The 136,079-nt window shown below is 45.0% G+C and overlaps 1 protein-coding gene and 3 pseudogenes across 1 annotated transcript; 3 read left to right on the top strand and 1 right to left on the bottom strand.

Moving 5' to 3' along the window:
• Positions 1–14,628: 14,628 nt before the first annotated feature.
• On the top strand, positions 14,629–102,121 carry CDYL2 (chromodomain Y like 2). Its single transcript, XM_066637458.1, has 7 exons — positions 14,629–14,699; positions 72,204–72,798; positions 91,826–92,043; positions 94,643–94,815; positions 95,107–95,317; positions 97,565–97,708; positions 101,919–102,121. Exons 1-7 carry the CDS (start codon positions 14,676–14,678, stop codon positions 102,075–102,077), a joined length of 1,524 nt encoding a protein of 507 aa, XP_066493555.1. The 5' UTR covers positions 14,629–14,675; the 3' UTR covers positions 102,078–102,121.
• LOC136660930 (5S ribosomal RNA) lies at positions 58,411–58,528 on the top strand (annotated as a pseudogene).
• LOC136660724 (5S ribosomal RNA) lies at positions 88,674–88,791 on the bottom strand (annotated as a pseudogene).
• On the top strand, positions 99,839–99,958 carry LOC136660716 (5S ribosomal RNA; annotated as a pseudogene).
• Positions 102,122–136,079: the final 33,958 nt, after the last annotated feature.

Below are 136,079 nucleotides of genomic sequence, written 5' to 3'. Positions count from 1 at the left end.
AAGTATGGCTTCTACCACTGAACTACATTGCCAGCCCTGTGAAATTTCAGAAAAATCACAATAAAAGGGAGAATCCACATAAAAAAACACAATAAGGCTGCAATTCTATGCAAATGTGCTTGAGAATTCATTCCACTGAGGTCAATGAGTCTTACTTCTGAGTAGACATGCCTAAGATTTCACTGTAATGCACCTAGCAACACCAGATTAAGATACATTGGAATGAAAGTCACTCACACAATCTTCATACTTTGATGAAAATACTGTAGATATAAGTTTCTAAATACACGGCCAGCCCAATCCTATCTCCTGTGGGGCCACTGGGTGCAGCAGTGCCAAAATGGTGACTGCTGTAATCCACTGTAATCTGCGACCCTGTGGAGGCTGCAGAGATCTCCTTGGGGGAAAGGGGGGCTCACCCCTTCTCCCGAGTAAGGGCGCAGTGGGACAAGTCTATGTCAACAGACATTACGAAACCAGACAGTAAGGTTTAATCCTTGATGCACATAGCCTCATCTGCCGTGTCAGTTTTGCAACCCAACAAACATTGGATCATGACCCACTGGTTGGTCCTGGACTCATAGTTTGGGAACCACTGCACTAAACTAAAATGTTGTTTGCCTTTTCAGCAGGTTAAGGGAAGCATTGAAAAAGCATGGCTCATCAGCATCTGGTAGGAGCGGAAAAGCCCCCTTCAGTGCTTCACCCTTGGTGCTGTAAATTACCAGGCACTGGAGATCCCAGTTTAAGGACCACTGCCAAAGGATGTGGTAAGAATGCTACCAGTAGAATACTGAGATGGTTCTACTTCAGGGCCTATGGGGGGGGGGGGTAAAGGGGGTAATTTGTGCCCTGGCCCAGGCTCAGAAAGGAGGCCCAGGAGACAAAGGAGGGGGCCCAGAAATTTCCTGGGATCTTACATTTTCCTATCTACTCAGACTTGTTGTCCGCACAGGATGCTGGGGACACTACTATAGGTGTGCAGCTGCAGCTATTGCACTGTCATGCCACATATGCTGGGCCTAGGAATGCATGCATGACAGTCCTTAACAGTGTCAAATCTGGGAGGAAACTGGACTGCTGGAGCATTCTTATGCTCTTTGGCATAAGAATGTAAGAACATAAGAACAGCCCTGCTGCATCAGGCCAGGGCCCATCTAGTCCATCTTACTGTATCTCACAGCGGCCCACCAAATGCCCCAGGGAGCACACACAAGACCACAAGGTACTTGCATCTTGCTGCCACCTCCCTGCATCTAGTATTCTATTCACCCTTTCACCCCCCCCCCCAGCAAAGACACCAGATTGCAATTGGGTTGGATTGGCTTGTGGATCTGCTTACCATGAAGGAGTGTATAGGAGCTCAGGGACACAGCTGTGGGACTACAGCTGCTGCAGAAGTACATTTTAGTGTGAGCCTAAATATGATGATGCTAATTTTCTGCATGATTTTCTATATTTAAAATTTTTTAGAGAGACTTGGGAGTGTCTTTGGTTTTCTGTATTACTGTATCTAGCTGCCAATGCCACATGGGTGGGTAGACCTGGGTGCCAAAGACTTTTCCAGCTGTCTCTAACTCCTCCCACCCTGTTTTACCCATCCCTGCCCCCATTCTGCCCACCTGTCACCACCCTCCCCTTCCCCCTTTGTGAAGGGGCCCCACAGAAACTTTGTACCCCATGATTAATTCATCTCAGAGGCCCTGTTCTATTGAGAGGGACCCTTGACTATAGAGCCATAATAATGGATCTGATTGATTTATGTCCATGAAACTCGATAGATGAGGATCAATGAGGATTGTGTTTGTACATGGCAATCTATGATGGTGAAATTCAACCACCTATCTTACCATTTCTTTCTCCTATCTTGTGCATAATGTCAAATTAAAGAATAAAGGGGGCAGGAGAAGAGAAAGAATATACTGAATCAACCTTACTATCTGATTTCAGTGTTGAAAGATGCATATCCATTTCCCAGTACCTGTTCTCAGATCTATCGTGGATTAATTTAATGGATCGTGACTCCCACCATAGGAAAGACAAAATAGCTGCTGAAGCATAGTTTGTTATGATTAAATAAATAAAATGCATACTGCAATGAAAGACAGAGCAATAAAAATTAAAGGGTTTTTACTCAGCATTTGCAATAAAATAATTCGATTAACTCTTCTGTGTTAAAAAACACAACCACCCCAAAATAAAGAAAGCCAAGCTCAGTATCTACACAAGATGTCAAGTAAATTTGAGATATTAGACTCCCTTATTCCCTTACAGATGCATTCTGTTCCACTTTTTATTTTACTGATGGTATCAGTTGGAGGAAATCTTGAAAAATAACTGGAGAATTAATGCAAGACGAAAAGAGTCCCAAAGACACAAAATACAGTAACATTTCCTATAACATTGTTTCATTATAGCACTCCGTGTCCTACAGAGTGTCATTTTTACAGTACTATGGAAAAGGTTAAAGTCCATAAAACCCTTTTAAAAACAACAGCTGCTTGTGCCATGCTTTCAGCCAACAGAAGTTGTATATTTGGGCTAGCATATTCTGGCTAGTGCAGGGCCAATGACTTGCAACCAGGAAATGCTTTGGGAGAGGAAATGGTGGCTAAGGCAATTTACCCTAAATGTCTTCTGCAACAAGAAGCCTGTAGTTCCCAAGGATGAGTTGCAAGTTGGCTTGTCCTCCTAGGAGTAGCTCCTTGCATCAACTTCCAATTTTGCCGCATAGGAGTGTCAGCAATGGTTGTCAATTGCAGAGCAGGTTCCAACCTAATGCACTGGTACGTACAGTACTGTGAACACATCTACATTAGAAACATGTTACAATTACCTCCTATAGTGCTGTTTCATACAGCACTCTATTTTCTAGAAACCTATCCACACTGTTATAGAAGAATTAGAGCAGGAAGTTTCCATAGGAATGGAGGAGTAGCAGGATACAAAAAAAGGAAGTGAGACTTTGTAGTAGAGTGCAGATACGCAGCTCAATTCTCCTAAGTGTCTCTCAGGTGAGTATTACTGTATTATTGTCAGCTTGTATCTCATTACTATTTTTATTTTAAACATTTCAGAAGTCAAACTCACATAGGAGGATACATACCAGAGGCAGAGATCTTGCTGCTCAGGGAAGGACCCAGGCAGGTTAGAGTCCTTCCTGTTTGGAGACACCCAGTTACTAGTCTAGTTCCAGTCCAGAGCCTGAGAGCCTTTTCACTCCAGCTGCCATTGTGACAGGCTTGTCAGATGGGTCAGCTTCTAGCCCAGGCAGATTCAGGGTGCAATCCTAACCAACTTTCCAACACCGAGGTAAGGGCAATGCAACTTCAACATTAAGGAACAAACGTTGCCTTACCTTAAGGAGGCCTCTGTGATCGCCTCCCAACTGCAGGATGCAGCACATGCCCCACTGGCACAGCTATGCCAGTGCTAGAAAGTTGGTTAGGATTGCACCCTCAGTCTAAAACTGCTACTCTGAATCATTTAGGAAAGATGGACCACTTGCTAGGAGCACACTTCCAGGTCAAAATGCATCTCAAGTGACACGATATGAGTCCGAAGAAAGATAGCCTGCAGTGCAGACACCCCAACAAGCTTGATGAAAATGCATGAAAAAGTTTCACAAGTTAGTGTCCAGATACAGGCTTATCCGCAGTATCTGCAGGAGTTCTGCCTCCCCCCATGGATACCGAAAGCTACAGATACCAGGGACCCACCCACTCGAAACAATCCCTTGACTTCTCCCAGCTTTGCCCCATCCCTTGTTTTTGTCCAGCTTTGTTCCAGAATGCATTGTGGGCTGAAGCTTGGGGGGAGACAAAGACGTCTGCATGACACAGAAGATGCTGGAAGAACCTAAGGGACTCCCTGGAGCCCTGCAAATGCAGCTCTGCATGACCTTCAGGCAAGTTCCTGGGGGCTTTTAAAAAAAACTTACTGGGGGCTTTTAAAAAAATAATTCTGAACATGTTTGGAGGTCTCCAGTATCCCCAGCATCCGCAGTTAACTATAACCGCAGATACCAGATCTTCAGATTTTGGTGGACACTTGTAGTATTGAAACAGTAATTACAGTCACAGGGGAGACTTGGAGTCCACAGGAATTAGTGGCACTGTGCAAAATCCTCAGGATAGTTTCTGCTGGCTCTAGAACTAATAATAAATGGGCCACCTGTTAAGTTTATCACTGATCACTCTTTGATATATTGTGCAGGATAAAGCAGTTATTGTTCAGCACAGTATCATGTTGCACAGCCCTCTTCAGATGTTCAAGGATGGCTGAGGAGCGGAAGGCACATCTGGTGGTTCTGCAGAGGACGGCAGTCCCTGCTTCCCATCTTACTCACATCCTGCCATGCCTCTGTAATGTATCTGCGCTCACTCACATTGCAGCAGAATGCGCTTTTGTTGCAGGACCAACAGCTATGGCATCATCCGCCCTGTGAACATTCACAAGTCCTTGAAGCTCTGCCAGCGTTGTTTGCTCTGCAGTGACCCATTCAGATGTTCAGAAGACACTGGCAGTCAACAAGTGAAATAACTGTGAGAATTCAGAAAAGGGGCTTCCAGATGAAGGGCTCTTAGTGCCACCCAGTGATGGTTTTTCTGCCTTCACCCAACAACCAGAGCAGCAAATGATTTCCCACATTTCCATAGACACAGTGTTTTTTTTCTGCATGCTTGTTCCAGCCACACCAGTGGGATGCAGCATCAAAGTCATTGCCCCCTTCCCTCTCACCCTCCTTTCACTAGCATGGAAGTTTTTCTCATTCCCACCCATCCCCCTGCATGAGTGTCCAGAACTGCAGACTTCCATCAGCAGTAACCTAACCTTTGTTTCAACTGGCTTCTGCTTCTCCCCATGTTGAAACTATTGCTGAAATGACTCTTTATTTATCATTTCCTCAAGGTGGTTTTCCCCCACCCCATCTGCCCTTTAACTGCTCTTTTCAACCTAACCAAACCATTTCCTTAAAAAAACTTATTCTATTAGTGTACTATCACTTTACTGCTATTGCACGAACGTTTGTGTACTTTATGTGTACTTTATCCCCTGGGGGCTGGGGATTAGAATAGGCTCTCAGTTTGGCTGTACTTGTCGTAAGAGGTGACTAAACAGCCACCGGGTAGATGGGACGTCAGCCTGGGAAGGCAGCTCATCTGAGAGACGGAAAACTCTGATCGCAAACCTCCACTGCCTTGTGGCTACATCCCGTTATGGAAAAAGGCTTCAGGAGTCAACCTCGAGGCAAAATCTGGAGCCGGAGTCCCTGAGGCAGTTTGTGGCTGAACACAGTCACATTCTGGCAACTCCTGCGACGCCGCTGGAACCAACCGTATTGGCCTCTGCCTTTCCATTGGACCATTTCAGCGACATGGAGAGGGGGGATTTGCTGCATGGGTAACAGCCTATCCTCCATACCTACTTTACCCAGGCTTCGCGCACTGGAAAGGACACTCTGTTCCAGAACCACCATTCAGAGCATGACACCATAGTCTTCCGAGACTGAAGGATGCCAACAAGATGTGTACTTTAAAAAAGAAAAAGAAATGAAAGGTGTTATAGCACAAATGCTAAAACGAAATCTATCAAAAAATTAACTAGCTATTTCATTGGCACCTGACATTGACCAGAAATGGAATTGTGAAGGTGTATCCAGCTATGAAACTGAGCAGCTATGGCAATATTTTGTATTGAAGAACATAAGAATAGCCCTGCTGGAGCAGGTTCCCACAATGGGCCACCAGCAGCTTCTTGGAAACCCACATGCAGGAGAGAAAGTACCACCCTCTTCTGCCATTGCTCCCTGCAGAGGCACATTGATACTAAACTTGGAGGTATTGCATAGATGTCATGACTAGTAGCCACTGTAACCACATCTTGTGGCAATGAATTCCACAGACTAATTAGACACTATGTGAAGAAGCCCTTTCATTTGTCTGCTCTAAATCTCCCACTGGTCAGTTTCACTATATGGCTCTTGATTTTAGTACTAAGTGTGAGAGAGAAAGAACTTCTCTCTCTCCACACCATTTACTTCTATACATAATTTGTATACAAGGTGTGTGTACAAGAATTAATTGCCCCCTCACTGCCTTTTGTTTTGAGTCGGAAAGCCCTGTTTAATCACCTTTCAGAAGATTTAAGTTATTAAAAAGAAAACAGTCTAACCCATTCTTCTCTCTTTGGGGTACTCAAGGTGGCTTACAATATTACCGTATTTTTCGCTCCACAAGACACACTTTTTCCCCCCAAAAAAGTGGGGGGAATAGTGTGTGCATCTTATGGAGCGAATACTGCAAAAAAGAGTGCACGTTGGGGACCTTAATGAAGGGGGGATCTTCATGCCAGTTTATGATCCCATTCACCCTAATAAAGGGAGGGATCTTCATGCCAGTTTATGATCCCATTCACCCTAAGAAGGGGGGGATGGTTCAAATGTTATTCTGTTATAGTTTATTAAATATTTTATTACTCTATTTGGTTCAGAATATTTTTTTCCTGTTTTCCTCCTCTAAAAAATAGGTGCGTCTTATGGTCAGGTGCATCTTATGGAGCGAAAAATACAGTAATTAAAAACAATTAATACAAACATGCACAGCCAGTGGCATAGCCAGAGAGGGTGCAAAGCACTAAGTTTTGCGGGCACCTGAACATACTGTGCAAGCAGGGCATTCCAGGCAGGGCAAGCAAAACAGAGGCCACACAGCAGCAGCAGCATTTAAAACAAGATCAAAAGGAAGGGAGAGAAAAATCAAACTAACTCAGAAAAAAAAATCAGCTGGAAGAGCAAGGATTTCAACCTCCAACAAAGTGCAAGGTAGGGAAGACCACAAGGAGTTAGAGGGCATCACTGAGGTGCTGAACCTCTTGCACGCCACCACCAGCCAAAGCACTGAGAGAGCAAGAACATTTACAGCAAGGGACTGAGACCATTTAAAGGAATTCACACTGTCTAAGAAGAGACAAAGGAAACAACAGAGGAAGAAGGGAGATGTGGAAGCAAGAAAAAACAGGGGAAGAATAGGCAGTGCTGGTGTTAGGCTGCTGTGGCAAAACCCTGCATTGAGGCCCCCACTTGGCATCCCTACCCACTGCTGATGGCATATTAGCTGCTATCCCCACTACTGAATACTGAGGGTTCAGGAGTTGGCCCAGCCAGCCAGTGCTTGATCTGGTCAACCTCTAATGCAATCCTGAGAATATAACATACAGTTGTGTCATGGGGATGTATGATGGTATCAAGCAGGCCCTAGGTCCAACACAGAAGAAAATTGCCCCTCTGAAGTCTGCCACAGGCGAGGTCATCCAGGATCCAGCGCAGCAGATGGAACGCTGGGTGCAGCACTACTCTGAGCTATATTCCAGAGAAAATGTAGTCACCGAAGAAGCACTGAACAACATTGAGTGCCTGCCTGTGCTGGAGGAGCTTGACAGTGAACCAACCCTAGAAGACCTAGAACCAACCCTAGAGTGCCTGCCTGTGCTGGAGGAGCTTGACAGTGAACCAACCCTAGAAGAACTTCACGTGGCCCTGGACTCCCTTGCCTTTGGCAAGGCACCTGGAAAAGACAGCATCCCTGCTGAAGTCCTAAAATGCTGCAAAGAGATCATCGTCACTGAGCTGCATGAAATCCTCTGTCTCTGCTGGAGAGAAGGTGGAGTACCTCAAGACATGAGGGATGCAAACATCATCACGCTGTACAAGAACAAAGGTGACAGGGGTGACTGCAACAACTACCGCGGCATCTCTCTCCTTAGCGTTGTAGGAAAGCTGTTTGCCCGAGTTGTACTAAAGAGGCTCCAGGTACTTGCAGAGAGCGTCTATCCAGAATCGCAGTGTGGATTCCGAGCCAACAGGTCCACCACTGATATGGTATTCTCCCTTAGACAACTGCAGGAGAAATGCAGGGAACAACGACAGCCACTCTTTATAGCCTTCATAGATCTCACAAAGGCTTTCGACCTGGTCAGCAGAGACGGCCTCTTCAAGATTCTCCCCAAGACTGGATGTCCACCCAGGCTCCTCAGCATCATCAGATCTTTCCACAAGGACATGAAGGGCACTGTTGTCTTCGATGGCTCCACATCAGACCCTTTTGACATCCGAAGCGGAGTGAAGCAGGGCTGTGTTCTTGCACCAACCTTGTTTGGGATTTTCTTCGCTGTCCTGCTGAAGCAGGCCTTTGGAACTGCAACAGAAGGCATCTATCTCCGGACCAGATCAGACGGAAAGCTCTTCAACCTCTCCAGACTGAGAGCAAAATCCAAAGTCCAGCTGAAATGTCTGCGTGACTTCCTCTTTGCCGACGATGCAGCTGTCACTACCCACTCTGCCAAAGATCTCCAGCAGCTCATGGATCGTTTTAGCAAGGCCTGCCAAGATTTTGGACTGACAATCAGCCTGAAGAAAACACAGGTCATGGTTCAGGATGTGGACTCACCTCCCTGCATTACAATCTCTGAGCATGAACTGGAGGTTGTCCATGACTTTGTGTACCTTGGCTCAACGATCTCCGACACTCATTCTCTCGATACCGAGCTAAACAAGCGCATCGGTAAAGCAGCTACCACGTTTTCCAGACTCACAAAGAGAGTCTGGTCCAACAAGAAGCTGACGGAACATACCAAGATCCAGGTCTACAGAGCTTGCGTCCTGAGTACACTTCTGTACTGCAGCGAGTCATGGACTCCTCGCTCACAACAGGAGAGGAAACTGAGCGCTTTCCACATGCGCTGCCTCCGACGCATCCTCGGCATCACCTGGCAGGACAAAGTTCCAAACAACACAGTCCTGGAACGTGCTGGAATCCCTAGCATGTATTCACTGCTGAAACAGAGACGCCTGCGTTGGCTTGGTCATGTCGTGAGAATGGATGATGGCCGGATCCCAAAGGATCTCCTCTATGGAGAACTCGTGCAAGGAAAGCGCCCTACAGGTAGACCACAGCTGCGATACAAGGACATCTGCAAGAGGGATCTGAAGGCCTTAGGGATGGACCTCAACAAGTGGGAAAACCTGGCCTCTGAGCGGCCCGCTTGGAGGCAGGCTGTGCAGCATGGCCTTTCCCAGTTTGAAGAGACACTTTGCCAACAGTCTGAGGCTAAGAAGCAAAGAAGGAAGGCCCATAGCCAGGGAGACAGACCAGGGACAGACTGCACTTGCTCCCGGTGTGGAAGGGATTGTCACTCCCGGATTGGCCTTTTCAGCCACACTAGACGCTGTGCCAGAACCACCTTTCAGAGCGCGATACCATAGTCTTTCGAGACTGAAGGTTGCCAATACAATGTGTCATGCCATATATTTAGTTACAGTATGGTGTGTCGACTTTCTAGATAGTCTGTTCTTCCCAGGAAGGGACCTGATGCAGTGACCTTCCTCCCTCACTGATGTCATCAGCAACATTTCTGGTTGTTCCAGCTCCAGAAGGAATCAACCACCCAAAATGTCACCACACACATCAAAATCACACCTCTAAAAACAAGACTAAACAGTAGCACTAGGGAAGGCCAGCCACTCCATGAGCTCAACTGAAACAGTTGCTTTGCGTAGCAGATTGGTGAGAGGGGACCATCTCTCTCCACCTACTTGCTTCCACTGCTCCTTCTTCTTCTTCTTCTTTTCCCCGGACTGAAAAGGAAGAAGACTGAGAGAAAATGAGGAGGAGAACAGTGTCCTGAGCTACAATACTGGAGAGTGGGAGAAGCAGAGGCTGGTACAATGCTGGGTGAAAGTGGGCAGCGTTTGGCCTGCTGTCTTGGGTGTCAGGAAATCTTGGGCCAGCCCAGGCACCAAGACATCTGCAGGCGAAGAGATTGCACTACTGTGTCATTCTATTCCTCCCCCACCCCTACCCCCCAAAAAGTAAGATTTTTGGAGGTTTGGAAGAGCCGGCACAGGGAAAAGACATGGTAACATCATTATGTGGATGCTCCCTAAAAAAAAACAACTGAACAAAGAGTGGAGATTGTGAATTAACATTTTTATAAAGTTTCAGGGCAATGTTCCATTAGACTGTGAATTAGCTACTTTCACTACCTCAATTATAAACAAGTTGCTGCTGCTGAGAAGGTGTGCACCAAGGCACACAATTCCTCTGGTGAGTGGAAGATTGAATTAATTAATTAATTGAAGCCAAATGCAAACATGGAATTGCTTCCTGGCAATTCTTACATCAAGGCCAAAAACTAAAGATATCCTTTAGTTCTCTACGTTTGAGTATTTTTCTTGGGCTTGTGTATACCCAGCAGCACTTTTGAACATAAGTCTTCCCCATTTCCCATGCAGATTAGCAGAACACTTTTTGGACATTTTATGCTGCTCAGAAAAATAAAAATTCCATGCTTAAAACTAGTTACCTGGTTCTGTGGATCCCAGCCAATATCCAAGGCTTCGTTTCCATTCACACAACAATGTTGCTTCCATCTCATCTATCCTAACAAAACCCATTTATTACACTCCCTGCCTTCAACAGATTCCCTGGTGCTTTTGGTCTGATTCATAGGTGCATTGAAAAACACTTCATTATGATAGTGACACTTCATTATATTGCCCTTGTATAAATCTATAGTGTGGCCACATTTGGAATCTGGTGCACAATTCCATCTGCCGCACCTCATGGCCAATATTGCACAGCCAGGAAAAGGTGCAAAAATGGGCAACCAAAATGATCGGAGGCTGGAGTGCCTTCCTTATGAGGTGAGGCTAAAGTGTTTGTGGCTTTTTATCTTGGAAAATAGTGATTAAGGGGAGCACACGAAGGCGAATGCAGGGAGGCAGGGAGGTGAATGCCTCCCTTTTGCTCCCACTGCCTGGAATGGCTCCAAAGGGGAGGGGAAAGGACCACTAGCACCCTGTAGTGAGGCTTCCTGCAAAACTTAGTGCTTTACACCCCCTCTAGCTACTCCACTGCATGGGAATCAGAAAAGTTCAAGGAACTGCATGTTCTTATCCTGCACAAGAGATGAAAGGGAAGATGTTAACCACTTCCAGATTGTTAAAAACGGTTTCATGAGACAACAAATTGTCCAGGTCAATTTCTCAAAGGACTAGCCATTGGATTAAAGTGTGTGGCAATGCAGTGCTCCAATACTTGAAGTTGTCTCACGCATACATGTTCATTGCTTAATTACTGCAACTTCAAGTGATGACATGCATGTGTGAATGGGTCATCCAAGGTTTAAAACAGTGTTGCACAAACTTTTTTGACAGCGACCCTAAAAACAGTTTTTCTCTTACAGACCAATCCTAGCCACACTTTCCTGGGAGTAAGCCCCATTGACTCTAATGGGACTTACTTCTGAGTAGACATGCATAGGTTTGGGCAGTCTGTTGGGTGAGTTGGAGTAGGTACATGTTGATAATTTTAAAAAATGCCCCAGAGCTTTCGCTGATGACATTGTAATCACTGAGGTCTGGAGCACTGAGAGGGAAGTTGTGCAGGGCTTCAGTTCCAGCTGAACAGCTTACAGGGAACAACCCCTCTTTGCTCCTGGAAACCCATCTGGCCCCTCCTTGATGTGCTAAGCCTTTTTTATTGGGCCAAGTTCAGTTAGCATCAGTTAGCATCAGCCAAGTATCAGTTAGCATAACTTTCCCCACCAACTTTGTTCCCTGATGCTTTCGTAATTGCTATCTTATTGATAATCATTTTAGTGTTACTTTAACCCAGAGGTCTCTAAACTTTTCAGCTGAAGTGCTGCATCAAATATTTGATATCTGACACAGTGTCGAGGGCCGGAAAAAAATTAAATAGAAAATTTAAATAAATACTTGGAACTTGAATGAATGGATTCAGATGTCCAGGATTTCTCCAAGCACCTATACAGCCCAATAAATAAAGCACACACTTAAATGGACCCCCATTCCTCCACCCCACAAGCACAAATCTGGTTGTGTTTAGCCAACAAAATCAGAGATTCTCAGAGGATCAGAGGCTCTCTGCAGGCCACATATGGCCCCTGGGCCATATTTGGAGACCCCTGCTTTAACCCATTTCTGCCCGGCCCACAGATGTTCATATTTGGTTCCAGTTGCATATATGCAAGGTTGGACAGAAATGGTTTAATTGATTGCTAAAGGTTCCCCCCCCCCTTTCATTATATGAACCACTTTGGAAGCCCTTTGGAGGACCAAAAGGTGGAGTACATAAATAAATAAAATAAAAATGGATAAATAAAATAAAAATAGGTTAGCATGTGATAATGTATGTGTAAGCTCCTGATAATTTGCAGCTGGATTGAGTAGTGGGACTGCATAGAACAGGTGTTGCACCTGAAGAGATACAAAAGTTCTTCTTATGGTTCCTGATGGCTCATTCACACATGGAAGTCACCATTTCATGCAGTGATAGTTCAGAAATAAGAACATAAGAAGAGCCTGGCTGCCGGATCAGGCCCAAGGCCCATCTAGTCCATCTTCCTGTATCTCACAGTGGCACACCAGGTGCCTCAGGGAGCACACAAGACAAGAAGAGACCTGCATCCTGTTGCCATTCCCTTGCATCTGGCATACAGATATAACCTACTTCTAGATCCAAGAGATGCATCCATCATGGCTTGTAACTTGTGATGGACTTTGCGAAGAATGGGCAAATCCAGTGCGGCTTGACTCGAGTCGAGTCACAAGTCTCTGCCCACCTGCAACTCAATTCAACTCGAAAATGAGTCACAAGAGGCATTTTATGAGTCGCCTGGAGTGTTTTCACAACTCAAAAAGACCTGGTTATGTCCTGAATCTACCACCAATCAATTGAATTGGATGACCCAATAAAGTTCTAGCTTTCCAAGAGGTAGAGATTGTTATTAGCATGGTGTTTAGATATAACAAGGATTTCTCTTCCCTGTATTCTGGTCAGCTGGGTACTGGGGAAAACATGTTTTCTGTTTGGGCTATTTAGATTTACCAGCAATGTAATCAATATTGATTAAAAAAAAAAAAAAAGCATAGGCTTAAATTCTCCCAGCACCTGAAGGAGTGAACCAACTACTACCCCTCTTACCTGTCGGTCTGCCAGCCCTCACCTCTGTTCTGCTCCTGCAATTTGAAATCATGGGGAATAGAGCAGAAGAGGAAAGAGTGATGGGCTAAAGGATCTCTGACACTCTAGCTCAACACCCTCCTCTCCTCACTTCCTCTTCCCACTCTGTTTCTGTTTTCCTTTACAGATTCATGAACCATGAGCAGTGGTGGTGGAAGTGGGCACAGAGATAGGTGTCTCATGAATCTGTTCTCTGAGGTCACTATCTGTTGGCCCCATGGACAAACAGCCCTGCAATTTAAAAAAAATCCTGCACATTGTCTATTGTCTTCAGGAAGATGGTTGAATTCAAGGGACCAGGTGGCAAAAAGTCCACATGCTTGCCCTGGACTTGGAAGTGTGGATGCCCTTCCATGACTACACCTGCCTAGATTCTAGGCTTAATATTCACCTGACAACCTGAGCTGAGTGCAGGTCAGGTCTTGAAGGATCTGAAGAATGGAAGAAACCAGGTTTAGCTGGGGTTCTCTGAGCAGGCCTGGATCTGGGGTTGTTGTGTTGTTTTTTCAAGAACCCCTCAAAGGCAGATGTAGACTTAAAAGTCTGGAGCGGAATTGAGGGCAGTAGATTATCCAAGAGCCAGGCATCGGCCCCAGCATGTGGGGTGCCCTATTACATCTGCTAACCCACCAGACCTTCTCTCCCAGTCCTCCTGAGGCAGGGGAGAGCCTGGTCACCCTCCAGAAGGCCCTCAGAGTGGCATCTGGAGCCCTGAGGGAGGCCAGAAGGAGTCCTCCTTCTGATCAGGCAAGAGCATGGATGTACCACCTGAACTGTGGTGTGTGTGGCAAGCAGGGATGTGTGGTGGGTGAGGAAGAGCCTCTGCACTGTAGTCCTTTGAAAAGAACCGCTGCCTTGTAAGGTGTGCAAACACATGCAGTCCACATGTTCCACTTACGCAGGTGCTTGCACACCTCACTCAGTGGCGGTGCTTTTCAAAGGACTCCCGTGGAGAGGCAGTGTCTCCCCTGCCTCCCCACGCTCTGTGCATGAGTGGTATGTGCTTGAGTGCCTCCCATGGCGGTGGTGCCTTCTGAGGTAGGGATGCTGTGCCTCACCTGCCTGCCCACACTCCGCATGTGGGTCGCGTGGGCGTGAGAGCCTCCCACGGTGGCCGTGCTTTTCAGAGGGCTCTGCCGGGGGAGGCTCTGCCTGACCCGCCTCCCTAAGCCCTGCGCGCGGCTTGCCTGCGCTTGCTCGGTTGGGGAGGCTGTGCCTCTCCTGGGCTGCGCGTGCCGGAGCGGCTCCCCGGCGGAGGACCCCGGAGGGAGGCTCTGCCTCCCCGCCTGCCCACCAGGCGGCCAGAGGCGCGGGACGGAGCCCGCTGGGCGGGGACGTGCGGAGGGCACAGCCCGCTTCGCCTGCGCCGCCGGGCGGGGGCTTCCCGCAGCCACACGCGCGCACGCAGAGGCAGCAGGAGGAGGACCCGCCGGCTCGCAGCCCAGCCAGCGCCGCTGCCGCTGCCTCCGGTTCCGCCAGCCCGTCTCTGCCCGCCCGCCCGCCAGCCCGCCTGCCGCCCGCCCGCCCGGCGATTCTGCGCACAGGCGGCGCCAGCCAGCCAGCAGCGGCAGCAGCGGCAGCCAGCCTGTCACCCGCACGGCGCTGCTCGGCACCCTCGCCCGCCCGCCCAGCATGGCTTCGGGGGACCTCTACGAGGTACGGCGGCGCTCGGCCGGGGCGGGAGGGCAGGGAGGCGGCCGGCCGGGGCTGCGGGGGCTGCCGGGCGAGGAGCCGCCTCTCGCCTCCTGCGCTCGCTCCGGAGTTCCTGGAGCCCCGGGAGGAGGCGGGCGGGCGGGCAGAGCTGCTGCCCATCGGGAGGCAGGGATGCAGCGCTGCCCCCCCCCACTTTCCTGGGGATCGGGACTGGGCAGGCCTCGGGGGCAGCGGCCGTGCGGCGGGACCCCCGGGCAGAAAGTCCTGCCGGGGAAGTGCTCCTGCGGGCGCCCTGGACGCCTCCCCGCCCACCCCCGCCAGAGGGAGGTGGGTATCCAGGCGCAAGGGGGCGCAGGGGCTCCCCCCCCGCTTCCCAGCCCTCCATCTGGGGGTGGATGCCAGCAGGGGGAGGGGCCGGCGGGGGGCGGAGCTTCGGTGACCACAGCTGCAGGGGGAGGAGGGCTGGCCCACCTTGGCATGTTCTTGATGGGGGGTTCTGGGGTGGAGCTTCCTGAACTGGGTGGGCTTCGGGCCCAGAAAGTTCACTGGGTGGTCATCTCCTGGGTAGCAGGGGAAACCATCCAGGGCGCATCAGCATGAGAGGGTCTCCAGCTGGCGTGTTCACAAGGAGGGGAGTGCCACATTTCTTCCCCCAGGTTGAATCCAGTCCTCAAGTCTGCTCTTTGGACCGGTAGGATCAGTGCAGGAATTGGCCCAGTTGCACGTGGTCAGGCAGTGGAGGTGTTGACGGTCATGTGCGGCTTGCCAGAGAGCTGGGGTGCTGAACCAGCACATGGTTGACCCAACGAAATGCTTGCATGGTCGTGTCTGAATTGTGTTGCAACCAAATTTTACTGGATTGACTGCATTTCATGCAGAACCTCCCCATCAGACCTGTCCTTGCTCCTTCTCCAAATGGAGATGTCTGCCTTACCAAGTGGATTAAAACCATGGTTGCAGCCCAGGATGTCCTGGAATCTTGGTGATGTATTTTCAGACCTGGACTGTACACTTGATCTGACACTTGATATAATGTAACTAAGTCTTGTCCATAAAAAAAATCTCATAGTTTATCGTTTGGTACAGCGAATGGCCAACACTCAGTTTGGTGCAGAAGCTGGTTTGCCGCGTAAGCATCCAGGCATTGTGTTTGGCAATTGTTGAAATTCCGCAAAGAAGTGGTCCCAATAACAGATACAGATTTTGGTTTGTCACTACTGAATGTTGTAGAACAAGGTTCGGCAACCTTCTGCATAGAGCCGGACATCGGGTCCTTCAGTGGTAAAAACGCATGCACCTTCAATACTCATGCGTCAACTTTCCGGTTAGGCCATACATCTAAGAAAAAAGAGATGGGCATGACACAGAGAGATTCCTGCCCATACAAAAATGACATCCAAAGGAAGCTTCTGCTCTTAGTCTGTTTACACTGTAAGCCTTAGAGAGATAGAATTACAAACTTGAATTCTTTTTAGGATCATAGTGGGCTGGATAGCTATATCTTTTGGGGGCTACAGGCCAAATGATTTCAGGTGGCAGGTCAGATTTGGCCCACAGGCTGTTTGGTAGGCTACCGCTGGAGTAGAAGTACCTAGAATATTTCCTTCTTTTAATAATGGGCACCATCCATATAACGATTTTTCACTCAATTAACAACCTTGTTTGTAGCCAGTTAATTGATTAATTAATGGATTCAATTTATAGTTAAAGCTTTAATGGTGATTAGTGCCATATTTTCCCCATCAGAAATCTGGGACGTGTTTTCTTAGGACACTCCTGCTGCTTGTGTATTTATAAAATGCAAGAGTAAATAGAGTACCTTAGTAGACATATTTTGGTATTTGGTAGACAACGTATTTGATGACGATAATTTGTGTCTGTAAGACAAACAGATGATTATTATTCAACCTTGCCTTAAAAAAAAAAAATCTGTGACAACTCATGTTAAACACAATGGCTGCCATCCAGCAAACCTCATGATATCAGCCAAGGTTGTCAAAGAACCATCAGCACAAACCATTCCCTAGCTGACTACTTGAAATTCCAAAGCAGTCATTTACTAGAGTGCAACTGTTACCTGAATCAGAAAAGTCTCATTGACTCTCCGTAACAATGACATCAACACTGATGGGCCCAGTGTAGATTATATGAACACCAGATTGCTAAGACGTAGTTACTGAAACACTGTTGTGTGCATCATTGAGGCTACTTGAGTTTTCAAAACCTGAGATTTAACAGGAAGAGTCAAGGTTTAGGTAGATCTTATGGGATCTTCAGCTGAACTACAGATTTGTGCTCATTCGGATTCAACTCCAAGGATAGTTGTGAGGCTTGCTTTGAACTGCTTGAAGGATGAGTCATCAATGTAGGAGATGGCAACAAATAGATTGTATACCTTCTGGTCTCTAGATTTTTCCCAGTGGAGTAGGTCTAACTAGGAATCCCTTTGGGTGATACTCTCTGGAGGATTTTATGGCAAAGAAATCAAGTTGTGGAAGGAACCCTTGGGTTGCATCTTGATAATTTGTGTGGTTATTGATATACCCTCAGAGAGCAATTAGTGTACTTGTTACACTATGCTTGTTACAGCAACTCTGGATTTCTTCTGGAGCAAACTGAACCTCTCCAGATGATACCAAATGTTTAGAGGTTGGTTGTGGTCTGCGTTGTTGGTTTCAGTTTCACTTGGAACTTGCTGTTGTAGTGGCTTGTGCAGGTTCAGTTTCTAATTAGCCCTGTTGCACTGGCTTTGTCTCTTCTTGAACTCCAGTGTTGTCAACGAACGTCTACCACTGATGACTTTGGCTTGCAGTGTCAGCTGAAGTAATGTGCTATATGGAGTTTGTCTTCTACAGCCTATCAGAAAGATTTGTATATGTGTGCGAGCATTATTGGGAACATGTACATTATTTCACTGCATGGAAATATTTCAGCTTGTCTGTATATATGCGTTCTGGAAGAACACTCTCCGTAGATTTAGCATTGTTTACATATTATTATTATTGTTGTTGTTGTTATTATTATTGTTATTGTTATTGTTATTGTTATTGTTACATATGGGTGTCATTAGTCCATATTTTTGTTTATAAATACATTTTAAACGATGCTCCTTTGTGATCACAACTGAGAAGATCAAAGGATTACTGAGTGATCTCTTGTTCTATGTGAAATATCATTGAGTACCAAGTAAAACATCTTTCAGTAACAATACCATTCTGGAATCCCAAAACGAAAGCTTCAGTTCTATGCCATTGGCTCCTCTTGTCCATAGGCTCGGTATCTGCGAAATGGAGGCTGAGCCCATGACTGGAGGGCCTCAGAAGACCTCCCAGACACAACTGGAAGTGGCTTTTGGTTTGCATCAGTGACCGCTGGTCACATCCAGAGGTGTTCTGAGGCATGAGGAGGTTGTGCATGGCTTCTCCACACCTCAGAACACCTTCTGGATGCAACCAGAAGTCTCTGGCACAATCTGGAAATGACTTCTGTTTGCATTCTGAAGGCTTCTGAGGAGGCCATGCGTGACGTCCTGAGGGCCTGGTGTGCCCCCAGGTAAGTAATAGCAGTGCTGGACTGGTCCCCCCACAGATTTCATTATTTGGTATCTCTGGGGGTCCTGGGAATGGATCCCCTGTGGATTTTGAGGGCCCCCTGTATACCCCTGCCTGGGATTAAGTCCCATTGAATTTACTTCAGAGTAGGCATGTTTGGATGGTGCTGAAAATCTTCAATACTTTTAAGCTGTTTGACTGTTGCTGACATTAGAGCAAATTTGGATAGACAATCCTAAATAATTATGGTTTGAAGTTCTTGGGTTGCTTAATCAAAGCCCAACATCTAATTTAACCACTCTTTTGACCTTCACTGCCAAAGCTTTATAGCTTGTGGGATTTGGGGTTACTAACTTGAACTTGTAAGTAAATGCTTTGCTCAACATGTGACATGCAGGTAATGGCCAATCATCATATAACAGCCCAGAAAGTATGCTTTAGTCATGCTTGCTAACAGCTGAATGAGATTTGTGGTCTCACATACATCACACCTATGGATGCATATATTTCGCAGTCTGTGAATTTCTTAAAGCAGAAGTACTCACTATGGATTGTAGTGTGAGGGTTGTTCATTGCTTGTATGTCACATGTTGTGCAAAGTATTTATTGATATGTTCAGGTTTGTAACCCAAAAGCTACTGAATGTAGAGTTTTGTCATTTATGGTCAAAAGTGTTTTGGATGCAATTAAAATTTGCTAAGATTCTAAGCCCAATGTCAGCAAATTTTAATTGCATCAAGAACACTTTTGGCCATAAATCTTAGATTAAACAAGCAATTGAGGCTGCAATCAGTGATGTATGAAGAGGGTGACCAAAGGAGGGTGGCTGTGTGGGGTGGTGTCTGAGGGGCTGACCCAAGATGGCGGCGGTCTTGGGGGTGATCCTGGCTACAACCATGACTTGGGCTAGCACTGGCTGCAGCCACCTGCAAGAGAAGCTTTATTGGTATGATTATATATACAAAGTTACCAAGTTATATACAGAAGAAATACACAAATAGAAAAAGGAACAAACTTACAAAGTTGGTATATATATATATATATATATATATATATATATATATATATATATATATATATATATATATATATATATATATATATATATATATATATATAATATGAATTTTAAAAAGTTCAATAAAAGAAAATGTTCATTACAAACATACTAAGTCTTTGGTGGCTGGAAAAGTTTGAAACATTGTTTCTTGAGTCTTTAAGCCACAGATTAAAATACATTGTAGGATCTAGTCCCAACATTTCACTTGCAGCTGTGAAAAACATCTTCTGAAAACATCTTCATAAAGACTCGAAAAACAATTTAAATTATGTTTTAAAATGTTCATTGTCTGTGCTTTTGCTCTGGGCCATTATTATTTTAGGTATTGCTGTTCCCAGACCCCTTGCAGATACTGAATTCTGCACGAAATCAAATCACATGGACTTTGGGCACCAGTGAGCTTCCAACGCGACCTGAGTCTTGCTTTGGTCACTTCCAGAGCTGTTCTAAAGCCCATGGAGGCCACGCCAAAAACTGGAAGTGCCCTTCTAGGACCTCTGGAGGCTTCAGGGTGGGCCGAATCTGGCTCAAAGGGGGTCTGGGATCTGCATTGAGCCAAATCCATGGATCCAAAATCCACGGATAAGTAGGCTCAACCTGTATTCATTCTATGCCATGACTATTATGGAAAATAATTTTGTCATGGGGGTGAGGTGCCAAATGACCTTGGTATGCCATTGGCTGCAATTCTATCCCCAATTACTAAGGAATAAGTTCCATGAAGTATCATTGGACTTACTTCTGAGTAGACATGCATAGGATTGGGCTCTACAGAGTTGCTCAGAAGTTATTCCCATTGCATTCAGTAGGAAAGTGTGTATAGGACTGTACCCTAAACCAATTAGAGACAACCACATACACAAGACCCATATCCAGATTGATTTCTTGTTAAGAGCAACTTACCCTTTGTTGCTGTTTCCATCAGAACCTATGAGATTTTTTGGTTGACCATGTCATTTTTTGATTCGCTTCCCTCTGGGGGCATTGAAAACACTCTGAAGACATTAACCTTTATGTTATTAGAGAGGTCAAGTTTTTATCTTGACATGTTGTACTGGAGAATGTCTTTGCAATTCCTTTAAGTTGGCAATGGCCTTACAATCTAATAACGGTGATGGAACTTACAGGCAGTTTGCTAAAGTGTAGCTTATGAAATGATGATGACAATTAGTTTTGCCATGATCATGGTTGGTAATATTTGCAAAAAAGACACACACAAAATTGGCTACCTGTGGTTGCAATCATAGTGATTGTTACTAAGACTTAATCATGACTAAGACTGCTATCATATGCACACTTTCTTGGATGTAATCCCCATTGAACATAGTAGGACTTAGAGTCCAAGCCTATGCATGTCTACTCAGAAGTAAGTCCCATTTTAGTCAGTGGGACTTACTCCCAAGTAAATGTGGATAGAATTGCAGCCTTACAGCCCAGTCCTGAGCTGCCTAGCTCCCAGAGGAGCAGTGGCACCAAAAGTGACTGCTGCTGTATCCAGTGGCCACTGAACAGCCACCAGCAGTTCTTTGGGGAAAGGGGACTTTAGTTCCCTTCCCACAGGTAAGGAAGAAGGCCTCGCCGTGGGGCTGCTCAAGACTGCACCAACTAAGCTGGTGCAAAGTAGAGTGGCACCATGTCAGGCCTAATGCAGGGGTCTGGATCTAGCGGAGGACTGTAACTAGTCCTGCCCCCTCTTCCCCCTCCCCATTGCTCACCTCTCCACCACCCAGAGCAAAGGACTAGCTCTGGGTGGCTTGCAACAGGCCTCCGGCCAGTGCTGACTCAGCATGGACTGGTGCTGAGCCAGCACCAACGCTGACCCAGTGGTAAGTCTCACAGGTGTACCTTATGGCACATTTGCGACACTCAGCAGCAGTGGAGAGCCGGCGCTAAGAGGTCTGGATCGGGCCCTCAGTGAGCACTCATGCACTGTACATGGAGTACTTTGAGCATCTACATTTCAATGCTAGTTAACCTTTTTTCTTGCTGTTGTATGAGTTCTTAGTGTCCGAAAAATGCATTATCAGTTGAGGCATCAGGATTCACATACCCAAGACTGGGTTAGAGGTAACCCAAAACAGTGTGACCTTATGACTGTTTTTGTAAAATGTGCTTTCAGTAGTCATGCGGCAAATGCATGACCATCCGACCACTGGGGTTGATTTCTCCAGATAATTGTGGAGCAATAACAGCTCTCCTTTTGCAAAGAAATGTATGGTTGAATAGAAACAGCACATATTAGGGCAATCCAGTTTTATGAATTGTGATCTACCCAAAATAACTCTGGTTCATATCAGTGGGGGGGGGGGGGAAATGAGGCACTTGATCAACTCTCCCACTGAAATCAGTGTACTTAAGAAATGCCGTTTCACTATAAGCGGGGACATGCGGTGGGTGGGGAGGCAGGTGAGGCAGAGCCTCCCCACTGGAGTTCTTTGAAAAGCGCTGCTGCGGTGGGAGGAGCCCCAGCACTCTTAACCCGTGCGCGTTGCGTTGTGTTGCACACGGGTTGAGAGTCCTTGGGCTCCTCCCATAGCAGCAGCGCTTTTCAAAGGACTCCAGTGGGGAGGCTCTGCCTCACCTGCCTCCCCACCCACCGCACGTCCCAGACGGTAAGTGGTTTTTGTCCAGAGTTTATCTTTGTGACTATATGATGTTGTGTTTGTGCCTTGAACATTCTGTACAGTATTGATGAGAAGGCAACACAAAACGTTGTACTGGCTATGATAAGACATATAAAATGACAATCAAACTAGTCCCTCTATTTTATGGTTTTTTTTGGAAGTGTGTTTCAAGATGACAATGTTTCCTGATTAGGATGACTTGAAATATGGTCTGCCATACTTCACGAAGGGTGGTGAATTATTTGTCATTTATGCTGTAGACTGAGCCAGCTTCAGGGGACCCGTGTTAACTGAAAATGCAGCCTTCTGCTTTTGCCTCTTAACGGTTTCAAACAGTAGAGGAAAAGAAAGTGTAAGTGTTGGGGATAGCAGAAAATTGTAACCAAGGTACCTAATTATGGTTTTTTTCCAGTTATGGAATTAAATCAAGCATATTAATTTAAGAGCACTTTCCAGGGACATATTAAAGAACACAGACGGTAGACCAAAACTACTCGCTGTGTTTCAAAATATTTTCCACAGTGTTGCAGAGTCTTCTGCTTTTGACTACTTTTTGACTATTGCTATGACAATGTTACTCGTTCATTTGCATTGCCCTCTTTTGCTGTCTCTCTCAGTTGCCTTTGTTTTTCCATCAGTGACAATGTATTTCATAGCCAAATCTGACTGACTATGAAGCGTAATTATATCATTCCTCTTTTTTTTATGATATACGATTGGAAGAGATCATCCATGCAATGGATCCTGGAAGCATTGCTCTCACTCTGAATTGTCTTTGGTTTGCCTTCACTCATGTCATCAGGTGGCCACATAGGATGGGTTGCATAGTTTAGCAATGTCATTCCACAGGATCCCTGATTGGCTGGAATTGACTGTGGGCCCGATCCTATCCAACTTTCCAGCATCGGTGCAGCTACAATGCAGCCCCGAGGCTGCATTGTTCCCATACCTTGAGGTGGCCTCTGTGTCTGCCTCCTCACCACAGGATGCAGTGCATGCTTTGTACGGCTGCACCGGGTCTGGAAAATTGGATAGGATTGGGCCCTGTGTAACTAGTCTAGAAAGAGGAAAGAAGCACTACCACAAAGGAGAAATTGTGCCAAAGGAGCAGGGTAAATTGCTTTGCTGGACAGGATTGGAAACAGGAATTTTCTGACCCACAAACAAAGAGATGGGCTGAGAACGATTTCTAAAGGGCTTGTATACAAAAATTACTACTTGGTTGCTCGGAATTGCAGGATGCAATTTCTTGTCTAACAGCCTTCGTTTTGCTGAGATACTGGTCAACTACCTCTGCAAATACATGTACCCATTAACTGCTCATAGCTTATAAGTTTAACATTTAGTGACAGTTAAAACAGAGACTTCTGTTCCTCTTGTATGAGACATGATGAATTAAGAGTCACTATGTGTTGAGCTATGGGAATGTGAAAGACACCATTCTAGGAGTTTCCCACACACACTTCTTAGTTGTCAGAGCAAGACCAAAATAGAAAGGAAAAAGAATATACGTTACATTTCAGTATAGCAAAATTCCCAACCGTCTGGGTTTTGCTATATGTGAAGTACAGCCGTAACAGTTTGAGCAGAAGCCCAGTTTCATGTCTTAGGTGATTTTTCTTTCTTCTTAGATATAATCAGCTCTGCAAGTCCTTCTAGGAATATGAGACCATGTTTCTCCTGTTTGTCCATATGGTTGTTAAGCAACAATGGTCTTACGTTTCTGGTCAACACAAGCTGTCTAGGGGCTTGCAGCCCTGTATGTGTTTTCCTGGGTGGAAGTCCCATTGAATCAAGTGAGGCTTACTTTAGAGTAGACATGCACAAGATTGCACCCTAGGTGTTCCATTCGGCAGAAGTAATTTACTCAGAAGTAATTTCCATTGTGCGCAATGGAGCCAACTCTCAGGAAGAATAGACTTTGCAGACTTTGGCCCTCATGTGGGCAACTGCAGTGCTTGCTGATAAATTATAATTCACCTATTTGCAATAGCTGGAAATAAAATCTGAATGCAACCAGAGGCTTCCTTATCCAGGAGCACCCGTTGCATTTATCAAATAAGTGCATGCATGAAAGTAAAAGAAGAAGAAAAAGAAAAGGATCTTGTGAACTGGTCTGTAGGCCTTTCTTGCTCTCTTTCATTCTCTATAATATTTGCATCCAGCCCTTTCATCCCCTAAAGTACTATCAGGGTTGCTAACAGCACTTCAAAATGCAACCCCAAAGCCACAATAAAAATAGGAGACAATGCAATTATTACTACTGTTGGGTCATCAACATTTATGGTGCTTTACATAGAATGAAAAGGTGTAAGCAGGTACCTGCCTTGAGGTGTTTTACAATCTGATATTGACACATGGGAGACAACAGACGGAGAAAGTAGGTGGAGGTAAAGGTTTGAAGGGGAAACAAAGTTGTTTCAGTTGCATATAATTAGCAGAATCCTAGGCACGTTTACTTAGATGTCAGCCTCACTGAGTTCAGTGGGACTTTGAAGAAAATATGTATAGAACTGCAGTGTAAACATCGTTACAGTGCAGAGTAAGACAGGATCCCAAAATCTTCATAGAAAAGGTGGGTTTTTAGAAAGGGTTTTTAGGAAGTGAGGAAGGAAGCATCCTGCAGGTGTTCTAGGCGGTGGTTCCAAGCAAGTGGGAAAAGATGGTGTCATTGAAAGTGCAAGAACTTTTTGTATGACTTAGGATGGTGGAAGTGGAAGAGGGAAGGTCAGAGGCCGAACTAGTGGAATATGAGAGTGGAGAGGTGAGGGAGGGTGAGATAATGGAAAGCACTGAATGTAAAGTCAAGGAGCAATGTATAGCTTTTTGAAAAAATTAATTTCCATTTATAAAACAATTTACAGTTAGAGTTTAATAGCAAAACAAAACCTCAGAACATACAGTAGCCCATCACTATATCTTGAATTAAATATGGGGGATGCTTTAATGTAATACTTTTTCCAATGTAGTATTAGCTCCGATAAGCTGTCTTCACTGTAAATTAAGAATGACGGTTGGGCACAGAGACATAGAACTAAAATGTTGTAGTTTAATAAAATGATTATGGTTTCCAGCTTGTAACTGGAAACAAGAGATCAGTGTTTTCCAAAGTGTGGGTCACAATCCACAGGTGGGTTGGAACCCAAATTTTGGTGAGTCATGGGCATGCCAAGGACAGTACACCACAGGATAAAATGGCAGATGATCCAGAAGTCACAACCGTAATCGTGCATGAGTGTGACCTGGAAGCATCATCCAGGTCTTCTGCCATTTTACCCTGGAGCATCCTGTCTTCAGTGGACCTCAGATCCACCATGGATGACACAGTGGATCACCAAGGTAAGAAGTTTGGGAACCCCTGCACTACTTCAATTATTAACTGGTTTCACTGGTTGCCAATTTGTTCCCGAGCTCAGTGGAAGGTGAACATATGAAGTTGAGTCAAATGATTGGTCCGTGTGGCCCTCCAGGGTTTCACACAGAGGTCCTTTCCTACTAGTACCTGCAGATGTTACCAGGGATAGAATTGTAGACTTTATACAAGACAGGTGCCCTACCACTGAGCTAGAACTCCTTCCCAAAGGTGCTGGTTCTAACCCTTCAAAGTTTAAATGACTTTAAGGGTGCAATTCTAACCCCTTATGTCAGTGCTTTCCAGCACTGGCATAGCGGTGCCAATGGGATGTGTCCTGCATCCTGCAGTTGGGTGTCACTCACGGAGGCCTCCTCAAAGTAAGGGAATGTTTGTTCCCTTATCTCAGAGCTGCATTGCCCTTATGTCAGGGCTGGAAAGCACTGACATAAGGGGTTAGGATTGTGCCCTAATGGGCTGTAGGCTTATACCATAGTCTTTCAAGACTGAAGGTTGCCAACCAACCTAAATGACTGAAGCCACCACATCTTCAGAACCAACTCCTTCCCTATGAACTTGCCCAATTTACTTCAGAGGCTCTCCCCTGTGTTCTCCAGTCATCAGAAGCATGACAAGTGAGTATGAGAGAGAGAGAGAGAGAGAGAGAGAGAGAGAGAGAGAGAGGTGTCAGAGCTGGTGCCCAGATTCCAGAATACTCTCCCCAAGGAGTTCTGCCAGTTTCCATCACTGTCCACCTTTCAGCGGTGGTAAACTGCCCTATTCTGGCACCTTTATCCTTAGATTTGTCCCCCTGTGCTGATTGCCTTAAATGGTGGTTCATTGTTTTCATGAAAACAATTATTATAGAATGTTTCTAATTTACATCCCTGTAATTTCTCTTATATTGTTTGAATGGTTAACTACCGTGCATATAGTTTTGTTGTAGAAGCCTGGACAGAGATAATGGTAATGAGAAATAAAGACATAGCCCTTAAGTTTTTAGTGCATTAGATAAATATTGGATACATTTAATGTATCCAATACAATGTTCCATCCAAAGTTAAGCATTTTTAAAATCACATTGGGTGACATCCACAAGAGTGCTTACGTGAATGGAAGCACACTCCTTCAACACAAGCCGCTCCATTCCATCCAGGCAGAGACCCCTTCTGCTCACTCAAGGACCCACTGAGTGAGTGGAATGCTTCACCTGTTCTTGGAACTGGCATTCACAGAAGCATTATTATGGATGCCACCCATAGATTTTGACAGTATATGCTTGACACTCCCCTGGGGGCTGGGGATAAGAATAGGCCCTCACTTTGGCTGTACTGGTCATAAGAGGCGACTAAACAGCCACCAGGTAGATGGGACTCATTAGCTTGGGAAGGCAGCTCATCTGAGAGAAGGAAAACTCTGATCCCAAACCTCCACTGCCTTGTGGCTATATCCAGTTATGGAAAAGGCTTCAGGAGTCAACCTCGAGGCAAAATCCAGAGCTGGAGTCCCTGAGGCAGTTCATGGCTGAACACAGTCACGTTCTGGCAACTCCTGCGATGCCGCTGGAACCAACCGTATTGGCTTCTGCCTTTCCATTGGACCATTTCAGCGACATGGAGAGGGGGGATTTGCTACATGGGAAACAGTATATCCTCCATATCTACCTTACCCAGGCTTCGCGCACTGGAGAGGACACTCTGTTCCAGAATCACCATTCAGAGCGCGATACCAGTCTTCCAAGACTGAAGGATGCCAACAACATGCTTGACATCCTTGTAGAAGATAGAGAAGTTTACAAGATTCTTTTGGCACAGGATGGGAAGGGGGCTCTTGCCCAACATGGGCACCAAATATCTCCAGTGGGCTAGAAATATTCAGCAACTCTGCCAGACCCTATGGTAGTTTTGACAGTGATACGAACTGCCCCAATGTGTGGTCCTGGAGCATTAGATATGCCACTGCATTGTTGTAGCTCAGTTGGCATGTACCTGATGGGTGCCTGGATGGGTGCATGGCCATTTAAAGCCTTCGTAAAAACCACCCTGAGATTTCTAAAGGAAGAACAAGTGGTGATGCTCTCCCATATCTAAACAGCACTCCTTTAGCACAGCTCTGTTTTATAATTTTGGCAATTCTTAAGTGTTGATACAGAGAGCTCAGTAATTTTAATGGCAAATAGAATAATGATCTGCTCATCAGTTGCAAATTCCGGCACTGTTTATTGACACTCATTAGAGCTCTGGCTGTTGACTCGGGATAGCTATATGCACTTTCCACACGGTCTTCCGCTCCAGTCCATTAAGGATAATGAATGGCTCCACCTTACAAGCTCTGCTTCAACAAAAACCCTCTTAAAGATAAATGGGGCCCCTGCCCATAGCTATACCTGAAGGTCCAACTGCCAGGCTTCAAACAGGAATTAAGTTCTTGAATAGTCCAAAAATATCAGTTTTTCCTACAGACTTGGATGGTGTGAGTTGAGACTGAGAGCGCCATCCTGTGCTCTCGGCCAGTACAGTGGCCACTGTGCTGGCCAAAGGTGTCACAGATGTGCCATAAAGTACTTCCTGGCACCCAGAGGAGGCTGTGCTGCTAGGCTGGGCTGCCCCGTCCCACCAATGCCACATCCAGGCATACAGTCAGATAGTGTAGATTGTGCCAGGCAGTGGAAGGGCATGGAGAGGGTGGTGGGGAAGGGGCATTTCTGAGTGGGGGAGGGCAGAATGGGGATGGATTGGGCCCAGCAGGGGGGTGGGATCAGCAGAGGCCTCCTCCACCATATCCTACCCACCCTCCCAGCATTACACTAGGCTTCCCGGATTTGCATCAGCTAAATAGGTGGCACGGATCTAAGAAGCCCCATAGGGCAGGCTGCGACTCGACGTGAGGTAAGGAAAAAATATCCCCTATCCCTGAGGAGACCTCTAGCCACCTCCTAACCTGTGCTGGATGCAGTGCAGGCCATGCAGCTCTGCTGTGCCAGCACAGGTGAGGATTGGACTGCCCGGTATTTGCAGAAGCAGTGAGCGAAGTGCAGTTCTTCCAGGGATAGCCCAAGACCTTCTGGTACCTGAGATGGTGTGGCAAATGCAATTCCCGTTACCCAGTGGCAGACCTGCTGCCACTGGGTAACGGGAATTGCATTTGCCACACCTGCTGCATTTGCCAGACCTGCTGCCACTGCTTTCTTTCCTGCTCCATGAAATTGAGAAGGAAGAGGATGGAAAAGGATGCACAGAGGACAGAGTGGCATAGAGAATCTCTGGCACTTTAGCCCATCACACTCCACTCCTCCACACTTCCTGTTCCCCTCTTTTCAAATGGAGTGAGAGGAGGAACAGTTTTGGAGGCATTCAGAGGGATGGACAGAGGCAGGCATCCCCCACTGAGGCAATCAGTCTCATAGGTGAGCTAGCTCTGAGTTCAGCAGTCTCTGTTTCTGAAGAAGGAACCATTTTCTGCAGAAAAAAATATATATGTATTCCTACTCAGACACTGACAGGTTGTAGACATGCATCCGTTTGTTAAATATTTCCTTAAATCCTTGGCTTAGGATTGGATGTTTTTCTGCACATGTGTTTCGCTTGATGCCACAAAACATCATGGCATTTGTGCGCTCCAAGATGAAATACACTGTTGGTCGTTCTTGCACAAATGATAATTGGCCCATCAGTCTTGAGCATTGTCAGAAGCATGGCAAATTTTGGAATGGCTTCAAAATATTTGGAGCAGGATTCCAAAAATAAGGTTCAGTCAGAACATTTGGTTCTAAAAAAAAAAAATTAGAGCAAATCTATTTTTAATCATAGATTAAAAAGTAAATAAATGATATGAATATTTTAATGAATATATGTTTGTTTTGAGTGGACATATGAGGCATTTTTTTTCACCACGTGTACCAGATAAGAAAAGTGATAGTGTGGAACAATCTAGCTGAAGCCTACAAGCTGTCAAAAACAAGAGTTTTAGAAGGAGAGTATCTTTAGATCACACAATGCAGAGGAGGAAAAAAAACTTTTCCTCTTGTCGCACATTCATTATAATATGCAAAGGACGAATTAGTGCACCAGGTACTGTGTATTTAGGCATGAGGTTAATTCACACCATGGTTGACCATTTCATCAGAAGCTCTGGCAGAGCAAGTGTGAGTCAGTTACACTTCCTGGCCCCCCACATTTGAGAAGTCTCCTTTATAAGCATTGCTATAGGGTGAAGTTTGCTTCTATATGATCACAGAATATGGAGAAGCCAATTCCCACACGATCTTTGTTGGTGGTTCTGTTTTGGGTATAATGCTATCATCCCAGGACTGTGGACTTAAGCCACAGAGGGATAGTTAGTATTCCCTTTTCTGGGAAGAATTTAAGCAGAAGAGAAGCAGACACACTCCGGGGTCCCTGCAGCATGCAAGCTTTCCCCTCAATGTATCACCTCTCTTAATGACCAGAATTTTCACTAATTACTTTAGACTTATACAAGTGCTTATATGAGTGTGCATGTTTTCACGAGAGCATGTACATTCATTTATAAATCATGAGGGAGATTGGGATGTAGATTGCCTGTACATTCGGGGGATCACATGTACATTCAACATGCGAACAGGTTAAAAGAGAAGATGTTTCAGACCTCATTGATAAATTAAATATCAATAAGTCACCGGGCCCTGATGGCATACACCCAAGGGTTATTAAGGAATTGAAGAATGAAGTTGCAGATCTCTTGACTAAGGTATGCAACTTGTCCCTCAAAACGGCCACAGTGCCAGAAGATTGGAGGATAGCAAATGTCACGCCTATTTTTAAAAAGGGAAAGAGGGGGGACCCGGGAAACTATAGGCCGGTCAGCCTAACATCCATACCGGGTAAGATGGTGGAATGCCTCATCAAAGATAGGATCACAAAACACATAGACGAACAGGCCTTGCTGAGGGAGAGTCAGCATGGCTTCTGTAAGGGTAAGTCTTGCCTCACAAACCTTATAGAATTCTTTGAAAAGGTCAACAGGCATGTGGATGCGGGAGAACCCGTGGACATTATATATCTGGACTTTCAGAAGGCATTTGACACGGTCCCTCACCAAAGGCTACTGAAAAAACTCCACAGTCAGGGAATTAGAGGACAGGTCCTCTCGTGGATTGAGAACTGGTTGGAGGCCAGGAAGCAGAGAGTGGGTGTCAATGGGCAATTTTCACAATGGAGAGAGGTGAAAAGCGGTGTGCCCCAAGGATCTGTCCTGGGACCGGTGCTTTTCAACCTCTTCATAAATGACCTGGAGACAGGGTTGAGCAGTGAAGTGGCTAAGTTTGCAGACGACACCAAACTTTTCCGAGTGGTAAAGACCAGAAGTGATTGTGAGGAGCTCCAGAAGGATCTCTCCAGACTGGCAGAATGGGCAGCAAAATGGCAGATGCGCTTCAATGTCAGTAAGTGTAAAGTCATGCACATTGGGGCAAAAAATCAAAACTTCACATATAGGCTGATGGGTTCTGAGCTGTCTGTTACAGATCAGGAGAGAGATCTTGGGGTGGTGGTGGACAGGTCGATGAAAGTGTCGACCCAATGTGCGGCGGCAGTGAAGAAGGCCAATTCTATGCTTGGGATCATTAGGAAGGGTATTGAGAACAAAACGGTTAGCATTATAATGCCGTTGTACAAATCGATGGTAAGGCCACACCTGGAGTATTGTGTCCAGTTCTGGTCGCCGCATCTCAAAAAAGACATAGTGGAAATGGAAAAGGTGCAAAAGAGAGCGACTAAGATGATTACGGGGCTGGGGCACCTTCCTTATGAGGAAAGGCTACGGCGTTTGGGCCTCTTCAGCCTAGAAAAGAGACGCTTGAGGGGGGACATGATTGAGACATACAAAATTATGCAGGGGATGGACAGAGTGGATAGGGAGATGCTCTTTACACTCTCACATAATACCAGAACCAGGGGACATCCACTAAAATTGAGTGTTGGGCGGGTTAGGACAGACAAAAGAAAATATTTCTTTACTCAGCGCGTGGTCGGTCTGTGGAACTCCTTGCCACAGGATGTGGTGCTGGCGTCTAGCCTAGACGCCTTTAAAAGGGGATTGGACGAGTTTCTGGAGGAAAAATCCATTATGGGGTACAAGCCATGATGTGTATGCGCAACCTCCTGATTTTAGGAATGGGTTAAGTCAGAATGCCAGATGTAGGGGAGAGCACCAGGATGAGGTCTCTTGTTATCTGGTGTGCTCCCTGGGGCATTTGGTGGGCCGCTGTGAGATACAGGAAGCTGGACTAGATGGGCCTATGGCCTGATCCAGTGGGGTTGTTCTTATGTTCTTATGAACTATGCAGGTTGAATGTAGCATTTGAATAATTGTACATGAGAACATAAAAAACACCCTGCTGGATCAAGCCAAAGGCCCATCTAGTCCAGCATCCTGTTGGCCTTGAGCTGCCTCTGGGAAGTCCTCAAGCAGGAGAAAAATACACACTTCTCTCCTGCCATTGCTGCCTGCCTCTGGTATTCAGAGGCACATGTGTACTAATTAACAATCATGTGTACACTATGAACCAATTGTACATTATACCATATGTTGAATGTAACATGTGAACAGAGCTATTATGAATAGCAGAACCCCACATTTTGTACCCAGGTGGCAGTGGTTGACTAGAGGATGCAGCAGGTGGAAATGTCACCTGCCTTTATGAGTTAGCTATATCTTACCCACCAGTTCTAGTTAGACTCTCGAAACCCATGTCTTTCAAGAAGACTGACATATCTGAACTGCAATCATGTAATTACTGGGTAGCGCTCTTTTACAAAGACACAGCCAATTGTATCGCTGTCAAAAGTAAAGTACTGTGTTAACGGCTGTTTACTCTGTGGCTGGAGTTTTACAGAAAGAATAAAACCTGTGTGAAGCGGTAGAGAAATACTTGCGCTAATCAATTCTCCTTTGTGAAGCTTGTGTGTCAGTTACTGTAAAGGTGCTGGCGGAGATACAGAGTTTGAATGCATGGACTGAATGGATTTCATGATTTAGTTCTGCGATGTTTTTCTTGCCACCTTTCTAAAAAATAAGTCCAATATGTGTACAATTCGTTATTAAAATATGTATATAGTTTTCAGTGGAACTATGTACATCACTCTGAGCTCCTTGGAGGAAGGGCAGTATAAAACTGTGGAAAATAGTATAAAATAAAAGTTCAGACAGCAGCTTGCCTTAAATGAAAAAAATGAAAAAGTGGTTCCATGTTCCAAAGAAGCTCATGATCTTAAGCAAACACACAAAAGAGACATACACAAGCAGCCACTGAGATGAATGCTAAAAGATACAGTGACACTCTCTAGCCTTACTCTTCCACGAAATATAAGAGAACCATCCAGATAATATATTGATTGTATTTGTTTAGCTATTTATCCGATCTTCACTTTTCAACAGCTGTTGAAAAACTACAGCAAGAATCAAACTGTGAAACAATGGAGAGCACCACTGAAATTAGAAGAAAAGTGACAGGTTATAAAAGCAGGCTGAGGACAAAATCCTATCCATCTTTCCAGCACTGATGCAGCTGCAATGCAACCCCAAGAGAACAAATGTTCCCTTACCTTAAGGAATCCTCCTTGAGTGCCCCACCACCACCATAGTGTGCCACACATTACCCATTGGCACAGCTGCATCGGCACTGGAAAGATGGATAGAATTGGTCCTGAGTTAATTAACTAAGGCTGCAATACTACCCACACCTTCCTGGGAGTAAGCTCAGTTGAACATAACAAGACTTACTTCTGAAACTTACTTACATGCATAGTTTTGTGCTGTGAGTATTGAGGCAGCAACTGTGATTTCCTGTTAGAACCTAACAAATGTAGGTCCAGACCTGTGAACGGACAGACCAACTGGCTATGGCATGTGAGAGATACAGTGGGTGACTGTTCTTATGTGGAAATACACTCATAAAATAAGTACAGTAAAACACTGGAACCTCGATTTAATGGACCTCTGTATACCAGACTTGGGAAATAATGACTACTGACTGGTGGCTCTCTAACCACTGAGGAAACATCTCCAGCCACCAAGAAACCAATGTACTGTACTGGCTATTAACATTTGGATTAAATTAAGTTTTGGCATTAACGGACACCCCTTCCCCCCATTCATCTGTTAAACCTGGGTTCATTGTGCTTCTCAGAATGCAGGGGATCTGTTCTGGAAAGTAGAGTGCTATGTGAAACTGCACTAAGGGTGATATTATTAAAATTGAGGCAGGAAGTTAGCTCTGATTAGCCCTGAATTCTCAGAATGCACTGCTCCCATTGGCTAGTATAGTTGCCAATCATGCACAGACCAAGAGTGTTGTAACAAATCCTTGCTAAAGGAAGCAGCATTATGAGAGGTATTAATGTACAATGATAATTTACATCAGCAATAATAGATGCTAATACTGTTTTGGGAAGTGAGCTATTTAATAATGTAGCAAGACAAGAAAGCATCATCTTTGGCTTTCCTTGTGAACTTTTTCTCTTGGGGTAGGGATTGAAGAGCCTCTTCTCTTTTTTTCCCAAATCTCTGGAAATCTTCAGCTCTACCACAACAAATGCTAAGTATCCCTGACAATTATTGTATTTCAGTAGGAAAATTTCAGCTCTGGGTTTTGAAAATAAGTCTTTGTGTCTTACTTTTTTATGCCACTTGGTTGTTATGAGTCTAAATGTGATGTCACATATACAAAATTATGACTTCAGTGGACATGAGGTATACATGAATATATAATTAGCCAGTGCTCACACGTGTCCTATTCCAAACAATTGTAAAATTCAAATGTGATCAAAATTAGCTCTTTTTTGGAATCAAAGGATTTATTGTGATGACTGGCTGCTGTGAAAAAAAGAAACTTTTGTCCATTCATTAGACTTTTAGCAACGCAGCATATTCTTGGCTCTATATATTAGTCTCTCTCTCTCTCCCCGTTATCTCATATCTTTGTGAGGGAAGGATTTTTAGCAATCTATTTTATGAAATAAACATCTTGGTAGTGTCAGTGGTTTTGAACAAAGAATGAATTGTCCTTCAACATGAGGAGCACAAGAATTATCTTGAGTTAATATCCAGCAATTTTCTCACACATAAACATTTGTTGAGCATTGGAAATGTGGAGTTCATATCCATGTCTCTTCTACAAAAACCAACTTCAGTTTCCTAGAGGAAGACAGCTGATTAATCACTAATTGTCATTGGTTCTTATTATATTATTAGTGTTATTCATCACAAACAATAGTATCATGGTAATGTTGTTTTCATCACACCAGCCTTACCCAGTTGGTTTGCTTTGATCTTGTTTCTGTCTTCCCTCACCAGTTAATATTGCCATCAGCATACTTGTTCATTTTCAAGTACTTAGCAGGCACTAATATCAACTAATATTCTTCATTCATTTCTTCATGAATAGACTTGCTGCATCAGGATTCTGCTCTAGATTGTTGTTAAAATTAAACAAATTAAATAAAAAAAATTAGCATCAGCAGTGTAAAACCGTAAATCAAGAGAATGTAAGAACTGAACAGGGTAAAAACATTTTCAGGTCCTGCTGGAAGGCTCACAGGGAGGATTCAATTTGTAATACAATTGGAAGGAAGTGTCATAGTACTGGAGACACCACAAAGAAAACCTTACCCTTAGTTGCAACATGATGAATAGATACCAATACAATATTTGGAAAGTTTGGCATTTTCAAAGTTATAATTAATGATTCACTTTGTAAGTGTGTGTCTGTGTGGGTGAGAGAGAGCAAGAGAGCATGTACCTTATCAGTTTACAATTGGGCTTTTAAAAAATAAAAAGTGCAGATATTCAAACCAAAAATTGTGTTATGAATTCACAGTTGACTGTGCAAGTGAAATCAAAACGATACCTAAGTTTCTTGTTTGCCTGGAACTCAGAGTGAAAGCAGAAGAAAAACTGTTACTCATTTGTGTTTCACTTCCAGCAAACACACAGAGATGTTCATTTCTTTCTTGAGTTGGGGAGGTCTCAATTTCATTTCATTTAAAATACGTATGCTTCTTTTTGTGTGCTTCTCCATACAAAGTGACATGGCACAGCTGCAAATCCACACTATAAAGCAATAAAAGCACAGGAGGTGATAGAAACAAAACAAAGCTACAGGAACATTGGACCATAAAAGTCACCATAAATATAGTGGTCTTTAAGTGGTGGCAAAAACAGTGCATGGGGGGGCAGATGGATCTCCTGCGGCAAGGAGTTCCACAACTTCACACTGCCACGGAGAAGCCTCTCTATTACATGGCTACTTATCGTGCCACTGAAACTGATGGAGTATGCAGGAGAACACTTCCAGATGACCTTAGAGCAGTGATTCTCAAACCATGAGTCACAATCCACCACTGGGTTGTGACACAAATTTTGGTTGGTTGGAAAACTGACAAGCTGATCACTGACAAGGGATTGAGCCCTATAGAAACTGAAGTGGAGCAGCACGCATGTGTTTACTCATGGGTATGTAAACATGTCTTGATCCCCTTTGAAGGGCAGGCTGAGAGGAACACAACATCACCAGAATGGGATCTGATGAACACAGATCCCAAAAAACTCTAAAACCAAGTGTCTTCCCCCCCCCCCAGTAAATAGAATGCCATATGCAGGGGAGTGGCAGTAGCAAGATGCAAGTATCTTGCCTTCTACTTGAGGCATCTGCTCGGCTACTGTGAGATACAGGAAACTGGACTAGATGTGCCCTAGGCCTGATCCAGCAGGGCTCTTCTTACGTTCTTCAAGCCAACAAGTAAAATGCCTTGAGCCCTACGGAAAGTGAAACTGAGCCACATGTATGTGTAGAGTGGGTGACAATTTCCTGGCTCTTATCAATGGCCAGGTGAAGTGGAATGCAAGGCTACCAGGATGGTGGCAATCTGATTAAGGTAGAGCTCACCAAATGCTCCAGGAGACAGCCCCCCCCCCCAATGATAGTAAAAAGGATAAAAACAGACTTGAGCAGCTGGTAATGGGAAACCTTTTTTTTTTTTTTTTTTTAATCTCGTAAAGTTAGGTGGATTCTGATAGAGTGTCATTTTAAAAAGTTTGTCCTGGTGCTAAAATATTTGGGAACCACTACCCTAGACCCATGTTTTTCAACCAGGGTACTACAACCACTGGTGATCTTTACAGTATGATGAGTGGAACTTTGCCCTACTGCCGTGGTGACTCTGTGGCACTGCCCTGTCCAGCCCAACCCCTCTGGAAGTGGAGGTGCTGGGGCAGTAGGGCACCAGGAGACAAGATCTGGCTGCCCAGCTTCCTGACTCTTCAAAAGATGCACAGTTTGGGGAAGGAGAGTGTAGAGGAAGAATCAACCACCTCCCTTGGTAATTTATTCCACTGCCAAACCGCCCTTACCATTAAGAATTTCTAAGCATGCTCAAACTCATTTACATGTGCTTGGTGAACAGAAATACAGATAAGAGTTTAAATAGTGCAAGTGACTGCACTTACTAAATTCATTCCCTGGATTGAGCCTGAGATCAGAGAATGAAGCCGCAGTTCCCTCAGTTAGTCTCAGTTCCTGACTGCCTCTTGTACTTCTTAAAGAGACAGTACATTTTTTCCAAATGAAAGGTACGTGCAAGATTATTTTGAGTATATGCAATTTAAGCTTTATACCCTGACTCTGGACAAGGCGGTGTTGTAAACGGCATTCTTGAAATGTTCCCATCTGTTGGATGCGTTTGCATCGACCGGGCCTGGAAGAGATTCCTCAAGCGCTCGTGCAAATTCCTCCACTTTTCTCTGATCCCGGGTCTTGCTCGTATCAATGCGAGGTCTTCCTTCCTTTTTTGTGTGGTACAGTCGCTTTGTTTGCAGTTTCACTCTGCTGCACACCAGGGAGTGGTCGGTGTCACAGGCAGCACCCTGGTAGCTGCGTGTGATCTTGATGCTGGGAAGGCTGGAGCATCTGGTGAGAATCAGGTCGAGCTGGTGCCAGTGCTTTGATCTTGGGTGTCTCCAAGAGACTTTATGTTGGGGCTTCGTGTTGAAGAACGTGTTGCTGACACAGAGACTGTGATGACAGCAAAACTCTAGCAGGCGTTGGCCATTTTCATTCATCTTCCCAGTGCCAAACTGACCTAAGCAAGTGGGCCACGAACTGTTATCAGCACCAACTCTAGCATTGAAGTCGCCGAGGATGAACAATGGCTCTTTTATGGGGATCTTCTTGATAGTGGTGGCCAGGTCATCATAAAATTTGTCGTTTACAACACCGCCTTGTCCATATTTGGCAAGAAGACCAACAAGACGGCAGACTGGTTTGAAGCCCACTCTGAGGAGTTGACACCAGTCATTGAGGAAAAGAGGAGAGCTCAAGCAGCATACAAGGCCTGTCCCAGTGAGCGCAACCTGCAGGTCCTCCGAGCTGCTCGCAGCAAAGTCCAGCAGACTGCCAGGAGATGTGCTAACGACTACTGGCTCCAGCTCTGCTCGCAGATACAGATAGCAGCTGACACGGGCAACATCAAGGGGATGTATGACGGTATCAAGCAGGCCCTAGGTCCAACGCAGAAGAAAATTGCCCTTCTGAAGTCTGCCACAGGCGAGGTCATCCAGGATCGGACGCAGCAGATGGAACGCTGGGTGCAGCACTATTCTGAGCTATACTCCAGAGAAAATGTAGTCACCAAAGAAGCGCTGAACAACATTGAGTGCCTGCCTGTGCTGGAGGAGCTTGACAGTGAACCAACCCTAGAAGAACTTCACATGGCCCTGGACTCCCTTGCCTGTGGCAAGGCACCTGGAAAAGACAGCATCCCTGCTGAAGTCCTAAAGTGCTGCAAAGAGATCATCATCACTGAGCTGCATGAAATCCTCTGTCTCTGCTGGAGAGAAGGTGGAGTACCTCAAGACATGAGGGATGCAAACATCATCACGCTGTACAAGAACAAAGGCGACAGGGGTGACTGCAACAACTACCGTGGCATCTCTCTCCTTAGCGTTGTAGGAAAGTTGTTTGCCCGAGTTGCACTAAAGAGACTCCAGGTTCTTGCAGAGAATGTTTATCCAGAATCACAGTGCGGATTCCGAGCCAACAGGTCCACCACTGATATGGTATTCTCCCTTAGACAACTGCAGGAGAAATGCAGGGAACAACGACAGCCACTCTTTATAGCCTTCATAGATCTCACGAAGGCCTTCGACCTGGTCAGCAGGGATGGCCTCTTCAAGATTCTCCCCAAGATTGGATGTCCACCCAGGCTCCTCAGCATCATCAGATCCTTCCACAAGGACATGAAGGGCACTGTTGTCTTTGATGGCTCCACATCAGACCCCTTTGACATCCGAAGCGGCGTGAAGCAGGGCTGTGTTCTTGCACCAACCTTGTTTGGGATCTTCTTCGCTGTCCTGCTGAAGCAGGCCTTTGGAACTACAACAGAAGGCATCTATCTCTGGACCAGATCAGACGGAAAGCTCTTCAACCTCTCCAGACTGAGAGCAAAGTCCAAAGTCCAGCTGAAATGTCTGCGTGACTTCCTCTTTGCCGACGATGCAGCGATCACTACCCACTCTGCCAAAGATCTCCAGCAGCTCATGGATCGTTTTAGCAAGGCCTGCCAAGATTTTGGACTGACAATCAGCCTGAAGAAAACACAGGTCATGGTTCAGGATGTGGACTTACCTCCCTGCATTACAATCTCTGCACATGAACTGGAGGTTGTCCATGACTTTGTGTACCTTGGCTCAACGATCTCCGACACTCTTTCTCTCGATACCGAGCTAAACAAACGCATCGGTAAAGCAGCTACCATGTTTTCCAGACTCACAAAGAGAGTCTGGTCCAACAAGAAGCTGACGGAACATACCAAGATCCAGGTCTACAGAGCTTGCGTCCTGAGTACACTTCTGTACTGCAGCGAGTCGTGGACTCTTCGCTCACAACAGGAGAGGAAACTGAACGCTTTCCACATGCGCTGCCTCCGACGCACCTGGCAGGACAAAGTTCCAAACAACATAGTCCTGGAACGTGCTGGAGTCCCTAGCATGTATGCACTGCTGAAACAGACGCCTGCGTTGGCTCGGTCATGTCGTGAGAATGGATGATGGCCGGATCCCAAAGGATCTCCTCTATGGAGAACTCGTGCAAGGAAAGCGCCCTACAGGTAGACCACAGCTGCGGTACAAGTACATCTGCAAGAGGGATCTGAAGGCCTTAGGAGTGGACCTCAACAAGTGGGAAACCCTGGCCTCTGAGCGGTCCGCTTGGAGGCAGGCTGTGCAGCATGGCCTTTCCCAGTTTGAAGAGATACTTGGCCAGCAGTCTGAGGCAAAGAGGCAAAGAAGGAAGGCCCATAGCCAGGGAGACAGACCAGGGACAGACTGCACTTGCTCCCAGTGTGGAAGGGATGGTCACTCCCGAATCGGCCTTTTCAGCCACACTAGACGCTGTTCCAGAACCACCTTTCAGAGCGCGATACCATAGTCTTTCGAGACTGAAGGTTGCCAACAACAACCCTGACTCTGGAATGTAATCCTTGTATAAGGCGTGGGCTGACTGTATTTCAGGTTAATATGTTTTGCAAAGTGTGGCATTGGCATAAATAAAGCACCATTCTGAATAGCAAACTGCAAGGTCTACATGATAAAATAGAATAAGGAGGCTGTAAAGCGTATTTGCAGATTAAAATAAATGTTGAACATAACCCAGAGGCATGATTCAGTGATAATGAATATGGGCTAATGGAGAAAATGCTGAATTAATGCAACTGATTCTCAAAACTGAATGAGAAACATTTAGAAGGGCAGATCCCAAAATCCCCTTGTATGGAAAAATGTAAATGACATTCTAGATATTTGTAGGCATAACTGGAAGACAAGGGCTGAGTAATCGTGAAACTCTCTGAAGTGCTGTATGTACAGAAAAGTGAGGAAGTCTTTTCATAATAAGAGACTCTTCAGAATGTGATTACGACTTCGATAGGTGACTATTGAGTCTCAGGCAAGTATCTCTTCTAGGAAAGATCCTCTTTCATATTCTTAAGGAGTGGTAGAAGCCAGCAAAGTCATCTGCAGAACAAAATCCCAACCGCAGTTGCAGTGGGGGGGGGGGTCTCTTTATGGCTCCAGTTAGGTAAAGCAATGGGAAGGGAACATCTAGCTACTTTAAGGGTCAATCCTGTCTGGTGCACCATCAGCACTCCAGCCCCACCACCACCGTTGGTTGGTATTGTAAAACTGCCATAAGACACTTTACCACTTGCAGGAGACACCCAGCGCTGGTAGAGAAGCCAGTGCCAGCTGAGCTGTATGGCCCAACAAGGTCCTCCTTGGTTCTGCACCCTCTAAATAGCAGAGGAGACTCTGGTGGCTGCTCTGGCCCTACAGGATATAGTGGTGGCCGTTTTGGTAGCACTATACCTTGTGCCACTGCCAGACCGTATGATTGGACTGCCCATGAATGTAAGTCTCCAACTCAATAAGCTTTAGCCCAGAGTTCTGAAGGAACTTGTGAGTGTGATCTTGAGTGTGATCTCAGTCCCTGAGAACTCCTGAAAAAAATGTGTGGTGCCAGATGTCTGGAGACTAGCAAATGTTGTCCCTGTCTTTTAAAAAGGGAAGGAGGATTCGGGAAACTGCAAACTGGTCAACTTGATGCCAATATAAACTGTTTCGTATTCGGGTCTGGAACCTTGGTTAAATGGTTAAAAGAGCTGGGTATGTTTAGCTTGGAAAATGGGAGAGGGGGAGCCATGACAGCTGTCTTCAGCTGTGATGTAGAAGGAGGGGAGGATTTACTCTCTGTGCCTCCAAAGGGCAAGACTCAAACCCGTGAGTTGAAACAACAGGGAAGTTGATTTAGGGTAGATGTGCGGAAGAATTTCCTAACTGAAAGAGCTGTCCAGCACTGGAACAGACTCCACTATGCAGCTCTCCCTTGTTGGCGGCTTTCCAACTGAGGCTGGATGACCCTCTGTCAGAGACCCTGCAGCATTTGCCCGTACTGATCAGGGGGCTGGACTAGATGACCTTCAAGATCCTTACCTACTCTAACATTCCATGCCACGATCTCCGCAAACCAAGCACCTGAGCAGGACAGAATGGCAATATAAGAACCAGCATTGATTTGTATATTGCATCCAAAATCAGACATATAAATGCACTGATGCAACAACTCAGAAAGATTCGTTGGTTGCGACAGAAAGCTACAATGGAAGTGTCAGGTCAGTGCAGTGCCATTGGGAAAATTCAAACATCAGCTTGGAAATGTTCAGAAACAAGACTTTAAATAACAATGCCATATTTATCATGCTGTTGCCACATTAACCACAGGAAATCTGTAATGCAGCCATGTTTAGAATTCTCTGAATGATTCATCAAACTTCAAAGAATATTTTTGTGTTAGAGAAGGGACAAAAGGGGCAGATAAAATTATCAGTTGCATGATAACCTTTCTGACAAAGAGAGGAGTTTTCCTTAGAATAATGTAATATTCAGTTATCAAAAGCTGCTGGGGTAGGGGTGGAAACCATGGCTACATATACTGCTGCCCCACATGGTGAACCTCTGGAGCTACACCAGGTCAAAGCTTTGCCTAAACCCGCAAGTGTTCCTAGGCTCTGAAGTGGTTCCATCCATCCAGGTTGGTCATTGGCTCCCAACGGATCATAAGCATATTAGCCAGGTTGGACTTTAAGAAATTGTCTAGACTAGAGGTAGACAGACATGCATTTACAGTTTTGACTGTGCTGATTCCAAATCTGCCCTACTTTAGGCTATCGTTTAGCCCAGTGGTGTAGCTAGAGGGGGGGTGCAAAGCACTAAGTTTTGCAGGGAGTCTTACCTCAGCATGCAGACGACCCTTCCCCCTCCTCTTTGGAGCCATTCCAGGCAGTGAGAGCAAAATGGAGGCTCCAAAGGGGAGGGTTCGTCTGCACACCATGGTGAGGCTCCCTGCAAAACTTAGTTGCTTTGCACCCCCCCCCCCTCTAGCTATACCATTAGTTCAGCCAAATTGAAAACTCTTAAAAAAAAAAAAAAAGTGGCCTGTGTTTTTGCAGAAAATGAAAATCCAAAACAGCAAACAAGGAATACAGTGCTGGAAATGAGCTCAAACACACACATGCCTGGTCCTTCAAGGGGCCTGTATTTCTGCCCAGAACAAGTTGTAAGCCCACTGCCAATTCAGTTTTTCTGCTAACCAAGAGCTAGCCCATAAATGTTTTTTGCATAAGTTTAAATGAATACAGTTTATTTAACTTTATTTAAATGTAGTTTAAATAAATTGTCATCAAAAGATTAACCTCTGACTACCTCTGAGTCATCCAGCTTCACAATACCCATTAGATGACTTAATAAGGTTACTACTGAATCTTCTGGAATTTTATACCCTATTATTTACTCAATGGAGCACAAGGTTGCTCTCCAGTGCACAGTCCTTTGCTTGTCTACTCAGAAGTAAGTCTCATTGACTTCAACATCTGTTGTTGTTGTACCAACACCTGTCGTTCCCCATATGACAGGCTTGTTTTTCATTTAGGTTGTCTTTCAGTGCCACTAAAATGAGATGTTATACACGTTTTCTTTCAGATTCATTGTCCTTAATAATGGAAGGACATGCTTCTAAATCCAAACCTGTTTACTATGCAATGATTATTCCTAAATCCTTTCCCCCGTGCTGTCCCAAGACCTCCTTACACCTGAGATGGCATGCTAGATGCTGCTCCCCTTACGGATGATGTGCCAGCCTCTGCTCCTCCCACCTTCCAATGTTCTAGCTCAGCACTCCCCACCTCTCCTTCTTTCCTCTTCCACTCTGCCTCCTTCTTCCTTTCCCAATCCAGGCAGTGGAAGGAGAAAGGAGGACAGGGGAGACAAATAAGTGGGCAATGGCCTTTCACCAATCTGCTGTCTGAGGCAACCACTTCAGCTGTCCTGGCTGGATGAACCAGCCTTCGTTTCTTCCATTTTTTTCTGAATAGCAACAACTGTAGTTATATTCTTCTAGTAACATGAGGGGTTCCATACTTCTTGGGAGTAAACTAGCTGAGATAAGTCTTTGTAGGGGTGGGGGAAAAGACAGGGACACAATCCTCAGGATCGTGCTGCTGCAGGGGCAGGATGTCTGGTCTAGAGGGTAGAGCCTCCGTTTGCCTGAAGATAACATCTGAAGGTTGTCAGTTCGAGGCCACCGGCACTGTGAATGGTGAGCCGAGTTATGCCGAGTTATTCCACCTGCTCTTTGGCCGCTGTCAGCCTGTGTGGGAGGAAAATGGAGGCCAGAATGTAATACCAGATCATAAAAGATCCATCTGAAATGTTGTGGTTCTTGAAAGACAGAACCTTCTTCAATTGTAAAAATCCCTACTGGGATTTAGTATTGCCTGCCTATGTAAACCGCCTTGAATTAAAGTCTGAGGAGAAATCTGACGACCAAGAAAGGCAGTATATAAATACCTGTATTATTATTTATTATTATTTTTTCTAACACATCTTACTTCCTGCCAGGGTTCAGACCTCCTAATGGGGTCTGGGGGTGCAGGAAGCCCCACAGAGTGCTCTGCAGGGCTCCCCTCAGCTTATAAAAAGTGAAAATAGCTATCCCAACCCACTTCCAGTTTCATGATTTTAACCCCGAAATGAGTTGCAATTGCTATTTTCACCTTTTATGAGCTGCGGGGGAGCCCTGCAGAGCACTCTACAGGGTTTCCTGCACCCCCAGTCCCCATTAGGAGGTAATATGTGTTAGAATAAAGCCCCCTGCCCCCACAGCGGCACAATCCTGAGAATCACGTCGCTGCCCTCCCCCTTCCTCTGCCTAAAGGGGCAGAGACAAGGACTCTCAGGCTGTCGCAACGCTCCGGTTTGAGAACCACTGCCTTATAACTTATGAGAGTTAGTTTATGTCAGCTAATTGTAGTAATTATGGGGGAAAGCCTGAAATTTGACATTATTATTTAATAATCCAGCAGTTATTGTATCAATGGAGATTAAATGCTATGAATTGTTTTGTGGCCATGGAAATTGTATGGGCACAATATCAAAAATTAAGAACAGAGAGGGAATGGCTCTTAAAATCATTGGATATGATGTTTATAAACTATCAGACTTTGTGCAAAAATGCCACTCTGTCTACATGCATGTGTGAATGGGGCTAACATGCTATGCTACCCCCCCCCCCCCGCGTGCACACATGGGTGATTGGCTCAGCCAGGATTGGTTGCCCACAAACAGGCAGGTATTCCTTTAAGGGAACAGCAAAGAAGACCAGCACCAGGATGCCAGGAGAGATTCGGGCTTTAACAGCTTCCTGCACAGCTTAGGTTGACCATGTGGGCAGGACCCACTGCAAACACACAGATCCAGTGTACTGACTTCAGGAAACATGGCCCTTAATTTTCTCCAAGATTTGTGTCACGTCTGCTTATCCTTCCAAGAGAAAAGAAGCAGTTAATGGTGTATCACTAAGAAGAAAGGCCCATAGCCAGGGAGACAGACCAGGGACAGACTGCACTTGCTCCCAGTGTGGAAGGGATTGTCACTCCCGAATCGGCCATTTCAGCCACACTAGACGCTGTGCCAGAACCACCTTTCAGAGCGCGATACCATAGTCTTTCGAGACTGAAGGCTGCCAATACAATAGATGTCCCTATATAATAGTGAACAGATAGACCAATTTGTGTTGTCGTAGATTGGAACTGTAATAACTTTTTTAAAAATGTGGTGTGAATGAATTTTTAAAAATCATGGTTGAGCAGGGACTAAGGTTGATTAAATCAAGGAAAGGTAGGCAGAGAGTAAATTGGAACAATTGTTCATTGTTCCTCAGTAGGCAAGACCACAAAGCAGTGACAAGTATTCAGTTCAGACCCCAGAATACAACTCCATAAGGCATTTTGAGTTGCAGTACAGTCAAACAAGTGGGTCATGTGCCAGCACTACCCAGAATCCACAAGGCATTCTGGGGCATGATGTCTTGCAGCTTCTGGGTAGCATCAGCCCCATAACCCACAAAAAATTGGGTCATGACCCACTTGTTGGAGAACCACTGAATTAGGGAATTTCATTGAGAGGCAGATTCTTATGTCTCCGGGTAGGTAGTGATATGGTCCTTAGTTCCAGTCTTTTCCCTCTGGTGGGAGGAAACAGAAGGATAATAGGATCATATGAATGTTAGAGTTCCTTTTAGGACTTGGTTTCCAGACCCCTCATCACCTTAGTTCTTTTGTTGCTCTCCTCGTTTGAGTGCATCGCTGTCCTTTTTGAAATGTGATGTCCAAAGCTGAATTTGATATTCCAAGTGAGGTCTGACTCGTGCAAAGTAGAGTGGAACTATTCCTAGGATCTGGACTCTGTGTCCTTGTTAATGCAGCCCAGCAACAACACATCAGCTTTTTTGCAGCCACAACTTTTGTTGTGGCTTTTGTTCAGCCTGCGGCCCGTTAGGGCAACTAGACCTTTTTTCACATATACCCCTGACTGAATTTTACTGATAATAGTGAAGCCAATCCACTGAAACCACTTTTCTGATCTTCCGAGTCTTCTGCTTCCGTTATAACTGTAGTGGTATAGCAGACTCCTTCACCTTATAGTATCCTTAAGAAATGCTGATCCACTTTCCTTGGAAGACAAATCATACAAGTTCCCTGATCAGTTTATCTCATTGTCCTCAAATGGTCTCCAACCAGGTTCGCTGTGTGCGAAACATCCTATGCTATAGTATATCCTATGCTAGCTTTGTCAAAGGGAGCTGGTTATCTGCTTTCTTTTGCATTTTGCACCATTGCAGATAGTCAGTTGCAGTTACTAGCAGGATTCAGGTGATACAAAGACCCAATAAAAGGCCACTTGATTTCTGTAAAACTGCGCTCAGAACTGGATCCTCAGTCTGTGCAACTTGTCATTCCAACACAGGTTGAACTCTCAGATGGTCCTTTCCTGTACACTTGGCTGCTTGACTGTTTCTCTGTGTTGTGGCTCAGATCCAAAACACCAACTATCACATCTCCAGTCATTTTTATGTCCTGTCTTTTAGATGCTTAAAATGCTACTATCATAACTCTTAGCTCTTCCTCTAACCTAATATTCCAGTTTCTTCAGCCGTTTCTTGAATGTCATGTTTCAAACTCCTTATCAACATTGTTCCCCTGGGGATCCCCTCCAATGGGTTTATGTCCACCTAAGTAAACTGCAATCCAGGCAGAAAGAGCCAATAATGGATGCGAGTAAACGTGCAGTGGGTAGCAAGATGGATATAATCTGGCGAAAGAGTTGAAAAGAGCCGTATGGACAGCTTGTCTGAAAATCAACAGCAGAAGAAACCCCTGAAAATGCATGCATGAAAAGATGAAGGGGGAGGTGGGACAGCAGTTGAGAAAATGATGCGCAAGGTGGAGAAAGTGGTTGGAAAGAGATTTTTTTCTCCCGCTCTCAAAATGCAAGAACTCGCCATCATCCAACACAATTGATGGTACATGGAGACCAAAGGAAGGCCTTCTTCACACAATGTGTGTTTGGAATTTGCTGCCACAAGATTTTGTGAAGCCACCTAGGCTTAGAAGGCTTTAAAGAGAGAGTAGACCAATTTTAGGTTGATAGGTCCACAGCTATTTATTTATTTATTTATTTGTACAGGTATTTATATACCGCCTTCCTTTGGTCGTCAGATTTCTCCTCAGACTTTAATCCAAGGCGGTTTACATAGGCAAGGCTGTTCTAAACCCCCGTAGGGATTTTTACAATTGAATAGTTCTTGTCTTTCATAGTACTCCTCGTTCCAGCTGGATTCCTTCCCGGTCTGGCCTCTCTCTGGCCCTTTGCCTCCCACACTCCACTTGACGGCAACTCCTCTCAGCCACCGAGGGTCAGCTCATCAGTATATCAGCGTGTCGTCAGTTCTCGGGTACTTCCGGTTGTTTCGAACTGGCAGCCTCAGATCTTCAGGCATACAAGGCTATTAGCTGTGGCAGCCAGATGGTGCCTCCATGTTCATAGGTTGCATATCCCCAACTGCCAGGTGCTGTGGGTGATTGAAGCTGTCCTACTTCTTCTCTTCTACCTATCTATCCATCTTTACTTCTTACCTACATTATCTATATACATGTGGATGCAGGATAAACTGTTACTGATGGCCCTGGACAAACTTCTCAGTTTGCCTCCTGCTGAGACTGAGGCCTCTTTTCAGCTAAGGTCCTTGCAAAAAAAGTTTCAAGGTTAGCATCTGAGCATTTCTGCTGATGTCATCACCATTCCATTTCCTGCTGTAGGAGAAATCCTGTTGCTATGCTCCAATGTGCTCCCTTTTACTACTCTACTCCTACTGCTGATAGTTGAGGATCAAGCTACATGACACATTGCACATGCTGTGGTCTCCCTTTCAAATCCAAGTGGGAATAAGCGAAAGGTGGAAGTGGCAGCCAGCTCAGTGAGACCCAGGAAGGACCTTGCCTTGATGAATACCCCCAGCTGACAAGTTTGGGCAGTATAGCAAGGCACTTTGGGAGGTATACAATCCATGAATACTTATCCACATGTCCCCTCCTTTCGCTCACATATTTCAGTCATTGTCATTAGTAAAAAAATGGATCTTGCAATTTCAAGGGTGTTGCAGAGAATTTTGCTCACAGCACAGCTTAAACCAAGCATCAGAAGCAGATGGGGGCATATTTCATATTGATGCACTTTGATTTCTAGTGGAGAAGCATCTGTGACCTTCAGAACCAATTATTATGGAAAATTCTGTTTGTAAAATCTGACATGATTAGATAGGGGAGCCAGAACTATATATTTTCTCCCTTTAGTGCCTGGGGTGGGTCATGGGGCAGGTAGGTAGGTAAGAGCCCAATCCTACCCAATTTTCCAGTGCTGGTGTAGTTGTTCCAGTGGGATGTGTGCTGCATCCTGTGGTGAAGGGGCAGTCACTTGAACCTTCTTAAGGTATGGGAACATGGGTTCCCTTACCATGGGGCTGCATTGTGGCTACACCAGAGCTAGAAAGTTGGATAGGATTGGGCCCTAAGTAAGTAAGTAAGTAAGTAAGTAAATAAGTAAGTAAGTAAGTAAAGCCAACTTCATGAACTGGCTTGAACTTCTTGAACTGGTATAATAGAACTGGCTTTAAACAAGCATGTTATAAAATATTGTATTGGCAACCTTCAGTCTCGAAAGACTATGGTATCGCGCTCTGAAAGGTGGTTCTGGCACAGCGTCTAGTGTGGCTGAAAAGGCCAATCCGGGAGTGACAATCCCTTCCACTCTGGGAGCAAGTGCAGTCTGTCCCTGGTCTGTCTCCCTGGCTATGGGCCTTCCTTCTTTGCCTCTTAGCCTCAGACTGTTGGCCAAGTGTCTCTTCAAACTGGGAAAGGCCATGCTGCACAGCCTGCCTCCAAGCGGGCCGCTCAGAGGCCAGGGTTTCCCACTTGTTGAGGTCCATCGCTAAGGCCTTCAGATCCCTCTTGCAGATGTCAAATGTTATAAAATAAGGGCTGGTTCATATAGGCTTCGTTACTTGATGGTTCTCAGCCAAATGTGTGAACTTTCTCCACTGGAAAGTATTGTGTTCAAACTGACCTTGGGTGATATGAAAATTCTATCCATAGCAGGCTCATAATTCACACATGCACCAATTCTGGCTGCCTGGTTGGGTGCATCCAAGGTTCCTGATGTGGGATCTGGAGATGTCATAAGACTGACAACCCTTGAAAAATAGGGAAGGATCTGGTTATAGGGTGAAGCTCAGCAGTGGCCCTAGAACGACCTGAAATCAACTTCAACCATCTGTCTGTCAGAGAAAATAGGGGAAAAAACTGAGAAACAAGCTCATTTTTAGCAAACTGACAATTGTATCTTATATGATACCTTGTGGCCCTTTGCTAAAAGATCCTGTTGATGTCCTGTCCAGACCAAGTCAGATGTAGTGTTTTTTTTCAATATAGTGTTTTTCAAAATAGTATATAGTGTTTTTCAGTATCGTCAGTTCATGCATTCAACTACCTGTTCACACATTCCTGTGTATCACTTGCCTTCTCTGCACTTGATGACTGGCAGATTGTCAGAACTGACTCTGCTGAAGAGCACTGCATTTGATGGGTTCTAGTTGCAATCACCCGTTTGCGCAGTGGCCAAATGCTGCTTGAAAAGCCTGCGTGTGAGTTTTGTCTTCCTTCCTTATGGAGGAAAAGTCCATCACAGGTCAGGTATATGCAGCATCCTGGTTCTAGAAGTAGTCTGTCTCTGAATGCTAGATGCAAGGGAGTGGCAACAGGATGCCGGTATCTTGTGGTCTTTTGTGCTCCCTAAGGCATCTAGTGGGCCACTGTGAGATACAGGAAACTAGATTTGATACAGGAAACAGGGCTTTTGGCCTGTTGCAACAGAGCTCTTTAGGGTTCTTTTATCTCTGGAGAACAGATCATGGCCACATATACAGATTTGCCTTGGGGCACACACGGGATCGTACTTAAATGATGGTTCTTTGATTGGCTGTGCAGGACTGGCTCTCCCTGAACAAGTAAGTCATACACAGCTTTTCAAGAGGCCGTCTTAGTCATCGTATGACTAGCTGGCATCCTCCATGAGATCTCACAACCAGCCCTTCTTGAAGCTCTCAGATATGCTTCTTGTGACAGGGTGAAAAACAAGGTTTGCAGCATAAAGACAAGTCAACACACTGTGGATCCATCACAACGTTTTAGAGTCAAGTGTGGGAAGTCCCCTACAAGCAGATTCGTCATCCCAGGGCATGAGAAAAAACCAACTGACCTGAGGATTCTACTTAGTTCCCTGTGCCACGAGAAACAGAACCAAAAGTCTGAAATGACCTTGCTTTTAGCAACTTCAGTGGCTGTCTAAAAACCCCTCCTATGATCTTCTCAAGAACCTTGTGAGATAGATTGTGACAGCACAAGGTTACCCAGAATGCTTCGGGGCTGAGTAAGGATTTGAACCTTCCTACTCCAACAATATAAACACTACACCAACCTTGCTCACTTCATACATACCTCACACACCACTGACCTGTGTGTAGGCATACTGCACTCTAACATGTTGAATAAATACACCACATTTTAGAAATATGAAATTAGGTCTGCAATGGAAAAATCATGAGCTTCTCCATCTGTTCCTATGTTGGGAGATGGGACAGGACACAGCAGCCCAATTGCAACTGTGCTGAAATCCTTGATTTCTGAATTGTACTCTATGGACAGTTCACACTAAACTCCCAGGGAGGAAAAAAAAAAACCCCACACCAAATAGTTTCAAAAAAGAATCAGTAAGTTCCATCTGCAGAGAACTGAACTGTTGTTCGTTTTCCTACCTGTGTGAGGCATGTGTGTGAGAGAGGGAAAGAAACTCATTATTAGCATTCCCTTGCATGCGAGTTTCAGCTTGGACTTTGTCCACTGGCTGGAAGTCCAGGAGGCAGAAGCAGTTTCATTTCTCATTAAAGGATTGGGTAGAATATTCTCACCACATTGGAACTGCCATCTCAGTTTCTATAACAGCTATAACTATTCTTTTTAAAAAAAAAAATTAATCCAGGCTTGATGTGGACCACACTGGGTGGCATGCCTGGAATCTGGGTAAAATCTGGTGACCCACATGGTGTGGCAACCCTAGTTTTTATGTGCCTGGCTAAATTCAGGAGCCTAGAGGTATCCCCAGGATAATTTTTGTACTACCATTAAAAAAATTTTCTCTTGTGTGTGCCTGCTAGACTTCTGACATAATAGGATACAAGGCAGGGACTCCAAGGCCAATCTTAGGGCTCATGCAGGTTGTTGAGGTGGAAGGCAGTTCTTAAGCAGGAGGTCTGGTCTAGAGGGTTGAGCCTCCATTTGCCTAACATCCGATGGTCACCAGTTCGAGGCCACCGGCATCGTGCGACCTTGAAGCAGCTGACAAGCTGAGCTGAGTTATTCCATCTGCTCTGAGCGTGGGAGAATGGAGGCCAGAATGTGTGACCAGATCAAGAAGGAAACATCTGAATGTTGTGGTTTCTTGAAAGATAGATCCTTTCAAATTGTAAAAATCCCTACAGGGATTTAAATTGCCTGCCCATGTAAACTGCCTTGAATAAAAAGTCCGAGGAGAAATCTGCGGTATAGAAATACCTGTACTATTATTATTATTATTATTATTATTATTATTATTATTATTATTATTATTATTATTATTATGGTATTTAAAAGTCAACACCAGTGCTTTAAATTGAGCCTGGAAACAAACAGATATCCAATGAAATTTGCATAAGATCAGGATGATATGCTCTGTTCGCACTTTTGCACAAGTGCAATTTCTTTGCTCCGATGTTTTTGCGAAGGGATTATAGTGCTGGTTTTGGAGATGGAGAGAGATGCTTGTTTGATTTGTGAGGGGGAGAGGGATGCTGAGTTTTGGAGAAGGAGATGCAGAGTTTTAGAGATCCAGTCGTGTTGGGTAAAGGAGAGCCAACACAGTACTCCATAGAATTGTACTCGTGTTCCTCCCCAGTGGCTACAAATGCAGCTTATAACTTGTGGTAAAATGTAAAATGCAAGTTATAATGTGCAACTAACACAAATGCAGCCTCCTCCCCAAGCTACCCTAAGGTCCATTTTGTACATTGCACAACAAAAGAAGCAGAGTTATATTTTAGAGTATACATTCGCTAGTGAGTGGCTTATTATCTATTTTATATAAATATTAAAATATCTATTTTTTTTTTCAACCACTGCAGAAAGTTGCTCTTTCACTGCACAATTTTGTTTGTGTCTCACAAATATATAAGGTTTCACCTTATGAACAGACCTCCAGTTCCTAACTGTACTTCTGTAGGAGACACCCTATATTTAGTTTCTTTTTGCTATAGAAATATTCAGCAGCAGTGCGTGTAAGGGTGTAGAGTATACTGCCTGAACAACCCTTTTGAGTCACAACCAAGAGGGGAAGAGGCTAATTTATCAACTGACAGGCCCAGCTAGATGACAGAGTTGGAGAGGGATTAGCATATACTACGAAGTGTCCCTATTTATGACAAAGCCCCTGTCTTTGCAGCCTGCTGCTGATAAATCACTGCTCCCATTTTGTCTAGCTTGCTTTGGGGGTTTTAGTCTTCCCCTCCTCATAGCAAGTCCTTGTCCCCTCCTCAGACCATCCTTTTCAAGAGCATATTGTTTTGCCAAATTCCTAGTCCAAGATTCATCGAGAGCAGTGTTTCTCAAACTGTGGGTCGGGACCCACTAGGTGGTCACAAGCCAATTTCAGGTGGGTCTCCATTCATTTAAATATTTTATTTTTAATCTATTAGACTTGATGCTCCCATGGTATGTGACTGCATTTGGGGAAATGTTACAGACCTGTACTTTGAACAAGCTACTATGTGTATCCTTTTAACAATGAGAGTAAATGGGATAGTAGCTTGTCTGTTCAACCTGCAGAGGTCCTCCTTCCTCCCCTCTTCTGCCAGCAGCTTCTTCAGCCACCACAGCAACAACTTGGCCCTCAGCACGGCTTGGGAGTGGCAGCCACACACCAGTCTTCAGCAGTCTCTGTTCCAGCAAGCCTCAATAGTCCATTCACCCACCTATCCTTTAGTTAGCTAGTTCATTGCTCAGTCTGCAAGTCCAGTAGTCCATCAGTCTGTCTATTAGTTCCTCAGTCCATTAATCCATCAGTTTAGTTCTCTCTCCTCCAAGCTTCTTCCTTCTGCTCTCTCAGTCTCTTCAAACTCCTTCTGTACCCACCCAACTCTCCCTTCTCCAGGTGCTGCTTTTATCCCTTAATGACCTGGTTGTCTCTAGTGGATGCAACTGTACAGCATACCAACTGCTAGTTAGAGCCCTGGGGTTAACCCTATGCTTGCCTGCCAGAGCAAGGGGCCACTGTTGATACCACACACTCTCTCCCTTAGGGATCTTGCACATTTCCATTACACATTCCCAGTGGAAGGCGGGGGGGACGGCTCTGGACAGGATAATTCCCTTTTAACTGTTCTTTATGAGAATATATTTGCACTGGAGAAAGCTTCAGATTTCTGCCCCTCCTGGAGTTTCTTGAAATTGGGCCTCTGAATGGAAAGAGATGCACCACTCCTGTACAGCATGTGGCAGGTGTATGAATTCAAATGGCAGCAGAAGCACTTTGGGGCCTAATGGCAGCCAGGGCCGGGTGATGTGATGGCATCACCCCCCTGCATCATCGCCTCACCTTTGCGCCTGCACCTGACACCCTCCTCTGCTTCCAGAATGGCTCCATTTCAGAGCCAAACAGAGGCCAGGGAGGGCAGGTGGGTCCAACTTGTAGTGCTCGCCACCTTGACTAGTATTCCCCTCCCATGGAGAGCCCAGGAAACACCCAGAGTGACACAGAGGGGGGCATGTCACCCCCGCACACGACTGGCCTCCTGGACACCCCCCATACACCACTGAATGGCAGTGACCTGCTTCCATTCCATGACCTCTCCAAATAATAAATGCCATTGGATGTGTTTTAGTTGCAAGCTATTCTGTGAGAGCAAGAAGATCTGCATCTCATCAGACACACACCTTGCTCCTTTTCCAAAGTTTAGGTTGAAGTGTTCTTTTGTGAGATGGCAAATGCCTGATTCAGTTTTGGTCAGATCCTTTGTTTGTACTCTTACCTCTGAGCTGCATTGCCCTTATGTCGGTACTGAAAAGTGACTTAGAATTGCGCCCTAAGTCTTCTTATTCCTTAAAGTGAGCAAAGAATAAATAAGGAGGATTTACACAATATAAATTCTCCCAAAATGGTTCCATGCAAGCTGGAGAAACTTCTTTTCCTTAACTAGTTGCTCAAATTAGGCAACAGGTGTGCACATTTCCAGTGTCATAAACTCTGCCTCAACAAGAGTCTCCAGAGATGCTACTTTTTGGTGGAACATGTGTGCTCTGCATGTGAACTCAAGCTGCAAACTCTGCAAAGCTATTGTGATTGCATGTTTTGAAGAAATCAGATGTGCCATTGTGAGGGGTGGCAAACCTCTGTGTGGACACAAATGCCATTCCAACATAGTGAAACTCATTTCAAGGAAGAAGTTATGCAGTTGTTTGGAATGGGAAAAGTCAATGCAGGAACTGAATTTTCCTGGAGGAAAATTTCATTTCATCTCCTTGATTTATTGGTAAAAATGAGAGAGATCCTGATCCCAATCAGTTAAAGGCAGCTTGAATTACACTTGGAAATGGATTTGGAGCCAGTGCAGTTGGAATGAGAAGGAAGTGAGAGGCTTCCCAAACTGGCCCACATCCAGACTTTGGCAGCAGCATTTATTAATATTGTCTTCAAGGACAGCCCTGTGTAGAGCCCTGGGCTTTAGTCGAGATGTGATTAAGGCCTGGATCACTGAGAACAGGTCTATGGCTGTGTGAAAGCCACCGCTGGAATTAAAGACAGTTGTTTGTCATGTTGCTTGCCATGCCAGCTACATCTACAGGTTTAGAAATTCCACACTGGAGAGCAAAATACATGTTCGCAGCACCTACAGACTGTTTTAGCTCCAGCAGAGTCAAAGAGGGGGGGTAAATGGTACACTTCCACCAATTTAAATGACCAAAAATGGAGACTTTAATAGTGGTTTGGTTTGTATCTGTCACTTCCAATTGAAGAAGGAATGGATGAGAAAATGGAAAACTAAATGATTTGGTTTCTTTGCTCCTTGAAAGAAAAAAATACCCTTTTTGCAGACTATCTGGCAATCAGTTTTTTTTTTCTTATCAGCCGAACTGCCTGTGAATGGATTTTGAGAAGTTATAAAAAATGAAAAAGATTATTTTTCCCCTTTTGAGTAACCAGACTGTTTGCAAATAGACTTTGGAAACAGCAAAATATTCACAGCATTTTGAAGCTGCAGTAACAGAAGTGAAAAATGTCTCTCTGGAGATAATTATGGGTTGCCCATTGACTGCCTGCATATAGTGCATCGATATGGTGAAGACTTAGGTTATACTTAGAAGTGTTTGAAAAACGTGTTATTTATTTTACTCAAAAGGAAGCCCCTTATGTTCAGTAAGACCTACACCAGAATCCTAGGTATCTCTACTCAGAAGTAAATTCCACTGTTTTCAATGAGACTTATTCTCGGGAAAGTGTGCATAGATTGTAAGTAAGATCCTATCTTACTCACTGAAAACAAGCACCTCTAGTTATATTACTGTCATCTAGATGTACTATAGTCGGACCTCAATATCTATGAGTGATCCATTCCCATGACACCCTGAGGATACTGAAACCCATGGATAAACAAATCCATGAGTCCGATCGCTAGGATCTCCAGACATGGCCAGAGATGTCATCTCAGGAGGCCTCAGTACACCTCTGTATGGCGACTGGAAAACTAGAGGTATTTGTTTCTGGTGAGTAAGAAAGGATTACAGCCTAGGGATGAAAACCTTTTTTAAAAAAAAAAATTTGATTTTTCCAAAAACAAAAATAACAAACACCCATAACATAAACACAATATTAGAGGGTGCAAGATATCATACATCACTATAACTAATAAATCATTACATATTTCCTAATCCAGTTCCTCTTCTATGTTAGCCTCTTAATATATCATTTATCTATCATATCATATCTTATATAATATATCATATATATAATACATTCATCTAAATACCCTATCTTATACTTCTACAACTTTATTTTCAACCTGTTGTTCCAAGCTCTCTAGAAATCTGTCCATTTCTGCCACATTCATTATTTTCTCTATTAATTCATTTTTCATTGAGCTCTTCGTGTATTTCCAGTATCTAGCATATAAAATCCTCACAATTATCATAATCCAATATCTAACATACTAAATTCTAACAACTTTTAATATTCTAATGATTACATATATCATTTCTCTATTTATAACATCCAAAATTAATATGCCCTCTTGACTAAATACATAAACATATACGTAAACTTCCAAAATGATATCACCTAAAATTAATTCTAATTCATTAAAATGATCCTCTAAAATTCTATTAATATCAAGCTAACTAAAATTTTTATACATATTACATATCACCTATAAAGCTTATATAAATTCTCATTGATATCTAATAAACTTTAATTTCTAACATACAAAATTAGCACATTACTGTCTTTCTTTTTATCTATTCCCTTGTCTCCAACCTAAATATCCAAATCCAAAGAGGTCTGCCAAATCCTCTTCTCTAGACTTCAACTTTCCATCTTCTCCTTTCTGGTCTGATGACTTTTGAGTCTTTATCTTCCAAGCTATCTCCATCTCTTCCAATTGTTTGTTTTGTCCTGTCTCCAATGTTTTGGATTTATCTTCCATTTCTTTGCTCTTTTGTTGATCCTCTCCTGTTTGTTGTATATTAAACTCATTTGTCTGTTGAATTAAGATTTCCAGACTAATTTGGATTTGTAAATATCGATTTGCTTGTTGCTTTCCCAGTTCCAGTACTTTTTCCATAATCCTTTGTTTTTTCTCATGTGATTCGGATATAACATCTTTGAGTTGCACATTAAGATCATTTAACTGTGTAGTTAACACATCCAAACTAGCTTGAACCCATAGATATTGATTCGTTTGTTGCTGTCCCATCGCCACTAATTTCTCTATATTGTCTTGTATTGTCTGCTTCCATTCTTTCCTTTTCGGTTCCTCTTGTGTTAGTTTTCCTAAGCTGACTCCGGGGCAGGAGAGCTCCTAACTTTCACTCCTTTTCCTGTCATCCTTTTTCTTCCTTCTTGTATCTTCTTTCTTCTTACTTCACTTGTCAAGTCCTGTTCTTGTCCTTGTAGTGCCTTTTTTAGTCCACTAGATGTCCCTGATGTTCTTATTTCTGTTGATTATATCTTATTTCTATTATTTATATCTGTTTCTATGTCAACCGCATTCCTTTCCAGAAGATAATCAAAGGAATGTAAACAATCAACCACTTTTGCAAAACAACAAAAAAAAAATGCGGGTCTCCAGCCCCTCTCCACAGGCACTCCACAAGCTCTCCACAGGAAAACAAAACTGAACACTCCACAACAATAATTGTATTCCAAGACGGTTAATTTGTAATCCAACAAATTTTAGATTTATAAAGTTAGAGTCATGCGCTCATATATCCATAACAAGCTCGGCAGGTCTCCTCCAAAGCTTCTTCTCACCTCGACGAACAAATAAGCAGAGAAAGCCTCCCCTCCTTCTCCTTCTCTCGGGCAAAAGCTTAATCAGGCAGTCAATTAGTCAATTAATGCCAGACATGCAGAATGGAACAACACTCACTTGCTTCTTTCAACTTCCTTCTTTGCTTGGAGCCTTTGACTTAATTTCAACATTGAATCCTCACCCTCACCGACATCGATAGCTGGGTTCCCTTGGAGAAAAAACAGTCCCTGGCTGGACCCAAACCGTACACCATCACTAGGATCAAGACCTCTCCTGACCACTGATCCTTGGATCTCATCAGACCTGCGATTTTGGGAAGAAATAGCGTGCTTTCCAAGAGCTTTCCAGGAGCTCAGAAAAACAGGACTACTCAGCCACCTCAGGCCCCACCCCCTCCAGCCTAGGGATGAAATCCTATACACACTTTCCTGGGAGCAAGTCTCATCATCCAGGAACTCAGATTCAGCCTCCATCACAAGTTTGGAACCTGTGGTTAGTTAAAACCGCAGGTCCAAAATCGGCACATAGGGAGGCGGGACCTGTACTAAATGACAGTAGTATATCTTTATTGTAGTGGACAGGGAACTCAGTCACACAATGTGGGATCTCTGGATTTTCAGCCAGTCTGTTGACCTTTATCCATTTATATAGTGATGACCAGACAAGTTCTTAAAAACGTTATGAAAGATCACATAACCAGTTCCCAGTGGTTCTTAAAATGAAAATGCTACATTCTGTATCAGAAATTTTCAACGTTTTTCTTCTCATGGCACACTGACCTCTGTGATCTTTGCCTCTTGTGGGCTTCAGCTTCCAGCTTGTTGGAGACTCGTCCATTCTTCAGCTCTGTCTCTAGGGCAACTGTCTGTAGTAGTGAATTTTCTGTCCCTCTTCCTCCCAGAGCTCTGCCTTGCTCTATCAGCTGAGGAAGAGGGACGGGTAATTCATTACTACAGACAGTTGCCCTAGAAACAGACCCTGAAGTGTTTCTCAGTTATTTTCAATTCTGTGCTCCAAATTCCTGTGGCACACCTACAGACCTTTTGCAGCACACCCTGCACATGCCCGACCTCGTCTGATCTTGGAAGCTAAGCAGGGTCAGGCCTGGTTAGTACTTGGATGGGAGACCGCCTGAGAATACCAGGTGCTGTAGGCTTATACCATAGTCTTTCGAGACTGAAGGTTGCCAACCAGTGTGTCGTAGAAAATAGCTGGTGTATGTATTTGCAAAATACAGGTGGGGCCTTGGTATCCCTGGGGGATCCATTCTTGGATTCCCCCCCCCCACACACACACACACACACAGAGATACCGAAAAGCACGAATAATCAAATCCGCGATCTTTGCCCTTAAGGCCTCTGAAGGGGATCAGAGCTGTGCTCTGGTCCCTTCCAGATGGCTTTCTGAAGCCCACAGAGACAGCATTTGGTTGCCCACTCCCTCTGTGGGCTTCAGAATGGCTGTTTCGGCTGAAAAAAACACAACTTCCAGTTTCCCTCATGTAGTTTTTATGCCATATAAGACTTCAGAGGACTGGGGAAGCCTCCCGAGAGCTCAGGTGGGGCCAAGTCTGGCACGTCTGTCCACAGGTTTAATAATCTGATTTCCTCCATGTTTGCTGATGAGTAAAATAAGAATATAGTAGTGTCACAATGACAAAATCCTTCCCTGGTTTTAGTTGTTGATCTGAAGCAGGCATAAGTGGCCTTAACTTTTTCTGGCAGTTCCCCAGCACTCTGAGCAGAGTGGTTTGCTGGCACAACAGTCAGTGGGACCTTGGCTTCTGCTTGGTTTGTGATCTAAAACAGCTTTCAGGCCTTGAAATGCCCAGATGCATGCATGCAGCATGAAAAATGTAGCCCAGCACATGCACAGTTCTGGTTTTCCACTCGGGTGATATTGATCTTCTTGTGAGAGAGTTTCAGAGATTAAGTGGCCACAAGATCTGAACAAGGACTGCGGTGTGCCTGTTTAGAGTTGGTTAATCATTGAATTCTAAATGGAGCTCATTTTCTTGCAGCCGCAAATGACAGAATGTACTACAGCTACCATTGCATTATCCTCCTGACCTTTCTCCAAGAAGCTTAGGGCACCATAATGTTCAGTATACACAACCCTAAGTAGACACAGCCCTTTCCATCCCTTCCACCAGCTGGCAGAAGAAACTACTGTAAGTTGATGCAAAGTTCAATATGGACCACTTCAGACACTTGCAGATATGGCCATATCTTTCCCATGTGGTGTTCTCAGGTTCTCCTGCCTCTGTAGTTGTACGGAAAAGTACACTGTGAACCAGTCGTGTTCACATATACCAGAATAAAAAAATGCATTTTCCTTCTGTTTACCTTTCTTCTGTTGCCTCATCTGTGTTGAATTTGGGATCATAAGCTCCTTGAGAAGGGAGCCAATGTACAATGATGGTGCCTGTATAGAATCTGATTATGCTGCGTGTCTTTCTAGCTCTTTCCATGTATTATCTTGTTATATTTAAAACCACCCTAAGGTTCTGGAGGTTACTGGAGGTAGGCGGTTTGACTCTGTCGGGCCGCTTCTCCTGCAGCTGCACTGGCTGCCCATTCGTTTCTGGGCCCAATTCAAGGTGCTGGTTCTAACCTTTTAAGCCCTATACTGCTCTGGGCCAGGGTATCTTAGAGATCGCCTACTCCCATAAAATCCGGCTGGTCCTCTTAGGTCATCAGAGAAGGCCTTTTTACAAGTGCCGCCGCCCAGGGAGGTGCGTGGGGTGGCGGCAAGAAATAGGGCCTTCTCAGTAGTGGCACCAACGCTATGGAATTTCCTCCCCCTTGACTTAAGAACTGCTCCCTCTCTTGAAACTTTCCGGCGAGGCCTGAAGACTCTTTTGTTTACACAAGCCTTCTGAGTCCTGGCCATTTTTAACATCATTTTAACATCTTTTAACACCAGGTTACAGGCCTGGATCCTTTATAAACTGCTGCTGTGTGCTCTTTTACACTTTTATCTGACCGCTGTTTTTAAGATGTGTTGCAAATATGTTTTATCTTGTGCTTAAATTGTTTTTAATTTGTTTTTAACCTTTGTTGTAACCCTCCTTGGGTCCCTCCGGGGAGAAAGGCAGGGTAAAAATAAAGTAAATAATAATAAAATAATAATAATACTGTAAGTAATATTCTCTCCATTTTGCAACTCAGAGGATCGAGAGGGAGAGACTTATCTAAGCCCACCTGGTGGCAGAAGTGAAATGTGAACTGAGAAAGGCCTTGTTCAGAGCTCAGTCTCCTAGGCTGCAATTCTGTACACACTGACTTGGGAGCCAGTCACATTAAACTGAATAGGTTTAATTAGTTCTGAGGAGAAATGCATAGTATTACACTGTTCCAGCCCCAATCCTATGCTCTGCTTTATGATAGTGGGATAGAGCAGTGTTTCTCAACCAGTGAAACCACCAGTAATACCTAGGGTGGTGTCCAGTGGTATGCACAGAACCCCCAGAACTCAACATCCTGGTCGGAAGACAAGCAGTGTGCAATGTGACAAGCAACAGTAGAAGGCTCAGCTCAGTGGGCATAGCTCCAGCGTGTCCTTCTTGCACACTCCAAAAAGCCCTCCTGTCTGCTCTGAGCTTCTTACTGGTGCTTGTCATATTGCATCTGGCCTCCCAACCTGGAAGTAACTGGCTCATCACTAGTTACTTTAGTGTGGGACAGACATTGAGAAACTCTGGAATACAGCATGCTGTCCTCAGGGCAAACCATTGCCATGGCTGCCAGATGGGCATGCTGCTGGTAAACTGGTGCAGCGGTGTTTTGTGGGTGGAAAGGGAGAGGGCAGAAGGTAGAGAGGAGGCTTGAAGGAGGTGGATATTGATGACTAGTGCTCACACCAGATCAGGGTGGTGGAGTGGTTTGGGAGGTAGACCTGGACCTGGATGATCCAGGTTCAAATCCCCCCTCAACCACAAAGCTTCTTGGGTGACCTTGGGCCAGTCACTTTCTCTCGGCCTCACCTACCTCACAGGGTTGTTGTGAGGACAAGAAGGAGGAGAGCAGCTGTGTAAACTGCCCTGAGCTCTTTGGAGGAAGGGCGGTATAAAAATGTGAAAAATAAATGTATCCCCCCCCCCCAGTTTTAGCACACAGTGCCGCCTTATACCAGCTAAAGAATGGGTGTAGATCCCAGTAGATCCGTAGGCTATCAGGGGCCTCCCTGGAGATAAGGAAACAAATGTTCCCTTACCTCTAGGAGTCCTCTTGATCCCCCTGCATTCTTCTGTGGCCTTGTTGCATCGACACTGATGGCAGGTGATAGGATTGGGGCACAGGTCACTACTGTACACAGCTGCAAGAATTTGGTTGATGGTCGCAACTTCTATGCCAGTTGTGATACCACAGATGTTCTTGTACATCTGTACTATGCTAAGCATCTCCTTACATTTGGCAAGTCCATACAGATAACAGGCGACTTGTTACATTATCGGAGCTGAGGAGCTTGCTGCTGCCTAAGTTAAACAGCAGTGAGATAAGTCTCCTGCAGACTGTGATAGGCAGAGTTTAACCTTTAAAGCCCTAAATGGTTTGGGAACTGGGCACTTGAGAGACCCCCGCTCTTGAGCAAACCTGTCCATTTGCTAAGACCTGCAGAAGAGGCTCTTCTCCATGATCTGCCAATGTCTGGTGCACGCTTCATGCTGGAGAGAATCTTCTGTGTAGCACCTTCAGTCAGCACCCAGATTATGGGACTCTCTCCCAAGGGACCTCACTTTCTCTGGCAGTTTCTTGGCATTGGGATCTTTCTGTTTTGCCCCATTTTTAACATCTCTGTTATGGGGTGGCCTCCCTGATTCAGCTGAACTGCTGTTTTGTTCCATTCTTGTTTTGTTCTCTTTTTGTGCTGTTTGTGACATCATTTTATGGTTGGCCGGATTTTAGCATATGCTTAGTGTGTCATTGGCAGCAGTGCTGTAGTGCTGTGAGACCACAACTAATTAGACCGGGGCGACTGAAGGCAATCTACCTCGCGGCACTGCCTGCACTTTTTATCTCAAAGTGCCACAAGCCGTTCTTTGTACCTAGTAGCTTCAACTGGCTTGCCTATCTGCAGCCCTGTGTGAACAGAAGGAGCACACTCCCCGTCACTGAGAAACTTTCCATATCAGTTCAAGTAGGGACAGCTACTTGCTTGCTTGTTTAAGTTGAAACTCTTTATTTTGAGGTTAAAGAAAAAACTTTTAAAAAATAAACCAGCATTTTCCCTCAGTCATCCCTCAATCATAACAGGAACCACATCTCAGGGAAATGGCAAGATGGTTACCGCAAATCAAATCATCATTATCATGCCAATGTTGATGGCTGAACTTGGCCTGTTGAATACTCTGTCCTTTGCAAGGACAGTCACTGCTGTTTCCATAATAGATGTGCTGTTCCAAGAAAGGCTGCTTTTGTAAGCGGTGTGTAGTGATTTCACGTACACCTGGGATGTTCAGGTGTTTTTCAAGGTCTTTTGGTATTCCGCCCAGAGCGCCAACAACAATTGCACGATTTTAGTCTTTTTTCTGCCATAGGCATTCAGCTCCAATCTGCACATCTTTCTATTTCCTGTTCTTTCTCTTCAGTTCTCTCATCTCCAGGTACTGCCATGTCCACTATCCAGACCGGTTTCTTTTCAACGATTGTCAAACCGGGGGAGAGGGTTGTGGGCTGGCTATTTGTCTGTTTGAATACAAAAATCCTTCAAACGTTCAGTCATTCATTTTAAATAACTTTTTCAGCTTTGTGGTCCCTCCAGCCAGTACTACACCCACCAAAGTACAGCACTGGAATACTATCCTTTTTGCAGAGGTTCCAATGCGCCACTGCTGAGACTTTATTACTGAGTCATTCCAAATGTGGTCTTGTTAGAGCTGCGCATCAGCTGTCCACTGTTTCCTCTGCTTCTTTTCACAGCCAGCACTTGCTGTCACCATGGGATTTTTCAACCCAGCTCCTGACTGCATTTGCGCAAAGTGCCTGCTCTGGTGCAGCAAGAATCATGCCTTCCAATTCCTTCTTAAGTGCTCCCTTCTTTAACCACTGCTAGATTTTTTCGTTGTCAACTTCTATTTTGATGTTGCAAATACTGTTGTAAGATGTAAGCTGTTCCCAGTAATGCTGCTTTCTGCAGTTGATTGATGGTAATTTCTGTGACCCCTGTGCTGTTCAGGTGCTCTTCCAGGTGTTTTGGAATAGCACCGAGGGCGCCAATCACCACTGGAATCACTTTGGTCTTCTTGTGCCACCGTATCTCAATTTCGACTTTTAAATCTTTGTATTTTGTTGTTTCTTTCCAGTTCTTTTTCTTCTACTCTGCTGTCACCTGGTATTGCTGTATCGTTGATTTTGACTTGTTTTTCTTTCTTCTTCACTACAGTTATATCTGCTGTATTGTGCAATAGATGTTTGTCTGTCTGTTGTTAGAAATCCCTTAATATTTTAGCATCTTAGGGCCCAATCCTATCCAACTTTCCAACAGTGGTGCAGACAAAATGCAGCCCCAACAGAAGGGAACAAATGTTCCTATACTTTGAGGAAGCCTCTGTGACTGCCTCCCCACCACAGGATGCAGTGCATGCCCCATTGGCATGGCTACACTGGTACCGGACAATTGGATAGGACTGGGCCCTTAATGGGTAGTTTGTATTTTTTACAGATGTTCCAGTGTCTCCTTGTTGCTACCTTGTTATGCCTTTGTTTGTAGTCTGTTTGTGCAATCCTTTTACAGCAACTAATTAGGTGGTCCACTGTTTCATCTGTTTCTTTACACTTGCTTGTTGTTGTTGTTGTTATATTGCTTCATCACAATCTGTGCTGAGCTGGTTATAGTCTGCAACTTGGGATCTAACCAAGATCCTGGGAATCACAGAGATATCTTCGTAGGATTTTTACTCTTCCAAGCAGAGTTAATTTCTGGAATTGAACTGGTGTAATTTGCTCAAGGCCATAACGTTGAGATGTTTCTTCAGACTTCTAGACTTCTATTAGTATTAGATTTTTGCACAGTCGGATAGGTGTTATTGACTGGTTTGTTTTATCCAGACATTGAGTTCTTCCCAAAGATCTGGGGTGCCTGGTTTTTATCCTCTTTTGATATTATAAATACCATCACAAAATGTAAGCTGTTCCCATTAAAACCGCTTTTTGCAATTGATTATTGGTAATTTCTGTGGCTCCGATGCTGTATAGGTGCTCTTCAAGGTGTTTTGGAATAGCAATCACCACTGCAGTCTCTTTGGCTCTCCTACCACAGCCTTTCAATTTCTATTTGTAAATCTTCTTTTTCCAGTCTGTTATTGTTGTTGTTTTATTAACTTCTTTTCAACAGAAAGTAGTTCACAAAGTGATTTCTGTAGCAAAAGGAATCAATAAATGGTTCCCTGACCCCAAAGGGCTCACAGGCTTAAAAAAAAAAAAAAGTTAACTGAACTCTCAAAATGAATAGACTGGGTAACAGGGAGGGTCTGGAAATTGACTAACGGGGCAGTGGAAAAACAGAGTGCAATGAGCAGACGTAGGAAGTGTGAACTGAGGGGTCTTTGGAGGAACAGTCATATGGGTGCACTTTTGTGTCATGAAAATAAAAAAACTGAGAGAAAAACAAATGCTTAAAAAAGGGTTATGGAGAAAAACGGGAGAGGTTTATGAACACCAGCCAAAGAAGAGCACAGGAAAGATGGACCCATTTCAGATGTTTGAATCTATGATCACTCAACATGTGGAACACAGAGCAGGGGTGCTTCCATTCAGTGCCGTCTGCTCACCTGAAGTGGGGTGAAGCGACCACTTCAGGTGGTGGGCAGGTTGCAGTTCAAACTCACCCCCTGACTTTGAAAATGCTGGTATAGCCTGGAGAGTGGGTGAAAAAGCCAAAGAGGGAAGTGCCTGGAGGGAACCCAGGTGGGGTGACCTCCTCCCGCAGACCCTTTCTCTTCTGCCTGCTCCCTCACTGCCCAGGCTTAGCCAAAAATTTTCAATTCTGGAAAGGAGAGGGCTGAGCTGGGGAGCCAGTGGCAGTTGTGGGCTAGCAATGGGCCGGTTTTGGTGTCAGCAGTCAAGAGGGCAAGGCTCAGCCAATGGCCTGGTCAATGGCAATTGTAACTGACAGACCAGGCTGTTTGTTGGTTTTCTGATATGTGAAGTTGGATCCCTGCAGAAAGAAGACGTTGGTTCTTTTGTCTCTCACAACAAATTAACATTTCCCTTGCGCCTTCCTCCTTCTTCCCACTGCATGTGTGGATCAGAGAGACAGAAAGCACAGGAAATGGTCTTTGAGACAGGAAAGAATGTGGTCTATTAAGGGTCCAATTCCCAGATACTTGGTTTGGCTTTTTGCGGGAGAGATGGCTGCTGGGCTGGATGACAGTGTGGTCTTATTTTAGAAATTCTCTTTGGATGCCATCGAATTTCTGTGTTGCTTGTTTGCCACGTATTGCCCAGAGAGAACCAACTGTAGAGTTTCTAAGATTAGATTCAGCCATACTGTGACAGAGGACTTGTATGTTCCAATAGAGCCATTTTCATGAGCAAAAATAGCCATCTGTAAGGGGGACTGCAGTCGACGCACAAAATTGGCCTGGTAAGAGCCTTTCCTTTTGCACAAATCAACTATGCATATTTTTGACAAATAAACTCATAAACTACCATATGCACCAACTTTTTCGAATTACCCAAGGCAGTCCCTGTGTTCTGGGTCTTAGCCTTAGTAAGTCACTGCAGTGGCATAGCTAGAAGGGGTGCAAAGCACTAAGTTTTGCAAGGAACCTCACGCAGCATGCAAGTGCCCCCTCTCCTTCTCCTTCCCCTTCAGAGCCATTCCAGGCAGTGGGACCAAAACAGAGGCAGGAATGGCTCCAAAGGAGAAGGGGAAGGTCCACTTGCATGCTGCGGTGAAGCTTCCTGCAAACCTTAGTGTTTTGCACCCCCTCTAGCTACGCCACTGAATCACTATCTTCATTTTGCCTCTGTTTTTGCCTCTGGAGCAGGGGTGTCCAAAGTTTTTGGCAGGAGGGCCTCATCGTCTCTCTGACACTGTGTCGGGGGCCCAGGGGAAAAAAAGAATTAATTTCTATTTCAAATTTGAATAAGTTTACATACGTTTACACAATTTTAATTGTTGGCAACCTTCAGTCTCGAGAGACTATGGTATCGCGCTCTGAAAGGTGGTTTTGGGACATCGTCTAGTGTGGCTGAAAAGGCCAATTCGGGAGTGACAATCCCTTCCACACTGGGAGCAAGTGCAGTCTGTCCCTGGTCTGTCTCCCTGGCTGTGGGCCTTCCTTCTTTGCCTCTTAGCCTCAGACTGTTGGCCAAGTGTCTCTTCAAACTGGGAAAGGCCATGCTGCACAGCCTGCCTCCAAGCGGGCCACTCAGAGGCCAGGGTTTGCCACCTGTTGAGGTCCACTCCTAAGGCCTTCAGATCCCTCTTGCAAATGTCCTTGTATCGCAGCTGTGGTCTACCTTTAGGGCGCTTTCCTTGCACGAGTTCTCCATAGAGGAGATCCTTTGGGATCCGGCCATCATCCATTCTCACGACATGACCGAGCCAACGCAGGCGTCTCTGTTTCAGCAGTGCACACATGCTAGGGATTCCAGCACGTTCCAGGACTATGTTGTTTGGAACTTTGTCCTGCCAGGTGCGTCGGAGGCAGCGCATGTGGAAAGCGTTCAGTTTCCTCTCCTGTTGTGAGCGAAGAGTCCATGACTCACTGCAGTACAGAAGTGTACTCAGGACGCAAGCTCTGTAGACCTGGATCTTGGTATGTTCCGTCAGCTTCTTGTTGGACCAGACTCTCTTTGTGAGTCTGGAAAACGTGGTAGCTGCTTTACCGATTGTTTAGTTCGGTATCGAGAGAAAGATTACGTTTACACAAATGAATATATTAAAGATGAACTTATATGAATGAATGAAGGTCTTGCAATAGCTCAAGGCCTAGAAAAGGCCTTGCACAAAGCAAGACTGGCCTTTCCTTTGCTGCCGCTGCTGCATCACAGACGTGAAACAGCAAGCAGTGGAGGGAGCCCTCATCCCACAGCTCACGCGAGAGGTCAAACAGTTGCCCTCACGCTGAGAGCAGTTGCATCGGGCCAGTGTGGGCTCCAACAAATCACCGGAGGGCCAGAGGCTCATTGGAGACTGGGAGCTCTCTGAGGGCCGCATTGGGAGTCCTCAAGGGCCGCAAGTGGCCCCAGGGCCAGGGTTTGGGCACCCTTGCTCTGGAGGATGCCTGCAACATTTTTCTGAGGGTCTATATTTGCCATTCTTCAAGATTTAGCTCACTCCCAGTGGCTTCTGAGTGCAGGATGGGCATATCTTGCTTCTAGTTCATGTCTGTGTAAATACATGTGCATGGACACTATGGCATCAGTGTAGACACTACAGGTGCAGTGGTGTATTTTGAACTGTTAATATACTGTGTTGTAGGATGGTAACCTTTTTAGCATCTTAACCCAAATTGCCTTCTTAGCTTTTAAATCACTGGAGGATAAGCTATGACCTACTGCAGACCAAAACTGATGCAGCTTTAATCATGTATGTTCGTTTGTGTTATTAATAATACTTTGCAAGTATACAGTGCTTTCTGAGTGTGCAAAGTGTTTTTCATGTATAGTATTATGTTGATGTACTGTAATTCTTGCAGTAACCTGGAATGGTCATCAGTGGCATTGTTAGTGAATTGCGGACTGCACTGGGTGACGTACTGAGAGGATGACACCACTACTGACCAAAATTGTGAAAACGTAGTATTTTTGAATAATACTATAATGTTATATATCATTATGTGGAATTCCATGCAGCATGCAGTGAAATAAACTGCGTTTATATATACCTGTATTCTATCAAAAGTTATGGCCGAATAACCAGAAAAGGAAAGCACAACTGCCTTATGTAACAAAAAGTGGATCTCTTCAACTCAAAACTGACCAATGAGACTGATTGTTCCGAGAGCCAGGGAGGTGTTGTTATGGCACAGCAGGGAACCCATAAGGTGTTGGTATGAGCTGTCGTTTCCATGTATCAGAGCTAGTACTAGAACTTTTATTCAGTTGTGTGAGTATCATCAAGTTGACCACTGGTTTTTTGTTGTTTACTGATTTGTTGGGTGACCTATACTGTGATGTATTTAAATGAATGAATGAATGAATGAATGAATGAAGTTATGGAGGTTACACATCCCTATTGATGCCGCTGCATTAAGGCTGTGTGTATGATATTGTAATTTATTGTTGTATGGTCTGGTTCGGGAGGAGGTCCATCATGGCGGTGATGCAACGAGCTCTTGCACTGGATGACACACACCCTAATGACGCCCCTGATCATCATCTCCATACTGCAGATGCAGAAGACTGAGGCTGAAGGGCCTCTGAGAAGAATTTTATCAGGGGATACAAAGTTTCTTTTAGGCCCCTTCCCAAAGGGGGAGGGGGCAATAGGGGCAGGCAAAACGGGGGGCAAAATAAGGCAGGGGGAGGATGCTGACAACCTGAGTAGTGTTTGAAGCCCAGGTCTTCCAGGCTTCTTGATGTGGAGCCCAGGTCTACCCGACCATGCTGCATTGGCAGCTAGATAAAGTAATATGGAAAACTTAACACACTCCTTTCTAAAAGCTTTGAAATATAGAAAATCCATTGCAGAAAATTAGCATCTTTATATGTGGGCTCACACTAGAATGGACAGTGTGCTGTGTGGCCCAAAATGAACTTCTGCAGCAGCTGGGTCCCTGATCTCCTATACACTCCTTCATGGTAAGCAGATCCACAAGCCAAAGAGCTCGTGTAGCAGGCCAGTTTCCTCCCAGATTTGACACTGTGTTAAGGAGGGTCCTGGATGCATTCCTTGGCCTAGTGTGCTTGTCTTGCAGCAGCAATTGCCATTACATGCCTGCGGTTTTGCCCCCAGCATCATGCACAGGCAGCAACTTCAGGTGAGACAGAAAATGTAGGATCACAGGAACTTTCTGGGCCCCCTTCCTTGACTTCTGGGCCCCCTTTCTGACCTTGAGCCCAGGTATAAATTACCCGCTTTACCCTGCCCCCTGTCCTAGGTCCTGTGAGGGGGCATGGCTTGCCTAAGGCCACCCAGTGAGTTCATGGCAGAAGTAAAGCTGCTAGCTGTAGAAGTGGCAGGGTGTGTGTGTTTAAATAGCAGGCGTGGGAGACTCTGATATAGACACGAACCATGGCATGTGGGGAGGGGATAATCAGCCCTTCCTCCCGGAATAGTTCAAAAACCAAACATGGCCCAGTACTTTCTATTTCCTCTGGGTGGCAAGCTCCAAATGGGAATGACTGAAGCTCCTGTTCTGGGGAAATGCCAGTATTACATGTATTTAGATGGCAAAATGGTGCATGGGATTATCTCCAGTTATCCTCCCAAGAAGCCAGGAAACTTCCTTAAAAATGAAAGATAATAACAACCAGTATTTAGAGAGATTCTCAGAGTCCCAAACGAGATACAAGTTTAGAGGGGGCAATTGTAATTAGCCATTCTAGTCCACTAAAAAAAAATCTCAAAGTCATAGTGCTGTCAGACCTTTTCTTAGGTGCAGGAAAACATCACAAAGTCTTGATTAAGCCTTTGTGTTCCACCAAACTCTTCTCCAGCCAAGATGTTCTGTCACAAAAAAGGAGGGAAGGGAAAACATGTTTGTAGTCACTGTTGACGAAACCTGATAGTCTGTAAAAGGCTTAAGATGTAATAGTCTTAAGATGAAATACAAGCAGCGGTGTGCAGACCTACAGAGCAAGCCTGTACAGGACTGGCCTCTCTGAGGCCAACTCAGATAGTAGCCTCAGTGTAGGCTACTGGGTGGATTTGTAGGTGATGTCTACCTTTGTTGTGATGACAGTGACCGCAATTGACTGCCAGGGCTTAAATGTGGCAGGGGAGGAGCTGGTACCTATGGCCAAGGTGAAAAACCCAGTCCCTTGACAGTAGGGGGTATCATGCAGTGGAAAATTTTGGCAACCTGAACTTGACCCATGCTCTGGAGATGAGCCAGATTCCGCTCTGAACCAGATTCCCTCAAGATGTCATGCTGTAGCATGCTCGGAACCAATCCTTCACTGTTGCCTGTCAATACAGGAGACCTATCAGGTGAGAAGTGGCTGAAGTGGTAAAGTGATCATCTCCAGGCCTGGATGCTGCCCCATTAAGAATCCTTACTTTCCAGGAGTGGGGTGGAGCCTCAGTTGGATAATCTGGGCCAGGAGATTTAAAAAGGCTCGGCTGGAGCAAGGACTCTCTTGGATCAAGTTATTCCTCAGATCTCTCTGAGGATCTAACTCCAACTGCCTTGCTGTGTCAGTCACTCTTCATAGGTCCCTGTGTGAGACAGGATACCTATCCATCTGCCTCAACCGATTCTGCTCCCCTTTCTGAATCCTAGAGGTGTAGAGAAGATTAGAGTGGTGGGCTAGAACATCCCAACACTCTAGCCCAGTGGTCTCTCCTTCCCACTTCTTTCACTGACAAGGAGCCCACACTTAAATAACCAGCAAATTTTTAATGTTTAACGATTTTGTAGACAAATACTAATAAAAAAAAATTGCAGGTGGCCAGTGCTTTCTTAGAAGGACAATTTTTTTCCTCTCTGCCTTGTATGCATCATCTGAAAACAAAAGGAACATTGTCTTTTTCCTTGAGAGCTGTTTTTCTCATGTGCAAATTAATGTAGATGTAATTGATTAATCACTCAGTTAATTGAGTAAAGCTCATATGATTAATCACCAACAATTTATTGAGTGACATCCTCTCTGATGAACTTGGTGTGTTTACCTCTCTGAGCTAAATACCCTGTTTTGAGATACTGTGACATGAATGTAGATGTCACTATCCCGGTCATGACAGTGAAACTGACCTTGGGGCCCTATTCTGCCAAAGGAGCAGTGTATTGTGTTTGCATTGCAGTCTCTGTCATGGACTGAGTGGCAACTATGCCAAAGGTGAAAAGGAATGCCTGGCGATAGTATTTGTCTATGTAAAATTTGACCAGTATATTGGCCAGCCTTTGGGATCTGCGAGGGTTCTGTTCCTAGATCAGCACAGACGCCAAAATCCACGGAGAGCCAAATCCACTTTAAAAAGGTTTAAAGCAAGTTTTTTAAAAGTTAAAAAAATACCAGCATTCCCTGCCTTAGTGCTGCAAACTGCACTAGCTGCAGGGCAGTCTCTGGTGCTCCCAGAAGCCACTTCTGGGTCATGCCAAGGTCCATGGCCCCCTCCCTTGGCCCTGGTGCACGCCAGAGTGAACCACAGAAGTGTTTCCCAAATGCTTCTACGATGCATTCTGGGGTGACCCTTGGCCAAGGGAGGCAGTTGGAGGCCTTTGCACAACCCAGAAGTGGCTTTCAGGAGCTCCAGACACTGCCCCATGGTCATTCCCCTGGCATCCATGGATAGTCAAGTCCTTGGATACCAATTCTGCACATGTCAAAGGATCACTGTACATGGTCAGAAGTTTGTCTAGGTTGATAGTGCTCTTAAACCACTATAAGTCATTTTTAAGAAATTGTTGTCAGCTCCAAAACTCTTCCATCGTTCGCTACTCACACTCCAGTGTTGTCTCAATTTTGGCACCATGTTTTAGTCATGCCAGGTTTATTCAAGGAATACAGAGGTCTCACTTCAGTGACTTCAATTTTATTAATAATGCTCCAATGTTGTTGCTCTGACTCCTCTCCCTGCACTCTGACCTGTACCTTAGAGCCGCACGTCTAGTCTCCTTTAAAGTTAGGTGATCCTATTGCTGCAGCTCCCTCTCTTGGAAGGGTGGGCTACCTCCCTTAACAGCAGCTTACAGTTTTTCCATTTCCCCCACTTAGGTGGAAAGGATTGTAGACAAAAGGAAGAACAAAAAAGGTAAATGGGAATATCTTATACGATGGAAAGGGTATGGAAGTAACGAAGACACATGGGAACCAGAACATCACCTATTGCACTGTGAGGAATTTATCGATGAATTCAATGGACTGCATGTTGCCAGGGAAAAACGAGCAAAGCACGGGAAACAAGCCAACACGCCCAAATTTTTACGAGAGAGCAGGGGGTCATCCCTCGACAAAATATCACACAGACCACCAGACTCTGGGAAGGGCAAAGGTTTGCCCCATAAAAGGAAACGCATCGCCCCGTCCTTTCAAAAGCCGAAAAAGAGTTACACGGCAAAGCCAGCACCATCGGGAGACAGAGCTGCGAAAACGGTCTCTTACCGGACTACTCCCAGTGGTTTACAGATCATGCCTCTGAAAAAGTCCCACAACGGCCTACAGAACGGAGATGCCACTTATGAGAAAGATTCTAGACATTTTGGGAATGGTTCCCAGAAGCCAAACATGGATTTAAATGAACACCAAGGGGACCACGATTCACCTGGGGTTTTGGACGTTAATAATGAGTCACCGGTCATGAATGGAATCGGTAGGTGATTTCGTTTATTCATTGATGCATTTTCAACTGCTGTTATTATAGCTTGTTATGATTATTCTTCAAAATAATAGCATGACAACGGCATGGTCTTACTGCAGTATTGATTTACTAGCTTAAAGACATGCTGTTAAATCCTGACATTAATAAACTCATTTACTATTAAAGTTGTGTATCAAAGGCTGAGGCAGAAAGTGCTGTGATGTCAGGAGAGGGAAGGGGTCAGTATCAAAGTGATACCAAATATCAACTGTAAGTATGGAAAAGAAAAGGCCAGCATTTGAAGATATGTGGAAAGAACCAATTGCTTGCAATGCTTGTGGTTGGCTCTGGGAGAAAGCCAGGAAACAACTAATAAATATACTCTTTCAGAGTGCTTTTCTGATTTTCAGCCTGGGTGGTATCTGAAACTGACAAGATTACAGCATGTTTATAAAAACAAGTTAGATGTGTACTGGAGGTGCAGGTCACCCACCCGTATGCCATATTTTCAGATGTCAGTGAGTTGCCATCTATTTTGGAAACGTTTTAGGATTGGAACATTTTGGAGGGAAGGTGGTGATGAAGATTCAAAAGAGTCTAGACTGTAAGCTGATCCTGGAAGCTGCGTTGCTTACTGGGCTCTGTAAAAGGGCTGATTTTAGAGGATGTTCTGGAAATGATTATCTGTCTCTTAACTTCAGACATTGGAGGAAACTGGATGGAAGAACTAGATCACGAACAGTTCGAACAGATTTGGAAAATTGTATGTGGGGTAAAATTAACATATTATAGGACCTGATAGATAAATGTGCACAAAAATGGCTTATATTTCTAAACTGTGACAATGGTTAGCAACCTTCAGTCTCGAAAGACTATGGTATAAGCCTACAGCACCCGGTATTCCCAAGCGTTCTCCCATCCAAGTACTAACCAGGCCTGACCCTGCTTAACTTCCAAGATTAGACGAGATCAGGCATGTGCAGGGTAACAGTTGTGACAATGATGTCTTCAGATACAGGTGCCCCTCCATATGCATGGATCCAGTATCCACGGTTTCACTTATCCATGGATCCAGGGATACGAATTCCCCACACCCATTAACGTTTATTTCTTACCCCTGAGAAAATGTTTCTTCCTTTTACAGGTCACTATAAGCATGAAAACTTATGGCAACCTGCAGGCAGCCTGAATGCTTGAAAAGACTAGTTTGAATGCTAACAGAAAACGGGGAGTTAACAGCTTCCTGTTAACGTTCAGTCTAGTCTCTTCAAGCATTCAAGCTGCCTGCAGCCTGTCTGCACATTGCTATACGCTTGCATGCTTATTGCAAACTGTAAAAGGAAAAAGCATTTTCTTAGCAGTAAGCAATTAAATGTTAGCAGGGGGCATGGAGATAGGGTTCCCTCATGTCTCTGGTTTCCATATCCATGAGGGGACCCTGGAATGGATCCCCTGCAGATTTGGGGGAATGTCTGTATGTTTATCCATGTAGCCTCTTTTTGCTTTATCTGACTTGACAGTTGCACATAGGAAGAGATAATGATAAGTGTTTGGCCAATGCTATGGTAGTTAACACTTTTTCCATTACTATTTTTATAACCTTTTGGTGTTTTGAAATTTAAAAGAAGAAAATGAAACACCCCACCATTTATAGCCCATTTTTCTGCAAAGCTCTCAAAAACTGTTGACAACCACAACGCATAATACGATCCCATTCAAAATCGTAGCACCCAAAACTTGACTTAAAACAAAGGTACAATTAGGCTTTTGTGCGGTACGTGAGCTCACATTTTGAAACAGATATTAACTTATAATCTGTGTTTTGCTGCTGAATTAAAGAGATATTCTTTCATTTTCTGATATAGAATGAGTGATCAGCATTCACACTGGTGCTCTTTTTTTATATAATGTTGTGGTGATGTGTTAGACCCAGGACTTAGTTTTGCCTTTCCTGCAACTGTAGACATTAATAGTGAACTCAGCTGGTGGAATGCCTGCCACTTTGTATGCAAAATGGGGCCACCATTATAGACAATAGACAAGATGGCCAAGGTGTCTGTGGGCAGAATCAATGGGCAGAATCAAAGGGCAATGCAGCTCCGAGGTAAAGAAACAAAACATTCCCTCACTTTGAGGAGGCCTCCGTGAGTGACACCCAACTGCAGGATGCAGCACACGTCCTATTGGCACCGCTATGCCAGTGCTGGAAAGTGGGTTAGGATTTGGGCCTAAATGATATGGGAATTCCCTAGGAGTAGGATCAGTTTGTAAATTAAAAAGAAAAACGGCACAATGCTGTGCATGTCTACAAAGAAATAAACCCCATTGAGTTCACTGGGACTTACTCCAAGGTAAGTGTGCCTAGGAAAAGTTCAACCTCCCCTCCCCAGAAAAAAGAGCCTGATGTAGACAGAACACCTTCAGTGGCTTCCTTGGACCCACAGAGCATTGAAGAACATAACATTGGAAAGCGGGCAGAGAATTGACCTACTTGAGCCCTTAAAAGCTGGTGGTGGGCATTAAGGATGAGAAAATGCAAGGTTTTTTAAATGGGACTCTTCTTGCAATTTTTTAATTAAAAGACAATTAGACTAGCCACAAAAAGCAACTGTAACCAGCTGGAATAGAATAGAATCAAAATCCCAGCAATGCTAAGATCAGAAGTGGTAAATCTCTCAGTCTCAACCTGAAGTTGTATAAATTAGTGCTAACAGGGGTAATTGCTAATAGAAAGCTTATGCGCATGTCATGGAACAGTTCTTTTGGTTGGGGCTGAGGTACTGCTGTTCTGCACAGTCCACAGCCAGAATTCTAGTCCTCATGATCATTACATCCAGTTCACCTGTTGCGCTTGGAAGTGGTAACCTGACACGTTACGTGGCTTTTCCCTTTGAAAACAATGCTTGAAATTTTTGATTCTGATATAATGACCATTCATAGGGACAAGTTCCATGTTACTGTAAGTTTTTTTTAAAGTCTCTATGACACTCTATAGCCTAACCCAATGGATCCCAAACTATGGGTCATGATCTGATTTTGGGTGGGTCACCAAAAGGCAATGGAAAGATCAGATAACTAAAGGCACAATCCTAACCCCTTATGTCAGTGCTTTCCAGCACTGGCATAGCGGTGCCAATGGGACATGTGCTGCATCCTGCAGTTGGGTGTCACTCACGGAGGCCTACTCAAAGTAAGGGAATGTTTGTTCCCTTACCTCGGAGCTGCATTGCCCTTAGGTCAGTGCTGGAAAGCACTGACAGAAGGGGTTAGGATTGCGCCCTAATTGTCTTAAACCTGAGACTATTCAAAAATCAGTTGCTGTAGCTGCTAATTACCCTGCAAAGAGCTCAGCTCTTACAGTTGCAAGCATGTGTAAATATAAGGAGATGAATGTTTGAGGATCTTTTTTTTTTTTTTTTTGGTGAGTATTACTAATAAATAAATATCATTTCTTTCTAGATCTCCCTTTTAAAAGTCTGGTAAACCTAGGTGGGTTCCGATTGAGTGTTGTTTAAAAAAGTGGGCCCCGATGCTCAAAAGTGATCTTACCCATTTCTTGTGGGTTAGCATGATAGCATGAGCTATCACAGGCGATTGCTGAAATGAATGCTTGCCAATGGAAGTTCATGCCACAAGAAATGTGCTCATTTTCAGGGTACTGTGGGGCTCTTGGTAGTAACTTTTCAGCACATGTTTGGATTATGGGGGGGGCAAGGGGACACTTAGCTACTGTCTTTAGAAATGACATGTGGCATGATATGGCTATACTGAAGGAGGGAGTTAGAGGTGGGGCATGTTCAGGGCCCTTGTAGCTGTTCTCCCATAAATCAGGCACTGATAAGGGCTATTTCATGCTCAAATGTTTCCTTTGCAAAAATGAGGCAATAAAAGCTGGTCCTTAGGAGCTGGCCTTCAAATACTAACCCAAGAGGTAGTGCAAAGAGACTGGGAGGATCATTTTCAACTAGGATGGACACGGATCCTTGGTCCTCTATACCCCTTTCAAAATAATTCTCCAGCACAGGTTCGAAAGTTTTCAAGATTTTCCATGCTGGTTGAAAGATTAATGTTCTAGAAGCCCTGAGTTCTGCACCGTTGAAGGCTCACACCCAAGTTCTGAACATTATTGCATCAATGGCCTGATGATGGTCCTTGATGATCACATTTCTCACCATGAACACCAACCCAGAATTCTGTCACAACCTAATGCATGCTGTGTGCACATGTGGACAAAGATGCTGTTTGTTATCAGATTGCCATTTTGAGTGTTATTGCTCTTCCTTTGTTCTGATATTGTATGTACAGGTAAGAAGGAATTTTCATAACTCGCAAATCCCTTTCTTCTCCTCAGTAGGCCAGACAATCCTAGTATTTTCACGGTACCCTTTTATGGAGGTCTTCTCTAACTCCCAAATATTTTTGCTGCTCTTTCTTCAGTCTCTTCTTCTTCCACTATATCCCTTCAGATATTATGGGGATCAAGACTGAGCACACTGTTCTGGGAGGATGTAATTGTGATATGCTCGTTTCAGTCTGTGTAGTCTCTCAATTTCTTCACTCTAACGCTTTAAGGACTTTCTTAACTCTTCTGTTGCTCACTCAGCAGAAATTGAGATGTTGGCTGCAAGCCTCAGATCTCTTCCCTGCTTTAGTTTCATTTCCGACAAAGCATTTTCACACATCATATTGCCTTGTCCTTGCTGTTCATTTAGGTAGTCTGAAATTTCTCTCCTGATCTTTGACAATAGGCTTGATTTGGTTGGGCTATGGAAAACCTCTTCTTGCCAAGACCCCCAATGAATAACTTATTGTGGAGTACAGAGTTGGCAAACTTGATTTACCTAATCCAGGGGTGCCCAAACCCCGGCCTTGGGGCCACTTGCGACCCTCAAGGCCTCTCAATGCGGCCCTCAGGGAGCCCCCAGTCTCCAATGAGCCTCTGGCCCTCCAGAGATTTGTTGAAGCCCGCACTGGCCCAATGCAACTTCTCTCAGCGTGAGGGCGACTGTTTGACCTCTCATGTGAGCTGTGGCATGAGAGTTCCCTTCACTGCTTGCTGTTTAACATCTGTGATGCAGTAGTGGCAGCAAAGGAAAGGCCAGCCTTGCTTTGTGCAAGCTTGAGCTATTGCAAGACCTTCAATCGTTTATATAAGTTCATCTTTAATATATTCATTTATGTAAACTTGTGTCAATTTATTCAAATTTGAAATGTAAATTAATTCTCTTTTTCCCTGGCCCCCGACACAGTGTCAGAGAGCTGATGTGGCCCTCCTGCCAAAAACTTTGGACACCCCTGACCTAATCCAAGAAGATTGGATTGTGATCATTCAGCCAATCACTTTGTTTTTAGTGTGGCTCTCAGTAGGGTGCCCACCTTCTGATCTTCAGACACCAGGCTTGCCGCTTGACCTTCTTGAACTATTAACCCTGGCTGAGTTTTACCTAGAGATCAGCAAGGGAAATGACCCTCTGTCATGTTTCACCAGCCTTTGATACTGTTGGTTATATGGAGTTGGTCATGCTGAAGTGACACCTTCGTGCCTGCGCAGGTTGGATCCAGTTGTACATAGCAGGCCAATCTTAAAGGACAGTCATGGATGATTATTATCCTTCAGGGTATGTTTCATACTGTTAGATGAGAGACATGCAGATGTTGCTTTCTGGAGTCAGCTGCAAGCGCAATTGAAGCAGAGGTTGCAGACAAGGACAGGTCTGCCAGAGGAAAAATGAAAGGAGGGCACAGCACAGATTGTAGAGAGAGTGGGAGAGGGACGGACATGGCTTGGGAGGAACCCTGGATATGAGGCAGCGTCAGGCAGTGTTCGGAGTTGTGCCTCCCCTGATGGCAGCAGCTCTTTTGTGACCCATTTGAGATTGGTTCGTTCTGAGCCCCAGCCCATTGGCAAAGACCTCTTCTTTCAAGGAAGGGCAGGGTGCCACTATCATGAAATGTTCGCTATAAAATACTGTGTGTGTGTTGGGTTTTAAAAAAATGTTTTTACTTCTCGTTGTGATACATTGTACATTTTGTTTTGGAGCTTTGTCAGCCACCTTGGGCATTTGCTTTGGCCTGGGAAGGCGGGATATACATTTGCCAAATAAATAAGCCAAAAGCGTGACATTTTTAAAAGCCCCCAAGATTACTCCTTTCGTTTGCCAAATGTGGAAGGATTTATATTCCTACAGTAGAATATTTTGGGTGGCTTTTCAGCACACTGCCAATGCCCTTGCGTTTCTTTAGATGTGAACATGCTCTCCTTTTTCCACTCCCACTTTTCCCCTCCCCTCTCTCCTGGTTTTTTTGCCTCTCTGATTTCACTCAGAGCTGCCACTCTCCCCTGCCAGCAGCAACAAAAGGAACTGGGATTTTTTCCCCCCGTCACTTCTAAGTCTTTGCGCCCTGGACTCACTTCCTCAGCAAGCTTCTTGTGTGGCTTGTGAGGTCGGGATCCCAGCCACTGTTGCTTTGTGGTGGCCAGCACACAAACATACACACACTGCAGCAGAGCCAAAGCAGTTGCCTCAACCAGAGTGAAACTCCTGCAAAGGTACAGGTAGTCTTTTTATCCCTAAGGACAAAAGGATTGTGTTATACTAAAAGGCAAGAGTGGTGTTGGGTTTGGCCAGGTCGGGTAAGGCTGAGCTAGCCATACCCAACCCTGAATTCCTAGTTCACGGGCCAGAATTAGTACTCAATCCAGGCAGATGAGGGGACCATGGGAGGCCCAATTCAGAATACCCCCACCAGCAATCTGGTGCTGGCGACCCAATGTGCAGTGGCAGTAAAGAAGGCCAATTCTATGCTTGGGATCATTAGAAAAGGTACTGAGAACAAAACGGCTAGTATTATAATGCCGTTGTACAAATCTATGGTAAGGCCACACCTGGAGTATTGTGTCCAGTTCTGGTCGCCGCATCTCAAAAAAGACATAGTGGAAATGGAAAAGGTGCAAAAGAGAGCCACTAAGATGATTACGGGGCTGGGGCACCTTCCTTATGAGGAAAGGCTACGGCGTTTGGGCCTCTTCAGCCTAGAAAAGAGGCACCTGAGGGGGGACATGATTGAGACATACAAAATTATGCACGGGAAGGATAAAGTGGATAGAGAGATGCTCTTTACACTCTCACATAACACCAGAACCAGGGGACATCCACTAAAATTGAGTGTTGGGAGGGTTAGGACAGACAAAAGAAAATATTTCTTTACTCAGCGTGTGGTCGGTCTGTGGAACTCTTTGCCGCAGGATGTGGTGACGGCATCTGGCCTGGATGCCTTTAAAAAGGGATTGGACAGGTTTCTGGAGGAAAAATCCATTACGGGTTACAAGCCATGATGTGTATGTACAACCTCCTGATTTTAGAAATGGGCTATGTAAGAATGCCAATGCAAGGGAGGGCACCAGGATGCAGGTCTCTTGTTATCAGGTGTGCTCCCTGGGGCATTTGGTGGGGCCGCTGTGAGATACAGGAAGCTGGACTGGATGGGCCTATGGCTTGATCCAGTGGGGCTGTTCTTATGTTCTTATGTTCACTGCCAATGGGGTACGTCACATGTCTAAGGTTCCAATCCTATCCAGCCTTCCAGCCCTGAAGCAGTCATGCCAATGGGGCATGTCTGCAACCTGCATTGGGGGTCAGTCCTGGAGGCCTCCTCAAGGCGAGATAACCCTTAGTTCCCTTACCTCTGGGCTGCACTGTAGCTGTGTGGGCACTGGAAAGTTGGATGGGTTTGGGCCCTATCGATGTAATCCTAGGCATGTCTACTCAGCAGTAGGCTCCAGTGTGTTCAGTGGCATTTATTCCCGGGGAAGAATTATTATTATTATTATTATTATTATTATTATTATTATTATTATTATTATTATTATTATTATTATTATTATTAACAGTATTTATATACCGCTTTTCAACTAAAAGTTCACAAAGCGGTTTACAGAGAAAAATCAAATAACTAAATGGCTCCCTGTCCCAAAAGGGCTCACAATCTAAAAAGATGCAAATGAATACCAGCAGACAGCCAGTAGAACAGACAGTGCTGGGGTGAGGTGGGCCAGTTACTCTCCCCCTGCTAAAAAAAAAAAGGAGCACCCACTTGAAAAGTGCCTCTTACCCAATTAGCAGGGGTAGGATGCGTAGGATTGCAGCATAAATGTGCATTTATATGTGCATAGGCATCGATATGTAGCTTTTTGGTCACATAATAACAACCCCACACACACACACACTTACATCCAGAAACAAAGCACAGTCCAGAAGCTAGCTGTACAAACTAATTCAACTCCCAGGGCATCTGTCAAAGAATCTTGGGGGTTGCAGTTTCCCTCCTCCCAGAGGAAATTGAACTGGCTACTGTTGAAAAGAGAATGCTGGACTAGGCAGGTTGTGGTCTGATTCTGCAAGACTTCAGTTCTTTGGCAGAGGTGCTAAGTCCAGTCCCTAACCCCCTTCCACAGCTGTTGTTCCCAGGCTTCCTTGGAGAACGACGGACTGAATATGAACTCTGCTTAAGCCTGTAATGTTGATCTACCTGAGTTCAGATCAGTGACCCATCGGGTTCAGAGCTATCGGTGTTGCCTTGTGACAGCTCTCTAAGATTTCAAGCAGCGGCCTTTGCAGTCATAGAACAATGTGCCTCATTGTGTAACTGGCAGTGCTGGGAATGCGCCATGCCATGTGGTGACTTCTGCCACTGAGCGACAGCGACCCCTTTGCTCCAGAAGTTACTGTTTTCTCCTCTTTGGTGCCTCGATCTGCCTGTTCATGGGGTCCTTCGGTACTGGGCCGAGGGCAAACTTCTTGCAATGTCCTTCATCTCGGTGTGCTGGTTAGCGTGCCCTGCTCCACCACTGGAAAAAGAATAAAACTGGTGGATCTACAGGAAGCCAGCTCTCCAAATTTGGTCTAGAGCAGGGGTCTCCAAACTTTCTGACACAAGAACCGCAACGTATATCTGACACGGTTTCAAGGGCTGGAAAATAAATAAATAATACATACGTGGAGAACCAATGTGCTGAGAGTTTGATTGGAGTCAGGTTATTCGAAAGTGTTCCATTCCCAGAACCCAGAATTCCCAGAACTTTTGGATGGCAAAAATTGCATTAAAGCAAATCCATTTAAAAAACAATGTCCTTTTGCGCGGCGATTTAAAAACAGCCTTGTTGATCTTTGTGATGTAAGACAGAGTCATTAGACAGACAATCCATCCATCAGTTTCTCAGGTCAGCAGGGGAAGATAGCCCTTGCTTTCCTGATAGCAGAATGGCAGGGAGCTTAGGGAGATAGCAAATGAAGCAGGCAATCCCAAACAGAGCCAAAGAAGCAGACACAGGCTTGTTTGTTGCAGAAGCATGTACTGGTAAAAAGGAGCAGGCAGAAGAGTAGTCAGTCATACGGTCGAGAAGTCAGGGATACAGCGGGTCACAGTCACGAGAAGACAGTCCAAAATCAGTACACGAACCAGCAGCACAACACGCAGAAACTCCACCACAACAACCCACACCCAGGAGTCTGTGCTTGCCCCATATATAGTGGGGTCAGCCAATCAGAGTAGGGTGACCTCATAGTCACAAGACAGTCTTGTGACCCACTCTGATTGGCTGTCCAGTGGTGCACTGCACCACTCCACCATAGCCTACGTGACTCTGCACACATCTCTCCCCAAGTCACGTGACTCCCACCTGTAATAGGTGCAGCTGATTGCATCAGCATACATATACAGTGCTGCTGCTCTTCCTTTAATTACATTTTATACCAGGCCTGGACATCAAGGCCCCTCCTGCCACATCCTGGCTTATAACAATTCAGGGCCTGGGGTGCCAAAGGCCTGACACAGTTTCCATCAGTTTCTCTCCAGGCACTTACAAAGTCTTCACTCTGAGCCACAGTTTGGGGAAAGAATGGAGGAGGTGATAATCACTTCTACTTAGCAGCATTCTTTCACCTGCTTGGGAGAAGGGGGGGGGTCGCTTGCCTTGGAGTGGCTGTTCCAAGTGCCTGGAGAAAGAATGAATGATGGATTGTCTGCCGGCTGCCCTGTATTGCATTAATAAGGCTACTGTTGAATGATTCTTTTCCCTTAGTTGAAAGGGCCCTTCTCATCGCATTGAAATAAAACCGCGGGTGAAAAATCTGTGGATAATTAGATTATACCTGTACAATAAGTGGGTGTTAGTGGAAGGAGGACAGGAATAGAGGGCAAAATTGACTTGCACAGAGAGAGGAGGAATGGATTTTGAGAAAACATCAAGCAACCTATGACACAAATCACAAACTTTTTTTGGTCTCAGTTTCTGGGCCATATAAGTTTAATGTAGATATTTCAAGTCTCTCAGCATCAGTATATTCCTCATTCAGCCACTAGAGGTGCTGAATGTAATGCAATTTAACATAAGGCAGTTGTGTTTCCCTTTGCTGGTTATTTGACTATAACATTTGATAGAATACAGATATTTCCTTGAGGTTTGTTTCATTGCATTCTGTGTTAAATTACACATCGAATGTTAAATAACATGATAGTATTATTTGAAAATACCAAGATTTCACAATTTTGGCCAGCAGTGATGTCACTCCCCCCCCCCCGAGTGCGTCACCCATTGTGTTCCACACACCCCCACACCTCCCTAGTGACACCACTGGAACCATCCCAGCTCCCACATTGGTGAATGTCTGCAGATCTCTTACAGCCCAATCCTAAAGGCAGTGGCAGTGGCAGTGGTGCAGTGGCATCAAATGGGCTACCACTGCATCCTGTGGCCCCGAAGCAGCTGCCAGAGGTCTCCTGCTATGTCAGCAGTGTATAGACAACAGTGGGGAACATTCTGAGTACTCAGTCTAGGTAGGCTAGAGGAAGGGGGAACTGCCTGGGAGACGCTCTAGCCCTGCAGTTCCCAAACTGGGACCCACCAGTGGGTTGAGACCCAATTTTTGTTGCATCGCAAAACTGAGAGGGCAGATTAGGCTGTGTGCATCAAGGGTTAAACAAGTTGCTACTTGTGGGGGGGAGCACTGCTGCCTAATCACCATTATAACCACACACCATGGCATTTATAAATCAGGCAGCAGCCTCTAGGGTCTCTAAAAGGTTTTGAGAACCATTGCTCTAGCTCATCACTCTATTGTCTTCTTCTTTCCACTACACTTTCTCCTCCTCTTCCAGTCCAGGAAGCAGGAGGGGCAGCGACGCTGGCTAGCACCCCGTTTGGCAGCATTTGGCACACCTCCCCAAGCATAGGGAGGCCTTGGGCCTGCCCCAACCCAACCATTAACCAATAGTTGCCATCTAATCCAGTCAAAGCGGGATCTATGCGTTCAGTAATTCTCACAGTCACACTGAAGACATGTAGGTTTGCTGTACCAGCATTTTGTTATCGACCAGCAGATGTCAAAGTTTCCCCCTCGGTGTCGCCTGCCTCATGCTGGCTGAACTTTTGAGAACACACTGAACATCTGTTGAGGTTTCTTGGTCTCTGTCATCTTCCAGAGGCATTTGCTGTCTTCTGTTATCAGACAGCTCTCTGCTTCTTTTGTGATACTGTAATTGAGAATGATGGTTTTGTCAAGTTCTTTGGCAGCTTAAAAAAAATCACTTTAATTGTCCTCCTCTCTCAAGGAGCATAGAGCTGCCTTATAGGGAGTCAAACCATTGTTCGATCTAGTTCACAACTGTAAACCCAGATTGGCAGTAACTCTCCAGGATTTTGGACAGGAATTTTTCTCTGGCCTACCTAAAGAACCTGGGACCTTTCCTATGCAAAGCAGGGGCTCAGATATTGGGCAACATCCCTGACCTATTGAAATTCTTTATACCATTTCCTAAAGACTATCTGCTTATAAGGTACCTGTTGGGCCCATGAAGACCGCTCTAGGCCAGTGGTTCCCAAACAGGTAACAGCCCACCAGTCAAGGAAGCACTTGTTCCTGTCGCTTTAAGGGGCAGGGAAGGGGAGAGGCAGCAAAGCAATTCTCAGCACTAGAGCAGTACCTCCCAAACTCCTACAAGGGAGTTGAGAGCACTGTAAGTGTGTGCAGGGGAGTGGCTATTGCAGCAACACAATCCCCAGGATCATGCTGCCAGGGACAGGAGGTGGTTTTTCACTTACCTTCAGCCAGCACTGGAATCCTGGGAGATCTGAGGGGTCCAGGGAGCCTTCTGCAGGGCTCCCTGCACCTCCAAATACAGTAAAAAAAGAAAAAGGGCACGGTTTTCGTTGCAAAACCAGAAATGCCCCTTTTTTTTTTACAAGTTTGGAGTCCTGGGAAGCCCTGCAGACCCCTGGACCCCCTGGACCCCCTGGACCCCCTGGACCCCCCATGACGCTGGCGCTGGCTACCAGTAAGTGAAAAGACCATTCCAACCCTGACAGCAGCACAATTCTGGGGGGTTGCATTTCTCCCATAGCCTCTCCCATGCACTGACAGCACTCCCAACTCCTTTACAGGCAAACGGTATTTCAACCAGAATTTCACTAGATCAGGGGTGCTCAATAGGTAGATCGCGATCTACCGGTAGATCGCGAGGCAAAATGAGTAGATCGCGGAGCCCTGTCTCTCCAAACTGTTAATATGTCAGTTTCGTCTAGTGACTAGAGGAAACTGACATATTTAGCTGACACTAAACTGACACTGAAACTGACACTTTAGCTGCTCTTCAGGCATGCAGCAACAAAACTGACCGAAACTGACTAGACTCTAGTCAGTTTCATCAGTTTCCTGGCGCTGCATGCCAGAAGAGCAGGAGCTAAAGTGGGCAGCGGCGGGAGGGGAAGCTGGGCTGCACTGGACTGAGGCGCTTCCTGGGGCTCCGTAGCTGAAGGGGAGAGGGGCGGGAGTTTGAAATGGAGTTGCTCTGATGGCGGTTGCCGCGGGAGGCCCCGAGTGACCCTCCCTTCCAGTCAGGTCCGGCCCAACCCAGCCCAGCCATGCCCAGCCCAGCCGCCCCGTAGGAGCCCAGAGGTAAGTGCTGCGGCCACTGCCGCTCTCGGTCGGGGTTGATAGGTGAGACGACCCCCCTGGCCCACCCCGCCGCTGCAGGAGGAGGGCCGGTGGGAGCAGTGTCTCCCCTGCCTGCCGCCTGCACGCACAGCCCCTCTCCATGGAAAAGGGGAAGCCCCCCGCCCCTTCCGAGGAGGACCTGCGATGCCTCCCTCTCCCTGCTGGTCTCGGGGCGCAGCCACAAAGAGTTGGGGGGGCGGGGAGTGGGGAGCTCCTCCCCCCTGTAGTGCAGCAAGGCTGGGCATGTGCCTCTTGGGGGGACCTGTGGCTGCCCCCAGTATGTGGGGTGGGGAGAGAGGAGAGGCCTCCCGTGTGCTTCCTGAAGCATCTGGTGGGCCACTGTGGGGCACAGGAAGCTGGACTTGGTGGGCCTCCTCTGACCTGGTTCAGCAGGGGCTCCATACATCAAAGGGGGTGTCTGTCAGACGCTTCCTTCCCCCCGGTAGATCTCCGGGCCTTGCAGGGTTTCAAAGTAGCTCTCGAGCCGAAAAAGTGTGAGCACCCCTGCACTAGATGCTTCCAGGAAGCCTAAAGGAAACAGCCCTCTTCCACTGATTCCCCCCACCCTACTTCCTATATGGCTATACAGGTCCAGCCTTGTTATACACGGATTTTTTTGTACACGGATTTGACTCAACACGAATGGCCCCTGCAAATGAGAAGGAATGTGCTGATCCCTGGAGAAGGGGGAAAATGTAACAGTTTAAAAAACTGAACAGTCCTTTAACAATAGCTTCACTAATGAGAGAGAGAGAGAGAGGGCAGGTGGCTGACAATCCATCAATCCTTCTCTCTCCAGGAGACCCTTCCCCCTAAGCACGTGAAAGAAAGGTGATCACTTTGCATTGGTGAAGGGAGGGACTGGGTGAAGTGCCTTTCTAAGCTCTTGGAGAAGGACTGATTGACTGATTGATGGATGGTCTTCTTAATGACTCTTATCTCACATCACAAAGGTCAGCAAGGCTGTTTTTAAATCACCCAAGCAAAGAAACTTTGTTTTTTAAATTGATTTGCTATAGTGTGTTTTTTGCCATCCAAGTGAGTGCTTGGAACGGAACCCATGCAAATAATGAGGCTCAACCTGTATATATTCCTATATATATTTCCTATATGACTCTAAATGTGGATGTTTCATACAGCTTTCATGACTAATGACTCATAACAGACCTAACCTCCTCCACGGGTTTATCTCACCTCTGCTTTTCAAACCTACTAAGCCAGTGGCCCTCACCAAAATCCTGTAGCAGTGAATTCCACAGGTGAAGTGTGCATCTTGTGAAGAGGCACTTTTGTTTCACTTTCATTCAAAGAAATGTATTTTATTTTCAAGCAGATTTAGGGATTCGGTTCTAGTTCAGGATCAAGACAACAGAGATATTTTAGGTTTGGGTTCAGATCTGCTTTCTGGGGAGAGCCCTTTGATCTGGATTTTGGGTCCAAGTTTGAATTCAGTTCAACTCCCTGGCTTCCACAGCTGTATTGCTGTCCCCTCCTAGGTTCACTCTCACCTCTTTTGTCTTCTTCCCCTACATGGGCCCTATTCCTGTGCCCCATAGCCTCTGTGCTGTTGCAGTATCCTCTGCCATTAGGACTGTCAGTCCCCGTCCCCCATCCGCCAGGACCCAAGATTGGCCTGGAGTCTTCAGGAATCAACATCAGTCTTCAGGTGATTCTTGAAAGCAATCCTGGAGGTTTAAATGGCATTATGTTATGCTAGGAAAATGTCCAGAAATAGTATCAGTTGGCAGCCTTTCCTCCCCTCCCTCAGGGTCCACGCTTTCTTCTTCTGGCAGACTCTTGGAGCTTTGGCAGGCTGAATTTTCACAGGTAAAACTCCAAGTCAGGGTGTGGTTGACCCTGTTGAATGTCTTTGTTCTGTTCCACCCTTTCAAAATCAGTGGGAAAAGATGGGGAGCAGATTGCAAAGAGGCCTCTGTATAAGGAATAGCCTCCCCTGCACTTGAGATGCAGATTGCCCTGGCCTCTCATCTCATCTCCGTGCTTCTTCCATTGGTCACTATGTGTGGTTCAGGAAGTGGGTGTCATTTCTGCAGCCATTAGGTGGATTAGACATAAAGCACCAAATATCAAGGCAGGCACTGCCTAATATCCCGTTATACATGACTTCACGCCATTTTCCATCTTCTCCAGTGGCCTCCCCCCACAGTGGATCTCCTTCGGCTATGCCTTTGGTCAAAATCTTGGGCCTCTTGCAGACTTTCTTTGCTTTGGCGGAAAAGCTGCTGTGAGTTAACAGCCTCTCTTATCACCTCTCCAACTTGCCGACTTGCCCATGAGGTTCCCTCTTGGAACAAATGAGGAAACAGCAAATAATGATGATAACCTGATTGATGGGAGTGCTTTTGTTGTGTTAGATTTCCCTGAAGCATTAATCCCCTGCCCTCTTCCTTTCCCATCTATAGTTTCAACAGCTGGTGCTTCGCCCTCAACAGCCTGTCAATTACCAGCTCAGTCAGCCCAAATCAGCCATCCTCCCTCTGTTGCCTTTTCTCTTGTGATCCATGATTGTTATGAGCAGGACATGCTTTTGAATCACATCTGCTTAGCATGTGCTGCTGGCTTATTCATTTGTGAATTGACAGAACCATCCAAGGCACATCTACTCAAAAGTAAACCCTACTAAGCTTGGGGGGGGGGCTTAGTCCCAGGTAACAGCATATCAGATTGCAGCCAAAGCGATCAGTCTGTCTACATTAGCCAAAAATATTTCTGATTTGCCTGCAAAGCAAAACTGATAAGGGTCATGGTATTGGTTGGCCACCTTCAGTCTCGAAAGACTATGGTATTAGCCTACAGCACCTGATATTCCCAGGTGGTCTCCCATCCAAGTACTAACCACACCTGACCCTGCTTAGCTTCCAAGATCATGGTATAAGCCTACAGCACCCGGTATTCCCAGGCGGTCTCCCATCCAAGTACTAACCAGGCCTGACCCTGCTTAGCTTCCGAGATCAGACGAGATCAGGCATATGCAGGGTAACAGCCCGTGTGTTTCCCTGGACAGCTAATTTGAAACATTTTTCTTATGCAAACTTTTCCCCCCTGAAAAAAGTTGTTTATTATTATTGTTGTTGTTGTTGTTGTTATTAATGTTATGAATATTAAGAGTATTTATATAACTCTTTTTGACAAAAAAGTTCACAAAGTGGTTTGCAGAGACAATCAAGTAACTGAATAGTATTAACTAGCAACATTTTGGAGTGGAATGTGGAAAGTCTCCCACCCTCCCCCTGCCATCCATGAAACAAATATAGTTCCTTAGTGGTCACAGTAGGCTTTGTGCATTGCCAGGGGCTCCATCTTCAACCTTCACCAAACTGCTTACCCCAGAACACTTTCCATGCACAACAGACAAATTCTGTCCTCATGATCGACTGGGGAGTGGGACTTAGGAGTGCGTCAAGGGGGGGGTGGCAGTGTGCTCAGTCCCCTGCTGACCATGCATTTCTCTGCCTAGATTGATAACCTCTGCAGAGGGCTGGAACATTTCTTTTCAGATTGCAGAAACAGTGCCAATTAATCACATCTACTGATCTTCCACTTAACACTTGTTTTAGGGTGCGAGAAATAATGAAATCTCATTAAGAGCATCAAATGGGATTGTATAAACTGGGGAGCCAATTAAAGGCTTTTTCTGTGTGAATAAGAATCACTCCCCCCCCCCCCCAGCAAAAATAATCTGTATTTTAAAAATTGCATCTAGGAGGCATTCCATTAAATGTATTATATATTTGACCCATAAGAAAAATTAATTAAAGATTGTTTGGGAGGGGGACTGTGTTTAAGGACAAAGCTATCAAGCCTGCCTGTCTAGACATTATTTCGTTTTTCAAATAAACATATTAAAGTATCAATAAACGTTACAGAAAAGGCAGTTGGGCTAATAAACTGTGAAGACTGGGTTTTATGTTTTGAGAAGTTGCCCAGCCACAAATTAGACTGAAATTTTTCTTCCAGTGACCTCAAAAAGCATATAAAGTAGAGTCCGCCACTGTTAATTGAAAGACTTCCGTTGCCTTTGGTAACTCCCAGAGAGACTAATTTACCTTAAATTCCCAGGGCAGTCTACCACTGTCCCAGTCTACCAAAGCCAAATCAGGTCTGTGAAATTCAGATCTACTTTATGCATCTTTTTATCCCATCAAAACGACACACCAAGTTGTCTGGAGCCAAAGGAGTGACTTTGTTCATTCCACGCTAGCTGCACTGGTTCCCTGAGTTATGGGGATCCAAGTTAGGGATGACTGTGTTGGTGCTTTTGTGAAGGCACAGTCCATCCGTTGTGATGCTTGTGCAGAAGCAATGGTGCTGGGCTGGCAAGAGCCAGCTGTTTCAACCTGACATCTGGACAAACCTCTGAAATGGAACCAGTGTGTACCTTCAGGACTTGGTGTATAAGACTCCACAGTGATGTTCTGGAGGCAAACATTTCAAATGTCTCTTTTTTTCCCAGGGATAGTCTCTACTTTCTAGTTTCTGTCCCTGGTAAACACTGTCCCAGTTGTATAGCTAGACAGGGTGCAAAGCATGTGCTGTGAGGTGGCAGAGAGATTTGTCACTGCAAAGGAAGAAATCAGGTTTCTCTGGGCATTCTGAAGTTCATCTCTGGAGCCAAACCAAGGTCTAGATCAGTTGAGACAAGTTAGAAGCAACCCACGAAGACAATGTCCATGGGACTTAGGGCCCAATCCTATCCAGCTTTCCAGCACCGGTGTAGCCGCAATGCAACTCTGAAGTAAGGGAACAAATGGTTCCATGCATTGAGGAGGCCTCTGTGGCTGCCTCCCCACTGTAGGATGGCGCACGTGCCCCATTGGCACAGCTGCTCCGACTCTGGAAAATTGGATAGGATTTGGCCCTTAGTTATGACTTTCTTTGGTCACAATTCATTACTTGTAGCGCATGTCCATGGGAATATATGTGCATGGATATTAATAAGGCACTATGTAGTGCACAGAGCACCTTTTCACACAGTAGAGGTATATTTCGGACCATTGATTGCGTATTTGTAGATTAATGTTTTTCCACTGTAGCTGGACCAAAATGCCTTCTCGGCTTTTAAATCAGTGAAGGATAAGCCATTGCAGAGCCAATGTATGGCTCAGGAAGTAAAAGTGCCTTCATACCACTCATGAGAACAAAATACCCATATCCTTTTGCCACTGACATCTGACATTCAGAGACAGGATCATCAGGAGTACATAGAGTGGAAAGTACATGCATCTTTATTTTTTCCTGTTGACTGCTAGATTGCAGATATCTGCACACCCAGAAAGACTTACAGCCCAGCCCATGAAGCCAATTGAACCTCTTGTCTGGGAGGTGGGGGGGGGGGTGCACCACACCCATCCACTGCCTTCCCTGGCTCAATGATGTAAAGCAGCTGGCAGAGAAAATGCTGAGAGCAGATAGTTTCGCTCTCAGGAGTCTCCAAGCTGAGCCACTTGCAAAAAGTGGCAGTGGGGGAGGGGCGGGGGGAGACATACTTGAGTAGCAAGGTGGAATTTCTATGGGAAAAAAATAGATTGTAGTCAATGCAGACCTCTCACAGCCCTGGAGGTTGACAGCATCTGTCAACCCAGTATCAGATTAGTAGGGAACACTCACCTCTCTTTACCCACCCTCCACTAATGCTTCTCCCTGAATTCAAAAGGAAGGGTTCAGGAAAGGAAGTGTGGAGGAGAAGAGAGTGGTGGGCTAGAGAGCCTCCAATGCTTTAGTCCAGCACGCTGCTCCCCTTTTCCTTTTTTTTTTAATCCAGGGAGGAAAAAGAACAGCAGTAAAAGCAAGGGCTAGTGCACTGCCAGGTAAGGGGGCATTTGACATACTGCCCCGGATACCAGAGGTCTTGGGCCGTCCCTACTCTCTGAACCGCTCCATCCTATCAGGCAGAGCAAGTCCAGTTCAGCAGAACCAAGGGGGGTATCCAGTGAAGCTGCAGTTGACCACAGACCCCTACTGTGTGTTTCTTTTAGAGAAGTACAGACATAATGATACATGTCCTTTTCACTCTTTTCATCTGAAAGGTTCCTCCCTGGCAAATGGGGGCCTAAATCTTCATAGCACTGTGAAAAGGAAGCTGGAAGGAGAGAAAGATTACGTCTTCGATAAGCGGCTACGGTACAGTGTGCGGCAAAACGAGAGCAATTGCCGGTTCAGAGACATTGTTGTACGGAAAGAAGACGGCTTCACGCACATCCTCCTATCCAGCCAGACTTCAGATAACAATGCACTGACTCCAGAGGTACGCAGGTGAACATCAGAGCACAGAGCTGAAAATGTTCTGAAAAATGAGACCACTCTCTGACTCTCTGTGTTTAGGGGATGCATGTGAACAGGACCAGACCTTGCTCTTAGACACCCAAAGTAGCAAGGACAGGGGACAGGGTGACAAATCACAGCGGTCACCAGAAGCAGTGATCACTGCTTATCCTGACACATGCCTGCTCCTAATCTCATGACATCACGCTTGCTTTTTTATGCCAACATCCTCCTTTTCCATCAGTGTGCAAATTGCACACTTCAGATCATTGTCCAAAAAAAGGAGCAGAAAGCACAAAACAACTATCAACATTTTAAAAAAAACACCCAAATATACAACTTGCTAAATAAAACAAATGTATCACCTATATCAGTGTATCTCAAACTGAGGGATGGGACCCGCTAGGTGGGTTGTGAGCCAATTTCAGGTGGGTCCCCATTCATTTCAGTTTGTTGCTTTTAATGTATTAGACTTGAAGCTACCCTGGTAAGTGACTGCATTTTGGGAAATGTTGCAGTCCTGTACTTTAACAAGCTACTATGTATATTCTCTTAATGATAGGAAATGAAACTTATTCCTGGGTAAGCGCGGGTAGGATTGCAGCCTAGGATTGTTAACATTTTTCCTGCTTGATGACGTCACTTCTGGTCATGACATCACTTCCGGTGGGTCGTGACAGATTCTCATTCTGAAACGTGGGCCCTGGTGCTAAACGTGTGAGAATCACTGCTTTACTCCATTGACAGGCTTTTTAGTATGTGGGCAAATGTCCCCGGCTTATTTTTCTTAAGATAGTTAATTTCAAGGATCGTGAACAGGAAGGGAGTCAAACCGAAAGTGGTGATTGGTTCAATAATCAGGTTCAGCAATTATATAATTGTTTTATTTTCCTTTTTAAAAAAAATCCAGGTGTATATATCTTTTTTTAAAAAAATAAGTGTTTAAAATACAGGTGTCTCCCTGTATCCACAGATCCAGTATCCACAGATTCTATTATCTGCGGTTCAAAAATCCCCCCATCATGAACCCCCCATTGTGCAAATGACAGGCAGCCCACTCCTGTGCTTCCCAATGCCTGGGGTTGCAGCAGCACACTCCCTTACCCCCATGTAGCAGCCAGGCAGTCCCAATGGGTCTCCTCGGATCTGTGCCCACTGTTGAGTGTGCAGAATCAAGGAGACCCATGTCGGGTCTGCCGGGCCGGGAGGGGGGTCAGTATATGGCAGCAGAGTCTGCCGCTTCCTCCACCCTGCACCCCACCTTCCTCCCGTTCTCCCCTCACCCCACAATGCCTCCCCCCACCTAGCACTTGCTCCTCCGCCCAGCACTTGCCTGGAGCTTTGTGCAGCATGTGACCAGCCTCCACCCGGCACTGGCTCAGTGCAGGCTGCCGCTGAGCCTGCATCAGCCCAGCAGTAAGTGTGACAGCCGTGCCTTACAGCACATTTGCGACACTCAGCGCTGGCACTGGGCTGGCACTGGACTGGCACTGGGACCACAGGATTGGGGCCTTATCTGCTTGAGATTACAGCCTTCCTGTTGCTGTTCCAAGGTCTTCCTGGCTATTCGCTGACTGCAAAATGGAAGCAGGCCGCACTCACAGGAAGTGAGGCAGAGGGCTGAAAAGAATGCAGTATTTATCGTAGAGTTCATAGAGCTTAGCATCATGTTCTCTTCAGCCCTGTGCCTTGTGGTTTACATAATAAAGTAAAATAAACTAATTGACTGCTTATTTCAAAAATGCCAGTGTAAATTAAACTTCCAGTGTTAATTTACAAATCACGCTACTTTGAAACCATGTAAATTGAGAGGTGTTCTGTATTTCTATAGCAATAGTTGTAGCCTTTGATGTCAACAAGTGTCTTATCAAAACTGGGTATCCAGCTCCTCTGAGATAGCTGAAAGTTTATTGTTGGCATCCTTCAGTCTCGGAAGACTATGGTATCGCGCTCTGAATGGTGGTTCTGGAACAGTGTCCTCTCCAGTGCGCGAAGCCTGGGTAAAGTAGGTATGGAGGATAGACTGTTTCCCATGCAGCAAATCCCCCCTCTCCACGTTGCTGAAAAGGTCCAATGGAAAGGCAAATACAGTTGGTTCCAGCGGCATCGCAGGAGTTGTCAGAGCATGACTGTATACAGCCGCGAACTGCCTCAGGGACTCCGGCTCCGGATTTTGCCTCGAGGTTGACTCCTGAAGCCTTTTCCAGAACTGGATGTAGCCACAAGGCAGTGGAGGTTTGGGATCAGAGTTTTCCTTCTCTCAGATGAACTGCCTTCCCAGGCTAACGAGTCCCATCTACCCGGTGGCTGTTTAGTCGCCTCTTACGACAAGTACAGCCAAACCGAGGGCCTATTCTTATCCCCCAGCCCCCAGGGGACATTTATAGAATTTATAGTTTATAGAGTTTATTTATTATTATTAGAGTTGAAAGTTTATAGAGTTCTTCAAAATCACTGCAACTTTTAAGATCATGTGGAAATAATACTGGTCTAGTTGATGAGGCCAAAACCCATAGTGCTGGATCCTAAAGAGATACCAAGGAAACAACCTGTCATTGACCCAGTTGTTTCCTCCTCTGCAGATCATGAAGGAAGTCCGGAGAGCACTGTGCAACGCATCAGCCGATGACAGCAAACTCCTGCTCCTCAGCGCTGTGGGCAGCGTGTTCTGCAGCGGACTCGATTACTCCTATCTAATTGGTCGATTGTCCAGTGACAGAAGAAAGGAAAGCACTCGAATTGCAGAGGCTATAAGGTGAGCCCAACTTGCAGGAGTCCTTGACTTGAAAATGCAGCCTGGCAACACTTGGCACATTGTTTCAGGGACCAGGAGGTCTTCAGCCAGCTCTGGCTGGATTCGACTGAGTTGAGTCTGACCCAGTAAGGCAATTCTCAAGTTCTGCCTTAAAATCCCAATATGTGAAATCAGATGGTAGATTCTCAGAACTGTAAGGACAGAAGCTTAAAGCGTGACCTTTCCTCCAAAACAATGTGTGACATTTTAGCATGTTGTTCATCACAGACTTTCTCTGTCTCTCTGCTTTAGGGATTTTGTAAAAGCTTTTATTCAGTTCAAGAAGCCAATCGTGGTTGCGATCAATGGCCCTGCTCTTGGGCTGGGAGCATCAATTTTACCCCTTTGTGACATTGTTTGGGCGAGTGAGAAGGCCTGGTTCCAGACGCCATATGCAACAATTCGGCTCACTCCGGCTGGCTGTTCATCGTATACATTTCCACAGATATTGGGTGTTGCACTGGTAAGGCAGCTTGCTGTACAGCTCTTTGCTCTGATCCTTTGCACAAAACATGGGGTCAGCTCATCCACAAGCCCAGCTGAGCTGGTTGTCTGAATTAGATTAGCATCCACCCACCTGCTTCCACAACTCTTCTTCCTTCCCTGGATTCAAACAGGAAGAGAGCAGGAGAGGAAGCGTGGAGAAGAAGATGATGGGCTAGAGCAGTGGTTCACATTTTAGTCCTGGGACCCACTTTTTAAAATGACACTGTACCAGGATCCATCTAGTTTTATGAGATGTTAAAAAATGAAGATCTAGAAAGAATTGTTTTTATTTATTTTTATGTATTTATTTACAAGGAATATTTTATTTGTTTGTTTGAAAAAAAATAACTCAATCCATTTCTTATAATGAGGCAGTCCTAACGAATTGCCTTGAGGATCTCATTTATTGTCCCAGCCTTCACCTGCCCCACTACCTGTCATTGATGGACTTGGGGGCAGGGAAGCACACACACCAGTGTTTGAGCAAAAAGGATGCTCAAACATTTATCTCCTTGTATTGACACAAGCTTGCAAACTGCAGGAGCTGAGGTTTTTGCAGGGCAGTTAGCAGCTCTCTGATTTTTGAATAGCCTCAGGATTTGAGGCTATTTGACCTTTCCATCACCTGCATTTTCATTGGACCCACCAGACTCACTGGACTCTACAGGAGTTTCAGAAATCGGGTCACGACCCACCAAGTGGGTCCCAACCCACAGTTTGAAAAACGCTGGGCTAGAGAGTTTCTTACACTCTAGCCCACCACTCTCCACCACTCCACATTTCCTTTTCTGGGCTGGTACCCCTCTTTTCAAATCCCGAGATGTGCATTTGCTTCCGCATTTTGAACCTCTGTGTGTGCTCAGCCCTGTCCTTGCTTCCTCTGAAGTTGGAAGTAAGGCCTTCCCTAGGGAGAGCTGGTTCACTCTGTTTTTATAGCTTGGGGAGAGCGCTTGAGACTTTTTAATTTTACTTTTGAAAGCATGCCTGGACTGAGTTTGGTTACTCCTTCTGCTACTTCGATGCAAGTTTTGCAATACCACTTACCTGTTTCTGAGTCAGTACTTATTCCCTATTGCACTTCTACTGGTTTGTTGTGAGCTCCTGGGGGAAACCCCACCACAACCAGAAGCAGAGATGGAGGCCACACATGTGCATGCACGCATGGAGCAAGGGACTCCATCGAAAGCAGCTCTTTTCCTGCACTTCCCTTCCTTGTCGAACTGGGGATCGAGCTGCAATCTTGTGAAAGCAACACTCCTTAAATTCCAATGATGGAGCCACTGGTCTTCGAATTTTGCATGCACACAATGCCATTGTGATATCCTGATCCAGCAGCTCTAGTGTATACTGTGGTCCAGCTATTCTAGTGGACAGAATTGCCCTGTATGAAGAGTCAAGGACCTCTTTCCAAGAGATGGTGTATGATCCTTTTCCATTCCCAGCTCTAACGAGGGGATCACTCACAACCTCAGCATGAGCAAACTCCATTCGTTAGAACCCCATCTGCTCCACTCATTTAAACCTATTTCAGAGCTGTTTAACTGAGTCTAACCAAGAGCAGGCCTTCCAGTCTTGCTAGAGATTTTATTCCCTGCCCCCCAATCTCTCTGCATTACCCCAATTTAATCAAAAACAGTGTCCCTGCCCACTCCTCATTTCCAAGACCTCCCACTTTCAGTGGCAGCCAAATGCCAACTCCCTTAACTGACAGCATGCCAGCTCCCATTGACCCTCCCATTTCTCTGGATTTGAAAAGGAAGCAGGAAATGGAGCAGAAGAGGAAGCATGGAGGAGAGGAGTGGTGGGCTAGAGTGCCAACACTCTATCCCAGCACTCTCCTTTCCTCCATACTTCCTCTTGCACTGTGTTCCCCTTTTCCTTTTAGAGCCAGGGAGCAAGAACAAGAGGAGAGATGGAGGTAGACAGAGGTGGGCACACCCCAACAGTCTTCTGCATGAGGTAATCACCTTACAGAGCCTCATGGATGGGCCAGCCCCAACAATCTGATGCTACCATAGATGTCCAGGCTGTCTGAGATCCAGTTGCATCCACTGTCTCCCTGCATTTGCTGGAGAAGTAGTGCTCCATTTTGTTCTCTCTAGCAGAATGGCATTCTTTCATTGATGTCCTCCTTACAATAGCAGCCATAAGCAAGGATTGGGGTTTGTCCAAGTTATCCTTGCTTTTGCCCAGTACCCTGACTGCAGGTGTTTGGTCTTTGCAGGCAAATGAAATGTTGTTTTGCGGAAGGAAGCTAACGGCACAGGAAGCCTGCAGCAGAGGCCTTGTCTCCCAAGTCTTTTGGCCCACAACATTCAGCCAAGAAGTTATGCTGAGGGTGAAAGAAATGGCATCCTGCAGTGCAGTGGTAAGAAATGTGCGGCTTAGGAAGCCCTGGTTCAAATCTAACCTCTGCCACGAGCTCATTACATTGCCTTAAAGCAGGCCGCTCCCTTTCAGCCTCAGTCTTCCCCACTTGCAACATGGAGAGAATAATACTGATTGACCTTACAAGGTTGTTGTAAGGATGACAGTCAGAGAGTACATGTGAAGTGCTCTGAACACCCAGATGACCTCCTGAGAATCAAAGGCTCTGTTCTCTGGACTGTCTAGCAGATTTTTGATCAGCAGGTACCAAAAACAGGACCTTTTTGGTGGTGGCATCACAGCTGGTCATCCTGTCTAACTTTATATTCTGGGAGGGATTTTGAAATTGACCTCTTCTCTTTTAATAGGCATTCTTGTGCTGGTTTTCATGCTGCTATGTTTGAGAGCCAGTGCAGCATAGTGGCCAAGAGACTTGAGCTACAAATCAGAGCTTTCTCCTGTTCAAATCAGGAGAAATCTGCCATTAACACATTAGGGGCAAGCCACTCGCTGTCAACCTTCATCTTCCCCATGTGCAATATGGGGATAGTCATACTGAATTACCCTCAAGAGTTGTTGTCATAAGGATAAAAATATCATTATTAAATATTTTGAGAAAGAGTGGAACTACCCAATACATGAGATCAGCATCTCATGTATGGGTTGGTTACATGAGTTGGGTTGAACATTTGCAAAGGAAAATCAGAAGTTGGCACAAGAGCCTTTCCTCCAAACCATTTTCTTTTACTTTTCTCCAGCCAGGATCTCAACCTGAAAACAAGTGGGAGGGAAGTTGTGGGGGGGGGGGGAATTGGTGGGCAAGGGAAGGGTTAAGTATTTCCACCCTGCTGTCCATTGATTTTTCCCTGGCAAATGCCTCACCCCTGGTTTACCTTGTTACCTCGGAGACATGTGTTTGCTGATGTCATGTGTAGTAACATAAGAGTTTAACTGGATCAAGATCAGGTCCATCTTGTCGGTCATCCTCATTCAAAAACTGTCCAGGCAGATGATACCAAGAAACCTCTTTGCAAAATTTCTTCACTGAGCTGTAACTCAGTGGCAGAGTACCCACCCTCCATGCAGTAGATTCCAAGTTCAATCCCTGGCAGCATCACCCCGTCGGGCTGGTAGAGTTCCCATCTGCTGCTGGTGTAGAGATTGAGCTAGCTGGATCAATACCATGATGCAGAAGGAGGCAGCTTTTCTAAGCTTTATTTCTTGTGATGTTGCCACCATCAGAATCAGACCCTTGGTCCATCTAGTTCAGCATTGCCGGCCACTGACTGGCAGCTGCTCTAAAGGCTTGCCAGCTGCACTATCTAGAAATGCTACTTGGGACTGATCCTGGGGTCTTTTGCATGCAAAGGATGTGTAGGCCTATAGTAGTAGGAAGTGTCCTATCACTGAACTGCTTTATACTAAGATTCAGACATTATGCTGAATACAGCATGTTTGTGTGTTTTGAATTCCGCTAGTGGCAAGTAGTGAGGATATATTTAATTCCTTCTCCCCAGAACTATTAGCCCTCGGAGGGAAGCAATGGATATTTCTCTTTATGGGCTGTAGTTTAGGGAAAAGGGAATTTTCATTGAAAGCACTGGAGGGCAGGGGTAACTCCACCATGCACCATGATCCCGCAGCTTTGCTTTTAAAAAAAAGAAGAAGTAGAAGAACATGACAATTCATGCGGGGTCAATCTATGCCATTTGATTCTGAACAAAACTATTGGTCTCGCAAGTCCAGGGCTGGATGGAGGTGAGTTCATGACAGCAAAGGTAATGGCCAATCAATTTCACGCGTGCAGACCACAGTGAGTGCATTTCCAGAGTGGCCCTGCTTCTTAAATAACATCTCATTCAAGCAGGCCTGAGTTTTTCCAGAAGCCACACACCCCCTCCCAAAAAAAATCCACCTTCTGTGTTAATACTGACAGCCGTGCTTCACATCTGTGACAACAGCACAGCACTGGAAAAGGCTGCAGAAACAGTGAGACACAGAAGATTTTTAATTAAATGAATTGTAGATTGCATCGCCACTGAGATACTTGGAATGAGAGGCCCAAAAGAAACACACTACTTCAAGTGCATTTGTATCCCATTGTGATGGCGCTGATAACCATGAATATTGATCTGGCAGCGACTGTTATCCTGCACATGCCTGATCTCATCTGATCTTAGAAGCTAAGCAGGGTCAGGCCTGGTTAGTACTTGGATGGGAGACCGCCTGGGAATACCGGGTGCTGTAGGCTTATACCATAGTCTTTCGAGACTGAAGGTTGCCAACCATGATCTAGCAGTATTCCAGGTCTACTCTTGCCATGTCCTTTATTCACTATTGTAATCACCCAAGTCTTCATTTCATATTCTCTTTTCTTAACAGTGTATGTAGCCATCTAGGTTGGAAAACCTAGAGAATGAGGCAGAAGCCTACTGGGCTTTTACAAGAGATGCAAAAAAATGTCTTTTTTGCTCTAAGCATTTTATAAAACTTGTGGGGATGGTTCTTAGCACAGCTTGTAGCAGATTTACCCCCCCCTTTTAATTATTTGATTGTCAGTTCCTATAAATACAGCTATTCTGTTTGAATGAATTGACAGGGACACATGAATAGCTTTAATAATGCATTTGGAATACTTATATTCTACTTTGCCATGCCTCACTCAGCTCCTAGTAGGAAAGCTTTGCAGGCATAGACTGATTTGTGGCTGCCTAAAGTAAATCCTGCAGGAATGCCATTCTTTTTAGTTGACTTATAATGACAGCCCTTGTGCTAAGGTAGTTTGGATATCAGACTAGGATCATGGAGCACCAGGTTCAAATTGTCATGAAATTAACTGGATGAGCTTGGGCCCATCAGCAGGGCTGGCTCTCCTAGTAAGCAGTGAAACTTTGGCTTTCAGCTGAAGCTTCCCCACCCCTAAACTATGGAGGGGGTTTGCAATTTGAACTGTGACGGGAGAAAGTTCCTACCCCCACTATGTTTCTTTTGTTGCCTTTGCGTGCACTATTCCATTCCACAAAAAATCACAACTGTTCCACATATTATTTACTTTCTCCTAGGCTCAAGGTGGTTTACACAGACAGGCTGGAAACAAACTCTATTTTTCAGTGAGGTTTGTACAAGTATTATTACATGAGAGAGTCTAATGGACCCCCCCCCCCACACACACACACACACACCCCATTTCTCCAGACAGTACAGTTGACATCTTGGCTTGTCAGCTCTTGTGCTTTCTGAGCTCTAGCCAGCAGCTGACCCAGCCTCTGACCAGCATTTCAAGAATGTTCTCCATTCTTGCCAGCTGACTCCTCCCCAATCCACTTCTTCTGTCAGCCACCTCAGTCTCCCATCCAAGACTTCGCTTTTGCAGGCAAGGCAACTGCTCACCCTCCAGATCACATCCCCTGCCCCCTTTGCGTTGCATTGCAAGGTGTTCAACATTCCTTTCATCTTTGGGAGGTTTCATGGTCATCTCAAGTGCACTCAACAAACAAAACACCATAGTGTTTGGTAGAGTAAGTGTGACACTTAGGGCCTGATCCTGTTGAGCTTGGCACCAGTAGTATGCCCACTGGCTCAGGGTATCACAAACATGCAGTAAGGCATGTCTGCAGCACCTGGTGAAGAGGGACCACCAGAGCTGGGCCCACGTCAGTTGGCACTGGGCTTCAGCACTGAAAGAGGACACCATAGGAGCAGCCGGCAGTAAGTTTCGCTGCCACCTAGCAGCAAGATATTTTGGGGTAGGAAGGAGGGCGGAACTGGGTGGGGGGAACGGGAGGATCGGGCCCAGGAGGGGGCGGAGATGGTGGCAGGCTCTGCTGCCCTATCCTATCCTTCTTCCTGGGCTGGACAGCCTGACACAGGTCTGCTTGACTCTGCGCCCAGTCAGAGGTAGCTACAGAGCCGAAGAGACCCATTGGCATCGTGGCAGCATTATGCTCCCTTCCCCGAAGAGATTCCTGGCACTAGCCTGGTGCCCATAGGGTCCAGCAGCAGTCATTTTGGTGTCCCTGGAGCCCTGGGCTGAATAGGATTGGGCAATTAGTGTTGCTTTTGATTGGTGCAGCTTATCATTTATTGCTAGGATTTTTTGTTGTGATCGTGTGTTGCCTTTAACTCTGTTCCGTCATGTCAGCAGGAGGTAGGGTGCGAAAGGTGGAACATAAAGATTTTTTTAATAACTACGTTGATCGTTTCTTTCCCAGGTTTTAGAAGAGTCAAAATGCCTGGTGCGCAGCTTCCTGAAATCTGGACTAGAAGATGTGAACGAAAAAGAATGTCAAATGCTGAAACAACTCTGGAGCTCTTCCAAAGGCCTGGATTCATTATTCAGCTACTTGCAAGACAAAATCTATGAAGTCTGACAGTGTCGCTCCACTTTGAAATGGAGAGAGAAATGCTCCAGGAAAAAGAGAGATATGGAGCATTTCAAAGGGTTTTTAAAGGTTTGAAAATGAAAATCAAGTCAAATCAAGATCCAATGAGTCCTTCAGAGGAATTTGTGACAGTGTATCTAACATACCCCTGGTTGTGTTGGTTTCCCTGCGAGTTCAGCCAGGAGATGGTCAGCAGCTTTTTCTAGCAGCTTCATTCTTCTTCAACAGTGGGAGAGGCGGATGCGCAAGGAAGTGAACCCTTTGCAAGGAGCTGCATCTTACACGCACCTGGCAGGAGGGGCACATGCATTCCATGTGCAGTGAGGCACAAGCGTCGCCCTTCAAGGCTCAAATCAAGTCCTGTGTCTTTGTAACTTCTTCTTGCTACTATAAGCAACTGAATCTGCCTGTTGACCCCAAAAAGGCTCTCTTTGGAGTGTGGGTCAAAAGTCACACTTTTCTGGCCCACCTTAGAAAATATGTTAATACTTCTGTTTTGTTTCTTGAGATGCTAACAATGGAATGATTAGTTTTTAAAATATAATTTATATGTACGATGTATAAAAATAATAATTTTCCAAAAAAAATTATACGTGGAATGTTTTTTTGTTGTTGCTGTTGTTGTTGCCTGTTCATGAATTTATTTAATTTATTTATTTGAGTCTGTGTGGGGTAAGTGAGAGTGTTTGTGTGTGTGTGTGTGTGTGTGTGTGCGTGTGTGTGTGTGTGTGTGTGTGTGTGTGTGTGTGTGTGTATTCAATACACACATACAACTATTGGTTTCATTCAGATATTATTTTCTATTATCCTGGACTGGATTGCACAAATGAGTGTTAGCTCTTTGGGTTTACTTTCACAGGCATGAGCTGTGCAAAGGAGGGAAAAAGAAAATGGAGCAGAGCAAATAAAACATGAAATGTTGTGGGGCATTAAAAAGTAACAGCCATATCTGTGTTACTATGTGCAGAAAATTGTGTTGCGCAGCACAGAAAGCCGACGTCATGGTTTCAGTCCTTAAGGGAAACCAATGAAATGCCAAAGCTGTAAATGTGAAACACGTTCTCCATTTCTTCCTGAAGAATTAGGCACAGGGTAGGAGGATGTATTGTATTTTTATTTGAAAGGCTAATACATTTCCTATTTTGCTTATTAGCCGGAAATTCATAACAGGGTGTGTGGTGCCCTAATTGTGGTGCCAACGGTTTGTCAAGCATCCTTTGTACAAGAGAGCCTAGCACCTCAATCTCACAAGCCTCTTAATCTTTCTTCCAGTGTGGTGTAATGGCCATTAGGAAAACTTTGAGAGACCTTACCAGGAAAGTGCTGGATCATGAATTAAATGGGGACAGACTGCCATCCTTCAGTTGTTTATCCCCTGATGGCTGATAAAGAAACATGCATAACAACTGAGAACTTTTCATCAGAACCATCTATCATAGTTTGGTTCTTAGAATGGAACCCCAATATACCTTGGGGTATACAATATATGGATTTTTCCATATTGCATTCTTTTACCTGACTGTGTACAGAAAATCCTTGGAAAACAAAAACAGAAGGGAACACAGTCTTTGAAATAAGAACCCAACAACCCCAGCCAAGTCACATCAAGGCAGAAAGTTTGCAGTCTTGCATTTGTGGCTGGTCAAGTAGTCTGGACATTGGTTCTCCATCTTCCAACTATTGTGATCAAATGCTTGTTTTAAAATGGCAGGAAAACTCATACAAAAAAAATCCAGTTTGAGAGGGGTTAACATTTGTCTCTCTCGTTAGTTAGCTTCATGGAGCAAGCAGAGTGGCTCCCATGATTTCCACCCCCCCCCCAATCATTTTTTGTTATTGTTCTTTCATTGTTCATTTATTGTTAAGCAGAAAAGGGGGGGAATTCTAATCTTTCAAATAAGATCTTTTTTGCTTGTTCGTTTTTGACTTTCACATGACAGAGCTCCACTTAGAATGTGTCCACGGAGATCTTAAAAATCAGTGCACAGTCTGGCTTCTAGTTACGATCTGTCTGAATATTTTTGGAAAGCAATATTTAAAAGGTGGCTTGTGGAGTGATGCTTCTCCACATACATCCAGAGCCAAGTTTAAGATGCTGTTGCCCTTATTCACTGTTAAGGGCTGTGGATGGTCTCAACAACCTCACGCATCATTTGCTTGCTACTGAACCCCTATCAGCTTCCCTTGGGACTCATCACACGACAATGAAGTTGTACTTTTGAATACATTTTTATAGGTAAATGCTTAGAGTGTACGACATGAAGCAAACTGGGGGGAAAAATTGAAACCAAGCATATGGCAATGCGCCCTTTAAAAAAATGCATCTGACAACCTCAAATGATGTGTTCAGACACATTAATGAACTAACAGGAAGTATTTACAGTGTTCAGACTTCCTTAGTACAATTGTGTTCCTGCCGTCTGCAGGGGCATGCCGCTGTGGTTTTAGAACAAAGAAATCACATTAATGGCATTTTCAGAATACCTTCACATTATCTTTGGCAAATGAATTGCTGAACCACAGCGAACACAGTTGCTTCATAAAAGTGCGCTCTAAAACTTTTAAACTTTGTAAAATAATTTTCATATCTAGATTGGTTAATCTGCTTTTCAGTTCAATCCTTTTTCTAAGGGACAGTGTTTATTTAAAAGAAAAACAACTTTGTCTTTTAATTTGATCTTTCTATCGTCACCAGGTATTTGAGCTGTAAAGATGTACTGTATATACTGGTCTGGATACCTTTATTAATATTCACAGTATTTTAAAAAAAAATTAAATGCCAATTTGTTGTCAAGTATATTATTTCCTGTAAATGGTTTTGTACAAATCTTTAAAGACTGGGGCAGTTTTTAATTTGTAGATATGGAAAGGTCAGCAATTCACTTCTGTGCGTTTGTCTTGCATGTATATTTTTTGCTGTACATACAGTGTGGCTTAGTTGGGTACCCTTCTGTTTCAATGAATAAGCTTTCAGACCTTTAATACAGTATATATTTTCAAAAATATAAACTTTTATATTTCCGTGGTAGATTAGGGTAAGCGTTTTAGGCAATCTTTCCCCACTATGGTTAACCATTCTTTAATCTCAAGCATTCTGGGGCTTGTGCCAATTTTTTTCCACTTAGAATAATATGCTATTTTTCTCTTACAAATATATGCAGGAAGGGTTCTTTTTGTTTGTTTGTTGTTTTCCCCCTTTCCAGCCTTGAAATAACTGAGTTTAAAGTATAATTTATAAATTTACTGTGTTTGTGAATAAGCCTTACCATTAGGTTGAATCAAACTTTGTCAACTGTGTAACAGCCCAATCCTATCCACACTTTCCTGGGAGTAAGCCCCATTGACTGGAATGGGACCTACTTCTGAGTAGACATGCATAGGATTGGACTGCAAGTAAGACTCTGGGCCCAGTGAGAGGTGACAGTGGCAGACCTAAACAGCTATAAAGCACGTGGGAAGTGGGGCATTTTTTTTGCTGAAAAGGGGGGTAGGGTGTGCTGAAATCTTCCCTAGCAAAGCCCTTTACCCCAGCTACTTTTTCCCCCCATTTCATCTACAAACCCAGAATCCCCCAAAGCAGCTCAGGGAGGTGGTTTGCACAGACGGAATGCACAGGTGGGAGGAAAAATTCAGCACAACCTCATTGTTTACCTTATGGCACCAGGTTGCTGGGGGGCCTTAGGCAAAGCCTAGTATTATGCCCCTTACTCTGTTCCTTAATGGTGCATCAGGCACCTGCACTGTTACTAAGGGTTCAGGGATTGGCCTGGCCAGGTGGACCCTTGGATGGTTGTGGGCCGCCAAACTGATCAACCCCAGACACCACCCCTGACCCTAATGCACATTGTGTCACCATTTCATCTCATTAGACCCTAAAGACTCCCCTTATGCCCCAAGAAAAAATAGCTGTATTCAGACAGCTTGGGAAATTCAGAGTGCAAGGCCTTAAGCTTTTTTCTTGTGAAATGGATAATACGGGTTGTTTCTTTTAAACAACATAGCGAGGCTTGTTGAAGTGGGCTTTGTTCTGTATAAACATATGCGTATCACCCACCCAGTCATATCAATCAATCTCAGGCTTTTTCTCCATGGCTGGGTCTATCCAAGTCAAATCTGGCTGAATCCAACTCTCTTTTAGGAGACACTAAAGAAGTTTACATAAGAGACTTATAGACAATCTTAATCGTAGTGCATTTAAGTACTCCATATCCTGGATGTGTTATCTCTGTCTACCCAATTAACTGTATGTTTTTAAGCCATATTTAATCTCTTTGCCACTGCTTTAAATACTACATGGAAAGTCAGTCACTAATTCATGGGCATTTTCAACAGGTTTTGGACGGCTGGAATATAAAACCTATATCTTCCATTTTAAAAAACAAGGACCAAAGAATTCAATTATTCTGACCAAGCATCCGTTGAAACAATGAACGAGTTTCACCTGATAAAAAAAAGGTCAGCTGTTGACTCTCCCTCTTGCAGATTGCTTTTTGCTCATTCATTCCAGGGAAAGGTTGGGTGTCCAGATAGGGTCTATCCACTAATAACTGTTGGAAAATAAACGAGGTACGGTAAATGAGAGAGTGTCTATTGGTAAGGCTTATTACTAAACCTCAAAGATAAAGCAGATAACCAAAAACGAAATAAAAAATCTTAAAATTGCAAGCATTTGTCTGTGAAGACTTTGATTTCTAATGAGTATCTTGCACAAAGGAATTAAAATGAAGAAGTTTTCAGATTAGGCCCTTAAGTTATTTTGTTGTCTGGATGTTGCAGATGGAAACAGATCCTACTATGTGTAATAATGACAAGGACACAGTATAAGGAAGGGTATGGGGTATACAAGGGTATGGGGCACCCCTTAATCACAGTGTTGTAAATAATATTTCTGAATCTAGTACCGTACGGAGGGACATGTGTCTTCTGATATATCCAATATTGACTGTCTACATCAAATTGTACACAATATATTTGTTGATGGTCCTGTAAACTAGTGTATGAACACATTTTTCTGGGTGCCTTAGAAGTTGTATTTTTCATGTGTGTTAATATGCAGTATTTATAACATTGTGAAGAGCTGCTTTGAATAAAAAGATTGAAACTTCTACGTGGTGCTGTCAGGGTTTTCAAAGAACCCATGGTGAATTTTGTCAAGGAGTGTTTTTGTAACGGAGCATCTGCTAGGTCAAGACCTCATGGCGCTCTCAGCCAATCACCTCCTTAGTGTCTCTGTGACTGAGGGTTTTCAACTCCGCATGGCTTGATGGGCTTGATGAAGAACCTACATCCAGAATTCCCCTCATCTTGGCAACAGGACTGTATGAGAGGTGCTATCTTGCAAGATACCAGACCTCCTGAGACAGGTGGCAACTGAGTTCCAACCTCTACCCAGAGTGGGTATGTTGAAGTCCAACCCACCCTTGAATGAGTGGCGGTACCAGACAGTATTTCGAGTATATTTTTTATTACCACTAAAGTTTTCTGGGTGAAGACAGATGATAGGAACAGGACTATGTGAGCAGTCACAGTGCATTGTCACAGTCTATGGGGTGAGCCCAGCTTTGCTCCTTGCCTTACAATAGGGGTAGAACACAAGTTGGGTTCAAGAAGGCCCAGCCTATCCAATTATTTTAAAGGATGGGGCTAGCTTACTTAACTGTCATAATCTTTGACATCTCACTATTCAATCTTCAGAAAAACCACAAAAATATTTGGACAATTAAAAAAAAATTATTTGAGTAAGATTTGATGAACTTTTGATTTCCTGGGGCATTTGGTGGGCTGCTGTGAGATACAGGAAGCTGGACTAGATGGGCCTATGGCCTGATCCAGTGGGGCTGTTCTTATGTTCTTAACTACAATTCCCAGGATGCCCTCCCTCTCTTGTTATCTGGTGTGCTCCCTGGGGCATTTGGTGGGCCGCTGTGAGATACAGGAAGCTGGACTAGATGGGCCTAAGGCCTGATCCAGTGGGGCTGTTCTTATGTTCTTAACTACAATTCCCAGGAAGCCTTGCAGGTCTCTTGTTATCTGGTGCACTCCCTGGGGCATTTGGTGGGCCGCTGTGAGATACAGGAAGCTGGACTAGATGGGCCTATGGCCTGATCCAGTGGGGCTGTTCTTATGTTCTTATGTTTAGCATTCAGCTGCAACTTGCTCAAGAAGTATCACATTGTAAAAATAGGGTAAGCTAGGAATGGACACGTTTCCATTCCGTTGGATCTCCACTGGTGATTGGCAACCTTCAGTCTCGAAGATTTATATTCCACATTTTTGCTAAAACTCCAAGGATATAAATTTTTTTCTGGAGTCTTTTTTCTACCATCAAAAATTCCCTATTTAAGTACTTTTTTTTCTTCCAAATGCATTCACCCATTTCCTACCAAAACCACAGATGCAATACTACATATTAAAAACATATATTTTGCAACCTATTTTTTTTCCACAAATGTATGAAATGCATTAAATCTGCAGGCGTGCTCATCTCTTATAAAATTCATTCTGCTAGGAAGGGAAAATGGTGGAAACTATGTTCAGTTGCAAATTTTGGCAAGAGGGGAATTCAGTAGCATCACTTGGAAAAACTGCTGTAACAGGGAGAGGGGATCAGCAATCCCAGCTGTGAAAAACCAAGCAAACATTCCCCCCATCTCAACAATCCACCCAGATTCTCCAAACCTCCAGACAAGGTTGCCAAAAATATAAAATAACAAATTTTAATTTATTTATTTTTGTGGAAGGGAAAAAAGTAAATTGGAAGCCTGCGATGTTTTGGCAGGGTGCTCTCTTGTTTCCTGCAGCTGCATCCATGTTCAGGCATAATAACATTTTGCCTAATGCATTATTTACTCACTGGCTGCAACAACTTTGTTCTAAAGGAAATGCTGAAATATGCTTGAGCGGGATAAAAGTGTTGGGTGTTATTTTCTTGTTCGGTTCCAAAGATGTCAAAACAATCTTTTTACACTGGCATTTCCTTTAGTTTCATTCATCGTTCTAAGGCAGAAGCTAAATTTAAATGAAAGAGCTGTAAAACATTTATGTGCTGTCATAAGGAAGTGCTTCACTTTACAATCATGCACGCTTTTTTTAAAGGGTGTAATAACACAATAATCTTTCAAGTGCTAGAAAATGAACTGAGACAAGGTTGATAAAAATGAATTGGCTGTACCCAACCAGTTTCAGTTTGGGCAATCTCTGCAATATTACCTATAGCCTACTCTGGCTGTGGTCAGCCACATTTGCTACAGCGTTCCAGAGGTGTCAAATGGTTTCATACAGTGGGCCTGCTCAGGGCCAGATGTGACATCATTAAGCAGGAAGTGATGTCATTAAGCAGATGATGGCCAGAAATAAGCACTTTGTTCTGACATAGAAACTCATTAGTTGCAAATGACAGAGGTGAAAATATGCAAATCGTGATCATATGTTCAAGATGTGAGAGAGCCCAATTATCACATGGGTCACTTTCAGCAATGCCACTTCTGCCAAGGCATCACTTTGCAAGAGTAGCTGAGAGGTGCTCTGCAAAGCGATGTGTCAGCTGCTGAAAGGACCGCTTGCGTAGCTCTCCCAGCGCCTCCGCAGCATCTCCCTCTCCCACCCCTCTTGGAGTGTGCCTTTCTCCCTTAATGCTCCTTGCCTTCTGAGGCCTCCTTCCATCTCTCCCTCCCACAGCCTCAGCAGAAGCAGTGCTGCTGAGAGGGCAACATTGGGAGAGCCCAACTATCAAGTGGGTCAGATGAAGAGCTTCTATGAGCCATATCCAAGCTACAGGCCTTACGTACCCAGGGGTCGGCAACCTTAAACACTCAAAGAGCCAGTTGCACCTGTTTTCTGGAAAAAAGAAAACCTCGGGAGCCACAAAACCCTTTTGACATCTAAGATGAAGGATTATCTAAGATCTATAATGAAGATAACACTGCATATATAGTTTGCGCTCCCCTCTTATAGGTCCCAGTTATATAATACACTCCCCTCTTGTAGGTCACAGTTATATAATACACTCCCCTCTTATAGGTCCCACTAAAAATCAGGTCCAGGCCCATAGTTGGAGAACAACTGTTTTAGATTGTGCACAGGTGAACTGCTTGTGAAGGATACTGTCATTCTTTACTGTCATTTACTTCTGTACTTCTGTAAATGCCTTTCCACACAATACTACCTCTGAACAAGACCACTTAGTACTACTTAACTACACTGTTCACAAAAGTGCTCCTGAACAAACAAGCTAAGAGTTCAAAACTGCATAAAATAAAAGGCATACTAACAGTGATTACTTCCCAACTATGAAATATGCTTTGGTGCTACATATACAGTATGTTACACATACAGTATATAAACATATACAGAATACCATCTGGTGCAGGGGTCTCCAAACCCCTTTCAAGTTTCCAAGTGAAGGAAATGGAGCAGTGAGAGTGTGAGTGAGTGACAGGGGAATGCTGAGTGGGGAGCTTGAAGGCTGTAATCCTGTGCACACTTTCCTGGGAGCAAGCACAATGGGACTTACTTCTGAGGAGACACGCACAGGATTGTGCTCTAAGCTTGGGAGGAGGACAGAGCAGCTGCACTCAATTGCTTGCTTTTCCCTTGGCTCCGTGGGGTCAGGACTGCTTGTGGGAAGGGGGGTCATCAGGGTGTTCAAACCCCATTCATTTACATGCCCTCCCCTACACGGGCTCGCCCTCGGTGGCGGTGGGGACTCTTTGGGCAGGAGCTGCTCCGCCAGCCGTTCGTGCCCTCTCCTATGGGGCGCAGCTGCTAGAGGCGTGGGAGCTGCACACGTGCGCTCAGGCTGGTGAGCGGCGGCTGCATCACGGGAAGGGCAAGCCCCTCCCCTGGGACGGGTTGGCCCCACACAGAGCCGCAGCAGAAGGCTGAAAGAGCCGCTTGCAGCTCCAGAATGGCAGGTTGCCAACCCCAGACGTACACCAATAATGGCCCAGTCATAGCACAGGGGACTCAAAACCATTAAGGTACACCTCCTGACAATCAATGCAAAAATCAGCTTCTGGTCCTGTGCAGTGAAGAAACATGGAAGGCATAAAATAATGGAGAGCTGAGGGTTTAAAAAATCCTGAACACCAGGAAAGCTACCTCCTTGCAGCACAGGCTGTGTCACAAATGGTGTCCTTGAAATGAAATTTAGGAATTTATTATATAACCATAGGTCATTACAATGTATGCAAGCACATACTGCAATATACACATATAAAACAGACAATAGCATTTGTATTGGCAACCTTCAGTCTCGAAAGACTATGGTATCGCGCTCTGAAAGGTGGTTCTGGCACAGCGTCTAGTGTGGCTGAAAAGGCCAATCCGGGAGTGACAATCCCTTCCACACCGGGAGCAAGTGCAGTCTGTCTCCCTGGCTATGGGCCTTCCTTCTTTGCCTCTTAGCCTCAGACTATTGGCAAAGTGTCTCTTCAAACTGGGAAAGGCCATGCTGCACAGCCTGCCTCCAAGCGGGCCGCTCAGAGGCCAGGGTTTCCCACTTGTTGAGGTCCATCCCTAAGGCTTTCAGATCCCTCTTGCAGATGTCCTTGTATCGCAGCTGTGGTCTACCTGTAGGGCGCTTTCCTTGCACAAGTTCTCCATAGAGGAGATCCTTTGGGATCTGGCCATCATCCATTCTCACGACATGACCAAGCCAACGCAGGCGTCTCTGTTTCAGCAGTGAATACATGCTAGGATTCCAGCACATTCCAGGACTGTGTTGTTTGGAACTTTGTCCTGCCAGGTGATGCCGAGGATGCGTCGGAGGCAGCGCATGTGGAAAGCGCTCAGTTTCCTCTCCTGTTGTGAGCGAAGAGTCCATGGCTCGCTGCAGTACAGAAGTGTACTCAGGACGCAAGCTCTGTAGACCTGGATCTTGGTATGTTCCATCAGCTTCTTGTTGGACCAGACTCTCTTTGTGAGTCTGGAAAACGTGGTAGCTGCTTTACCGATGCGCTTGTTTAGCTCGGTATCGAGAGAATGAGTGTCGGAGATCGTTGAGCCAAGGTACACAAAGTCATGGACAACCTCCAGTTCATGCTCAGAGATTGTAATGCAGGGAGGTGAGTCCACATCCTGAACCATGACCTGTGTTTTCTTCAGGCTGATTGTCAGTCCAAAATCTTGGCAGGCCTTGCTAAAACGATCCATGAGCTGCTGGAGATCTTTGGCAGAGTGGGTAGTGACAGCTGCATCGTCGGCAAAGAGGAAGTCACGCAGACATTTCAGCTGGACTTTGGATTTTGCTCTCAGTCTGGAGAGGTTGAAGAGCTTTCCGTCTGATCTGGTCCGGAGATAGATGCCTTCTGTTGCAGTTCCAAAGGCCTGCTTCAGCAGGACAGCAAAGAAAATCCCAAACAAGGTTGGTGCAAGAACACAGCCCTGCTTCACTCCGCTTCGGATGTCAAAAGGGTCTGATGTGGAGCCATCGAAGACAACAGTGCCCTTCATGTCCTTGTGGAAAGATCTGATGATGCTGAGGAGCCTGGGTGGACATCCAATCTTGGGGAGAATCTTGAAGAGGCCGTCTCTGCTGACCAGGTCGAAAGCCTTTGTGAGATCTATGAAGGCTATAAAGAGTGGCTGTCGTTGTTCCCTGCATTTCTCCTGCAGTTGTCTAAGGGAGAATACCATATCAGTGGTGGACCTGTTGGCTCGGAATCCACACTGCGATTCTGGATAGACGCTCTCTGCAAGTACCTGGAGCCTCTTTAGTACAACTCGGGCAAACAGCTTTCCTACAACGCTAAGGAGAGAGATGCCGCGGTAGTTGTTGCAGTCACCCCTGTCACCTTTGTTCTTGTACAGCATGATGATGTTTGCATCCCTCATGTCTTGAGGTACTCCACCTTCTCTCCAGCAGAGACAGAGGATTTCATGCAGCTCAGTGACGATGATCTCTTTGCAGCATTTTAGGACTTCAGCAGGGATGCTGTCTTTTCCAGGTGCCTTGCCAAAGGCAAGGGAGTCCAGGGCCACGTGAAGTTCTTCTAGGGTTGGTTCACTGTCAAGCTCTTCCAGCACAGGCAGGCACTCAATGTTGTTCAGTGCTTCTTCGGTGACTACATTTTCTCTGGAATATAGCTCAGAGTAGTGCTGCACCCAGCGTTCCATCTGCTGCGCCCGATCCTGGATGACCTCGCCTGTGGCAGACTTCAGAGGGGCAATTTTCTTCTGTGTTGGACCTAGGGCCTGCTTGATACCATCATACATCCCCTTGATGTTGCCCGTGTCAGCTGCTATCTGTATCTCGGAACAGAGCTGGAGCCAGTAGTCGTTAGCACATCTCCTGGCAGTCTGTTGGACTTTGCTGCGAGCAGTTCGGAGGACCTGCAGGTTGCGCTCACTGGGACAGGCCTTGTATGCTGCTTGAGCTCTCCTCTTTTCCTCAATGACTGGTGTCAACAACTCAGAGTGGGGTTGCCTTCCAAACACATAAAATGAGGCAAAAGATTTTAGTACTCCGCGTAGGTCAGAACCATAAAATGGAGGAATTGGTGTCCTTGGAAAAAAAATTATCCACTAATTTTGGAGATTGTAGACTCACCTTTCGCAGTGCTAGAACTTCCATGACCTGCTTGTCAGTTTCCGAATGTGTCTGGGCATCCCAGCATCTGAGGATTTTTTTTCCCCTCAGGAGCCATAGGTGGGAAGGGAGAGATGATTCCCTGATCTCACTGAAAAAGACATTTTAAGGGTGAGATCAAGTTGTAAATCCAGTGTGGTGCAGGGGTTAGAGCAGTGCTTTTTATGCAGTGGCACTTCACAGTATGACAGATCGCACTTGGCCCCACCTCCACAGTGACCATGTGCCACTGCCCCACCTGCTCCAACCCTGCTGGAAGCACAGATGGCTGGGGCAGAGATGGGCCTATGGGTAAGATGGGGTTGTCCAGATGCCTGACCTTTCAAAAGAGGCATAGTTTGGGCCCATATGCTTTAAGTCCCTCAAACTATATTTATTCAATGTTAATCTCACCCCTGCTGATCAAACAAATGAGGTTTCTGCATGTTGCCTTACAATGTATAAAACAATCGCAGTGAGGAAATAACATCATTTTTGCACATGCGTAAACAAATCATAACAAACTGGGTTTTCCTCAATGGATCAGGCAGAGACAGTGTGCTATGTGTCACTTGCCTCTGCCCTATATAAAACTGGGTTTTTTTGGCCCACAAAAATATGCAAAATATATGACATGGCCCTCATACTGAAACGTCTGGATAACCCTGCGTAGTTCATGGAGTGCGGGGACAAACTTTGGGTCTCCATGGAGATGAATCAAATTGGGCTTTGGTTGACACAACTCTTCTTCCATAATGATTACCACTGATGTGGTATCCACTGATCAACTCACCACTGATACCAAGGTCCACCTTTAAATGCCTTATAACAAGGAAGAAAAGTACCAAAATCCTATTTCCTACCTTCATGCTGTTAAATGATTATTTCATTCCATTAGATTCCATTATTCACCCCATCTAATGGGTGAATGCAGTACAGTGTCTATACCGGTGCATTCTGGGGCAACAACATAGGAGCAAGAAACCTGGAAGTGGGTCTTTAAAGCTATTTTTCCACTGATTTGGTATCCACTAATTTTTTTATCCACTGGGAAGCACAACCTGTATTTCTCTGTAAACCACTTTTTTGTTGAAAAGTGGTATATAAATATTCTTAATAATAATAATAATAATAATAATAATAATAATAATAATAATAATAATAATAATAGTTTGTATTCAGAAATTAGCGGAACGAAAACTGAGGTTATTCGTTTGTCCATAGCCAACATAAGCCAAGTGCCAACTGCGATTTGGATATGGACTATCTGAAAACAGTAAAGGATCAACCGGGTCAGAACGTTCAGAAGAACAAATGGCAGAGACACTGGACCATAGCCTTGACTCTGAGCCAGTTGCAAGAAACCAAGCACCCCCAAGCCAAGGGTTCCAGAGAATGACAGCCCAATCCGATCCACACTTTCCTCGGAGTAAGCCCCATTGACTCTAATGGGACTTACTTCTGAGTAGACATGCATAGGATTGGGCTGTGAGAACAGGGATCCTCAAGGCAGATGCTTCTGCAGAACTCATACCCTCAGCCCCAGGGGCCTGGCATTCCCCTGCACCTATTCACCACTGCAGACAGCATGCCCAGTAGAGCGGTAGGCTCCAGATCAGATCGAGAGGATCAAGAGGGAACAGCCAGGGGTGGGGATAATTGGGCAGGCCCTGGGACCTATCCAGAGTACTGAAGCTCTTGACTCTTGTCTTCAACACCTTGGCATGAACCCAGCATACTGCCTATTGGATGGTGCCCTAAGAGTCTCCCTTTTTCTCTTCTATTCAGCATGGAGAGATAAACAGTTCCCATTCACCCCAGCATAGCTTATTTCCTGCTCACTGGTGTCATTTTTTAAAAGAAGATTGTTCTGAAAGGGCTCAAATTTGGAAACCGAGGTGAAAGAATCAGCTGGATTCCACCTGACACAAAGCTGAAGATGAGGCAGAGCAACAGCCCCAAGAATTTGCATCCCTCAAGGTCAACTGAAGAATCAGCCCCATTCACACTGCAAACCTCACAATCCCTTGTCCCTCCTCACTGGCAGCAGGCAAGCCAGAAGAGAATTGCAGCAGAGGAGAAATAATGCAAGTCTCCAAGCCAGAAGGTTGACCTTTTGACATCCTTCCCTCTCAGGCAGCAGGAAAGGAGCAGTCAGGCCTGAGGTCATTTAAGACCTTAGTTGACTTCGGAATCCTGTTAGAAGAAGGGGGTTCACTTGGAGCTCTCCGAGGTCCTGTGCTTCTGTCTTTGCCTTGTGGAGTCCTATACAAAGGCAGGGCGGAGGGGATCTGAGATGACAGATCAAATTGGAAAGAAATGTAGAATTACTTTGACCCTGATTTAATGCCCAACAGCCTCCTGCATCATGACACTGACTTTTCTGCAGCTAGACTGGTAAGTCATTTAGCTGAATTGTTTGAAGGGTGGGAATAGTGCAAAGCCCTATAGGGTGGGAAAGCAAAGCCCCCTTGCTTTCTTTCCAGGCAGGGAGCTTCACATTGCATGGTAAGGGGAGTGTGCCAAAGTGGAGCTATATAGGGATTGCAATATCAACAAATGTGAGTATCCTTGACAAGGAGAGAAAAACTGTGGGATCAGTAAATTCACACAAAAGAATTCAAAGTCCTTCAGCTGCCCTTCCTGCAGTTCACAGAAGATCTGCAATCTTGCTGCAGTTCATACCTTTGACACTACCTTGGTTGTGCAAGTACATGAATCATTCATGTAGACCAAGGAATAGTCAAGGGGAAGCAGAGCTTCCTACAGCAGACGTGGTGATGTCACCAGCAAGACTGCTCAGGTGCAGCCTTTGAAACTCTTTTCAAAAAGACCTTGGCATCAGGCTCAGCAGGACAGAAACTGAGATATTTGCCTATGGACATGAGCCAATATCTAGGCTATCATCATAAGGGCTGCATGAGAGACAATCAGCGCAATCCTATCTTGTGCTGGAACAGGCAAGCTAGGAGGCTTGCGCTATATCCAGCACAAGATAGGGCTCCATAATGGCTCAGCCAGAGATAAGGGGAAACTCTTTCCCTTACCCCTAGGTAAGTCACTGCAGTCCCTATTGGTCTCCGTGGACTTGCAGCACTGGAGTCAGAAATTTCCTGGAATCTCAGAAAGTGTTAGCATATATTGTGTGAAGACCAGTATTCACATTTTGTAAGCCTACATAGTTTTATATATCACAATTCATAGAAATTATGATCCAATTGAAACTAGAAAGAAAGGAGCCCAAAAGAAATATTGTACCCCAAAAGGGGCCCAAATGAAACTTTGTTCCTCCTGATAAAATTCCTCTCAAGAGGCCCTGCCTGGAACTAAGTCCTACTAAACACAGTGGGACTTGCCTCTGAGGAGACATGAAAAGGCTAACATTCCAATATACCTTTCTATATTTGGGATATTTTTAAATTCTACTTTTTGATTTTTTTTACATTTGTGGTGAACAGTTACATAAAGCTTGGGATGAAATTAGCTCTAATTCTTTAAAATTCAGTATTGCAAATTTCAAAGTAGGAGTAAGGGACAGGTGGAGAAAGCACTTGAATCAAGAAATTTAGAGTTGGGAGGTCTGTTGTGTAGTCCTAAAGAGGAATAGCTATGGGGGGGTGTCAAAATGAGCCCCTGCCCTTCAGAGATTTTCTACTACGCCACTGGTGTGGAGCTGGCATTGATTGCCAGTACTGACTCTAAATTTAGCAGACCATTTGTGGCGCTGACGCCTCTGCAGCAATCCCGCTATTGAACTGCCTCCAAACACCCTCTTAGAAATTCCTCCCCATAAGAACATCATTGGTCTTTAATCTTTTTTTCTATTTCTTGCATGGTTTTTTTTTAAAAGTGCAGCATCACCATTCATGTCACATATTTCTTAAAGGCAGCTCCAAGCAAGAGGATGATGGCTTTGTGCCAGTCAAATGATGACTCAGCATTTGAGAGGGAGGTGGGAGGGGAAGGGAGGCCTTTCTGTGCTAACACAGTGTGTTAATCTTCACTCTAGACACAACCATTTCTTAAAAGCAGCAAAAAAAAAATTTAAAAACCCACTCAGGAGCCAATGAAGAGTATGTGGGTTTTCTCTTAAGTATATGTTTATATTTGACTGATGTAAAATGTAGTAAGGGAGAAGACAAATTAATACAGGAGAAAAATTACAGGGAAATTGGTAAACATGGTCAATTTTTAAGAATACTATTCATGGAGGTCCAGCACAGACGGAATTACTAGCTGGCTTTTGGGTAACATCAACTTGCAGTGGTTACTCCCATGTTTCAATACTGCTATTCAACAATTGCTGGCCATCAAGCTGTCATCATGGACAAGACTCCTGTCCCAAAAGACTTGGTCTCGTTCAGCTAGAGTCAGTACTGTAGCTACAGGGGAGTGGTGCAGGCACCACAATGCACCATGTAAGCAGCCCCCCCCCCACTCGCCATCGGAGTCATTTTAGGGCAGTGACAGCTGCAGTTGCTGCCCGGAATAGCCCTGGTGGCAAGTGGGAGGGGCCGCTTACATGGCACATTGCAGTGCCTGCAATACTTGCCACACTGCCGCCCCCCAGGTAGCTTAGTGGCTGGAGCAGAGGTGGGCACAGTAAGGCCCAGGGGCCAGATCCAGCCCTGACTGTTCCTCATTGATAACCAACAATGTTGGCCCCAAGATCCTTCACTGGTGTCTGCACAAACCCAGGCGCATGCCATCTGCCCATGCTGAGGACCAGAAAGCATGCATCCTACTTGAGAGAAGTGGAAATTGAAATAAAAACAGGAGAGAGCAAGAAAGGAGAGCTTCCTGTTCTCTTCTCCAACGCTCTTCCAGTTCGAAAAAATAAGTGCTGGGGGCAGAGAGAGAGAGAGAGAGAGAGAGAGAGAGAGAGGGAAGTGGATCATGATTGTTGTGTGTTCAGAATGGAATGCAGAATATATTTTTATAGGGCTGGCATCAGAGTTACTTGCTAACTGGGGCAAAAGGCATCTGCTAACTGGACTAAGAGCCAGCTTTTCAAGTAATGGTTCTCTTATATTTAGTAGAGGGAGAACAACTGAGCAACCATCCCTGTTTCCCCCCAATACATCTTTTCCAGTTGCTCTTTGATGGGGGGGGGAGCTTTGTTTTGTTTTACAAATCTTTTTAAAGATTGCAAGCCCTCTCAGAATCATCTTTTCCTTTATTTTGTTAGGCAAACCTATAAACTGGACCCTGGCTTTCTGTTCCCCATGCCACTGTTCAGAGCAGCAGTCCCCAAACTGGAGACCACTGTGTCTGGAAAAAGCCCTCCCCATCTCAACTGGCGGTCACCATTCCACTGCATCATGGCACATTTTCCAAGCTGATCGTTGCACAGGGATGCTCTGGGCAGTCGCATCTGTTGCTCAGTGTCCCGGCAGGCCATGCAGCAGGTTGCCAATCTGACTGCCCAGAGCATTCCTGTTGCAGCAATCAGCTTGGAAAATGTGTGGCAAAACAGTAGAAGGGTAAGTGCAGTTCATAGGGAGGGGCTTTTCCCAAACCCCAGATTCAGCCCATGGGCTGGGGTTTAGAGAGTCTGGTTCAGAGCTACAAACAATACCTTCGCTGTATGCAGTTGTCCTATACGATACTACCAAAAGAGGGGCAAAGCTGGTTGTGCACTTTGCCAGTGATCCTAAGCACACTGGTGAGGAAGCACAACTGGTGATGCTTCTGAGTACATGTGCATTGGCTTGCACAGGTTCTATTCCAAAAGTATATAAATAGGGTCTGCACTGTAGGAGATTCACCCATCTCCCATTCAGGAAATTAACTTTTTGAGGCCCTGGGGAAGGAGCTGAGCCCTGATGACAAACACTAGGAACAAGCCCTGACAATGTTTTCAGACAAGATCCTCCCAAAGCGGCAAAAAAAGGGGGAGAGGGAAGAAAAAAAGAAAAGAAGAGATGGCACTGATTTAACGAGGGCAGATATCAGAAACAGAGATGGAGTATATAAGTTTATTATATGACTGTATTATATTGGGGGGGGGGGTGTCTTTAGCAAAAGAACTTGCTACAGTTTTACTTCATTGACTTAAAACAGTGGTTCTCAAACTTTTAGGGAGCGTTACTCCCTATGCAAGTCTTTGTGGGGGAGGGGCAAGGGCAGCAACACGATCCCCAGCATTGCGTCGCTAAGGGGGGGGCAAGGGGGTGCTTTTACTTACTGTGGGATTCTGCAAGCAGGGAACCCCACGCAGCCTTCTGCAGGGCTCCCCAGGGCATGGAATGCTGAGAAACTGTGTGCACAAGCCACTTCCGGTTTGCATGTGCTGTTTCTCAACATTCTAATAGTTGAGGAGCCCTGCGGAGTGCTGTACAGGACTCCCTGCTCCTTGCTTCTGCCCACAGTAAATATAACCATCCCCTCTTCCCCCCCTTTAGCGATGCGATCCTGGGAATCATGACATTGCTGCCTTCCCCTTCCCCCGCCCCTTAAAGGGATGGAAGAAGCTTTACACAAACCGGTGGGTTGCGACCCACTAATCCGAGAACCACAAAACATTTACATCCTCTAATTTTCCATCCCATTTAAATGCTCATCAGATAGGCTAGCCACTAATATTGACAATATATGTAAACTATCTCACACACCTCCAAAAACTGAACAGATAATCATTACAGCGCAGTAAAACCAAAGGCAGCAAACAAGAAAAATCAAGGGGCTGTTTTTAATAAGATCAAAATTTACATACTGCTTCTCAACCCCAAAAAAAAAAGGTCAGTGTTGTTTTAGACAGCAAAGGCATCAAACAGATGGGTTCCTATTCCAAAAGATAATAATTTAAACAATTATAATTGAAACAAATGATGATGAAGAGATACCAGCAACAGCCGCTGGGAGAAATACAATGCTATGTTGGGCCAAATTTGAACAGTTGCTCTCCGCCTGCCAAACTGTAAGAGAAAAACCACTTAAAAGATGCTTCTTAGCTCAGTAGAAAGAACCAAACTTGTACATAAGTCCACTAAGTTGTGAGCACCTGTGCAGTAGTTGAATTCGAGAGCTGAATTCAAGGAAGTATTATGACACTTTGCAAAGTTCTTCTTTCCCATGCCATACATACTAACAGTGCAATCCTATGCACATCCACTGTGTTCAATGGGGTTTATTCCCAGGTAAGCACGCAAAGATTGCAGCCTAAAGGTCCTAGAAAGCTCATCTAGGAGTAAAAGACAAAATTGCTACCCAAAGCATCCTAAATATGACTCCAGTAGTCACAAAATGGCCTGATAACACACTCCTTATTAGGCTGATGCACACCAATTTCAATGAGATAGATTCCTTGGAAGTGTGCAGAGGGTAGCAACAGTGAGCATCTTTAGGAAAGAGCATGTGGGTTGTGGCTGCTTGGGTGCCTTACATGGTGGCTGTGTTTTTCAAAGAATTCTGGTGGGGAGGCTCTGCCTCACCTGCCTCCCCACCCACCACACATCCCTGCTGTACAGAGTAACAGATGGATGTGACGATGCCCGTTTATGAGACAAGAAATGACGCACAGTATATAAAACAGTCCCACGTGGCAGGTAGTGGCTGAGTTTGGCTGGCTTTCAAGAAGGAAGTCGTGTTAAGCCACAGGCTGTACCATAAAACAGAAAGCAATAGAAACCAACTTGTGACAGGAAATCAAAACAGAAAACGAGTAGGGGTAGTAGAGACAACTGCACACAGCTTCAGTAGAGAGAAGCTTGTCACACCCATGCAGAGAAGAGACCTCATCAATGGCACAATGTGGATGTCTGTCTATTCTAAGAATACAAGCAAGACTTTAACATGGATTAAAGTTTGTTTGGTCTGGATTTTTAAAAATCTTAATACGCAGATCTACTACCAAAAAAAGGTTTTTTTAGTTGCCAAGCATGTTTGATTGAATTTTGAGGTCTGTTGAATTTTGGGTTTGGCTTCCTCACAAGGAAGCTGCTTGAATCAGTACCTATATAAGGTGGCTATGTTGCACCTCCAGAACTACAGTTAATTGGGCAAAAACCATGCCATTTTTTGATTCAGCACCCGAAATATAAGAACAGGTCTAACTTCTACAACAACAAAATGTGAGTAGGCCTGTGATATTAATTCCCATTGCATTATTCATTCTTTTTGGAACCCCATGTCCCATACTTTTCAAGATCACATCAGTACGCAGAGCTGACTTGTACTGAATTCACATTCCAGATCATTTGTCCTTCTAGCGAAGGATGGTCTATCTATCCTGATAGGGTGGCTCTCCCAGCACTTGGGCTGGGGACTTTTCCAAACACACGACTCAAGAAGCTTATTTTTAGGTGGCCACATGGGTATTTGAAACTGTAGTCTTCTCCACACAGAGCATGTGCTCTCCAACCAAGTTATAAGCCATCCCCATCAAAGGTTAAATAGCAAGCAACCTTATAGCCTTATATGAGTCAAGGCCATTTATCCATCTACCTTGGTATTGTTCTCACTAACAGGCATCAACTGGAGGTGCTACAATTTGAAGTGGGAACCTTCTACATACAAATTATGCAGTTGCGGACCTGCCATTAAGTCTGATGGCAGGTCCCCAACACGAGCCTCTAGGACCCCACGGAAGCCTGTCTGAGGCTCCCAAAGGGGTTGGGAACTGTGCTTCCAGTTTCCCAGAAGCACAGCTTATAGTGTCGGAGAACCTCAGAGAGGTTTTCCCAATTCAGCCCTGGATCACGCAAGGCTCCATGAACCTCAAGTGAATAGGGTAGCCGATTTTCATGTGGAAGGGTGGCGACAGCCTGCTGGGGGGGTGCCGTTGCAGACCTTTGCCCTGGGGCTCAGGGTTGGGGAGGTCCGCTGCTGAAATTATGTGCTTTTACCTTGAGCCACAACCCATCCACTTCCTTTACTATTGCACACCAAATGGGAGAAGGAGGTAGCAAACTGTAAGCAAGTGGTAACTCTGCAAAGCACTATACACTCTGAAGGTGTTACATAAATAGCATAATGAATTCAAGGTGCACTGTCCCCTTTCTTCCCATAGCCTAAGAAGAATCCTGCTGCAGGTCTGTATTAAGAGACCTGCCATCATGCTGTGTAGAATTCTGTTGAATAGATGTGTTAAGTTACCAGCACCTCTGTGGAGCTTGAATTCTGAATCTTTATTTCATAAACATCAGGTAGATAGAACATGTTGTAAAGAACAAAAATAACTTTCTGACCTTGCATTGCATCTTACAGTGCAAGTAATAAGACACAATAGTGTTCAGTTCAGCAAATATTGCAGAATGTCATGCCAGTAGCATAGTCAGAAGGGGTGCAAAACAAAGTATGTTTTGCAGGGAGTCTCACCGCAGTATGCACGCAGCCTCTTCCCCTCCCCTTTGGAGCCATTCCGGGCAGGAAGAACAAAATGGAGGCGTTCTGGCATCCTACAGTGAGGCTCCCTGCAAAACTTAGTGCTTTGCAACCCCTCTAGCTATGCCAGCATTTCTCAAACTTTGAGGAAGCTTTACTCCCTCAATACGATTTTGTGGGGGAGGGGCTAGGGCAGCGACACTATCCCCAGGACTGCGTTGCTAAGGGGAGCGACGGGGGTGCTTTGCACTTACTTGTAAGTACGTAGGGCTGCTGGAGGCTGCAGGAAGTCCTGCACAGCCCTCTGCAGGGCTCCCCGAGACTTGGAATGTTCAGTAAAAGCAGGTGCAAAGCACCTCCTGTCAAACAGAAGTTCGCTTTTACTGAACATTCCAAGTCTCGGGAGCCCTGCAGAGGGCTGCGCAGGGCTCCCCACACCTCTTGCAGCCTCCAGCAGTCATACTTAGTTAAAAGTAAGCGAAAAGCAGCCCCCCTCACCCTCCTTAGCGATGTGATGCTGAGGATTGCATTGCTGCCTTTTCTCTTCCCCCATCCCTTAAAGGCAGGGGTTTTCAAACTGGGGCATTGTGACGCACCGGCCTGCGGGCCCTGGCCTCTTTCCCCTTAAGAGGTGGGGCAGGAAGGAGGCAGTGGTGAGATTGCCAGGATCACACCACTCAGGGGGCTGCAGTGGCCTTGCTGCACTTACCCGAGCCTCCTGCAGCCTCCCGGGGGTGCGGGGAGCCCAGCGCGACCGTCTGCAGGGCTCTCCAAAGCTTCAAAAGTGAAAGTGGAGCGATCGCACTCCACTTGCGGTTTAAGCTCTCCCCTTAAATGCGAGTTACATACAATGTTTGACCATAGTTTCCTTAGAAAGGAAAAGAAATGTTCGTGCTCATAAGACAGAAAGACATTTTCTCCTGTCAAAGGTCACTATCCAAGCTTCTCCACTGCACCACCATGACTGCATCGCAGAAGTATCTACTACTGTGTTTATTTACTTTGCAATTGCAAAGCAAAATATGGTGTTTCTTCTTTTGCTTACAAGATGATATCAGAAAACCACAGATGTCTGATAATATGCTATCTGAGTTCAAAAATTTTTTCAGCAGCTGAAGTACATAAAATAGCCATGCACACTACATGGGGTATTCAAGTTCCTGTGCATGGTTTTGTGAACATGCAAGAACATAAGATTTAATTAAAGTAGTGACTTTAAGTGGTGAAGGGCAGGAGGTCTGGTCTAGAGGATAGAGCCTCCTTTTGCCTGAAGATAACATCCACAAGGTCGCCAGTTCGAGGCCACCAGCACTGTACAACCTTGAAGCAGCTGACTAGCTGAAGCCGAGCTATTCCATCTGCTCTGAGCGTGGGAGGATGGAGGCCAGAATGTGAAGCCAGATCAGAATGAAACACCTGAATGTAGTGGTTCTTGAAAGAAAGAACCTTCTTTCAATTGTAAAAATCCCTACGGGGATTTAAATAAGCCTGCCTATGTAAACCGTCTTGAATAAAGACCAAGAAAGGCGGTATATAAATACCTGTATTATTATTATTATTATTATTCACTGCTCCTCCTCTTCGACTTTGAAAAGGAAGAGGGAAAGGAACAGAAAAGGAAGTGTGGAGGAGAGGAAAGTGGTGTAAAGCAGTATCTCCAACTCTGATTAACATATGGGCCATGTGCCTGTATTTATGTGCATGTGGACGAGACAAGATCAGAGCTGGCCCATCCATGAGACTAAGGTCCAAATCCTAACCCACTATCCAGCACTGGCATAGCAGTGCCAATGGGACATGTGCTGCATCCTGCAGTTGGGTGTCACTCACGGAGACCTCCTCAAAGTAAGGGAATGTTTGTTCCCTTACCTCGGAGCTGCATTGTCCTTATGTTGCTGCTGGAAAGTGGGTAAGGATTGCACCCTAAGAGAGCTAACTGGCAAGGGTACCCCATCTACTTCTCCTCTGGCACTCTGGATTCAGAGAGGAAAGCTTAATAGAGCAAAAAAAAATTGGAGTTCTGGAGAGTGGGTGAGCATCTCTGACACTCTAGCCCAGCAATTTTCAACCACTGTGCTGTGGCACGCTGGTGCGCCGCAGATGGTCCACAGGTGTGCCGTGGGACTTTGGGGAGGATCATTTATTAGTAGGGCAATTGAGGGATTTGAGCCCCCAACCAGCAGCAAGACGTGCCTTGTCAATGGTCAAAAAACAGATTGTGTGCCTTGACAATTTTAGTACCTTGTCAGTGTGCCATGAGATGAAAAAGGTTGAAAATGGCTGCTCTAGCCCAGTGCTCCCCCTTCCTTTGCATTTCCTCTTCCACTCCATTCCCTTTTTCCTTTTCAAATCCCAAAATGGGAGTAGGAACAATGGAAGCTGGTGTGTCACTGGGGAAGAGAAGTGGCATTTGGTTGCTTGTCTCAGGCACTGGAAGGTCTCTTGCCCCAGCTCTGAACAAGAGTCATCCAACATCTGCTTCCATTCAGAAACACAACTGATATGCTGCAGAGGACACCAAACCAGTAGCGTAGCTAATAATCCTGTAGCCCAGTGCCAAGCTCAAAATGTTGCTCCAAAAGTGATATCACAACTGGAAGTGACATCACGCCCTGGCTTTTTCAAAAGTGAAAAGGCATCTATCTGCTACCTGGGGTCAAAGAAGATTTATAGTCTCGCCCAGACAAAATCAAATTAATTAAGTAAATAAATAAAAAGTGTGCCCCTGGTAGGTTCGAGACACGGGGTGAATAGGGATGGTTATTCTTCTCTTGCTAAATATAAGAGGGGCACCTCTTAAACAACAATCAGTCTCATAGGTCAGTTCTGAGTTAAGAAAATCCACTTTTTGTTCAGTTAGGCAATTGTGTTTTCATTTTCTGGTTAATTGGCCATAACTTTTGATAGAATACAGATATTCCAATGGGGTTTGTTTCATTGCATTCTACATTAAATTCCCTTTCCAATGATATATAACTTGATGGTATTAATCATATATATCAAGATTTTCACAATTTTGGTCACTAGTGTCAAGCTCAGCTTGCTGCCCCCCTAAAGCTTGATGCCCGGTGCAACTGCTACCCCCTGCACCCCCTTAGCTACGCCACAGCACCAAACCCTGAAAAAGGGTTACTCACCCCAACAATATTTTAAGGCAGCATCCCAAAAGGCAAAAATTGGGACAGGAAATTACCAGGCACAAGTAACAAAAAAAATAAAGGCTGTGTCTGGCAAATCAGAACAGCTACAGCATAGGCACTAGCTGCAAAAAGAAAGATCCCTTAACTGCTCATTATAACACAGCATCATCTTCTGACAACAACCTGCGTCTCAATTGTCCCAGATCACGACTCTGCCAAGTTGAGTTTCCTGCACTCTCTAGCCATCTTCCAATACAGTATTTGCCTCAGCCAGTATTTGCCTCAGCCAGCCACAACACTGGTTTAGGAAGCAGTGTGCTCCAAGTCTTATCTTGATACAAAAACATTGAGAAAAACACCTTTATTTTCCAGATTCATTTAAACAGAAGAAAAGGGAACTTGGAGAGTGTGCCTGCAAGGCTTCGGATCAAATGATATTGGCAGATTACGGGTGAATGCTGCTTTCTTTAATTCATCTCAAACAAAGATTGTTGTCTGCCAAGGCCTGCAGGGGTGTCTCGGTTTCAATCCTGGGTCCTGCTTCAGTTTAATATTAATAATTATATTCTCAATTTTGCAAGCTAACACAATATCCTGCAGCAGAGATAAGCGGCAAGCTCAAGGAAATTGAAAAAATGGCAACATGAGATTGGAAGGGAAAAGCGTAGCGATGAGATCTTCATTGTGTGGTCCCGTTAACTGATGTTTTGCAAAGCTCATTTATGTTCTCTTATAAACACATTCCAAATACTAACACTTGCTCTTGCAAACATGCAACAAAAAACAACAACATTTGAAAATCCTGGCAGTGAGAGGTCTGGTAAAGAAAGTGTCTAGTCGGATCTGGGATCAGGTCATAACAATCTGAGTGTTCCCAAAACCATCTGATTTAACGCTGCCCTTTCCAGGCATTTAAAAGCAAAGTGAATCTCTCCAAAGTTCCAGCATTCAGGGTACCATTGTTTGAAACAGCTACCCACTGTACCCATGATGGCAAGGACAATTCTGGGAACCTCTAGGGAGGATCTTGATGCGTGGACAGTGACAAGTACTCAGAATCAAATTTAACCAAAGGAAACGCTGTTCATGTATTTCGTCATCCCAGCTCAAGTCTACATTGCCAGTTAAGTTCCTTGTGTATTGAGCCTCCCCAAAAAATAAGCACTTCATCCATGTTTAAATGTCAGAAGAAAATAAGAATCTAAAACTAGACTGCAACACTTGCTTTAGTTCAGCCTTTCTGAACCTTTGGCCCCCGCCAAACCACTTTGCTTGGTCCACCTATTGGAATTATCACTGGAAGTAACTGGCGTTGATAATAGCTAGTTACTTCCAGATTGGGAGACCAGAGGCAACACCACAAACATCTGTAAGAAGCTCAGGGCAGATGGGAGGGCTTTTTTGAACTCTGCCCACCAAGCCGAACCTCCTGCTACTGTTTGTCACATTACATTGCAGGTCTTGCTGCCAGGTGGAAGAGGTCTGGGGATTCTGCAAGTACCACCATTGGTATGACTACCACTGGTTGAGAAATACTGCTTTAGTTTAAGCAAACTTATAACCTGAACTTATAACCTATAGTATCATTTTTTATAGTTACTTTAGTTCACTGGTTCCCAACCTGTGGTCTGGGGATCACAGGTGGTCCATGAGACCCTGAGAAGTGGCCTGTGACATCTCAGGAACAAAAAAGGATTGCCTTCTATCACTTCCGGCCTGCTCCCCCACTGACCACCAGAGAGGTTGGAGAATGCACGGCCCGCATCCACCAACAAAAGCAACAACCCACAAACCTTCACTATAAATAGTTAGTTGGCAACCTTCAGTCTCGAAAGACTATGGTATCGCGCTCTGAAAGGTGGTTCTGGAACAGCGTCTAGTGTGGCTGAAAAGGCCGATTCGGGAGTGACAATCCCTTCCACACTGGGAGCAAGTTCAGTCTGTCCCTGGCCTGTCTCCCTGGCTATGGGCCTTCCTTCTTTGCCTCTTAGCCTCAGACTGTTGGCCAAGTGTCTCTTCAAACTGGGAAAGGCCATGTTGCACAGCCTGCCTCCAAGCGGGCCGCTCAGAGGCCAGGGTTTCCCACCTGTTGAGGTCCACTCCTAAGGCCTTCAGATCCCTCTTGCAGATGTCCTTGTATCGCAGCTGTGGTCTACCTGTAGGGCGCTTTCCTTGCACGAGTTCTCCATAGAGGAGATCCTTTGGGATCCGGCCATCATCCATTCTCACGACATGACCGAGCCAACGCAGGCGTCTCTGTTTCAGTAGTGCATACATGCTAGGGATTCCAGCACGTTCCAGGACTGTGTTGTATAAACGCAGGACTATAAATAATACATCTAATAAATCTCATTACAAATTTAATTGCATTTCTTGTGTGAAGGGGTGGGGGTTGCCTACAGAACCCAGGGGGGAATTTATACGTGGGTCCAGGAGCCAAAGGAGGGTCTCCAGAAATTTCCTGGGAACATATATTTTCCAACCTCACCCGGACTTGCTGTCAGTATGGGATGCTGGGTGCATGGCGACTGCGGGCGCTGCAAGCCATATGTGCTAGGCCAAGGAATGCATACATAACATTCCTGAACTCTGTCAAATCTGGGAGGAAACTGGCCTGCTACAGTAGCTCTCTGGCTTGTGGATCTGCTTACCATGAAGGAGTGTATCAAGGACAGCTGGGGAACTATAGCTGCTGCAGAAGAATGGTTTGGTGCACACAGGACACTTTCCATTCTAGTGTGAGCCTAAATATGATGATCTAATTTTCTGCAATGGTTTTCTATATTTTAGAGACTTAGGAGTGTGTTTGGTTTTCTATATTACTATCTCTAGCTGTTGATATTGTGTGGGCAGACCTGGGCTCCACATTGGGAAGCAGAGTAAACCTGCTGTTGCAACCCTCCTGTTTTGCCCCCTCCCCACCCATTCTGCCCACACCTATCACCACCCTCCCCCACTCTGTTTCACCCCTGCCCTCCCCCTTTCGGAGGGGGCCCAAAAGAAACACTGCACACCCTGATGAAATTCCTCTTGGAGGCCCGGGTTGCATGTGGTCCATGCCAATTCCAATTTTTGTCTCAGTGGTCTATGGGCTCCTACAGGTTGGGAAGCACTGCTTTAGTTGAATGGCTATAGGATTTTTAAAAAAGCAACAGTCTTAACCATCCCAAAAAATGTACATGAAGGAGAGAAAAGTGGAAACTTAATTTTGATCAAATGAGGAAGTCCTAATATAGGTATAGACTAAGAGCCCAATCCTATCCAACTTGCCAGTACTGTTGCAGCCGCAATGCAGCCCCAAGGTAAGGGAACAAATGTTCCCATACCTTGAGGGCACCTCTGTGACTGCCTACCCACCACAGGATGCAGTTCACGCCCCACTGGCCCTGCAAAATTGGTTAGGATTGGGTCCTGATGCTGCAAAATCAGCTTTAAAAGAAAAACATCAGAAAATCCAATCACAAATTTCCCATGTCATGTGTAGATGGACGATGAAGCTGGAACTAGATGTTCCACATGAGAAACGGGTCTTTTTTGGTCTTAAAAAAGATATAATAAATTATGGCTTTAGGATTCTTCCCCCCCCCCCCGCCCTCTATGGACCAACACAGCTACTTATGATAGTTATTGTGTCAGTACTTCTTTAGAGTTAAATTGCCTCCTTTGGGGAAGAAACAGAACCCTGATGAATGACAATTCTAGCAATTCAAACTGACCACACTTTTCACATGGCATTCCCCTTCACAAAGGCAAACACAGATATGGAGACAGCAATTTACCAGGGCAGAAAAACTGAATAAGGAAGGCAGTTCCTGCAGCACACAGAGGCAGTACGCAACAACAGAGAGCCAATTGTCCCACAAACTTCCAAACACTTGGGGTCAAACTAGACGTTAAGAGGCATGGATAACAGGAGCCAGTGTTGGTTTTTAAACAGCACACAGGGGAGCTGCAAAGCAGAGTGAAACCACAGCGGGGGAAGAGGGCTTCAGCACTTTCCCCCTGCCATGTTTGATCCCAGTATCACACACACACACACACACACACACACACCCATACTTCTTTAATTAGAAGAAAAGCTTTCCTTGAAAGTCAATGGAAACGTTGCTCTAATTAAAATAGCGCAAGGGAGCCACTGGGATCAGAAAGGAAGCAAATGCAAAATGTTCATGCTCCCCTCCTCCTGTCATGGTTTCACCCCACCCTACATCTCCTCTGTTTTTCTTAAATACATTGGGGGGGGGGGGTTTTCCATTGCACAGAGCGGTTGACTTTTCTTAATTTGCATTTTCTCCTCGAAAGGATAACACTTTCTCCCACACAGAAACCACTCCATTATTCTTAGTTTTAATGGACTGTAATACAGGTTCTCTCAACTTGGTTGCATTATCACTTTTTCGAGGCCCAACGGTTTCAGGGATGGCTCATCAAACCATGGTTCTTGCAGCAAGGGAGAGATGTCTCCAGTTGCAGCTATCTCCTGCCTGCACCCTCCTTTCCCAGCTTTAAGGCAAGCTTTGGTGGCCACACAGCTAGAGTTGGATCAGACAGAACAGTGTGGCAGGATCCTTGTGGCAGCACATTATATATATAATAATTTACATATATACATGTATCTCTCATGTATATATGTATATACATGTCTCTCTCTCTATAATAATGTTGGCAACCTTCAGTCTCAAAAGACTATGGTATCGCGCTCTGAAAGGTGGTTTTGGAACAGCGTCTAGTGTGGCTGAAAAGGCCAATTCGGGAGTGACAATCCCTTCCACACTGGGACCAAGTGCAGTCTGTCCCTGGTCTGTCTCCCTGGCTATGGGCCTTCCTTCTTTGCCTCTTTGCCTCAGTCTGTTGGCCAAGTGTCTCTTCAAACTGGAAAAGGCCATGCTGCACAGCCTGCCTCCAAACAGGACGCTCAGAGGCCAGGGTTTCCCACCTGTTGAGGTCCTCTCCTAAGGCCTTCAGATCCCTCTTGCAGATGTCCTTGTATCGCAGCTGTGGTCTACCTGTAGGGCGCTTTCCTTGCACGAGTTCGCCAGAGAGGAGAGAGAGATGTATATATACATGTATAATAATCTACAAGACCAAGTATCTCCTGTTATGCTATGATGTGCCACCAGTTGAAAAGCACTCATTTCATGCACTCATGGAAACTATCTCTAACAGGCAGGCATTCTACGAGTATGTATCGTGCAGCTCTTAGTAGAACAGAAGCTGTGTCAGGAGAGCGAGGACAAAGCATGACATCTTGGTTCTCTTTTAAATTCCCAAACCAAGGCTGTTGGGAGTAACTCAGGTATCGGGTTTCAACAGATGAAGTGGGCGTTTGTGCTGGGTTTATATTGCCAATTAATTTCCTTGTGTAATGAGAGTTAATCTCTCCCCAGTAAATAACATTTCATCTGGTTTAATGTGGGAAGAAGGTAAGAATCCAAGCAAACTAAACTGTTAACACTTATAATCCTAAAACTATCAGTTTTTTAACAGTGACTTTATTTGTATGGTGTTTGGACTTTAAAAAGAAAAGAGTCTAACGAAAAAGTGTACATGAAGGAGGGGAGAAAGAGAGAAACAATTTTGATCTCTTGAACGATGCCAGATGTAGATTTACATCAACTCAAGAAATGTCACATCATCCATGAAGAGCATATTAAAAATACATCATGCTGGCATCATCTGTATTCTAGTAGCCCCAATTTAAATTATTTCTTTTTTCAAACAGGAACCTGGCTTCACAATTGCCACACATACCTCCAAAGTTTCATAGATATTCCCAGTCTTGCCCATCTCCTGATGCATTAGATAGACTCTCTGCATTTTCAAAAGCATTTATGTATATGATACATACAGTCATCGTTCACGTTGCAATTCACAAACATCTTTCAAAAATAAGGTTTACAGGGGAAGAGTATGCGGGTGATTATACTGGCACTAATCTACAGGCCCCTGCCCAACCAGCTTTTCTTGGTTGTAACTGAACCACACTAAACATTGAACTGGGCCTCCCCTCTCCCAAGATAGAAAATATATCTCTGTCTTTCAGGGTAGAAAAAAAACTTTTTGACCACCTCTACCACACTTACAGTGTTACATTTCTACAACCTCAACCTGTGCTTCTTTTTATCATGCAATATCAGCACAAGTACAGTGGCTTAAGAGGATCACTGAAACCACACCACCCAGACAGATGATTGACTTTCTGCATAATCTGCAAACAAAAGATAGGAGATGTAATTCTAGTATGGAAAAATACAAGTCCTGTCCAAGATCGCCTAGTGCCGAAAAGAGCATGTCAAATGTTGGTGCCTCCCCCACCCCTTGCACGATGTCTTGACATACCAAATGCTGTCCCCTTGACTGGGCATTGCATCAACCATACCTTATCCTTTGGTCGACCAGTCTCCACTCCTCCTCACTTCAACTCCATTTCCCGTTCTTTTCAGAGCATAAGAACACTGGATCCAGCCCCACTGGATCAGGCCAAAAGCCCATCTAGTCCAGCTTCCCGTATCTCACAGCGGCCCACCAAATGCCCCAGGGAGCACACCTGATAACAAGAAACCTGCATCCTGGTGCCCTCCCTTGCATCAGACATAGCTCATTTCTAAAATCAGGAGGTTGCACTTATCATGGCTTGTAACCCATAATGGATTTTTTCTTCCAGAAACGTGTCCAATCCCCTTTTAAAGGTATCTAGGCCAGATGCCGTCACCACATCCTGTGGCAAGGAGTTCCACAGACCAACCACATGCTGAGTAAAGAAATATTTTCTTTTGTCTGTCCTATCACTCAAGCCCACCTCTCTCTCCTCCTTCTCACTTCCTCTTCTGTACTGGTCCCCTCTTTTTTTTTCCAGAGACACTCTATCCCATCTTTCTCCTCTCCTCCTCACTCCATTCTCGCATCCACTCCATTCCCCTCTTCCTTTTTAGATTCAGGATGTAAGAACAGGAAAAGCAGCAGAGACCAGTGGCAGGTGCTCCTCACTAATTTGCTTCACTCAACCTCATGGATGGGTCAGCCCTGAAAAAAACAGAGAAAGCACAGAATAGCAGAAATTGGATTAAAAGGCTGTCAAAGACCATCTGTCCTAAGGTGTGTAGAAAATGGCACTTTCATGTTTAAATAGCTGCTTTGGAAGTGCAAATTTAAGGAGGAAGCATGAAGGTAAGCAGTGAAATCAGCCTTGACCCAAACCATGGCCTCTACCACTGAGTCAAAACAAGCCTTTAACCACATTCCACCTGGTTAATGCAATGTGCTGTTGGAGTCTCACATGGTTTTAAAAGGGAGTTACATACATTCCTAGAACACAGGACAAGCAATGGCTATCAGCCATGAAGGTTAGAAGGCAGGAAACTTCTGAAAACCAGTTCAGGGATAGTGTAGGGGTTGACTGAGCTGTGCATGGACCTGAAGTCCCATGGCCTTTGAAGGGTCCCATTCAGCAGGCCTATGGAGCATATCCTGCTGCTGACCAGACCCACTAGTAAGCCCCCATCCTTTGGCAGATGGGCACCACTGAGAAGTAGTGTAAAAACCAATTCCTGGGAGAAAAATGTAGGGAGAGTCCATTTTCTTTGGTTTGTATCTTTCCACTCTGTCTGGCTACTGTGGGGATGGAGGGTGCTGGACTCTGCAGATCTTTATATATATTGTGTAGGGGTTGACTGAGTGTAGTGTAGTGTAGTGTAGTGTTAGATAGATAGACAGACAGACAGACAGACAGACACAAGTTCTTCCCATCTATCCATTTTATATCTCTCAGTTCTTCCCATCTATCCATTTTCAGCACCAGGAGCAAATTAGGTGTTTGGGGGAAAAGGCTACGGAGACACTAGAGCCACCAATTTTCAGGCTCCTTGGACAACCAAGTTCGTGTACAATTTCAGAGAACAATTATCTGGCAGAAGTGCTCTAATTGGGGACAGATTGGGTTTCCTCTGGAGTGTTCTCTCTTTCAAGCATTTCTCTGTTTATCTGCAGTCAGCTAAACAGCAAAGAATGCTGTATCCCAGTGGATCTGTACCAAGCATAAGGGGGCGTAGGAGATTGCAAGCGTATTCCCACTTTTCTTGCTCAGTGATCTCATGGTTTTAAGCAAGAGGGCAGTGAGACAGCCACAAGTATTCTTTGTAAACTTAAGGGAGAGCACCAGCAGAATTCGTCTCCAGAGCTTCAGTCCCAAGTAGGCATCTGGCAGAAAGTGGCTTATTTAGCCTCAAATGCAACTGCATCTCAAAATAGGATTTAGAAGTGAAAGAAGATGCTTGAGCAGCCTTGCAAATTTACTGCTTGCACCAATTTTCTTCCAGGGCAGTTGCTGCACACAAACTGGGACAGAGGGCAGCACTGAGGCTCTTTGCCAAGAGACCAGAAAACCCTGCTCTCAGGAAAAGCAGCCATGGCAGCACAATCTTGGTCCCAAACAACCGACTCCCTTGGGCAGTTAAACCACCCGGCTATCTCCTTTGCCAAAAGCTGGAACCTTCTTTCTATTCACCCTTCGTTCCCTTTGGGGAACTTACAATATCAAATAAACAAACAACACAAAAATACAGGGGGGGGGATTTAAAATCCACATCATTTGTTGCTCTTATTTGCTAAGATTGTGGCATTCACTTATTTGTTTCTGTACTTCTACTGGGAGTAGCTATAATTCAGTAGCTGGGCCCCTGCCCTGCATACTGAAGGTCTTAGGTTCAGTCCCCAGAAGGATCCTCGGGTAGGGCTGGGAAAGACCCTTGCTTGAAACCCTGGAGAGCAGCTGCCAGTCAGTGCTCAACCATGCTGAGTTAGTTGGACCGATGGTCTGACTCAGAATTTGGCAGCATTAATGTTCCACTGAAGAAAAGGTAGGGGAAATTGAATTTTAAAAGGAAATTAATCCAGAAGGACCCTTAGCCCATCACCTGCATTCCCAGAATATTAGATCTTCCCTAGCTAACCATCAGAGGCATCTCTCTCCTGCTCTGAGTTAACTTTATTCACTTATAGTATCTCATTAATTTGCTCTTGAAATTGGTACAACTCAGTACAGTGGGGAGCATTTTCATATATTATATTATTATTATTATTATTTTATTGATTTATATCCCACCTTTTTGCCCCATGGGCACACAAGGCGGCCTACAACAATTAAAAATACACCATTAACAATTAAAAACAATAATTAAAACAGTTTTCAAGTAATTAAAAATCTAAAAACAAACCCCGTGGATTCTAATATAAAAGAAGAAGGAAAGCCAGCCAGTCTGTCAACAATTAAAAGCTTTTTGAAATAAAAAGGTCTTCAGTCCTTATATATAAAAAGATACACACACACAAATGTGTGTGTGTATATATATACATACATACACCCTCTTATATATATGAGGGTACTCTCGTGCAGACCTATAAATGCCCATTTTATTTTTAATTCATAAGTCAGCTGGCTGCTGGCCCAGGAACAAGGAACTCAATACCAGGTTCCCTTGCAACAACTTGAAATGCAAAAAGCTGCTCCCAGTTACTCTTTATAAACAAACAACAACAACAAATACTATGCTGGACAAACAGCCCTGCCCATTTTCCCCTCATTTGACATCTCACCTTGAAAGGTCAGTCTAAACACACATGGGATCATCCTTTCAAGTAACTGTACCACTTCAAAAAAAAAAAAAAAAATCACATATAGCTGCATAGGTGCTTTAGAGCACCAAAATCCACAAGGCACAATTTAGTAATTATGACCACCATAAAGAAACAGTCTTAATCAAGATTCTGCATTTCCCAAAATTCTTCATTGAGTTAGTTCCATTGGAGGGGGGTTTGCTTGTTGCTCCCACCTATGACCTTCAGACATGACCCAGCCCTTCCTCCAAGAAGCTCATGGCACCACATGAGCTCCCACCCCCTTCCAACCATTTTTAGCATCCTCTTTCTGTCATCTGTGAGATAAACTGAAGGACACTGGAGTGC

Source organism: Tiliqua scincoides, chromosome 9 (assembly GCF_035046505.1).
Source record: "Tiliqua scincoides isolate rTilSci1 chromosome 9, rTilSci1.hap2, whole genome shotgun sequence".
Lineage (NCBI taxonomy): Eukaryota > Metazoa > Chordata > Lepidosauria > Squamata > Scincidae > Tiliqua > Tiliqua scincoides.
Note: the sequence above shows the minus strand (reverse complement) of the source record. Positions and strands in the feature narration are given on the sequence as shown.

Bases quoted from the DNA above. Each gene is read 5' to 3' on its own strand.
- CDYL2 (XM_066637458.1), top strand. From the start codon at position 14,676: ATGGCTTCGGGGGACCTCTACGAG. The intron at 14,700-72,203 runs GTACGGCGGCGC...TCCCCCACTTAG, and splicing joins CTTCGGGGGACCTCTACGAG to GTGGAAAGGATTGTAGACAA. The intron at 95,318-97,564 runs GTAAGGCAGCTT...TGGTCTTTGCAG, and splicing joins AGATATTGGGTGTTGCACTG to GCAAATGAAATGTTGTTTTG.